This window comes from Myiozetetes cayanensis, unplaced genomic scaffold (assembly GCF_022539395.1).
Source record: "Myiozetetes cayanensis isolate MyiCay16 unplaced genomic scaffold, myiCay2020 scf5-8, whole genome shotgun sequence".
Lineage (NCBI taxonomy): Eukaryota > Metazoa > Chordata > Aves > Passeriformes > Tyrannidae > Myiozetetes > Myiozetetes cayanensis.
In genome coordinates, this window is record NW_026087742.1 from 62,336,331 (window position 1) to 62,480,509 (window position 144,179).

Sequence of the window (144,179 nt, forward strand, 5' to 3'; positions counted from 1 at the left end):
TCCCAGCTGCTGCCACCACGACAGCATGGCCAGCAGCCAGAGGGATGTTTCGGAGCCAGCTTTCCTCTTTTTTCCCTTGCAGCCCCTGGTATTTACTCCCGTTTTCCCAATAAAAGCCAAATGCAATGCAGACCCCGGCGTCTCTCCTTGCAGCTGGGGCTGCGGCCCGGCGGCGCTGGCGTGGCGTGGGTGGCCGCGTTCCCACTGCTGTGCTCGGGAGCCGCCGAGCGATGATTCATTTGTGGTCCCGGGCGCTGCACCCTGCCACCCGCGAGGGAGGGAGCGAAAGGTGACGGTATTTGTCAGCGCTGGCAGAAATAGCCACGTTTCAGATTTCACTGGGGAAGTGGGGAGGCAGGGAGGGAGATCAAGGCCAGTGTGATGCTCAGCCCCGTTCTCAGACTGCCTCGTAGCCAGGTGTTGGGGGGGGAACGCAGTGCCCTATTTTCCTTACGGGCAAGCATTTGCCCACCTAAATTTGAGGGGATCCGAACCACTCCTAGCATTTGCATTGTGCAGATCAGGTAGAGAGGGGGATACAAATTCCCTCTCCCCTTGCTGTGTCGTCTCAGCTCACCCTGGGGACAGCTGAGATGACTTTCTGGGGTAAAGGGAAATTCCCTAAGAATGCACTTGTGTTTTCCTGCCCTCTATGCCACAGCAGCTGCTGGACTCCACTTGACTGCTGACCACATTGGAGAATTATTCTTATTTTCTTGCTGGCTAAGGGATTTTGCCTGTTCGAGGGCTGGACTCTGCCCACTGCTTGCCCCTGGCATGGGCCAGAGCCTGGGGTGTGCTCCTGAGCTGCCCAGGGTACTCTGCAAAGCTGGGCAGTTTTCAAAGACGGGATAATCTTATCTTTAAAGACAATTTTTAAATAGAATGGATCCTGTTGCTCAGCACACCATTGCCACATTGGATAAGGGAAAAGGTGTGAACAAAGCAGCTACTGAGATTTAAGGGCAAGGCTGTGATCTTGTTCCTCAGGTTAGTGATTACCTCCTAAAATCAATGGGATTGCTCAAGCAAGTTGCCATTTTGAATCTAAGATTTTACTGTGAACTCACCCTAAGCCTACCTGGTGAGGAGATGTTTGCTTAGTAAGGGGAAAAATGGAACCAGAAGCACATACCAACAGCTGCTCTCGAAAACCTCCCAGTTTCTTAGGCCAGGGTTTATTCTATTGTGCATATATATATATATATATATTAGATATGATAGCAGCAAGCACAAAATTATTTTTAAATGGATGTAGATTATTTTAAAAGGCGGATTTAAAACCCCACAAGTTATAAGACAAAAAGTGGGGAAATAAAAGGAAAAGGTTGAAAATGAAACATAAGACATATTTCAAATTTAGCTTAATTTTAAGATGGAAATGAATGTTTCTGCAGTGTTGTTCTCAATGTGACCAGCTTTAAAGGCCCTGTTATCATAGAGTTTCATACCCTGGCAGACGTTGTTCTAATGAAATGAATAAAAGTTATTTTTTTCCCCCCCTCTCTTCTGAAAGCAACTTAATATTGCTGTTTTTTGGAAAGGGTTGTTTTAAGACAGTCACAAGATATACAGGCCTCAGTGTGGCAGTGCTATATCAGATTGGCAGCGATACTGAGCAGCAATATCCAGACATGGATTGTGCCAGTATCATGAGGGTGTAAATCCGAGTTTCCGATTGCTTCAAAATCAGAAGCAGCTGCCAGGCACATGAAAGGTTGCTTGCCTGAATTCAGGGCTGCAGTCAAACTGGTTCCTCTGTCATTGCAGGCTGTGTGATTTACTAACCAGAGTGGCAGAGGGGGATGAAGGCTGCCTGAAGCCACTCAGGACACCACCATGGCTGCATCCCTACTGCCAGGATGCAGCAGGGAGAAGAGGAATTCCTCAGTGCTCTGCAGAGGACAACCATCTCCTTCCCTTTCTCCCAGACCTGAAACATCTCCTGTTCCTTGGTAGGTGCCTTCTGCAGATGTTTTAAAAGTGACTGTTAAGCTTCCCTGCTGTGGGGACTGCCCAGCTTCTATCCTCCCCATTTATAGAGAAAAGACCCTAATCTGATGGGTATTTGCAAATGTGAAAAATGAAGCTAAGGCTCCTTTCCCTATCTAATAATTCTAAAAAATTTGGTGAAACAAGCTTGGCTGTCTTTACAGATGCCTGCCATACCTCTTCTGCTTGCCCAGAGCTGCCTTTTGTCACTTACTCACAGAAGCCATGGAGGCCTGACCCTGTGTGTTGGCTTCCACGGCAGTTTTGCTGTTAATGCTACTGCTTCCAGCATCAATTCCCATGTGAGATAAGACATGTAGCCCTGTTTGGAAAGTCAGGCTGGGGCCCCCCTGTGGTCAGGTCCCTACTGGAGGAAACTTTGAGGCTGTGCATCTGACAAGGAGAGATGTTGGAGGGGATGCACCTTCTTCCAGGAGGCATTGACTCCCCAGTGCGTGTATACCATGTAACATGTAGGTTTGGTGTGAGCATAACCGACACACCCAAGGCAGTTTTTCTGCAACATGATGATAATAGGACTCACCAAAACTGTAGCTAAAACACCCAATCCTGACATTTTGCCTCTGTGAACCAAGAGGCTGGGGACGGCTGGCTTTCCAGAGCCTCACTCTGTGCTGTGTTGCATGGTGGGTCATTTTCTTCACAGAAGAGTGATGGCTAAGAGGGCAGGGGAGCAGCCCTTGTGCTTTTGAAAGGACACATTTTAGTTTGGTAGCAGAGAGCAAGGGAAGTGGGCTTCGGTTGGCTGATGCTTGGCCTGCAGCCCCCTAGTACCTGAGCCATGGCATACCCAGCTGCACTCCCACTGGCTCAGGGCTGTAGCTCCGGCAGCTCCTTGAGCCCCAAATTTGCCAGAATTTTAAAAGAAGCCTGGGTTTCTGTCTCAGCAGTAATATTAGAGTTTGATTGAGACTGTGCAAGGCTCATTCCCAATTCCCCATGGACGTCGACATTAACTTACTCTTTGTCTCTTTTTCTGCAGCACAGCACATCCTCCAAATGGGTGTTAAATCAGAATCCAAGGTAGGAAGTAGCCAGATTGCACCGATCTTATCACCAGCACTGAAGTATTTCAACCACACTGCAGTGCAGGGAAGGGCTCCCTGCATTCCTCCCTGAGCCATTTTACATCTCCTTCAGTTGCCAAAGCACTGTGTTGGTGACAGGAGCAGACTTGGGCATGGCCAAGGAGGCCAAAGATGGCACTAGTGCCTGATCAGGAATGTCCCTGCTCTTCTCCAGGGTACCCAGTGCCTTAAGACCCAGCAGCATCACCTCTCTGGCAATCATCCAGAACTGAGGGATGAGTGTTGCAGTTTTCCCTCTCACCCAGCCCTGGGAAAAGCACTGAGACTTGTTAATCAGATCTTCTCCCTCCTCTCACAGGGTGGAAATGGGGAAGCAAAAACTTCCATCCTTCCTCTCCTGGCCATGATGGGAAAGAGAAGTTGTACTTACGTTCTACTGCCTCGTAGCTGGAAGGAGGAAGAGAAAAGAGAATGTGGAGAGGGAGAAAGGAGAGGCTTGAGGTGCAGAGATGCCCATCGATGACCACACTGGGTTCTGCCGAAATCTGAAATGGGCACACAAGGTGGGCAATCTACAGTGTGGCACCCCCACTTGTAGACAAAGCATTTACTGAGTCACACAGTAACAGTGCAGGGCAAACTGGGAAGGCAATCCAGAGAAAAATCTGTCCCATCTGTGGTTGTGTCAGGGGTGTTGCTGGATGTTATAAATAACATTTAATTATTATTATTTTTACTTGTCCCAGTTCTTCCCAGACAGAGAAGGTCACTCAAGCCATTGCTCAGGAAAGAAAATGGTCTTAAACTGGTAAAATAGAGCCATACTCCTACGGGTTTGTTTTTTGTTTGTTTTCATTTTTCCCCATTATTTTGGCATTCTCACTTTGCTGAACACTGAGATTTCCTACACACCTCACCTGAATGACAGTTAAGCATGGCATTTAAAAAGACAAGGAAGGGTGGAGTGACACAGAGATATGGAGGTGAGTCTGTGTTAATGCTTGGCAAATAAAAAAAAGAAATATAAAAAAAATTTCTTGGTAACAAGCACCAGAGGTATGTGCCACAGCTGGGGTGCTGGGACTGCATCAGAGAGCAGGCAAAGGGAAGCTGGCAAAGGGAGCACAGCCCCCTGTTGCCCCTGCCTGTTTCTGTGGGATCTCTGGTGTGGGGTGAGAGCCTTTTGGAGAAGGAAAAACAGCCCTTCCATCCAGGCAGGATGGGTCTGGACACCAAACAGGTTATGCTGGTCCTGGAGAGGGTCCCTTGTGGCAGGTGTGGGGGCAGCTCTAGGGTTATGGCCGTGGCTTGCCTCTGTGGTGTGTGGGAACAGTCACGGGCGCTGAAAGAACACCCCACGCACGTCCAACTGCTGTGTGGCCTGAGGTTGTCAGCCTCATGTATTCAAGCTGGAAGGAGTTGTTACTGCTGCAAAAGGGTGCAAAATCAGGTATAAAATGGGAAGAGGTTAAAATCCTGTGGCAAGTTTCCCCTACGTTTTTTGCTCTCCCTGTACTTAAAAAGAAGAAGTTGAGGGGCTTGGGGCCTTCCACGGTCATGCACCTTGGGATGTGGGCTCCAAACCTACCCTATTTAGATCATAAGCTCCTTACTTTGTTGTGGTCTGGGGATGAACAGTGACTGTGGTGTGGGATGAAAAGTGCCTCCTCGGCCCTGGCATTGTGACCCTGCCCAGGAGTAAATGACTGTGGTGGCTGTCAAGTAAATGCAATAAAAAAATTACTGTTGCTGTTAACACACCTCTCCTCACTCTGATTCTCATAATTAGGCCAGATAGAGCAGCTGCTAATTTGAGTAGTTTCTGTGGCTCCTCTCTGACAGCCTTTTTAGCAGCAGTCCCTGATTTTAATTGGGCAATGGAAAGACATTGCCCTTTTCTGAACCACTTGCTAGACCTGCTCACCTCCACTAACAGTGACACATGATTTTACTGCACAGAAGCCAATGTAACAAATCAACAAATAACTCGTGGTATCTGATAATCCAAGTGACGTGGGTGATTAATTGCCTAGAAACTTACAGGAAGACACTCTCATGCTGGGTTTTTGATGGTGAAAAATGAGCTGGGAGTACCAGGGTGCATGGTCTGGCTTTTTGCAGGAATGGAGATAAAGATTTGAATCCAGGACATTCAGGGCTAAGTCAGTTCGAAGGTGTCTGGAAAGGGTTTGTCTCTGGGATCAATGTGCATCCCTCCCCACCAAAATGGTCCTAAATGGAGATAGCTGTGTTGCACCAAGATGCTTTCTGGGGAGTAAGGCCATCCATGCCATCCCATGCCACCCTAGAACTCCTGAATCTCCCAGGTGAACAAGACCCATCTTTCATGTATCAAGAAGTCAAAGTGAGGCAACATAACCCTCTAATCTGATATAATGTGCAGTGCAAGACGTGTGGCTTATTAATTTCAACTAGAGCATTTTTTTCCCTTCTTTCAGAAAAACAAGCAAACAAGCCAAAAATTTGTGACTTAATGATTTCCAGCAACAGAGAGCCCACAGCATCACTAAGTTAATTGTTGCAGGGGTTAATTATGCTAATGAAGTCAACAGAGTTACTGAAAACTGAAGTTATATCAGTGTAACTGAATAAAAAATTTGGCCTAGTTACCCGAAAGGAGCAGCACTTTGAAGTCTCTGTATGTCTTTAAATAAAATTATTCTCCAGTGGAAGATGCAGAAATGCAAGACTTTTCGTCTAAAGCATGCTACAGCAGTCAGTTGGTCTCCAGTATACTACTGGAATATTAATGCAAAAATCCAAGTTGCACCCTTGGTTAAGACAGTTAATTGGACTTATTTTACACATCAGTCTGTCTGTTGTCGTTAGGGCTATATTGCTGCTGGCTGTGATAACATTTTTATCTGTTAACTTCCAAGCTGCTGCGAGTAACACCAGCTACTCATGAAATGAGTCAGCTAACTTTCCTTTTAACTGTTTGTTCTGCTCCCTGACGGTGTTATGAATGTTGTGGTGGTATGACAAGCTGGTCAACACTCATTCCTTTAAAGCTTATGTATCAATTTTATTGTCATAATAGGCTTTTTAAAAATGGGTTCAGAGTTTGCAGCAGCTGGGCAAGAAGCATTTGTCACTTTAGTGCAAAGACCTGAGTGAAAACAATTGTTTTGATTTATTTAAAAAGCCTCTTATGATGGAAATCGATGTTACAACATCCAAGCTTTTGCTCCCATAGGAACAATTCTTACAGACTATCTGAATTATCCAGAACCAGCCGAGGCAGATTTATACTTCAACTGCATTATAAAGAAATACGCTGCAAATCACCACAACAAATCATTACTAATCACAATCAATCCGAGTGATTAAAGCTCTGAAATCTCTCCTGAAGTTGCGTTAATAAATGTGAAATTGCATGCAAATGGCACTGTGGTTCTTAGTCCCAGCCAAATGTTATGTCTCCCATCACCCCTCTCGCCCAATGTGTTGGAAGGTTTTCCCTTGGGACAGTGTCTTGATAAATGGCTTTACCATCTTGATGAAATTTCCATGAGAGGACTGAAGACCTTTATCCCAGAGAAAGAAGGAACACTGTAGCTTGTTACACCCTAAAAAGATTTTGAGTCCTATAAATTAGTCACACCCTTACTCAGGTAAAATATTTTCAGACTAGCTAACTTATCTCTTCACATGAGAAATGTCTGTGGTATTCTTCTTAACTTCCTGTGCTTAACTGCTGGGGCTATGGTTGCTATACACGGCCAAGAAGCTACGATTTCCCACCCCAGATGTGAACAGGGATCTCCAGCATGTATTTATCTTTTTTTTTTTTTTCCATACATCACAGAAATGTTTTGAAGCTTTAAGAAGTCTCTTGGACTAGGTTTATACAGTGTTTCAATAACCTCCTGTGAAAATGCTCACAAAGGATAATTCTTCTTCCTGGTCCATGGTATTTTACTTGTTCGTTAACTCAGTGTTTGCTTCATGCTGATTATAAGGTCATAACACCATGGCACTGAAATGCATAATTTCCAGAGGTTACTTGCTCTCTTAGCTGGGAGAAAATGAGGAATTACACCCCAGAAGCTGCTTTACAGACAGAGGGTAGAGACTGCTCTTCTGGGACTGCAGAGTGAGGTGGCAATATGTGGTTGTGCCAGAAGCCCACTGTCACCAGTGCTGTCTGGAATCAAAGGGTGATGAATGACCCCAAGTATGTTGCTGACATATGATGCTGACAACATCTGAGGAAGGCCCTGTAAAATGTAATCCTTAATCCATCTCCTTGGGAGCCCAGAAAGGCTCATGTAGTTGATGGGATGTGAGAGAATCTGAGCCCTTCAAAGACAGAATACAACCCCTTCCATGCCTACTGTACTGGTGTGAACTTGGCCTGCACAATAAAAGTCTTTTACAATGTCCCTTTGTTTTACCCTCATCCAAACCAGCCAAACCAAACAAAAAAAAAGTCCCAGATGACCAATCACTCGCTTGTCCATGGCCCCCACAAGACAGATGTGAATGTCTGCCACCTGGTGTAGATGGGAGGCAGATGTGTCCACAGACATCAGTGTGGGCCCCTGGCAGATCAGCAGTGTAATTGCTGAGTGGTGAATACCAGTTTGTCATGTTCTGGACTCCTTCCCCATGTACACCCACTTTATGTGCTTTTTTTTCCTGTTTAGAGAGGAGATTCTCTCAGCCCATAGAACACCCCTGTAGCAAGATAGCTTTGTGTGGCTCTCCTCTGTGTGGCAGAGGTGACAGCGAGGATGCCCAGTGTAAGGAAACCTGAGCACCACAGGATATGGCCTCCAGACTGCTCTGCTACTGAGTGGCCTTTTGAGGTCACCTCCTCCAGCCACTGTGCTGCAATAAAGGGTGTTCACACTACATCAGCAGCACTGAGAGCAACATCAGCTCTGGTGGTGTTTGCAGCAGCTGGAAGAGGCACTGCTGGGAAGAGATGTCAACAGTTGCTTTAGGATGTTCCCATATCCCAGCACAGCACAGATGTACCTCAAAGGCAGGAGGAGGTGACCCAGATCTGGTGCATCACATCTCCCCAAACGGTGTTGCTGCAAAGCGGCACTTCTTGATGCAATTGCTTCTTAGTGACAGGAATGAGGTAGGTGTGTTTTAATGAAGAGTGGCTTTAGCTTCATCAGGAGTCCCTGTGTGGGAAGATTGCTCTGCTGTAGGTCAGTGCTGTGGGTGGGTTCACTCTGCTCCTCCACATGGCCAGTGGCCCCAGGTGCTGCAGGACCACCCACCTGGCTCTGGCCAAAAGTCATCTGAAATATCTCCTTGCTGGTGGTGCTGGTGTTGATGAAGGAGGTGATGCGGTGGACTGATAGTTGTGCCTTCTGTAAAACAATAGCTAAGCAAACATTTGAGGGGGAAGAAAGTAGTGAGGGGAGAAAAAGAACCTGTATTTCTCTTCTAATTTCAGCTGGGTTTAAAACATGGTGATTTCTCATGGTGTCAGGATACTTGTGCTTGGCTAACAGGTTGATGTGAGCTGCAGCTGATTCAAAACAGCACATTTTAACAGAGTCAGCTGGCCAAGGAGGCCAATCATCCTTCCTCCTATTGTAAAAGTCAAAGGGTTATCTCCCCAGTAGGTCTACTTTGATTTAACACTCTCCCTAAAGGACTCAGGAGTGCTTCCACAAGCACTTTATGCTTCTGTAAGCCTACATTCATCCCTACAAATAAGCACATGGTTCTGTGTGTGCCAGAGCTACAGCTCATGGGGTATCACAGAGCATTTTCTGCTCCATTTTTTTCCACAGTCTTTGTAAGAATTCCCTATTTTACCCTTAGCTATTACTTATTAAGTTACAGGTATGTACTTCAGAGGATATTCACCCTTGGCTTTCATCCGAGGTTACCTGGACGGCTGGCTAAGAGCCTTCAGGTTAATTCTTACCTTCATCTTGTCCCATCATATAAGGACAAAACCTGGCACCTGACCCTAGCACTGCTTCTCCATTCCTGTGAACATTTCTATGGTTTGCACATCTGAGGCTGTGTTCTGCTTTTCTATCAAATACTCACTGCTGAAATGAAATTAAATCCTTTACCTCTCAGCTGACCATGAGGTGCTGTGTTCAGCAAACACAGGTCTGCTCTTCAAAACCTTTCATGCTGCTTCTTAGTGCACCATCACTTTGTAAATCAGTGTCTCATTTCAGTAGTGAAGATGATGTTTCTGGCACTGGACATAGCTGTCTTCTGGAAGGTCTCTCCTTCTCCTCTGTAATCTTTCTCTATTTTATTGTGCAGGTTGTGCATGCTTTGCTTCTCAGTAAGTACTAGAAAGTTTTGTTTCTTTTAAGTGAAAAAGATCTTTGAACAGCCAGACACTGATAGTATGTGCGTCTTTCCATGCTTTTGACAGACTTCCATGCCATTTTCTGTAAGTTCATCCTCGGTGCTTCTTGCCAGTGTCTCCATGGGCCCTCAGTTTGTATCCCCTTTCTGCACACATTGCTTTTAAAGTAGCTTTTCCTACCTTCATGAAAAGACGATCCCTTGCATTCCCAAGATGCATCAACTCCCTGGAATCCCTGGTTGCTGCTACAGGGTTCCCTCTCCACTCATTGCCCTGCCTCACCATCGCTCTTTGCCCTGCCCCCACTTCTGATACGAAACCAGCATTCTCTGCAGGTGAGACCTGCAGAAGAGTGGCTGATGAAAACAAGTCTTTGTTACAATAACAGGTTAACAGGTGAAGGGAGCAATCTGAGAGGGGGGAAATCTACCTTACCCCCATAGTACCAATAACAGCTGACTCTGTGGTTCTTCCAAACAAGAATATTCTGGTATTCTAAAGGCCATTGGTAATTCTGATTATAGTCCATGGAGAATTTAAAGTTGTTATCAATCTTCTCTCCCTCTCCTCTGACACCAACCCATTTTCAGTCAAGATACTCATTTTTAAGTTGCTATTAAGTCTACAACACCAGCATGGCATTTTGAAGTAAATTCAGTAAATCCAGAGGTTGAACAACACTCACAGATTACTAATTTATGTAGCTTTATTCAAAGTGAAGCATAAAGATAGTTTTAAATCATAGATTCATAGAATGGTTTGAGTTGGAAGGAAACTTAAAGATCTCTTAGACTCACAGCTGAATATAAATTTGTATTCTTGATAGCACTGTGTAATAATAGTAATAATGGTATTAATAAGATACTATTATTAGTCTTTTATTAAAGGTCAAGGGAGGTGATTCTGCTCTTCTACTCTGCTCTCATGAGACCCTACCTGGAGTACTGTGTCCAGCTCTGGTGTCCTCAGCACAAGTCCAGTGTAGATCTTGTGGTAAGAGTCCAGAGGATGACCCTGAGGATGATCAGAGCAGGAGCACCTTGCCTATGAAGACAGGCTGAGAGAGTGGGAGTTATTCAGCCTGGAGAAGGGAGACCTTATAGCTGCCTTCCAGTACCTAAGGGTGCTGCAACGGTGCTGGAGAGGGACCTTTGACAAGGGCATGTAGTGGTAGGACAAGACATAATGGCTTTAAAATGAAAGAGGGTAGATTTGGATTAGATATTAGGAAGAAATTCTTTTCTATGAGGGTGGTGAGGCACTGGAACAGGTTACCTAGAGAAGCTGTGGAGGCCCCATCCCTGGCAGTGCTCAAGACAAGGTTAGATGGGGTTTAGAGCACCCTGGTCAGTTGAAAGGTGTCCCTTCCCCTGGCAGGGGGGTTGGGACAAGATGATCTCCAAGGTCCCTTCTAACCCAGACCATTCCATGATTCTATGAAGTCAAAACAGAGGACTGCTCAGCTCTCCTGTCTCTCAGGCCAGGCTTTAGGTAAGTGAATTTTCTCTGTTTGTTTTTCTTCCTCAATTACAAATGGAGGTAAAGGTGATTGGCAAGGACCAAAACTCCAAGTGTTAAATGCCTGAGTCATGGCAGGTGAATCTTACACACATGGTGAACTGCTAAATGAAGCCACACTCAGGTTCTTAAATGCCCATCTCCCCAGAAGCCTTGGACAGCAGAAAAAGGACTTGAAAGCTGCTCTTCTGCCTTATGACTGGGAAGATTGCAGGTACTTTCCCCTTTGCCTGAAGATATTGTTAGAAGGCAACAGAGGCCCGTTTTACCGCCATAACAAGTTAATTAACTCTGTTTTCCCCCAACTTAGCTGAGCAAAGGTTTTGTGTAAGCCACATGCACTACATTGTGAAACAGGGCTTTTCTCCTGCGTTCTTGCTGTGCCCGCAGTGATATGGCCAACAAAAGCTGTTGTCTTCTGAAAAGGAAAATCATATTTCTGAATTGTTTCCAACGGCCTGGGTTGCTCTTTTGGTTTCTAACTAAACTCACGGCATTACAAGAAATCCCCGTCACGAATTGCCTGCTTCCCCCACCAAGCCCTTGTGAATCATCCACAAGGGAACAACACAACGCCGCTACCGTGCTGAGCGTAGCAGCTGCCAGGCTGCTCTCCTCGTCTGCTGCAAGACGATGCCCAACATGAGCATTCAACAGCTTTTGTGGGTCGTTAATAGGACTTTGAAAAATTTTTGGCCTTTTTTTCATCCCAGTTGATTCAACAAGATATGCCGCCATGGTTTTGCAAAAGAGCTTTCCAGAAATTTTTTCACAGCAGGGTTGCCTATGACAAGAAGCGAAAAAAGTCTTTGGAAATCAGGGAACTTATTCTGCGGTGCAATCTGTGTAGGAAAAAGTTCACTCGCCACTTTTTTTGCTTGGCTCTGCCACTGCAGATTCAACATCTCTCAGCTTCGATTCCTGCGAAGCACTCTCAAAATATTTGTCACAGTCTGCTTTTGCTTGAAACCTACGGAGCAGAGCAAGCTGTGCAACACAGCATGCCAGCATGCTTGTGAAAAATCCCTTCTGGATGCCTGTCACTGCTCTGCTTAGCACTTTGCACTCTCTTTCTAGCCATTTTCTTGACCTTGTGTTTACCTCCGTGGCACTTACCCACTTCCTCGCTCAGCTGCAGATCCTGTTGGCTGGCTCAAACAGTGCTGCACACACAGCAATCTGTCAGCTAGACCGTAACCCCACTGAGGAAGAGATATGCTGATTTCATCTGACATGGGCACATGAATTTGATTAAATTATCAAAGAATCTATTGATGTAGGTGTTTTTGTAGACCTCTTTGCATGACTTCATAGTTGTTGCTCAAATGGAGGTTTTTCTGTCCACTGTAAGAAAATCTTGGATTTGGTCACGGAGGAGGAGGAGTGCTGCCCATGGTGTAACAGCGGTGTTTGGGATGAAGAGTTGTGTAACCAATGTGTCAGTGATCCACAGCTGATGTTTTGCTAACCACACATCTGGCCCCTAAGCCACTCTGGCTGCTGCTATCACATCACCAGCAACCACTGAGTCTCTTCTCTCACCTGCAGCTGGATCAAGCTGAAGACCGAACAGGGGCTGAAAGTGATCTGGGTGACTGCTTCCGTAGGGACTTTCTTCTGGGCTGTGTTGGGCCACGAAGTACTGTTTTGTCATGCAAGAAACAAGAATTGAAGGTTATAATGCCAACCTGTAATGCTCCAAAACTGCAGGAGGACAAGTCATATTCCTGGAGACCTGTCAGAAAAGCAAATAAAACTGAGAGCTGTTCTGGTGAGTCAGAAATATTTGGTCATCACTATCTGCAAACTACGACCCTCGATCACCATCCAGCTTCTGAGAAATTCAGTGTACTCAGCAGTGAGTTTCACAATTTTCCCTCTCAGCTACCGGATTTTGATAGCTTTTTAGGAACATGATGACAAAATTTTGGGCTTCTTTGTTCTCTGTCTTTCTTGTCCTCTCATTTTCTTATGGTTCCCACCCTTCAGAGAGAACACAGATGTCTGAATACCTCCTCCTTCACTCTTTCTACCTCTCTTCAAACTTCCAGATGTTGCCCTGGAGGGTCTGAATTACGTAGGTGCCAACCTTATCAGACAAAAGATGTAAAACACAGTTATTGTTGTCCATCCATCAGTCTCCACAGTGACAAACCTGGAGACTGTTGGTGACAAACCAAGTCATCTTCTGGCCTTGGGCTTCTGCCTTTGTACTTTCCTTCTCCCCAGCCTTGTGGCTCTGGAGAGGGTAAGTCCTTCCCTTGCCTCTGTGCTTTTCAGCAGCGTGAGGCACGGAGTCTGTTCTGGGGAACTGACTTTGAATGGTTACACGCTGCTGTGCAGGATCTTGGATGTTGCTCTGGAGGAGGCTGTGCATCTGCTTCAAACCCTGGATGCCCCTGTGCTAACAGGGCCTTGAGGAGGAAGGGTCTAGACAGGCTCAGACTGGTGCTTGTATTTGCACTCCCAATTTAGTTTCAATGTTAAAAAAACCCCACTCATTAGATTCACATGATGGAGCAGCAAAGAAAGTGTCTATTTATGGAGGCTGAGGAAAATCCACAGAGATGTGGGTTGCTGCTATTTGTCCGAATGGCGCCTCCTGACATCACGAGTGGCTGGAAAGGCTTGTTCAGGAACAACAGAGAAGGCAGCTCTGCCTGGCTGTGTTAGAGCCTTAACACTTTCAGCATCTAGAATTGCATTACTTGTTTTTCATTAAAGAAGTCTTATTTTGCAGGAAGTTTAATGGTAGTCCTTTTTGAGTCTTGTGAGAACAGGGTGCTTCTTGCTTGTTTGCAAAGTGACCGCACAGCAGATATTTTACAGAGAGTACTGTGAGGTGTGTAAGTAAAAGAAAAGGGTTTCACTAAAAAAAAAAAATTACAGGAAGATATCAACTGAAAGGAAAATATATCTGATAGATCTGGAAAATAAACAAGGATTCCTGCTTTTCTGCACTGAATTTCCTGTAATGTAAAAATGCAGTTTTACAACAAAAACTATGAAAGGTTCAAGTTTTTAACAAACCCATATGTATTAAGTAATTCTTTAAAATTCAGTTTTGTCCCTTGTCCATTTTATTTTGACTCTTGTGTTCTTCTTCAAGTATGTATCTAAACACTCAGTGGCTATCACTCCTGGGTCCTCCTGAGTAGATGGCTTGCAAGAACTGCTGAGGGTGCCTTGCTGTTTATTCAGGTGGATCAGGGAGAGAGAGAGAGCAGCTGGCTGCCTGATATACCACTTCATGAGGAGTTGTCAGTTCCTGGCAATTCCCGAGCCCATTAGTCAATGTGTTGTGCCCGGCTGCTCAGGATGGAGCACCACTGGGCAAAGACTCCTTTGTCAACTCCAAATCTTCCACCTTTTTACAGCACTGCCTGATTTTGCTGGAAACACCACAGGGAATTGTAGACTGGGATGCTTACTCTAGAGTTGTGAGCGCTGCAGGGCAATGTCAGCCATGCCCCAGGATCAAAGGGAAAGGAAATACTGACTGGTTCATGCATGGCAGAAAGCAAAGAGCAGGACCAGCTTTCCAGCACACACTCGACCATGTGAACTTCACCACAGTGTAGAGTTTTGAAAAGAAAATTACTTCTGACTGCAACAAGGGCAGAAGCTCTGGATCCATTTGCCCATTAAATCTCCACAATGCACATTGTGATGGGGATGTTAATGTGGCCTAGGTGAGCCCTCCAGGAGTAACCCATGCAGACCTGCTCTGGACATCTGTGGAAGTTGCCCATTGACCCTTGGAGGCTCTGGAATGACAGTCTTTCAGTGTTTTTAAAGTATTTTTGAGAGTTTTTCATTTTACAAAATTTGCAGTTCAGGGTGCTCTGATACACACCCTCTTTCTTCATACATTGGCCATTTCTCTCTTTGTTCAATGCTTCTTTTCCTCCTTTCTATTTTTTTCCCTTTCCTTTCTTGAGGGTTTTTCCCTCATTGTGACTTTTTGTGATTTCCTTGTCTCTCCCCATCCTTTCTTTCTTTCTTCTCTCTTTTTTTTTTTCCTTTGTTCTCACTCTTTCCCCTCTTCTCCTTCATTGTATTTCCCATTCTCCAGTGGCTTTGGTACCCATTGGAGAGGAAAGAATATCTCCTGTGGGTTTATGCCTCAATGAACAGATCCCCACCACAGCAAAGAGATACCAGAGAGTCCAGTTGCTGTCAGACTCAGTTTTTGTTTGCTTGGGTCTTTTTTTGAGGTTTTGGATTTTTTTTTTTTTTTTTGCAAGCTGCTTTATCAGCCACAACAGGAGCAAAGAGTGAAAGTGGGTGTCTCTCAGGGAGCCACTGCTGAGTTCTGTGCACCTGCAGCAGCATTTCTCTAATGTGTGGGTGGACGGATCCGAATAGCCCCATCGTTTACCCCTTTGCACCCCATGCCTTTTTCTGCCTCAATCCCCCTCCTAAATCTCATTGGAGATCCCCATCTCCTTTTTTGCATAAAAAGACAAGCCACCAAACTGCCGCCCAACATGTGCCTTCCCACTACTGATCACATGGCACGAACTTGTCCCATCGTAGTTGAGGTTCACTATTTGGGGCTTGGCAGATGCAGTTGTAAAATTGAAACTACTGGTTGCTGCTCTTATCTGTTTTCAGGCTGATACGTGGTGTGCCTCTGCCTTTAGGTAGAACCGTGCTGGTTTCGGTTTCATCAGCATATTCACCTCACAGCCCAGGCACAAGCAAGGTTTGCATTTGCAGCGCCAAATCTCAAAGCACTTAAAACAGTTAACAGTTAAGATTGCAAACATCAGGCTTGCAACGGATAGACATCTTTATACCCATTTTGCAGAGAGGTAAAAGAGTGTAGCTGCCTAGGGTTGTTGTCCTTCTGCTGTGGACATTTACCCTATGGATGGTATTTTTGAACTACAGACCTTACCTACTGAGTGTCCTGCCCGAACACTGCCTTCTGTAGTGTGTTAGTCACCAGCAGCATAGGAATATATGCATATATGCCAAAATACTGTCTTACTATTATTGTCTGAGCATATTTGCATCTATATAAATCTAGTATAAAATGCATATAATGTTATCATGCATATGTATTTGTGTGGCATATACATAATGACCTCTTTGTATGCAAATCCAGTTATATACATATATAAATATGCTTTTCAAGCACAAATTCAACAACGGAAAAAAATATTTGTTTTGTCAGCCTTCCTGCTGATTCTGGCTATAAATTTCTTTTCTCCTTGATAACAGGTAGCTATCAGTTTTCCAGGGAAACAAGGGAAAAGAAGGTGAAATAGTTGTCAAGCATTGCATTGTACCATGTCATGAATTTTCCTTTCTAAGGGCTGAAGAGAAATCACTGAATTATATTGTAACTGTCAAGTGTCCTGTTTTTAGTTTGTTCCTCAAACACAATAAAATTATTTAATATACAAGAGCCAGTCAGTTTTTCCTTCAGTGATATATAAAGGAAACCAAGAAATGAGAAATGCACCTGAAAATGTTTAAACATTGACAGTAGGATGTGGGAGAATATTGTAATAGATCATATTTACAACAAAACAGAAACTCAACACCCTGGAAAACACACACAGCACTTGAACTGTGTTTACTTCCAGGCACATTGGCCTTTGCATAGGGGTGGGCCGGGTGATTCAGCTGAATCTGAAACCTGATAAACTCTTGCCTTCTGTTTTTACATCACAGCCAGTGATTGCACATGACACATTAAAAACAGATACCGCTATGCTGACACTACCTTTGGTATTTATTGTATTGATCCTGGTAAGGACCATTTCTTGGTCATACTGTACTTCAGTCTTTCACTTATGGGTGTGTATATGTGGGTACAAGAGGATACATGTTTAAATGGGAGGTCTTGAGCCTAGATTGTGACAGACTTGAGAGCAGAGTTTGTGTCAAATATTTTCTTCTGTTTATCTTTTGTTTACCAACTGTGGCAGCAGATTCTGGTTCCCAGTAACTTGTGCCTCGTTTGAGCTCATTCAGTGAATATGGTTTTGTCCAAATGTTGAGAGCCACGCTTAGCAGGAATTTGAGCTGCATAAATCACACCAACCAGTAAAGTGGTCTTATTATTATTTCTTTTCTTCAATTGAAAAAACATACAAGTGCTTCTGGCTTGAGTTTTTGCACGAGAAACTTTAAAATTAAATTCTGATTCCTTATAATAGTGCAACTTAGAAGTGGTTCCATGAAATACTGCCCTCAAATCTTAACTGTTTACATTTTTGCAGATGCTAAGAACAAATGAAGTATGAGCAACATCAAAGGAAACTGTCCCAAAACACATAGTAAATATTTTTGCTCTCTATTTTTAGTAAAAAGTATTTTTAATACTAAATTTTTTTTTAACTTACATAACTAAATATTTATTGCTGCACTTCTTTTAAGCCAGAGTGGTCCAACATCAGCAGCCATTGGGTCTGCACCAAGATTTTGGTAGCCCAACACCCAGCAGCTCCATCTCCCAGTCTGGGAAGTATGACCCCACCTTTGTCCCTCTTGACAACTCCCTTTCACCCTTCTTCCTGGCAACAGTGCTTGCCAAGCTCTCTGGCTGCTCTCTACTACTAAATCTGCTACAGAGAAATTGGGGAAGGAGGAAGGGTCTGGCTTGGATTACTGCTGTCTGGTTTGAAGGCTTTTTGTCAGTGGTTGGTGGTGAAGAAGAGGAGGAGGGGGAAAGGAGAAGGAGAAGAAGAAGTAGGAGGATGGAGAGAAGGAGAAGGACGCAGCAGGTGCTGTGCAAACTCCGGTCACAGAAGCCCAGCTCCCTGCAGCAGGCTGTGAGGAGGTGAAGGAGATGGTATTTGGCTATTTGGGCAGCTTTCCCATCACCAACCACAGTTCCCCATCTCCTCTGAGAAGAAGAGGTGGGCTCCCTGAAGGCTTTTTGGAGGCTGGAGTTGCACCACACTGTTTGAGGATCTGTCAGTTCTCAACTCTGAAATATGTCCAGGGAGGTGGGCAACCAGTGCTGTCAGCACATGGACCCAGTTCTAGCCATACAGATGTAAATCCAGAAGGGCCTTGCTGCCTCTAGGGGAGTATTCAAGATTTTTACCTGTGTGTAGGCAGAGATGGACCTAAACCAAGGTAATTTCAAAACCCTTACCAGCAAGTACCTGACAACCCTTTGCTGACATGAATTTTTTTAAGCCTAAGGACTGGGTCTCGGTAGACCTGGCTTCCAAGTCAGTCTCTGCCCATGCATTCTCTTTGAGGTCCTCTGCACATTATGAGAGTTCATGGTAGCCACATTTCCCCCTGAAAAGCAGGACTAGTCATCTTGCCTTTTTTTTTTTGCTGTCTCTCTGCAGTGCCCAGTTAGCCTGTAAGCCTGGCTTTGTGTGGCACAGCCTTTTTCTTGTTGTTGATGCAATGACAGAGGGATCAGAGATTATGTGTTTTCTGTGCACTATAAAGTGGGATGAGTGGGATTTACTGGCCTGAAGACAGCTAGCTAAAAGTGAGTGAGAACCACCTGGAGTAAGAGCCTGGCATCTCAGTGGCCAGTCAGATCCACCATCTGGGGTGGTGAATCACTCAGGGAGAATGTGTTTCTCTCCACTGACCACAGGGTGATCCTAAATGTGACATCCACCTCTCCCAGATGGGTCCTGCTGTGTGAGATGGGAGGCAGAGGGCAGGGGGAAAGAGAGCAGGAGCTTAGCACTACCAAATTGTGGTGAGGGTTTAGCAGATCTTTAAATTCCATTTGCGATTTGTGTGGTTGGTGGGGAGAGATGAGCAGCCTCAGGAGGAAACTCACAGCAGTGAAGCTCCTGCTCTGAAATGCTGTGCAAAGGGACTGCCTTCCTGCAGCGGCTCAGTAAGAAGCCTCAGATGGGTTGGGAGAGCTTCAAACACTTTGAACTCCCTTGGCAAGGCAATGCAAATACCTCATTAAACCAGGACATGTTCAAACCCTCCTGTGTGGGGCAGCACTCAGCTACCCTGGGCTGGGAAGGGATGTGACTTGGGTCCCACATCATCCTTCCAATAACCTAGGCTCCTCGGAAACACGCATTTCTAATCAAAGTCAGTCCCTTCTTGAGAGGCATGGGAGGAAACTGGAAGGGCTGAACTTCCCCATCCTTCCTCAGAAAATGAGCTTTTTCACAGCTCTTATGACACCAGGCAAAAATTGGTATTTCATTGTTGCTTTTTATTCTGTTAAAACATTTGTACTCTCTCACCACGCACACACATGTAGAAAAAAAGAGCTGTACATAGAGTACGAGTGCTTTCAACTTTATGTAATCTCCTGCTGAATTTGATCAAAACCTCAGGAAGTGAATTATACAGACAGTAGTAAAAAGACAGCACAGATCCTTTATTTTGGCTTCCTCAGACCTAGAATATGAATAGAAGGTTCCACTTTATTCCAGTGATGATAAAAGGCAATCTGCAGGTCTTAAATTTGAAAAAAAAAAGCACAAGTTGATGCTAAGGTTGATAGGAGACATTGTATTGTAGAGGAGTGGAAAACAGGAGCAGGAGTAGGAGTAGAGAAATGAAAAGGTGGAGTGTAGGAGGAGGAGGGTGGGAGTAGAAAATGAATTGTGGTGCATCCATCAGCATTTCAGCATTGTGGGAGATGAGATAAACCTAATGCTGTCATTTGTAGATGCAGGAAAATTTCTTGTACTGAGCCATAACTGTGCTGAGCTGTTTTAGGAGCAGGAAGCTCCCCTTCAGCAGCCGAATAGGTGGGTTTGTTCACTGTGGTGTCTCCTAAGGGTGGTCAACAGTGTTGGAGTGCACTGGAAGAGCAGTGTAGCCAGGGTTAGACACTTGTATTGTGCATGGCATGCATGTCACTTTGTTGCTTTGACTCTAAAATCTGTCAATTCGATCCCCAAATACTTGATGGAGAAAAGAAATCCTATAAGAAAAGTGGAGAATCATGTGCACGTGGACTGGGGTCTTAGAGAAGAACTCACTCACCTGGGCAGTTCTGCCAAAGTCAGAGTAAACTGCCGGGATTACTCTTCCCAGGAAAGTGCACATCATCGTCTCATCGGCCTTAATCCTTTCTCCAAACCTCAGCAGGCCTGGTCCCAGCCGTTAACAAGCACTAGTCAAAATCCCTGCAGCAGAGCTCAGCCCTGCCCGTTGTGTTGTGAGTCATGGGGACCCACTTGCTGAGCAGATGTAGCATTTGGAAGATTCTGGTTTTGCGCTCTCTACCTCCAAGCCCCTCATCCTTCACTGCAAGCTGCTGTCTGTACTCACTGTTTATACACTGCTAATTTTTGAGGTGCAAGAATATCAGCGACATAGGGCGCAAAATGTGGCAGAGCCCCACCAAGAAGGTGAGGTGAGCAACAGCAATGTCATGTAGGGCCAAGAAAAGGGAGTACAACCACTGTCCTGCAAAATGAGTTGGGCTGAACTATGAACAACACCAGGACTTCCTAAAATCCCGCAGCAGTAGCTTTCTTCCCAGTTTTCACAGTTGGCATCTGACAAAGAAAAGTTACTTTCTTTTCAACATCTATGTATACCAATTGAGTTCAGGGAATAACATCTCTGCTTTTGACAAAATAAAAGAGCAAGAAGTACAAGATTAAAAAAAAGTCCTTAGAAGAAAGTCTGGGTAATAAATCCATTTCCTTTAGCAGGATGGGTGCCAGTCTGGCTCTTAGATCTTTTTTCAGGCACCCAGGAAAGAAAAAGAAATGTTTCTGTGTTCTTGAGCACTTCTTTTGTTTTGGCTCCCATTTAAACACATCCATTTGCTGCACGTCCCTGGCTGCTTCTCACCATTATATAACCTCTGCTTCTCCTAGGCAGGGTGCTCTCCCTTATTGCAGGGTAACTACTGCAGCCGAGTTGTGTAACACTGCCACATAAAGCTGTTCCAAGTTGAACATGGCATGCAAGTTATTAGCTTGAACTGGGACTATTTTGCTTTCTTTTTTTTTTTTTAACTGAAAAAAAAAAGGAAAAAAAAAAGGTGTTTTCTAAAATCCGGGCGCTAAACAATATAAACTTGAGGATTGAATCCTTTAAAGGATTTACAAAACATAGAAGTGACTTAAAGGCAAAGCAACTCTGAAATCTGACAAGCAGCCAACCTATAATAAGGTATAATCACCTTTGGCATTTGGTAAAATAAACATGACAAAAACAGTGCTTAAAAATGTGAGCAGTTACTATGCACTCATGCATATTTTGCACAAACTATATAGTTGGGTGTCATTGTGTATCTTAAAGAGTGTTTTCATAATATACAGCATGTGTATCTAGATGTATGATCTGCCACTAAATTACGTGCTGTGGGCCTAAATCCAGTCTTGTACTCTCTCCCCTTCATTATTGTTACTCATTCTCAGAAAATATTTTTATATGAACAATGAACTGCATTTAAATAACATTAACACTCTCTGCCTTGATGCATAGAGAAGGGAAGAAGAGTAACAGGTTTTCTGGCTCAGCTTTGACAGTTACCCAGCTCCGGTGGTTCTTTGACAAGCAACATCAAATGCCATGGCGGGTTGTGAATTTTGTCACTTACTAAACCATATCTGAAATATGTTTTTTAAAAGCACTCCTCCTATTGAGAACAAAACAGATTTTATGAAAAGTAGGGTTTGCCAATTTGAACAAGGTGTTGAGTCGTGCCTCATCCCTGGGATCGTTTCCCTAGCTTAAGCACATGTCTTCTTTTTAAGTTTAAACAGAGTAACACTTCTGAGTTGCCTCGAACATATATGTATGTATGTATCTATATATATAGATATATAGATATATGGATATATCTTTGTATGTTGGTGGGTTGGGGAGACGGAGGTGGTGTGGTCCTGTAGCTGCTGTCTCTTTGAAAGGGAGGAATACAAGCTTTAATAAATCGCGTGCCCTTGGGATTTGCAGGGAAAAATATAAAGCATGTTTAATAGTTGACTTAAAATGAAATTATCCCGCGCTCCCGCGACTACTCACGGAATAAAACACCAACTCACGGTATGAAAACACGCTCAGCCGAAGGGGAGGTTTATCACTTCGTGAGGCGCAGACACTTTCTGGCGAGGAGCCGGCCTGGGAAGGAGGGAGGGAGAGAAAGAGGGAGCCAGGGCAGCTGTCGCAGCCCCCGGTCCCGTGCGCGGGGGCTGCCAGGGCCCCCGCGGGGCGGGCGCACGGAGAGCAGGAGCGCTCCGCTCGGAGCCAGCGCTGCCGGGATGCTGGTGGGAACACCCCCTCCCCGCTTCCGTGCACTCCCCCAGCCGCCCCGCTGCACCCGAGGGATGCTTCCCTGCCCCCGTTGATCCCCGGGGACGTCAGGCACCGGGCCCGTCGATGCGGGCGGCAGGACCCCACCGGCAGCGGCTGAGGTAGAAACACTCGCGGGGGCATTTTCCGTGGCAATCCCCCGCGGTTCGCCGTGCGAGCAGTTACTGCCTTCGGGCAGCCCCGGCCGCGGGGGGCACCGCCGCCCGCCCGCCGCTTCTCACCCCCCTCCGCCGCCGGAAAACAAAAACCACCCAGACACAGCACGGGGGCACCGGCACCCTCCTGCCAAACCGGCCCCGCGGCGGGAGGCGGGCGAGCGGCGCGGCGCTGCCATTGGCGCGGCGCGGGCCGTCCCTCCCCGCCGGGAGGAGGAGGAGGAGGAAGGCTGGAGGCGGGCCCGCGCGGGGCGGTCGCTCCAGTCGGTGTGCGCCGGGCGGCTAGGTCGCTTCTGTTTGCAGTTGCCGCGGAGGGCAGGGATCCGGGAACCGGGCAGGGGCAGCGCTTAGAGCGGCGGGGCCAGGAGGTCAGGCCGGAGGTTTAGGGCGGCGGGGCCAGGAGAGTTGGCGGCCGCGCCGTCGGGGCCGCGCCGATCCACGCCCGGAGCCTGCATGGGGCGGCGGCGCTGAGCCCCAGCCACCCCACTGCTGCTGCCGCTGCCGCGCTCCCGCCCCGGCCTCGCCATGGCCGAAGCACCGCAGCTGGTGGACATCGACCCCGACTTCGAGCCGCTGCCGCGGCCCCGCTCCTGCACCTGGCCTCTGCCTCGGCCGGAGTTCAACCCGCCCAGCTCGGCCACCTCCAGCCCGGCGCCGTCGTGCGGCGGGCAGCCCGAGGGGGCGACCGGGACCGCGGCCGGGGCCGGGGCAGCCGCCTCTGGAGCGCTGAGCGCCGACTTCATCAGCAACCTCAGCCTGCTAGAGGAGAGCGAGGACTTCGCGTCGCTGCCCCCCGCCGCTGCCCCCCCGGAGGCGGCCGCCTGCCGCTGCGGGGACTTCCCGGCGCCCGAGGCCGGCTGCCGCCTCCACCCGCCGGGACCGCCGCCGGTGCCGCCGGTGCCGCCGCCCGTGGCCGGTCTATCACCGGGCCCCGTGGCCGGGCAGCCCCGCAAGAGCAGCTCATCGCGCCGCAACGCCTGGGGCAACCTGTCCTACGCGGACCTCATCACCAAGGCCATCGAGAGCTCCCCCGAGAAGCGGCTCACCCTCTCTCAGATCTACGAGTGGATGGTCAAGAGCGTCCCCTACTTCAAGGATAAGGGCGACAGCAACAGCTCGGCCGGCTGGAAGGTGAGAGGCGGGTGGTGGGGGACGCCCCGTCGGAGGGGGCACCGGGAGGTTCTGCTGCCGCGCAGGCAGGAGCCGCAGCGCTGCAGGCGGCCGGGCACGCCGCTCTCCCAGGCTGCACGCTGCCCGCCGCGGAGCCTGCAGTGGTCCGGCCCCACGCGTTGATTTTAACCTTATATTTTTACTTCTTTTTCCACCTTTCCGAAGGCAAAACTCCTAAGGGGAAAAAAAAAAAAAAAGCGTTCTAGCCCTCCCGCCGGTAGGGCGCTGGAGGGGCCGGAGCCGCCCCCCCGCTCTCCGCTCTCCGCCCTCCTCCCCCCGCCAGCCCTGCCCCGCCGAAAGCAAAAGTTCACGCGGTGTCACGGCGCCGTCCCCGGGCAAACCCGGCGGGAGCGCTGCCGCCTCCTGCTCCCCTCGGGCGGCCGGCAGGGCCGGGGTTCAACACTCGTGTGCTGGGGGTGGCCGTGGGAGCACCGCCGCGGCCCCTGGGGCTGCCCGGCCCCAGTCCGTGCCGGCGCGGCAGGGGTTTGCCGTCGGGCGGCGGAGCGGGGACAGAGGCAAACAGGGATGGGGAAAGAGCGGAGGCAGAACAAGGGTTGCAGAAATACCATGTGTTTAATGAGTAAGCCGCAGTATTTGTCCTGATGGCTTTGTTAAACTTGGGTTGCGGGAGCGTCTTTCTTGTGTTACGTGGTGAGACGGAGCTTCTCCCTCCCTCCCGCAGCTCAGTTCCTGCCGTCGCAGCAGGCTAGTGGGAGCAACCTGTTGGCGGCCGGGATTTGTGCTCAGCCCCGCGCCGGCCGGAGCCGAGCGGCCGGTGCTGCCCAGAGCCAGGCGGTGGGGCCGGATGCGGCACTGCCACTCCCGGCTCCCGGGGGACCCGTTCGCCAGGTCCCAGGTGACCCCGTGGGCACTGGCTGCTCCCCATACAGCTGGGGGGCGAGACAGGCGAAGCTTCGACTGGGGTTGTGTGGCAGTGCCAGGCCCGTGGTACGCTCCAGCTTTGTATCGCAGTGGGTGATAAAGTCTTAACGCTGCTGTGAACGAATCCTCTCTCTCCGAGGCCTCTGTGAAGAACGTGTCACCCACCCGTGCCCCTGTGTGCGGCACAAGCAGTGCTGCGTTTCGTGACACTGTTGCATGAGAGCACTGTCAGAGCGAGTTTTTTGCCGTCTGCGTACAGGCAGAGCCTCCTCCGCCCTGCGAGGGATTAAATGATGGCAGTGAATGCGTGAGGTGCACGCACCCAGCACGGCATCGGCGCGTTCTGCTGTATTCGTGACTTAGTTCCAGTTAGGGCCAGTCAAACTCTTTGCTTCGCTTTGTAGTGTTTGTATTATTTGCCTTTTTTAAGAAAAGAAAGTCTCAACTCAAATCCTGTATTTATGTGTTTTTAATTGCATTGCTAGGAATGTCTGTTACGTCCGATTTTTGTAAATTCCTGGGTTTTTTTTAGAGGTAAGCAACATCCTGCTAAGGCAATGCAGATTAATCTGTAATTCATTTTGCTGAAGGCTTTTAAGGCTTGCAAAAGTAGTTTGTTAGTTTCTATCGATGTGTTTGACTAAAAAAATGTTAAGGATAATTCTCTGAAGACATCTGTCATGAAAAACTTTAATAGGAGTGAAGTGATTGATAGCTGACAACTTTTAAATAAGGTAACTTGTCACTTGGAAATGCTGGGTTTTTTCCAGTGGTATTTTAGTCTCCTTAAGTGCCTTTTCAGAAGGAGTGGAAGAGAACTAAAAGCCAAACAAACCAAAATAAAAGAACTCCCAAATTCAAGCAAACAAATAAGAAACACTGATAGCTGTATAACTTGTTAGGCTCTTCTTATTTTTATTGCTGTTTGTCCTGTGGTGCTTCAGAAAGGAAGAAGTCTTGCACACCTCCCCCGATAGAACTCTTCCTATGCTCACATAGCTCTGCTATGACAGGGAGAGCCGTTACTGGTATGTTTTTTGGCTGTAGTACCCTCTGGTACAGTGCAGTACGTACCCTGCCACTGCTGGCAGGTAAATACGAATGTGCTCTCCTTCCGTAATTAAATAGTCACTGTGTTAGGCATTGGATTCACGTTGCTCTCATGCCTTCCTTTGGCTGCATCACTGCCAGGCTGCCCTGAAAGTTACATACTTGCAGAATGTACCACTTAAGCTAAGTGAGCGTGGCATTTCTGAAACACACTTTCAGGTTTAGTTACCAGCAGCCTCTGGGTGTCAATGCTATAACCGATCTGGTTGAGGCGTGCAGCCCCATGTGCCTTGTTTATCACCACTTCTCCGCGGCTCATCTTGAGTAAGGATTATTTTTATTTTTTTCCAGTTTGGGAGCTGTTGGTTTGCTCATGGTCTGGGGACATGGTGTAGGTGCAGGCGTAGGTCTGGGAGCGAATCCTGAGTCAGCCGAGGGCCCCGCAGAGGAGGAACATCGCTCCGGAGATGAGCACAGATTAGCAACCGACTTTTCTGCTGACAGAGGGAGCGCGGGTTCGCGTTAGAGACTGGCACTGACTTAGGGCTGGGAGCACACTGTGCACTGGTGTGACGCAGTCTGAGAAAGAGGAGGTATTTTTTTTTTTTTTCCCCTTAAATAAAACTTTGAGACACTTGGTCTTGTTGGGGTTTGCATATTTATAAGTGCAATAAGGCACGTTTCTAATTATACACAAAATGTATGGAACGCACAAGAACTTAAAAAGAATGTACACTTTCTGCACAGTGGCAAGGCTGTGTTTCTCTCACCTAGAAAATGAGGTCTAACTGCTCTAATGCTTGTGAATATGTACTGTCCTGATTTAATACCTGATGTTGAACTACTTTTTCATATTTTATGAATAAAGAAGTTCAAAAGTGTCAACATTATCTGTTAGGAGCTTGAAATAGCTTCCAATTTATTCTGAATAAAAACATTAAAAAAATAGCTTTTTAAATAAGGGTATAAGCTAAAGGTATTAACATAAAATTACCAGTAGCTTATTTAAGTGGGTAAAATTGTTCTCACTGATACATAAAAAGTAGTTTATTCCAGACTTTCTTGTCACAAACTCTGCCTTATGAACTCTAAGGGAGCAAAGTCCCCATGAGCTCCCATGGTGTGGCTGCCTTGAATGAAGCACTTGGGATGCGCTCTACCAGACCTGCTTCATTGTTGGTTGTGAATGAGTGCCGATAGTGACTGGTGTTGCACAGAGAAAGCAGAGGCCAAGAACAAGATGTGTTTCAGAGATAACAAAGAAATTGTTGTGAAAGCTGCACGGAAGAATGAAACTTTTCTCCTAGCAGTAGTCAAGTGAAGGCAACATTTTTCCTTTCCTGTGATAGTACGAGACACAGGGCTTAAGACAGAAAAGACAAGAATTTCAATGCAGCTGTAGATAATTCTTCCTTTACTTAAATCTGATAGCTTTTTGACTATTCATCATATATAAAATATAAAACGTCTCCTGTGATGTGCATATTTCATGATGTGTTTGCTTTATGGCAAGTGTGGAGATTTACTGTAAAGGTGCTGTCACAGTTGAGCTTCCTTGAATGGTCTCATCCTTTTAGCCTGCCTTTGAAAATGGGTTCAAATAAAAACCTGTAACTTTCTTAAACAGAAAACATGGAGTTTTGGTGTCACTCATCTGTTGGTAGATGTATTGTTGATTTTTCACAGTGACAGGTGCTAAGGTCACGTGACCATATATACCTCCTCGACTTCTAGTCCCAAGGAAACTTGATCACCTAAATGCATTTGTTGCCATTGTTGAAGGAATGAGAAGAGATATCTAGCTGCGGAAGGATGAATATATGTAAGCCTCAAAGCCTGCGGACAAAACAGGCATGGGACAGGTGCTTTGGATGGCCTTACCATAGGAGTACTTGGTGGTCAGCACTCTATTCTGTAGTGGATTGATCTCTATGCAAAATGAATTTTGGGTTGTGGTGTATTTGATTTGAAAGCCACATGTAGTAAAAAATGTTAGAAAGGCTGAGAAATCAAGAATAATTTTCGATGAAGCTGTTTGAAGCTTTTGAATCTAGATAATAAAGAATTTAAATTGTGGAAATTTGTATGATTTATTTAAAGTGACTACACAGAGTCACAGAGTCATAGAATAGTTTGGATTAGAAGGACATTAAATATCATCTTTGTGAGATTTTTATTATGCTTTTTTTTTAAGGTGGAAATAACACAATTGAATTGTGCTCAGCTGAACTGAAGTTTGCGTTTAACTGCTGTGTGTTCTCTCAGTACTGGTGACACACCTGCAGTCATTTACCTCTGTCCCTTTAGATGTTGCCCTAGGTGATTTGTGGCCCCCCCAACACCACGCATTGTATTATACATACATGCAGCACATGCATATGCAGATACAAGTGTGTATGTTTGGTTTTCTGTTTATGGATTCTGTCAAAGTAAATGCTATTACAGTCACACCTTTTTACATGTCACACTAGTAATAGCCTCAACAGCTGGAAGCTGTAATTGAGTCTGCTCTGCCATGACACCTGGCCTCAGCTGGGGCACGCTCAGAGAAATGTCCACACCAGTTCCAGCCTCTGCCGACCTTGTTGGGAGAAAACTATTTAGCGTCTTGCATACCTGCTCGCTGCCACCAAAATGTCTCTTGTAGCAGCCTATGTTGTCTTTGAGTCACCAGCTTGCACTTTGCTTAGTTTCAGATATGAATGTTCAGCTTAGCCTTTGCAGGTGCAAGGTACTCTCCTTGCCTGTGCCTGAGTAACTCATGGCGAAGCCGTGTCACAATGTTTATCGAAACAAACCCTTAACTGTTTGTTCCTTTTAAACTTAAATTTTGTTTCTTCTCTTACGTTTGTCCTTTTGACCTCAGCTCTTGCTTGAAGGAAGAAGTCCGTTCTGACCTCAAACTTGTATGATGCTGCCCTGTTTTTGGGGTGGTGTGTGGGCTTGCTTCCCTGGCCTTTGTCCTGCTGGCAGGTTGAGGCTAGGAGGGACTGAGCCACCTCTCAGCAGCTGGAATGCAAGATATGCCCGCTGCCAGTAGCTCGAGCTGTCTGGTTCAATGTGCCCCAGCGTTCATCAGCGGTTCTGAGCTTCCCATCAGGGCCTTGAATTATGTGTTAATTGTCTCTTAATTTTCTTTGCCCAATCTCTATCTGCTGTGATATCTGTTCATTTACTTTTAAGATTGTAAGTAAGACTAAACACCAAAACAAAACAAAACATGTGAGTGGCTTTTTGTATACTGACATAATGAACTAAATTTTCTTGAAGTGCTTGACTTAAAAGAACTTCGATACAAAAGTGATGTAACTGCTCTCTTTGCCACTGCATTCTTTGTGGCACAGTCAGCTGCTTCCTTATTAACATTATTTTTGTATTACTTACGTGGTTTTACAAGTTATTAGTGAAGTTGGTGGTTTCGGGAACTGGAGCTTTTGTTGCCTGGGATGGAAAGGGGAAGCAGTGTGGTACAAAATACAAAATGTTTAGGTGAGGTATGTGAGGTGGTTTTTGTTTTGATTTTTTGTTTGTTTCTTTTGTTTTGTTCTGTTTGTTTTCTTTAATGCCATTATTGACAGTAATATAGGCAATATTTTTGGTGTTTTGTTTTTTTTAATAAGGCTCCTGAAATTATGTAGTCTTGAGATGTCTACTCAGGCTTTTTTCAGTTTCAGAGCATAATGCAATCTAAATATGTGCATCTCTGTTAACTCAGCTTGTGAAAGGAGTGCTTGGCTTTAGGAGTAAAAATGCAGATACATTTTGCAGCCACAGGTTTGTGAAATATGCAAGGCTGTGGCTACAGAGATTCAACCCTCAGCCCTTCTGTTTTGGGAGAAAGTTCATATATGAAACAAGGATTCCTAATGAAAATTATTTTATAACCTTGAGTAATGAATAAAAAGTAAGACATAGCAAAGATAACCTGATAAATAGTTTATTGTTTTCCTCTTTTAGAAATATGTAGAAGATGGATATATTTACTTTATTGTCAACTCCTGTGAGGAAGGAACTTCAAATTCACGGGTGCTGGCTGCAGCTAGTCATAGTTAAGCATATGGTAGTGCATACTAATATTTTAATGAATTTTTTAGCATTTTGTTTGTAAGTCTGGTTGCCAAAATGAGTTTTAAATATTGGGGAAACTGCTGTTCATGATGATAGATTGCACTTCAGAAATAAAGTGTGCTGTGAAGACTCACATTTAGAACAGCACCTCTGCTATTCTGTAGAGAGCTTTAGCGTGAATTAATTGATCTATGAGGACAAGTGCTTTTCACATTTAACTATTATTTCTAAATATACTTAGTAAACATTAATCACTTGTGTTCACTCAACAAAGGTGCTTTTTTCCTGTACTGTAGTTTGTAATATGCAGATGTCTTAAATGAGCAGTGCAGCAGCTGTATCATGAGGTTTCTTGGTAGGTCTTCATTCTTAAGGTAGAAGGTGGAGGAATAAAAAGAACTAAGTCAGCTGCTTTTACTGGGTTGATGATTATCTTCTAAGAACTTCATTAGGACTCATGCTTGTTCTAGATTTTGATAGTGGATACTGATCTTTACCAGATTGCTTAAAGTGATACCTAAGAAGGCAAATGTGTTAAGTTTTGAAGCACCTCTGTAATGAATGGTAGAGGTTTAGCAATGCTTTGGTTCGTGGTACATGGGACCAGAAGTGGCTCCAGCTTTAAAAATATAGTCACTTATAACCTCCTGGGACTCTGACAGCTGCTGTGTCAGACAGAAATTAGGAATTGCTGGAGGAGCAGAGGGCAACACTCAGTTTGCTCAGACAACTTACTTTTGTTAAAGGCATCTTGCATCAGTGGATAGTATCAATGATGTTATAGTTTTGTTTAAAAATACATCTTATTCTAGAGTTAATTAAACTTTAAGGTACAAGTCTTCTCTTGTTCTAATCTTAGAAATCTAGTTTTTGGGAATGCTAGGAATCCATGCAGCTGGAATTGCATTCAGTCCTGTTGCTGCTTCAAGACAGCATGCCAGGGATGGCTGTGATTGCATTCCCAAGTAGCCTATGTTTCTCCAAGTGCTTTACTGATGTGTGCAACCTAGGCTTGTGTTGGTGTGAGCATGAGGGGCTCCTTTTTAATTTTGTCAAGGCTGTTGTTACAGAGGTCTAAGGGGTGTAGGTTCTGAGGCCTGGCACATGCGTACTTGAGAGAATGTACTGGGGACACTGTCTCTGAAATACTACATACTCAAGATTTAAATTTGGACTGATTACCAAAAAAGTGCTTGCAAGCAGAGATGCCTTTAACCCATACTATTTGCCGACTAAATTATATCTTCTAGCTGTGCTTTGTAATATAAAGCATTCCTTATTTAATAAGCATCTTATTTTTTTTTTACTATTTATTGGTCAGTGGCTGCTTCCTGCCAGACCTCCATGCTTCTGTGCCAGGATGTGAAATGAAGTGGGCTGCTGTCTGGTTCTTGCACGTTGGTGCGTCCCTCTGAAAATATTAGAGACACCCTCCTGTAATTTAGCTACTACCGGAATGAAATTTTCATAATGCGTGGAAATCAGGAAATTAAAACCATTTTAATGAAACGAGTGGTGTGTATATATGGAGTGATATGTGTGAGCAGCCTTTGTGCTCTCCATGGAAACTGTAATTTTGGGCAAAGTTGAGGGTTCATAAGGACAGGAGATGCAGAGGGCAGCCACTTGCTGAGGCTGACCTGCAGCTCGGTAGCCATGCAGTATTGTCACCGCTCTCTTGTTCCGCTCTTGATGCTGCAGAGAAGGAGAGTAGCAAGTGAGCAAAAGTACTGTATCTGGGAGGGCTCTACACCCCTCTTGGTTGCCTGGACCTGGCTGTAAGTTTCCGTGTTGGAACTGGCCGTGTGTGGATGGGCAGCAGGTGCTACGCACAGGCTGTGTCCTGGGATGCACCACTTGCCCGTTCTGCTGGCAGATCCACCTCCTGGTGGTGTCTGCTTTAGTGCTGTAGTGATATGTGCCTCCTGACACAGGCAGAACTTGTGGCCATTTTGCTTATATGCGGACCTATTTAAAGTTATACAGCAGAGGTACTTTGGTTTTGATTGTTTTACTGAAAGGGAAGCTCTGGGGCATTGGAACACGGACATTAGTTTTGTAGGAGAAAAATCAAAGTGCATGTTTTTTTCCCTTACTGAATAAGGAATATACACATAGTTGAGAATATGGACTCCAATTTTCGATATACTGTTGGCGGTCTCACTAGCAATGGGAAGGTAGCAACTTCTTCAGTTTTCTTGCACTTAACTCCAGAAACTGTGACGTGGGTGGGGTTTCACTTACCCATCACTGACTTTTCAAACTACGCAGTTAGATAAGGCTGAAGCAACTTGCTATAAATGTGGTGACTTGTTAGACCGCATTTATTGTGCAAATGAGCTTACATCCTGCAAGATCAGCAGAAATACTTAGTGTTTGCCTGGATGAAAATTAATTAAAATTTGGCGACTGAAATCAAAGGAATGGATTTGTTGCCCATTGTGTTATACGAATCTGCCTTTCAGTTCCCACAGTGGGAATTAGTGCAATTGGAAATGTTTTTTTGGCATATATGAGTTTTAAGTTGGTGCTAAGTTCTGGCATCTGTAACCTTCTTAGATCTTTACTGCCCTTTAATATGTGTTAAATGTATTTGAAGCTGCTAACAGGAGTAAGGATACTAATAATCCAAAAATATACTGTTGTTGTCATGGTGTAGGCTCATTTGCTTGTAGCTTGTATTTGCTTAAAACTGATTTGAACTAATGTGCTAATTTGATTGTAATTGTTAGAATTAAAAAAAAAAAAGTATCAGTGCCATACGTATCTTGGATATATACCCAGATTTGAATTTTGATTGCCAAAAGCATACTTACAGACTGAGAGATCTTTAATGTTTGCCAACTAAATTATATCTTATAGCAATGCTTTGCAATATATAGAAACTCCTAATTAGATATTCAAAAAATGAAGATGCTGTTATTCAGACATGCTTCATAGCAGGCCTCCGCAATTCTCCCCTGTCAGGATGTGAAAGGATTATGTGCTCTGTGCTCCTGCTCGCTGTTAATGTGTTGATTTTCTTTCCAAAAATATTCTCTTCAAATGTGAACCTTTAAATTAAATATAATTATTTGCCACCCCCAAAGCCCCTTCTTCCAGAAAACCTGGCTCTCTGAAGGCATCCTGGTGGTGCACTGAGGGAAGAGGAATTATACCTGCTGTTGTTGTCTACGCCTGGAAAAGCACAATTAGCAGGTGTAATTTGTAACTGTTCTGTTAGTCGCTCTCTTCTTTCCTTGTCCCTTCACACCCTTCCCCTGCAGGACTGCCCTAGGAAGCTCCAGCATCAGAGCACTGTGGGGCTGCTCCCAACTGCCCCCAGCAGCCGTCCTCCCCGTGCAAGTACTGGAGGTGTGGGGAGGTGTGAGCAGGAGGCTTTCTGGGAAAGCCTAGGGCCTGGATTCTGCCTCAATGCTGGCAGGGTGCTGCTGTGCAGATTTCAGTGAGTTGTGACCCGACAGCTGTCTCGTGCAGGAGCTGAGCCTGCCAGCGGAGTCCTGCTGAAATGCTTCTGTCTTCCAGGTGCAATTGTGGGTACTTTTCTGCTTGCTGCTCAGGTGTGAAGAGGAGGTCAAGGAAAGGAATCACATTTTCTCTTTGCAGTTACCCGAGAAGTTTCTAGTGATTCACTAAATAGATTGCTGACTGCTTAAATCAGTTAAGGTATATCTGGTGGCCTCTCTGGAGGACACTGTGCTGCTTGCTGGCTTTATTCCTCAGTAGCATCTTTCAGCGTGTCTGGAGGTGCAGGTGAGGGAAGCGATGCCTGTGCTAAAGCGAAAGATTAAACTGGAAGATAGTAGGTATATATTACATATTAGGAAGAAATTCTTAATTGTGACGGTGATGAGACACTGGCACAGGTTGTCCAGAGAAGTTGTGGATGACCCATCCCTCGTAGTGTTCAAGGCCAGGTTGGATGGGGCTTTGAGCAGCCCGCTCTAGTGGAAGATGTCCCTGCTTGTGGTGTTGGAGTTGGAGCTTGATGGTCTTTAGGGTCCCTTTCAACCCAAACCATTCTATGATTCCATGGTTCTATGAAATGTTACTCCCAGATAAATGTTTTTTGGTTAGATTCATTATTATTACTACTATTTTTTTTTAATGAACTTCGTGGTAATGTTAAGGAAGGTTGGGTTGCCAGAGCCAGGTGAGGCTGCTAAGGTATTTGCAGTTGCTGTTTGCCTGTTGACACTGCTACACTTGTCCTGCTTCAGCCCTGACTCTTTGAGCTGACCTCTGCTAGGCAGACAGGTCTGCAGCTCAAACCAGAAGGTATTTGAAATTCAGGATGAGGATGCAGCCTCACATGTGATCTGATCAAATTTTGTTCTATAATTTAGACATAAATAAAAATGCACTCTATATTTTTATCTAGCTAGATATATTTACATCTTGATTACTATTGAGAAATTTATAGTGAAGGAAGAAATACCAAAAAAAGTGTACTTATTTTTTGTTATATGTGAAAACCCAGAGTGTGGCTGCATGTTTAACTCAGAGCAACTTTACTTTTTCACAACTGTTATAATATCTTGTCCCTACCATCACTGGGATGAAAATTAAGGCAGAGCTGGAAGGCAGTTCAGCATTTTAAATGCAGGTAGCATGATGTTTGTAAACCTCAGAGTTGGATGGATAGCGTTGAGCCAGAAGCTTTCACTTTTGGTTCAAGTTGGGGGATTAATTTTTTTGCTTTATTTCCCCTTTTTCCTTGATGAATATACACAGCCTCCAAGTAAAACTGTGGTGTCAGATCTGTATGGTTGAGGGCTTACCTTTACTGCAAGGGCTGAATGTCTCTCCCAGCTTTATGTGAGTATATATTCTAGCTGGTGGAGTTTTAGTGCTGATCTAGGGTCTGGTCCCTGGTGCTTTTGGTGTGTTGTGTCCTCCTTATATACAAGTGTAGTAAATCCAGTAAATGCCTTCTTGAAATACAAACAAGGATAGGAGTTTAATGCAGAATTTTAAAGTGCAGCCTGTTGCAATTGATTTTGGGAAAATCAGGAGATACTATCTTAATACCGACTTTTCCATGCTTGTTAGGAAACTTGAGTCACTCTTGAATAATCCAGTTTGTTCAGTCTATGAAAACCTGATACTGCACTCTTGCCATTTTCTTCTTTACAATTCTGTGGCAATGACACAGTAATGAGCATTAAAAGGAGAAACCATAATCTTCTCTGCTTGCAGCCCAAGCCAGCGCTAGTCATCCCCTGATGCTATGAAGTCATTCTTTGCTTTGAGGTTTCTAACTAAAACTCTGTTCCAAACATCTGCTCTGGATGAGCGTAGGGGCATTACTGAAGGTGTCCCGGTGCCCTCCCACTGCCTCCGACCCCTCTTCAGATCATCCTCCCGTGGCCAAGGACTTCTGCAAAGTCTACACCATCACTTGACAGAGATCCCTCCTTCCCCTTTCTGGAGCTCTGGAACAAAAATGAAGATGTAAATGAATTTGCAATGATTGCACAACTTGGTTATGCAACAAGGCTGACGTGGTAGCGTAAATGCCTTTTTGAGGAGATGACATTAAGCACAGTTTCACCACCTTCTCCCCAAAGATGAGGGCAACTGTTACTGGCTTCATCCCCTGGTTGGTTAACCTGCATATTAAAACACACCAAATACTCAACTTCTGTTGACTGAAGATTATTGTTGACAGAGCAGAAAAATAAATCAGTTCTTTTGGACTGTTTATATGGGAAGGAGATTTTTAGCTTGGGGCCCAGAGTCCAGGTAATTACAGTGGTCAGTCCTGGGGCAGTATCCTGCACTGTAATAAGTTTTTTACTGTCAGCATAATCTGAACCACCTAAGTGTGTGTTTTGCTTCTCTTTTTCAAATGAGTGATGTTGTTTCAGTTGGAGGCAACCTGTGCTAGTCCAACAGGTCAGTGAGTGAGTGCTCAGTGTTCCTTGCATCTGGATACCCAAGTTCTTACTTCCTATGGTTTTTAATTTCTCTGGGAGAAGACATGCAGGACAGCTGACTACTGTCTTTTTGTAAAACAGGGGGATTGATAGTATAGTGCTCTAACTGACTTTTTAAGGCAGGCTGCTTGGTAAGGCTACCTTGGCACTGAATGTGATGCAGACCTTAGTTTTGTCACTTCCCTGGCCAGTTACTCTGTATATCATGTGGGCTGGTGGGCATACTTGTTGATATCTTGGGGCAGGGACAGACTTCCTGAGGTCCCTTGCATGTTTTCAACTGAGCAGATTTGCATTCAGCTACTGGGCACGTGGAAAATTGTTCCCCTAGCTAAGATGTGCAGTCTCTAGAAACTGAATCTATCCAATTTCATCAGAAATGGCTGGGGCCATGGGTAGCATCATGTTCTGTGGCTCTTGGCCTGCCTGTGGCTGGTACATTTTTGCTTTTTTGTGGGAAAACAAACCTTTTTGTCCTGCAGTTGCTTTTCTTGCTTCTATATTAATTCTTGATAGGTAGAATAGTGCTTATTGCTGACTGAAAGGAAAATTCTGCAAACTAAGCAAGAAGACTGACCTGATGACTCCTCATGACAACTGCCTACTTTCAGTTAACATTCAGAATATTTTTATCCTAGTTTACTCCTTAGAGGCTAATAGAGTGCTGCTAGAGTAATTTTCAGATGAATCATGCCATCTGCCATGCATGCTTTGTTGTTTCAGCAGTAGAGGAGGAGAAGGACTATATACATACAGAGGTCTGAAATGGTATGTTTATATTCTCTGTAAAACTAATTTAAGTTTCAGAGGTGGGTTTTTTTTTGTGTGTGTGTTTGTTTTGTTTGTTTGGGTTTTTTTTGTTATGTTTTTGTTTTTGTTTTTTTACCAGGCATTTTATCTTTCTTGTTTTAGCTATCAGTTTAACATGGGGCTCTAGTACTGATACTACTCTCTTGGGTGGTCAGTGCCAAACTTTGTGGAAACACACCGGACACGCTTGATCTGATTTGCTAATGGGTTGAAGTGATTAATTGCAAAGTCCTTTTTGAAATCGCAGTTCAAATGTTGATTATCAAAGTGAACCAACTATAACTTGCAACCGCCCCCTAAAAATCAAAGATGATAATAAAACATTTGCAGAGAAATAAAACTGGTGGGTGTAGCTTGGCAGTGTAGAGGGAAAGGTCACTTGTGGAATGAGTTCTGTGGGGCTGATGTCCGGAGCCAGGGGAGGAGTGTCCCCAGCATGCAACCTTCCTACCTGTGGGAAAGTGCAAACTGGTGTTTGAAACCAAAAATTCATTACCACATTGGAGCACTGGACATGTCAGGTTCCATCTTGTGTTTTGTCCAGAAGCAATTATCTGGGAGACTAGCCAATCTGTTAGTAAGGTTCGTGGATTTGGATTTGGGTTTGGAGAGGGTTGGAATCATAATCTCAAGGACTTTGTATGTCAACCCTATTCCATCTTTGAGAACCAAGCTATGATATTAGATAATGCTTTAATTATTACCAGGCAGAGTAAATTCTTCTGTTCTAAGACATTAAAAATCTTCCCTTGCTGCCTGTCTCAAACATCTTATTTTCTCACAAAATGATTTGGCTGATGAACTGTTTGCACTGAAAAGTACTAATAGATTGTGTGCTTTGTTCATGTCTTTAAGCTTTTTACAATAATTTTAACTCTTATGCTTGGTTTTAGTGCCCTGACAACTGTATTTAAAGAAACTGAGAGCAGAATTGTGGAGCAATTAAACTGTTTTCCTCCCTTTTCATGCATTTCACCCCCGCCCCTCAAGGGAATGGTGTATCTGGTGAACGCCACTTAATCATGTGAGGTCAGTTGAAGGCCTGAGCAATAGCATGGTCTCTTTTTGAGGCAAGAAAGACAATTTTTAAATGCCAGGAATTAAAAGCAAGGATTGCTTGCCTGTGGAAGGGAGTTGCTGCACCAGATATCGAGCTGACATGCAAGCAGATCTCTGCTACCCTTAGATGAGGATTAGTTTATGCCCTGAAGCAAATGGATTATTAACTCTTGTAATTTTATTTTAACATGTTTAACAACAGATACTGTTGCTTATAAAACCCATTTAATCCTTTTTTAATCACTGCAAGTCATTTTTCCAGCAGTTATCCTGCAGCCATGGGTTCCAATGGTTAGTTATTTACCAAGCAAAATGTAGCGTATATCTGTTTGCCTGTGTATTTTTGAAGTCATTCTTTAATGCCTTGGATTTGAGTTTAAAAAAAAAAAAAAAAGGGAAAAAAAGTTGGGCCTCTACTTCTGCTGCCTTTTCCTCCAGCTGGCATGACTGGTATTGCCCTCAGCCTTCTCATTTGAGCAGAACTCAGACAACTAGGAACTCTCTTAGGAGGTGACCAAATGTACAATGTGATCATTACTGCTCATGCTTTTGTAATAATATTTTTTGTAGTTATACAATTATAATCGGAGGATTTGGCAACTGATTAATCCCACTAATAATTGGTGCCCCTGATACAGCATTCCCCAACTCTTCAAATACCTGCAGCAGCCCTTTCTTTTGCTCTTTACTTTTTGGACACTCTTGCCACATCCTCGATTTCCCTTCAGTTTTCCCTGGCCACTGCTGTTGCTGATGTGAAACACCAGCAGATTATCCCAGCAGATTTTTATTAGCTTGGGCTTTGCTCTGCACCTCAAGGCATTTATTGATAAATAGCGGCCTTGTATTATGGGATGTATAAACAGGAGCATGTGACTGCCCTCTGCATTGGATTTGAGAACATAGGAAATAGCAGTGGTGGTGGTGGCATCATGATGCTCTTATAGGAGGCAGTGCCTTTTCTTAGGGCTAAGGGAACCATGGGGAAAGGATGGCAAGATTTCAGGCGTGCAGGAGGTTCTTCATGTGTGAAATAAAAGCTGTCAACATCAAAAACTGTATAGCCAAGAAGAAATATTTCCATTTTCAAAGATGACGAGAGCAAGAGCATTGTTGGCAGATGTAGAGAAGGGGCACCAGGGGAGGTAGAGGCCTGAATGGCTCTCCTAAGGGAGACAGATGAAAGCTGTTGGCGCTTATGGGGGTTGGTGGGAGCGGAGGAAGAAAATAACCCACCATAGTTATTGGCATCATTGCTTGATCTTTTACCCCTGTTTCCTGTCTACTCCTGGGGCAAGAGCTGGTTTTTACTGTGCTTTTCACTGCTAGCCAGCCACCATGCCATGCTGTGCAGGTGTCCAGCAGATGAACTAATGCTGCAGCTTGTCCTTCAGTAACCAACCTAAAGGGAAAGCACACTAAACCTCTTAATTTTCAGATTACCTTCTAGGGTGAGACAGAGGTAAGAGATAATTGACACAAAAAGTCACTTACCAGGTTAGGTGCCTTTAGCTAGGTATGATGTGTAAAAGTAGCAACAAACGATGGACGTATGAAATACAACTCACACCAGGGTCTTCAGGCCTTTCACATTAGCCTACCTGGTAGTCTGGGCAGTGCTGTGGCTGCGGAGATTTCTTCTGAGGTTGAAGTTTGCAAACTGTTCCAGTTGTTCTGCTGAACAACAGGATTTAGTAACACACCAGCTGAACTTGCAGCTGTGGCCCAGGGTGGTGCTTTGTTTTCATGAGCCAGCTCTTGGGTCAGCATCCCTGTGGTGGCAGCACATAAGCCAGTGGAAGTGGGCACGAGAGACTTTACTGTGCTGTCCTCTATAAAATTTTGGGGTGACAGACATGAGTCCTATCTCCCTTCCCTGCTGGAGGCCAAGGAAAATGGAAAGGAGAATTTTGCTCCTCTGGAGTACGTATGTTTGGATACACATAGATGACCCATTTACTCAGAAAGAGGGGTGGGAAGCCTCAAGCCTTTTCAGGTTTTTTGCTCAGTCCTGGACACTGTGCTGGGACCTGTCAGATCTTACAGAAATCTGTCCTCTCCATGCCAGCCACTGGGATGCAATGTAGCAATGCTGCCTTGCACGTCGGGTAATTTTGTGTTCTGTCTAGTGCATGTCTGAAACGAGGGTGCATGTCATAGAAACATGGAATTGTTTAGGTTGGAAAAGACCGTTGTGTATATGTATATAAGCCACTTTCCAGACAGCGTAAAAGATTAGGAATGAGAATGAGACAGAGGTAACATTTATGTCTTTCTAACTGTAGAAACTTTGCCTCTTGGCTCTGATTAAGCCAGTGTTTAGCCTGTGAAGATAATTTTTTTCCTCTAACGTTGGGAGATCTGCTATTACAAGCAATTTTGCCATCAGGGCTGGATGGCATAAAGTGAATACCTGACTGAGTTGAAATAATTTGATTAGTCTGTCTTTTGGTGGGAGAATCCCTTGCTCGGGCCTATCCCAGGGATAAATGAATCATGCAGAGCAGAAATTGAAATTGCCAACAAAGGCTTTAAGTTTGTTGCTGGTAAGTGACTGTTAAATGAGCTTTGCTGTAGGACATGTGCCTTTTCATAGAAATGTCTGTAACATGGAGTGAGTTATGCTGAAATGTTAAACTTCCTTCCAAATTTAAGGAAAAAACCCCAGAGGCTAGAATATGCTTTTATTGTCAGAAACTTCTGACGAAGTTCATTGCTAGTGCTGCTGATCTGCTTAAGTGCTACTTACACTGGATTTTATTACATGAGGAATAGAAATAGAGTAGCAAAAACATATCTGTACTGAATATTTCCTCTCCCTGTTAACACCTGTTTTCCCCTGCCATGTAAATCTTGTGTTAATGTTCACATAGTTTGCACCAGTAAGAAAAACAGATGTTGCTTACCCTTAAGTTTTTACTTTTCATTTTGTACTGGCAGCCTAAAGGTCATGTGTGTAACTGCTGTGGAAACCAGTTGTGTGAGAGTCCAATAAGGTTCTGAGGTTCTTCTGCAGCACTGAAGCTTTAAAATGGGAAATAGAGGTTTATCGTTTGCCCCTGAGTGCATAGCTGGTTGGGACACTACAGTCCTCTTCTGAACAGCATGTGAGGTTGCCTGCAGGTTCCTTCCTAACTGTAAGGTTAAAGCTGCCTTTATTTATGTCTAGTGGTTCATATCCATTTGTTGACTTTTGTGATTCGGAGTACCTGTTGGTGTTGCAAGCACTTGGGTAACTGTAGAAGGGGAAGAAGATAAGTGGATATGAAGAGTGTTATGTAGTCTGCTTTTAGCTTAGGAGGCTGATCTGTTTGAGATTGGTAGTCAGTGAAGGAGAATAGGTTTCTGTTCTAAATGTTCACAAGGAGAAACTTCATCAGGCACAGTGAATAACTCCCAAGAAAGGATACAGCCCTTGTGCACATCCCTAGAGTTCCCTTTAGACTCAAATTAGGAGACACCATGAGTTTAGGTGTAGTCCTGAGCTCATTAGACTAAGATGGCATCTCAGGCCATGTTGTTTCCAGCTCATGTGAAGACTTTGCATTTTGACTCCGTAGGAGACTGGCCCAGTTTGCCATGTTGTGCAGATCTTGAAACGTCTGGGTTTCTGTCTGTACAGGCGATAGTTTGACAAACAGAGTTGGAAACCAAGCTCTGGACATCTTCTTGCTCATACCACAGTGGCCACTAAAGGTCAGGGAAGAAGGTTCCGTAAGAAGGATTAAAAAGCAACTATATTCTAGTCACTAGAGAAATCGTGGGTGCCACTTGTGGCTGCAGTGGTCTGCTCTTCCAAGGAGGTAGAAAGGTGAGGGTTATACATGGGGTTTAACCCACACCTAACTCCCTGCTTGCCAGCGCTTGGAAGTCTGGTCTCTTAAAGGCTGAGCACAACCACACAATTCACACACAGCACAGGTGTGGGGTTTTTTGAATAAATAGCATCACTTCCGTGCCTATGGAGCTCAAGAGGGTTCTCACCCTTTTCCATTTTGAAAGCAAGACCAGGGATACACAGCAGTACGTCATGTGTCCCAGTTCCGTGCAGTGAAATACGTTCTTTGAGCCAGAGATTGTCATGACATCCATCAGTCTTGGGCTTGCCAACTCCCAGAACAGATATAAGGTGTATCTGAACTGCAAGTTTTGTACTGTCTAGAAAGTCTGTAAAGGCTGAAAGGTCTTGATATGGCAATAAAAGCAATAACTTTCCAGTAAACTCAGCGGGTTGCAGAGAAATTTTCTCATATTTTGGACTAGAAGAGCTTTGAAAACCCAAGCAAACAAATGTGTTTTGGTTGTGGTGTTTATAAGAAAAGACAAGAGAGGAAATGAGAAGTCTTTGAAATGTGAGTTAAATCGCGAGTGCCATGAGTTGTTGTGGTTTTTTTTTGTAAAATCCTGCTTTCTCTTGCTGAGGCTTAGTTAGGAAAATTTTGCTTTCTAAAGGGAAGACAATATGTGTCACAAAGAAAAGGAATATCTTAAAGGTAGGTAATCTACTACGTAATGGAGGGTTTGTTATGGAGAAAAACTGCAACCATAAGACCTTACAGGATTTCCTATCAATTCAAAAAAGCAATCCTTACCTGGAAAGAATCAACTCTTCACTAACATTGTAAATGCAGGTGAGAATAAAAGAAAAAGATGCAGACTTAAATGAGTGTTACAAACAATTAGTAAGGAAGATAACTTGTTATGAATGGTGTTTAAGAAAATAAATATTCCTATTCATAAATTAAAATAATGAAAAGAGTTAAAGGAGAAGCTTGTGTAGTTCAAGGCTTGTGTACTTTTTCCAACTTTGTTGTTCAGTACAAGGTATGACAACTGTCTGCAAGTCTTGTCTTTTCTGTGATCTTTGGGTCAGAAGGAAGAGGTTTTTTTCCTCTTAGTGGTGTAGTATAGAAAAGAGCAGACTTTTGCTTTCAGAAGCACTGCTGTGTAATGTCACTGAACAGATCTGTTCACATCACAAGCCAAAACGGAAATAAATTAAAAAGTCCAGAAGCTTAAAATGAAACATTTTTCCTGTATTTTTAAGAGTTGAAGTCCAAAGTGTGAAAGGGATTAAAAATTTTAAATGTATCTGGGGGATATTTATAAATCCTAATTTCTTGCCATTCCAAATGCTGGGTGTTTTGTTCTTCTTTGTAGTGTTGTCATTGAAGTTCTTTGATTTGTAACGCTATTTTGAAGTGTAGCTCTAATGTGAGATGTGGCCCAAAAATATGGAAACTTTACTCAGTTTAGAAAAAACCTTTAATGAGTCACAAGGCAGTAATGAATCCAGCTTCTGTGTTCGTCACTGGAATATTCATTATTATGAATGTCATAAAACAAAATAATAATAAAAAAAAAAAGGTTCAGTTCAAGAGTTAAGTAACCATGCTTGGGATCTCCTGTTTGAGGTGGACCCCCCAGCAAGGGATATTGTTTAGGAGGGGCTTAAGGATTCTGTGGAGTTTGGGAGCCTTTCACTGGGGGCTTGCAGTATTTGGGGACTGCTAAAGATAAAGGAGTGAAAGCAGCGAAGCGGGAAAGGGGGTGCAGATTGTGGGGTTGAGGTTATGGCCATGGGAAGCTGTGGAGGACATAGTGGTGGGGGATGCGATGTGGGTAAATTGGCAGGAAACTATGACATGGTTTGTTGTGCTTACATAGCTTTAGTGTATCAACCTTTCACACGGCAGTATTTTCACTTATTTTGACTTGCATTTCTATTGAAGGCAATTGAGAGGAGCAATTGCAAGCAAAGGCAACCTTAAACGTATCAGGAATCATCAAACCATCATCTAAAGCCTAGGAAGAGGCCCAAGAGGAGAGGAGGGTTTGCATCCTCAGTAGTGGTGGTGGGGCAGATGAGGAGGAGCACAGGGCAGAGGAGAGGGCTGGAGCAGCGTGGGGGCTGGTGATGGAACTGGGAGCTGAATCTGGGACCATGAGTCAAAGTCCCATGACTCCACTGCAAGACCATTAGTCCTTTTAAGTAGCTGCCAAGAATTAGGGTTGATGGATAGCATCAGAACAGAACTCAAGTTATTCGGGGTTTTCAGCTAGAAAACAGCATGTGGTGGAAACCAGCACTACAGTGTGTCTCACAGGCAGACTCTGGCATGGCCAGACGTGCATAGGATGAAAATGCCTGTCCTGTAGCTCTGAGTCCTGGCCACTGTTACCCACAGGATCTTGAGGTTTTAAAGGTCATGATAAATTTGAGTTACCAAAGCATGTATAAGAAGCTGCAGAAAGGATATGCAAGAGAAGGAAATTGTTAATTTATTCATTTAAACTGTACATTTAAAAAACATGTAGTCAAGAGACAATGCTTTAAAAGTGACTTTGTACTTTAATCTGTATTTTTGGCACAGCATTGGTCATAAATAACTTAACAGCTATTGATTACCTGTTTATTATAAGTAGTACTATGGGAATTAACATTTGGTTTTCATATTCCAGGTTAAATTATTGGTTTATAACTTGTTATTCTACATATAATGCAAAAAGATGTCAGGATTTTTTTCCTACTGTGAAATATTGGAGAAATTTTATATTCTTGGTGCATGTTATTTTAATTCAAGGAATTTTGTATTCTTTGTATGTCTAATGCCAATTACTGTGTCTTTTGAATATGCAGAGTCATAGAACTTACAATCCTTTCAAACAGATATTTCCCTGGAAACAGCCAGGGCTGTCTTCGTGATATTCATCCCAGATTTTTTTCTTTATAATTTGTGCAAATACTGTCTATTTGTGTTTTCTACTATTTTAGGTATTTTTTATTTATTTTCTGAAAATGGATGTTGTTTAAAACTTTTATATATAACTTGCTTACATATTTTTCTATATTGGTCTGTTTTTTCTTTATTATTCTGTTGTTTTAAGTGTTCTATGTATGTAGGCCACTCTGTGTGTATAAAAATACATGTGCTCCAAATTTGAGCTTGAGATAGTCATCTTAATGTGTCTGTACTTTTTGGCTAAGTCCATAAAATAATGATGCTTATTTTCTTCTACTTCTTACTGTTCTTTTAGTTTACGAAATATGTAAGGACTGATTGCAGTACTTGCTTACAGTACTCCTGCTATTATATATTTCTGTGCTAGGTAAAGGATGAGTATTTTTGGGGTGCTGGTGTTTCATGGGTCTCTTAATAGCTTTCAAGGGGACATATTGTATGGTTTGTGTGTTGGGGCAGACTTGAGAAAAGTAGGGCACTGTTTGCTTGCTAGCAATGCAGGAAGCAAGAGATAGCAGTTTTCTTCTGAGTTTACAGCTTGAGGTCCTGAGTGTGGACCTCAAACGCATGACTTGAGTTGTGAGCATGTTGTGAATGCTGGAACATGATTAAAGACAGCTTTTTGGGAGCAAAAGTACCATCAAGGTTAGAGTCTAGACCTTTACCTCAGCTCAGGCAACTTGTTGTTTACAGGAGCCAAGTGGTGGAATCATTTTGGCAAAGAGGCTATTTGTCACAAATTTCATATTCTTTGGATGTTTGTGCAGTATTTTTTCTTCTGTATTTTTTCCTAAGGTATTGTTTTTGCAGACCTTATTGAAAACATGCTGTTTTTTCTTTTCTAATTTGATTGTAATAAGGGCTTTGTTAATCAAAAATAAGTGCAATAAGGCAGAATGACTTGGTTATTTTTACATTTTCCTGTTTAAAAAAAAAGCCTCAGTAAGCCAGCCACAATGAGCCGTGATGTATTTCCTCCATCAGGATGGAGAATAAGCCATTTATTATTTCAGCTCTGACTCACAGTGAACCTGCTGACACTGAGACATTTTATAATCATAAGGAACAGGTTAGGGCAGTAACTTGGACGCCAGGCTGGGGATTACCTACTTATTACAGTGTTTTACAACCTGGATACTTTAGGTTTTCTGGCAGAATGTCCTAAACCTCACACTAAACACCACGTTGTTATTGTACAATTACTCCTTGCAGGTCTTGCTGTAGGTGGTGCCAGCTAGACAGATGCCTTCATTATAATTATCTTTTTTACTATATATAAAGATTTCATCCCTTTAATCCATGTAAAATTTACTGCTCTTGAAAGTGACACTAATAGTTATACTTCTCGCCCTTCCTCCTTGTCCTGTGTTGTTCCCAAACTGACCAGAGCTAGGCTTGCTCAATCCAGAAGTGGGAGATTTCCAAGGAGAACCCATATTCTGCGGGAATTGGTGCTGATGACTCAGTAGACGGTGCTGGTGGTTATTGCATAGTCCCCCGACACAGTTTGTGAGAACAGCAGTGCTAACTCCAGTGTCCTGGCCAAACTCCAGCTGAATAATTGCTTTCTGCCTGCCTTGAATTCCTCTGCAGCTTCAGCTGGAGAAGTTGAGCTTCATTTCCCTTCTTGTAAACAATCCTGTAGTGTTGAAGCGGAGCTGCTGCTTTATCGCACCTTAGAGGTAACTGTATTTGGCTGTCGGGTGAGTGGCTTTATCCTTGCACCTGTGTGTAGCCTGAGAACTGCTTGGGTGCATTTGTGGATGCTAAGTCCTGGCTTTTCATTCTTTTGTAAAAGTATCTATCCCATTGTGTTTGATGCTTGTGTAAATGACTTCAAACTATGTGGCCTGGGAATAAAAGTAACCAGAATCCAAGTGTTTGACTGGCCAAGCCAGCTCCTAAAATGCTCCTTTTACTACGACGTGTGTGTGACATCATCCTGTACTCTACTTCTTCAGTAACAACCTATTTATTGCATTTACTGATAATGAGGGCATCTGTGAAATTCATGTCTCCGTGATAGCCAAATGTTGAAAGATGACTGGGAAAGGAACAGAGATCCTCATTAGTGGATGAGCTCCTATGTAGCTATTCAAGCACATTAGGTGGTCTCTTGCTCTTTGATAAGCATCACAGTGGGCAACCTGTGGCTGGATGTCTCTAGTCTACTCAATCACAGACATACAGAGCGGATGAGAGAAGTAGGAATGTAGGTCAGAAAATCATGTCTACTTTGAGAGTGTCTTCAAAAATAAGAGTGTAGCCAGTGTCCTGCTCTGGGCATTGGTAGGAAGGAAGGTTTGCTCCATGAGAGGGACCAGTCCTGCATGCAGATGGGTACTGTAACTCCTTCCACATTACAGGAGCTCTGCCAATATTTCATTACTCTTTCCTCTAACAGCAGAGGCTTGAAATTTGGTGCTTCTGAGAGAGGAGTGATTGATGATTCTATACATTGGTTTTTGATGGTCATTTGCTTAAATCTGGTATCTGGCTATATGTTCCCCAAGCTGCATAGCTGAGAGACCCTTGTACTGACCTGGTTTTTACCAGTGAGTAACAAATGGAGTGTGATACAGATGTGCCCTTCCACATTTAGCACATGCAAAAGTTACTTGCAAAAGACAAACTGCAGGTAGAATGGCTGAAGATCCTGACCCCTTGAGTTTATGTGGAGACTTATGTGCATAAGAGCTTGAATTGCTTTTTTATGAGGAAAATGGAGAAGTTAACCTCAGAGTTGAGCTTATGCTGAGGTTTGCTGTTGAGTTCACCTTACAGAGGTTGTATAATCTTTTGCTTGCCGGATACTTAGTACAGGTTTGAGTACAAATACTAAATCAAGATTCAGTGAGTTTTCCTGTGCATATAAAAGGTAACTTTTTGCCATTTATACTCCTGTAGAAGTTAGGCTTTGCATGACCCACTCCTAAACTGTCCTTTATTTGCATATTCCCACCTTCTCTTGATGAGGGGACTACTCATTGTCTTCTTGAAGACTGCTTCTTAAAACAATTCTGTAGTTAACCATCAAATCCTCTATTCAATACATATTTTACTGTTTTGTGTCTTTTTTCCTGGGTTGCTCAGAAAGTACACCAGTGTTGCAGCATTTCTGTCTTGCAATATTGGATATATGCAAAATCCAATATTTATTGGGAGACACAATAATTGGTTACTTAACCAATGCACGTTGCCCACTTAGCTGTGCAGTGATTTGAGCAAGGGATCACAAAAACTGCTTGGTTATGTTTCCATAGCAAATGTTGCTGTGTATTTTGTTTTAAAATCATCTTTATGGAGTATGTGGTACTTAGTGCTTTACCAAAATCAGGATGTAAGAAAGCCCATGGTTTAAAACTTAGAGTCTGGTAGCTTCAGGCTCCTTGGCAATGGCAAGATCAGAGGTATAACAGTTCATCATAGGAGCCCAGGAACTTTCGCTACCTGTGATGAAGCTGCAGTGGGTGTAAGAATAATCTTTCCATATTTACATGTAGGAGAAACTAAAGTATGCAACCGGTGTAGTTCTCCTTAAATTGTCCAAGGATCCAAAACTGTACCTGTTCTCTGTAGGCTTGTCAGCTACCAGTGCCACGGGTCTGCACAGGTCTTCCAAGATGCAGAGGAAATACTAGATTCTAGGCTAAAATACTGGCATATATAATCTGAAAAGTTACAGTATGGGAAAATGTTCTACAAAGTACACAAAGGTGATGTAGGTTCAAGGGAGAATTTGTGTATTAATCCTTTATTTATCATGTGGACTATGTTGGTAATGTCATTTACTTTAACAATTATATATATTTATTTTTTTTTTAATTTATCCTGAACTTGTGTTGAAGGGAAAGCTGGAAAGCACAGGTTTTGAACAGAGTTCGATTATGCTATTTGTGGAACCAGAGAGCTTCTCCCAGAACAGGATTAGCAGGTGTTTGGAGATAGAGTTGTAGTGGGTAGGTGCTTTCACTGGGATCATGTGACTGTGTAAGTAGGAAGAGCTGCCTGATAATTTAGAATAAGAAGGTACCTTTGTATGTGTATCAACACAGAAGGTATAAGTAGCTGTTCCTTGGGAGTTACAAGGTGGCTTTTTAAGTAAGATCACTGTGTTGTCAAAATACATTCTCTGCTGTTGTTACTTGGTGTGGATGTGGCACTGCATTAGGTGTTTGTTACCATAAGGCTTTTTCTAGGCAAACCAGGTATCCAGCTGAGAGAGTTTTCTGCTTGATACTTTCTTTTAAACTTCAAAAGACTTATGCAAATAATTATTTATGAAATAGCAAAGATGATATTGCACATGTTTTGGGAGAAAAAGTGATGAAATAAAAATGAGAGTTGCAGGACTAAATTCTAGGTACTTAAATCCAGGTTAGTAAAGAAACATATATTGGTTTCATCTTCCCTTAGATGCACAGTGCTGGATAATTAGTATCTTTCTAATCATAAAACAGGAATGTACAGGTGATTAACTCCACATATGCCAAACATCTTTCTACTGCAGTTATTTAGTATTATTAGCTTCACACTTACTATCAAAGACTGCTTTAAGGCTAAGAATGAATTACCATCAATTTATCAAGCCAGGTTCGTATTCAACTCAAGTATATGTGCCTCCATCATCATTTGCTTTATGATAAGAATTTTTGAGAAACTCTAGCTCGATATATATGTATATTTTACTGTATATTTCTGAGGAAAACTTGGGAATGTTCATAATAAAAATTCGAATGTTTCCTCTAAGAACAAATATTTATTATTGGACCACTTCTGAATTTGTTCTACATAAACACTGAACAAATTAAATGAGAAGTATTTTGTTAGAGCCTATTTGTGGTAGTTATCCCAAATATTTAATAGGAAGGGTCTTTCTAGGAAGCATGTTATTTAATTTAAAAGGTTATGGTGAGCTCATGTTGCAAAGAAAACCCATACCTTAGCATGTCATAAACCGTGGTGTGATCCTTGTTGCCTCTGGGTCTCTGGTCATCTCCTTTCTCTAAGCCATTGCTTGCTCTGTGAACCAACACTAAATATGCAGCCAAGAAGCCTCTGCCTCCCAAGGTGATAACCATGGAAAACCAGAGAAGGCAGCAAAGAAGTTTTAAACTGTTGCTTTGTAGGAAGTATTTAGGTACGGTTTTGAGTCTTCTTCCTTTCTGAGGGATGGAAACAATGTCTTTTTTTTTAAGTGTATTACCTGCACACAGGGCTTTTCTTGCTCTCTGCTGCTTTGTACAACAGGGTCCCATTCACTTTATTTTTTTAAGTTTTAAATTGGCTTGTTCTTCCTTGTTACAGTATTCCTTTTACCATCCCTCACTTATAAAATAAGCACCCTGAGAAAGCTGCTCTCGGAGGTTCTGCATTGCATCTAGTGTCTTTTCTTTACACCTATCAGCAATGGACCTTCCAATGGTGGTTTCTACATGGGGTGAAGATACGTCCCTGCATCCTTGAACAGCAGCTCTTGTGCATGCCATGGGAGGATGTCAGAGCATACTATGGCATGTGTGAAGCTGTCAGGGCGATGGCTGCCAACGTTGCTCAAACCAGAGCCTGTGAAGTCTGAACTGGTGCCCAGATGGCCTATTTGACTTCTCTTTCACACAGTCCTCTGCTGCACTGGGAGGAGCAGCCCACATATTTGTGGGAGAGAAGCCCTCTTCAGCAGCATCAGTCATCACTGCAGCTTGTAGGACTGCGGTGAAAGAAAAAAGTCTGACTCTCAGTCCGTGTGGTTTTGCCCAATCCCACTGCCTCCTTTCCCCAAGGCAAAGAAACCCCCTGCCTGGTGCTTCCTTCCCTGCCACAGCAGCCTGAAAATTGCCTGACTGTGAATAAGGATCGCAGCTGGACAAAGAGGAGGATTAATAACTTTTGTAGAAGGAACGAGGCTTGGGCAGATGTGGTTAGTTGAATCTGGATTTGAGAAGATAGAGGATGATAGGCCTGCTGCAGTGGGAATGCATATGAAGTAGGTGGATGGAGGAGGTCATGCTGCAGGGAGTGGAAACCACTTTTTTGGGGCTGTTCTCAACTTCCCACCTATGAACCTGGTAATGCCACCAGATTCAATTTTGCCTACACTATTGAGAAATCTTGAACTGGTCCTAGGCAAGTATCAGACACACATAATTTGTCTGGGTGAGGATTTGATGCCAGAATTGCTAATCGGATCAGGACGTCTGGGTATGCTTTTTTTCCACAGCAATGTGTGGGCAGAATGCTGTGCCTCCTGCTCCTGTTGGTGACTGAACTTGCCGGGTTTTATAGCTTTGAGACTCTGACCTCTATCACGTGCATCAGCATGAAAGTGGTGCCAGGGTAGAGCTTCTCAAAGAGGCATTTATGTGGGCAGGCTGAGTTCAAAGAACCCTTGGAGTCACTGGCTGCAGTAACACACTAGTGGGACGGTGAAATACAAGGGAAGCTGTTACCAGAAGTATGAGAATATGCACAACCAAAGCTCAGAGTTTCTGCTGTGAATGGCCAAATGGGAGTTTTGACTGAAACTGGGTAGAGAAACATGAGCAGAAGTTGCATTTTTATTCCACTATATATATATATATCTAGGGAAACAAATTAGAAACTTTGCTATTGCCAGAAAGGGCAGCTTTTAGAGGATCCTAAACTTATGTTTATATTGGAATTTCAAAACATATAAATAAATGGCATGAAGTTACAAATGTGAAAAACAGGGTAGACGCGTGACTGAGTGTTTATGAACATCTATCCCACCCCAGACCTGCAGCGCAGCATGTGATGTTGTTGTTTCTCCTCCAGCAGAAGGTGCAGGGAGAGTCACTAGGAAGAAGCTAGTATGACTTGGTTTAGTGTAATCTGAAATCCTCTCACAAGGAGTTTTTTAACTTGGAGCTCACAGTACTCTGAGTCATCTAAAATAAATGTATTTATTTTTCAAAGATACTTTTTTGTGCATTCCTTATTGCATGATTTCTGTTATAGTCAGTGTTTAATGGTGTTGGAAACTGCAGCAGCTCTCAAATGCACCCTAGTCCCTTGGAAACCGCAAGCCTGTGTTTTGGTTTGGCAGATGCTTTTCTTTAATGGTCTAACTTGTTGCCACTGTTGGAAGTCATCTTGGGAGCCAGAGAAGTCCTTCCTCTATGGGAGGAGATGTTGAAATTTTTCACAACTCGAGTGAGATTGATGCTTGGATTTCTTGCGTGGTGCTCAGGTGCTGTGGAGCAGAGCATGCTGTGAGCTGCGTTGCCACGCATAGCCATGCACAGTGGGCTTCTCTAACTGCAAATCCTTGAGGTCTTTTGTAAATGCAAACATCCTGCATCCTGTACTGTACAGTGGCTCTTTAAAATGGTAAAGAGCAAAATACATTTCCTCCTCCCAAACCCTGTAGCCCTGAGAGGCCTTTCGCCAGCCAGGGCAGGGTTCTGGTCTCAGCATCATTTCCTGCATGAACCTTTGCCCTCCTGTCTTGGGGCACCATAATTCTGAGGCCAGGCTGTCACAAACTCTCTTCCTGTGATTGTTATCCTGACATCTCCCTTCCAGTTTGTTTTACAGCACAATGATAGCAAATGCAGGGAGGAATGAGTGGGGAGGAGGTCCAGTCGTAAAAGGATTTCTCCTCCCTTACTACTGCTGTCTGTCCAGGGAAAGCTGTGCCTGGCTTTCTCACCTCCTGGGGGAAGGAGTGATGTACAGGGAGGAGGCAGGTGGTGGTACCCCATGGCAGGGGATTCCTGAGATGGAGCTGGGGAAAATAGGAGATATTTGATCTATTGGGCCTAATGCCAGGATTAAACCAAATTAATTCTGAATGCACTTATCACTGCCTGCGGGCTCTGTTCACTACTTGACCGCAGTCAAATGATGTTTTAAAAGTGAATTTCAGAATATAAAAATGGCCTTTAGGAAAAGAGGCCTAAGATCCTTCTGCTCCAGTCTTTTCTCTGCCTGGGATCTATAGTATTTAGAGTTCAAGATCAAGATATGCATCTATCCAATTGAACATCTTCATATTCTAGCAAGGACTTTGAATTTATTTTTTTGCAAGCATGTGCTTATAACTTAAAGTAGATCGATAACTGGAACACACTGAATTTTCGAGTTACACATGTATCTTCATAAATATCACATTTTCATTTTTTTTTAATTTATCATGTTAGATAAGTGAATAAGACATTATGTTAATGGTATTGCATTGAGCTCCTAAAATATGATGTAGTATTACTGTTATTTATGTGCATGAAATACCTGTTAAATTTTGCAAGCTGAGAATATTCATCAAGAAAGTACTTGCTGCTGTTGAAGCTTTTAGTCATGTTTCTTAAGGGGAAGAAATCACAAAAATATTAAATAAAACTGTGAATCCCCTCAGCTACCTTAAAAAAAATGCACTGAGGGTCTCTGATCTTTTAGACTAACTTCCACTAAAACCATTACCAGTTTCTTAAAAATTATGTCTTCTGCATGCTGCCCCAAGTCCTAGGAGCAAGAAGGCAGAATGAGGCTAACTTGCATGTGCAGACATGTCTGCAAATAGCAATAAGGACAGAGTTCACTTGTCAGCTGTGAACGGGGCTTGTAAAGGCACATTAAAGTACTGTGGGTCACTTAAGTTAAACCTTTGGTTAAATATGAAGTCAGAGCAAATGTAATACACAAAAAGCAATTAAAAACACATGCAAGGCAAAAATATTCAAGAATACGTGTGTTGGAATGAGCCTTGGATGAAAGTAAATTATCTGAGTCTGTTTCTGCTTATTCCTTTGGGAGTGGAGCCCAGGAAAAGGAGATGTTACCAGCTGCAGTGAAATGTAAGACTGCGGGTTGTCTCATCTTAACATCTAAGGATTATATATATATGTATATATATATACACACGCACATATAAGGAAACATATGTATATATATTACATACCTGTGTATAAAACTTATATATTTAAAAAAATAGTGTTTCTATTGCTAATTTGTGTATGATGTGTGTGTATTTAAAAAAAAAAAACAGAACTGTGTAGGATGGCCAATACACAAATGTTGGTGCTACTGCAAAGGCAGATGCTTTAATTGCACAGAACTTTTAGGAGACATGTATCATCTATGTGCTCAAATCCAGTTTCTGCAGCAGTTATTTTCATGTCGTGATTTTAAAGGTGGAGCAAATGTGTTGTACCATTGTCTAAAGATTAAGGTGAATCAGACGTGAGACATTTCTACTGTTAATGAGGTCTTTCATTGTTATACTCTTACTGCTAAGTTTCCATATATACTGTTTCTTTTTAAATAGAAACTTCTGTTTCTCTCATTTTCTCTGTACCATAGTTATTTTGAATCTCCTGGCACATGGTTTAATGAAGCACATTTTTGTAGGAAGTAACTGTGTAGGAAATATTGTTTGAAGGATAAGACTTCTACAGCTGTGGTATACAGGGGATTGTTTTCTGTTCTTACAGGGTTGCCACTAGATTTAATGCACAGCCTGGGAAAACTTCAGGTAATGCCTACATAACACAGCTTTAGCAGTGTGAATGGAGTGAAGGTATCCCAAGGTCTGATTTCTTGCATAATCCATTTCCTCTATTCACTTTGCACTTGGTTGTTAAGGATAGAAGATATTCTGGTAACAAAAAAAAAAAGAAGTATTTATGGAAATCGAGGTAGGAAGAAGGAAACTATGTAGGAAGCAAAGCTTCAGTGTGTGGTGCTGTTAATGAAGACTCTAGCTGTTATGTCCAGAAAGCAAATGTACATGTTGATTTTGCCTCTGAAGCATGGCTTTCGAAGATAAACAGGTCCTCTCCCCCATGAATGTCACTGTGGTTCCTCAGCATGGTAGGAAGTTGGTGTGGAGCAGATCCTTCCAATTTCTGTCTCCAGATCAATTATGACTGGTGGGAGAAGCCTTAACAGGTAGGTGAAGGTGAATTTGGGAGGAAGACTTTTTTCTAGTGTAGTACATGTAGTACATACTCTGCTCAGTCTAATAGCCTGGTTGTCCTGGGCTGTCAGCTCTGTGGGTCACTGCCTCGGTTACCCTCTGCTTCTGGCACAGTGAGGCCCTTTCTGCTCAAGGTCTCTGGGTGCTACTGCAGTACAAATATTTAATGATAAAACATGCTTATCTCCCGCCAAAAATCTGGCAGCATCCTTATCGAGATATTATTAAATTGTCAGTGCAACCATATGCCGAGCGTTTTAGGCGAACAAATGTTCAAGCTGGCTCTTGTGCAGTATGTGAAGACTCTAAAGAGACAGGTGGCTGTGTTTACACCATCGAGTACTGCCCGGTTCCTTACAAACAGAAAGTTGCATTAAGTGCCTCTTGCTTAATAGCAGATTAAAAATTTATGGACTTAATATGCTTGAGATCATGTTAATTTGACTACACTTAAAACATTTTATGTAGGTTGGTGGAACATGCATAGTTTGCATATTAAAGATGTCTCTTCATTGTCCGTGAAAAAGAAAAGGGAGAAGTTAATTTATCAGACTCTCCCCCCAGCCTTCCCCCCCTCCCTCCCCCCCAAAAAAAAGCCTGGTAATGAAAAGAAAATCAGTAAATTTCATTACCTCTACTATTTGCCATTGATAAAATCTCAGGAAAATCCTGGTGCTTTTTTAGAAATTCTTTTTCATCTTTTCATCCCCTTTCTCCAGATGACATTACTTATGATCACACCTTGGTTCTTGGAAGACGTGAGCTTTAAGATCCACCAGTAGTTGTCAACCTTTTCATTTTATCTTCAGTTTGTCTCTTTTTTAGGAGTGAGAAGTAAGGATGTTGTTCTGTCACTGTACTAGCATTTTTTCCCACACTTTTATTCTTGGAAAGTAGCCTGTCTGGCAAAAAATCAAAATAGTCTGATTTTTGTGAACGTTTGGAATTTTCTTTCAGAAATCTGTAGTAATACCGCACGGTCTTAGTTATGGTTCATTAAAATGATATATAGATTCATTTCACTGTAGATTTTTTTTTCTATCCTATGGCCTTGTTTTAAAAATAAAGCAATAAATTAGTCCATTGTGAAAGTTGTCTACTATGACAGTTATTTGCATTCTTTTCATTAAGAATTGTATTATGATCTGGGGGACTGCTGCAGCTTGTGGTATTGGATTTCCTGTCCTTCTCTCCCCCTCCTTTTTTTTTTTTTTTTTAAGGATAGACTTTGTAGCAAGCTTCCATAATGATAAATGAGAGAAGAGAGAGATGATATTTCTTCTCTCTTGTCTTTATTTGTTGATGGTATTTGAATGCATCAGGAGGTAATGAGCTGAAAACGAATTAGAATTTATACTGAACATTTTCTTTAGAAAAAGAAATGTTTTCAGAATGCTTAATTCAAATTATTTTGAAGAAAGTTGCTGAGCTGCCTTTCTTGATGGATATTACTTTGTAATAATTCTGCTTTTTCTACCTGTGTAATTTCTTTAGAAGGGAGAAATTCACATGGCAAAAGAGTTTAAAAGTATAAACATCAATAACATTAATACTTGCAATCTTTGATACCGTTTTACATGACCTTCCTTTACTTAAAGCACTAGTTGCTTTGCTAATGACTTAATTATCTTTTTGACCTGTGTATTATTTTCTCTGCAGTCTTTCTTTTGCCAGAATGAGAGCCTCAGACCATAAAGCTGTCTTTGGAGCTGCATCTCCAAAGTACTACAAACAGTGTTACCTAGCTGCCAGATGCCTCCTAACACCTTCCTTACAGGTTGAAGCTAGAAGAGCTGGACACTGCCATTGACAATGCACCCGAGATTCTCTCAGAGCAGTCTTGTAGCTGAGACATCCCTTGGGGCATAGAGGGAGCAAGGAGAGGCTTGCTGCTGTTCTGAGCACAGCTCCTCAGATGCATGCTCGTGGCTGTCTGGGCCTTTTAAGGGTGATTTAAACTTTGTCCATACAGTAGCTAAAATACAGCAGTGACTGCATCTGAACACTATTTTCCAAAGCAGAGAACAGTAATATCTCCTTAACCCATCTGCTCTTCAATCCATCCTGTGTTCTAGAGAGAAGTCATTGTTTGATGACTATATTCTGCAGGGAAATTCCTTTGTCTCACCCAAACCTGCTCCAAAGCAGTGTAAACCAAAGTTGTGCTGAGCCAGCTCTGTTTCAAGGGGTGGATAGAGTACACTGGAGCAGCAATGACAAGGTTTTGGAACGTTTGGACAATGGTGAGTCAGTGTCCAAGATGGTTTGAGAACTTGAGGCCCCTTGTAATCTTTCATTTAAGTATTTGAAAGTCTTTTATGCTTTTCATAAAATGCAGAGAGTGCAATTCCTTTGGGTTTGCTTCTGAGCCAAGTTGTCAAAAGAGCAGAGAGGCAGCATGGATCAAAGTGCTGTTGAGGACAGTGTATGTGGCCATCCCTCCCATGGCAGTGTAGAGTTTCCAGGCTCTAAGAAGACCATCAGTGGAGAATGAGGGAGAGACCACAGAATTAAAGGGTAGTTGAGGCAGGAATGTACCTCTGGGAGATTGTCTAGTTCAGCCCCTTGCCCACAGCTGGATCTGCTAGGGCTGTGCTCAGGACCAGATCCAGCTGGATTTTTAATATCTCCAAGGGTAGAGACTCCACAGACTCTCTGAGCAACTTTTACCACTGTTTGACCACCATCAGAGTAAGGGTGTTTTTTTATCTTAAACAGGGAAATGGCGATCCCCTAGGGAAGAGGGGATATAGTGCCAGATGCGGTGCTGTTATGAAAGCAGTTATTCTATTTTTCTGAAGGCTCTGAAGCACATTTCAAACAAATTGGAGATCACTGTTGAGAAGTCAGGAGCTGCTCTGTGTTTGCACTGTGCTTCTAGCTATGAGAAAAGCACCATGCTTGTGTCCATTCCCAGTGTAGTTGCAAAGTCAACACCCCACATTCCTCACTGGGCCATGCCGCATCCTGCCAAACTAACTACCTCCTCCTCTCTCATGTCTGTCACATTGGATCTGAGTGTCTCCTCTTCACTTTCAGGTCCCCATTAAACTTATTGTTGTTTTCTCTTCCACTTTTACTCACTCCTGTGATATTCACACCAGCCTCTAGTTTGCCTGCAATATTCTGCCTCCATTGCCTTCTTGATGCACCTGTACAAAACCTAAATTTTGGTGGTCTCTTGTTGGAGAGAAACTTTATACAAAACTGCTTCATTATTCTTATTCAAAAGTCTATTTCGACTCTTTGTAGTGTTTTAAAGACCTTGGTGACAGGCTGGGTTGCTTATGTGCTCATGCTGTTCCCTTGCCAGATGTGTGTTTCCTCATCAGTTCAGTGTTACACTGCTCCTGTATCACTGGTTGTCTTGTCTCAGGTTGTAGCATCCTGACTGAGAGGCTGCTGTTTTTCCTCCTCTGCAGAAGGACTGGTAGAATGGGATGCAATCCCTGTGTTGATAGGATAATCCACAACAAATAAAATTATGGTGGATCTATGATGTAGAGATCTGATTTGTTAGGTGACCTTGGATGAACAGCTCCTCTGTACAGAGAGTCTAATGGTCCAAAGAGTACAGTCAGGTTTAAGTACTAAAGTGACAGCATATAAAAGGGGACAGACAACAGGTTGTCCTCTGTTAGATGAAGAGGTCTGAACTTTTTAAACAACCTGGCCTTGGTTTGGGTGAGAGGGGAACAGTTGTGGCGTGATTTGTTTTTTACAAAGCTGCTCTACATCAGTTTAGGCAGGCTTATTGAGGTTATTGAGGAAGATCAGCCAGATGAAGCCCACAGAAAATAAAACAGAGCAAGTTTGGTTGCTGGGAATTTTGGCATAACTCCTTGTGTCTCTGCTCCAGCATACTCCATCCCTGGCTTTTGGGCAAAACACTGCCCAAATCATCCTTGTATTTGTGGTGGCAAGAAGCTGCCAGTGGTTGGGTTGGAGGCAGGGAGAAGTATTGTAGCTGCTGATAAATTGTTGTGGTCCTGCTGGCCTTGGTGACATGACCAGCTGAATTTGGGCACCAAATTGTCTGTGGTTGTGTTTGTAAAGCAAAGCACTCACCAGTTGCAAGATTAGGTGGCTATGAGTACAGTGACTTCTATAATAAAGTTTCTAGAAGATGCCTTTTCTCCCTCTTGAGAGGTGTAATATAGGTAACATCACTATGTAAAAAAAGTGAGAGGTCTTGTTGCATTTATATAGAAAATTAATTTTTTCTCTTTCTTTGTATAATATGTTGTCTATTGTGGCCTAAGGCAGAAGCATGTTCTTGCCATAATTGAGATACTACAGAGCTAAATGACACTGACGTTAAATGAATCAATTTAAAAATGAGGTGATCTTTATAGCTGGATGCAGAAAGATGTCTCATCACAGCTGTGCTTAAGAGTTTTACTAGCACTAAATCAAACTGCAGGATACTTTAGTAGTCACAGGGACACAGGGACAGTTAAATGTTGGCTATGAATATCTGAGGTCTTTTTTAAGGGTTACTCTCCATGATGGAATAACTGGACTGAGGGTTAGTAGTGCTTTATCATTCAGATTACTGAATGTTACACTGATGGCTCTGAAATGCTAGTTTTAATTTACTTAGTATTTTTAGAAGGCAGGAATTTCTAAGAACTGTCTTTGTTCTTGTTACTTTTTTGTTATTAATGCAATGCCCAGATGCAAAATTAAAAAAGGTGATAGAGAGCGATTCTTTTGCTATTAGAAGCCAAGCATATACGACCTCACTTGCTTGTCTTCCGCCACTCTATGGACATTAGGTTTCAGGAGGAGTGTGAAAATCTTGGTGTCCTATAGCTGGTATTTGCATTCGCATGCCGGCTTCAGGGATCTGTCTTCTGCCTTTTCTTGCACCAAAGGAAATTGTCTTAGGTTTGCCAGTTTTTAACTTCATCCAGTTTTGCTGAACTTGAGCCCCAGGTTTGACATGAAGGGAGCAGTATGCAGTGAGGTGTGACTTGATCATGTTGCCATCTCTGCTCTTTACAGAGAACCTTTTTCCCACTTCCCTTGAAATCCAGAGCTGCCGAAGCAGAGTTTGCATTTCTGTGGGGTCTGGCTGGACTGCAGACTTGTAATTTGATTATGTTTTATCACTGAATGGCCTTTCCCATGCTTCTCTTCTTAAGAAAAAAATATCAGGTGGCGTTGTGTAGTTTATCACTGGTCTTTGAGTCCCAGCAAGTTGTTTTCTTGTGCTCACGTAGGTAGTTCCCTTATTCCTTATTTGGACTGTGCAGCGCTGAATGTTTTGTTTTTCTCATTAACCTAAGTTTTTAAGAAATAAAAGAGAATATCTTTAAAGACAAGAAAATTAACTGTGATAGAAAGTTTTGACTACTTTTGTTTGCCAAAACTTCGAATTGCCATGTCATACTGCTTGTCCCAAGTAAGCAGGTTGTTTAATAGATCCAATGATCACTTATTTAAATACACTAAGTACTTGTGACAGAGTGAGTGCCTTGCTCTGATAGGCCTTAATTCAGGCATATCTCTTGGTAGCAGTAGTCTCCCTGGTCATCTGCAGAATCTGCCCTCAGATTTGACCTGCTCAAAATGAATTTATATTGGATGAACATTAATTCAAGCCTTTATGTGTGTCTTTTTTTGAGATAAATTTGCAATGTGGCTCAAGTAATCCTAAATGTGTTGAAGCAACAATCACAGCACGTGACAATCCGATGTGAATAAATGTATTTGGTCAAAGTAAGACAAATATGATGGAGAACCAGTTAAATACTGGAAAGTGATTAAATTTCTAAAGTCATCAGCTTCATGGATTATTGTTGACTTTTTGGGGTTCAGAAAGTAAGTTTTGGTCTAATTGCCATTTGAACTAATTATATGTTGAGAATTGTGTATAATCTACATGGCTGCTGTGGTAACACCAACAGTTTTTATTTTTTTTGAAAACTCAGGATTGTAAGTTGAAAACGTTATGCTATGTCACATGAATGAATAAAATTCAGTGTGTGGCTTTGTAATTATTATAACCGAAAATATAGATGTGTACTATATCTGATGATGTTATGAGATGCTGAATTTGTTTTGTATTTCTCCTATCACATTCCTTTGGACTCTATTGAGTACAACCAAACTTTTAGTTAAAGCCCTGATTTTTATGCTTAAAAAGTGTCATTAATTTCATATATAGAGAGAAATGTGGAGGGGAAGAAAGGAAAGGGAGGACACTAAGGACACTGTTTTCTTATATGCACCAGACTGTAATGCTGTCTGTTATCATGAAGTGTCATTATCCTATTCTTGTTTCACTTCTCCTTCCCCCCTATCCATATTACATTCTTTAAGTCTTTTATGCAAAATACATCAAGCCAGTTGTTTAGTCATCTTAACGGAAAAGTTTGGTCTCGGATGAATGCCGAATTTCATAAAATTTGTATTAGCTTCTTCATCTCAGGCTGGAACTGTTAGTGTGTGCCTGTCTCCTGCCAAACATCACTAGCTTTGCACAGCCTTTATGAACAGTATTTGTATATATGAAGTTGGCCATTGCTAAGGGAGACAAGCTAATGGTGAAAAGTTTGTTGAAGGCTCTAGATTCTAGGGGTCAGAAACATATTGACTAAATATGTCTTTTAAATCAAAGATCCTTTTTCTTACTCTTGTTTCAAAATATTCTGGAATGCCCTATCAGGTCAGTATCTATTGACAGTAAAAACAACAACAAAAAAATACAGTAAACATAGTTGTCTGGCTGAGTAAGGTTCTCAAAACCAAACAGAGCTTTAAATACAGTGCATCCCAAACCCCAGAAATAATTTAAAAAAGGTCAGTACTGTCCAATGAACTTTGCTGCTGATTCCTTGTATAAAAGGGGAGGTGGAGAAGTAACCTGTGTGCTTTAAATTTCTCCACGCCTGTTTATAAGAGTAGTGTCAGACATCTGTTTCTGCTGTGGTGCAGTCATGCTCTGGTGCTCTCTGCACCGAAGCATGACATGTCTCTGTGCCTCAGTTCACAGGGTGCCTGCCCCAGTGCTTTGGGGAGAGTGAGTGTCGTGGAGATTGTTTGAGCTGTGCCTTGGCAGGCTGAGAGACCTGACCAGCATGCCTGCAACTGCAGGCAGAAATGTTCCTGGCCCTGCTTGATAGCATGATCCCTCAGACACCCATAGATAGTGGCCATGAATTTTGGGACTGCCCTGATACTCAGGTTTGAGTCCATTGGCAGTGAAATGGCTGATCACCCCATAGTGTGCCATTTTCTGGGTTACACAGCCAGGATGTTGGACTTGGTTGCATTTCCCCAGTCTTGTATGTTTAGCTGAAGCTCAGACTTCAGAGGCTTGTGGTTAGCAAGTGTCTCAAGTGTGGTGAGGGTGGGACCTTGGGGAGGGACTACAGTACCGTGCAAAGTGAACATCCAGTTTATGTTTGAATTTAACTCTTATTTTTGGAACCATGGGTGACTTATTCTTGGAACCCCGTTTTTCAGAAACCCATCTGTATGCAACATTGCCAGGATTTCTGGTACAAATATTTTGTCATTTGCTCTTGAGACAATCTGTTGTTTCAGTCCCGGATGAAGTTTTGTAATATGTTGCTTGAGATATCATGGAAAAATCTAAGTGGTGGTGCAATCTTCTAGGTGAAAACACAAGGTTAGAAATATTTTTCTTTTTTTAGGAAAAAAGTAGTTATTCAGTCTTACCAGTGAATAAAATCTATATGTTTAAAAAACAAACAAAACAAACCCCAAGAGACCCATGCACCTATTTTTTCTGTCTCTGAAGCAATTGAGTTAGAAGTGAGCCACATTTTCTTTTCCAAGAAATATTTGGAGTTCTCACTTGTGGTGCTCATTTTACTTCAGCCTTTGTCACCTATTTCACATGCTTAAAGAATTCATTGTGCCTTAAAGCCTGTTTGGTTTTCATTTGATATTTTTTTTCCTCTAGCAACAGAGCTCATTCCCTTTACTAGTACCTCCTTTAGTGTGCATACAAAATCCTGCCTTTGGTAGACAGGGAGGTAGCAGAAGAGTTGCTGAGAACTTTCAGAAGTTGGAGATTTAAAAGAAAGGTTCGATCTTTACTTTGGAATGACAATTCTTAATAAGTACCAGATTTGTGTGATGCTGCACAAGTCTCTCTATGTATACAGAGATACATGGTACTTTAATGTACTGTTTTAATAACAAATGGCAGTATGCTACAAATAAATTTCGTAGGGCTCCTAGTCTGAATCATAGAATCATAGAATGGTTTGGGTTGGAAGGGACTCTAAAGATCATCTAGTTCCAACCCACTGCCGCCACTGGCAAGGACACCTTTCACTCAGTGAGGTTGCTCAGAGCTCTATCCAGCTTGGCCTTAAGCACTTCCAGGGATGGGGCATCCACAACTTCTCTGGGCAACCTGTTCCAGTGCCTCGCCACCCGTACAGTAAAGAATTTTTTTCTAATATCTAATCAAAACCTACTTTCATTCAGTTTGAAGCCATTCCCCCTTGTCCTGCCACTACATGCCCTTGTAAATAGTCTCTCTCCATCTTTCTTGTAGGCTTCCTTGAATAATGAGTCTTAAAACCAACAGTGTTGTGTTGTTAGTGTTGACCCTTCTGGTGTTGCCAACAGTGTGATCTCCCCTTGGCTGATCATGTAGGGGGCACGGGAGGATATTGTATGCTGGTTACTCATGCTACCACTATGAGTAGCCACATCAAAGGGGTAACTGCTGTAATTCTGTTTACTGGAATGACTATTTTTTTTCCTTCTTTTTCAGTCCTTGGGTGTTTGAATTATCTCTCTCTTTTTCTTCCAACCCCAGAAAATGAAATGGAAAAGTTCCCTAATAAAGAGGATGTCTGGAGAATTGGGGTTTTGTCACTGTGGGAAAAAGAAAGGGAATAAATATACTTGCCATGGTTGATACTGGAGTGTATGTATTTATTTGTGCTTATGACTCTCGTGCTTTGTTGGCAGTCTCTGAAAAGTTAAATACCCAACGTTGCAAATTATTTAAGATTTCAAATGAATGGAAACAAAAAAAAAATCTCAGTTTTCCAAAATATCCTTCTGCAGGTGAATCTAATGAACCTTGTAGGCAGGCAATCCCAAAATCTTGGGAAGCAGTTCCAAGATGTTATGGAAGAAAACTCTTATTTGAGTTAGGTCAGCTTTGTTCATCTGGGAAAGCTGTTGCAGATGAGGTTTCTAAATGTAAAGAGAGAAAGATCTCCTCCTACTCCAAAACTGGAGCTAGAGTGGAGTGGTTTCCAAGTTTATTTGGGCAGAATAGGCATTGTAGGTGGTGGCTGATGCTAAAGGTGTGCTGAGAAAAGCTCCTTTCTGTGATGAATGACTTTAAGTTTGAGAAGGCTTTGCTTACTCACAGAATTCATGTAGAGCCCTTATGAGTACTGCACCTTTAGGCACTTACCCCTGTTCCCATTCCTACACCTGGGCCTAGGAGCGGGCAAGTGGTGCTCCTTGCTCAGTCATTGCCAAGCAATTCTTTCTCCTGGTGCTTCGCTTCCTCTTGTTTTGCTCTCTGGATACCTTGTGCCGGGCAAGCTTTCAAGTGCTGGTAGCTCCTTCTTACAGTAGAGGTGGGCAGGTCTGACAGCACGTAGCTTTGCTGGTGTACTTGACTTTCACTTGTCTTCTCCCTGCAAAATAAATAAATAATTGACGTGTGAAGGGGAAAAGCGTGGGAGGAAAAATGTCAGGAAATTCAAAGGTGAAGCTATTTCCTCCCTCAGTAATATTTTTCTTCTACGTGTTGTTTCTTCTCTTCAAACAATGGGGTGAGTTAAGAATGGATTCAAACTATCAGCCTTGCCATTGTTTATTTAAATCCTTTCATGTGTGTGACGGACCTCAGGAAAAACCCACACTTCCATTGTGAGTACTCTGGGCAGGCTCTCTGTGGTACAGTGCCAGTACAACAGGGCTCCGGTCTCCTTCGGGTCCCCGAGTGCCAATGAGTTAATATTAGTGGTGAAGCGTATAATGTGCGTGATTTACAGGTGCGAGCTGTGACATTTAGTAGATTGTGCAAGGCTTATTTTTTTAAAAAAAGCAAATATATAGCACACACACTCAGAATAAGGATTTCAGGTGTTAATCACTTAAGCATGAGGTGTTTGTTAACATCTTGTGTGTGTTCGTGTGTGTACACACACTTCCATTTGGGGGAAGGGGTGTTTTGCTGAAACAGGTGAAAGTCAGTTCTGTAGTGTAAAACAGGAAGCAGATGGGTACTAATTAAAGCCTTGTTGATGATAAAAGGGTGACTGAGCTTTTGAAGCAGCTGCTTTCCTTATTTTATATATAGCCAGCATGTACTTTATATAAGAGCCGGCCTCCCCACACTTCATTGTTTTCCTGAAGCTGGAGGAAATGCGTGTGCATGTGCGTGCATGCTGCCATGGCTAAGGGATGGTGTTTGCAGTGCTTGTTGTTTGATTCCTTCTCTGCCCTAGAGAAAATGGTGTTTTCCAAAAAGTCTGACAAAGGTGCCAGGCACCATTTTTCTCCCTTTTCTTCTCTTTCCACCTTGCCACGCTCAAGCAGTCACCGGGCTGGCAGGAGTGTCTTTTTACAGTGGTGCTGCAGGTAAGGGAGGTCGGCTTACTGTGTGTCACACATTTTTGTGTCTCAACCCATTGGGGACTACTGCATCTGGGAGGGAAAGTTATTCTTTGTGGCTGCTTGTTATTGGTCTGTCAGACTTTTGGAGAGTGAGTAAGAGAGTCAACAACCAGAATACCAGAGAGAGTGTCAGCCTCTTCTCTGTGTGTGACTTGTCATTGTCATTATGGTCTTTAATCTTCACAGGTACTCTTTATACTGCCTTTACTGCCTTTTCTCGTACCTTGGGGCTCGTGGAATGGATAATAAATGGATTAAAAAAAAGGAAAAGATAAAAGGAAACAACAAGCTTTAAGCATAATGAATGTAATGTTGGGAAAGAAAAATAGCACCAAAGCAGAGCAGATCTTCATGTGGTAGAACTATCGTAGAATTGTAAAATATCTTGAGTTTAAAGGGACCTTAATGACCATCTAGTTCCAACCACCCTTAACTATCATATAGTTCCAACCACCCCACCATAGGCAGGGATAGCACCCACTAAATCTGGTTTCCCAGGGCACCATCCAGTCTGGCCTTGAACACTTCCAGGAATAGAGCATCTGCAATTTTTCTGTGCAACCTGTTGTAGAGCCTTACTACCCTCTGGGTAAAAAATGAAGTTTAAAACTGTTTTCCCCCTGTTTTACCACTATCAGTCGTCGTAAAATGCCGCTCTCCACTTTTCTTATAAGCTCCCTTTAAGTACTGAAAGGCTGCAATGAGGCCTCCCTGGAGCCTTCTGTAAATAGCAATGTTAATTTTAGTATTTTAATGTCATCAATAGAAAAATGTGTTGAGCATAGAGAAATAAATGGTGAGAAATAAATGGTACGTTTCTGTGGACTGGAGTAGGATAACTTTTGTCTGTATATTGAATCACTGAAACCTATTTACTGGCAGCTTTTGCTACTGGGAATTGATATGGGGTATTGGTTCTTTTACTGGGGAAAGTGCCAGTGTTCAGTCCTGATACTGGGGATGTCATCATTCCAGCAGAAATAAGCTAAATTTGGCATGGGCAGGTGGAGAAAAAAAAGAAAAATTTTGTCTGTGATGAGCTTGGGTCCGTTAACATGCAGATTCAGGGGATGGCAGCTGAGGTGTGGAGAAGTATCTTCTGTATGGGGAAACTGTCATTGCACTGGCCAAGTTTCTTAGTGGGTGGTGCTTGGGAATCAGGATTGTGTTTGGCTGAAGCTCTTGTATGGGTGCTCTCTGATTGTCTATTTGAAGCAGCAGCTTTCCTATTTTGAAGCTGCTGCTGAAGTTGCAGGTTCCTGATTTCATTTGAAATAGAAACAACTTGAGTGGCAGATCCCCTACCAGAGGAAGGTGCTCCTACCACCCTTCAAGCCTCAAAGGAGCTGAACAACCCAAAGTGTTCAGGAAAGTATTCCCTGTTTCATGAGTCAGTACTCCTTCCCTCACTGTCATTTGAGTGACTGGTATCTACTGTGGCTCATTGAGCAGCTATGATGAAACTGCTGTACTGATACAAGTCATGGTCTTTAAAACCCTTTCTTTTAATGCTGTTAGTAGGGTTTACTCCCATCATGTCTTTTCACTCTTTTGGGACGACAGCAACAAACTGGTAGAGTTTCTTAACATGTGACGTGCTCTTATTTGGTCTCTTCGTGTGAGGAGATGAAAGGTCTTTCCGTAGGAATGATCCAAAAGCCTCTTGCCCCTCACAGCAGAAATGAGAGGAGACAGAGACACCCAAAGAATCCACCTCTTTCCCTGTACTTTACTAACATTGCTAGTGGGTTTGCGGATATCCCCTGCTGAACCGTGTGTTTCTTCACTACTACATCTCTCTCCGACTACTGGCAGCTGAAAGGAGAACTACCTGGTCCCGTAGAACATGGAAGAATGGCAATGCCAGATTCTCCATTGGGCAGTGTGTCTCTTGAAGGTTTTTTTTTCCTCTGAAATCATCTGGGTTGTCTGCATTTCTGGTTATGGGCTTGGGGAGTTGAGCTTCGTCACTGCGACCAAAACTATTTGCTGGAGTTTACCAGGTGCCAGAACCCGGTTTGAGGGAGCTTTCCTTCTGGCACAGACTGCAGGGTTTTGAATTCTCCTCTTGAATGTTCTGTTTTTTACAACCTCTGAGTGTTTGTCAAGAAGCTGTTGCTATTTGAGTGTACTTTGACATCGTACTTGTGTTAATCTTCTTCGACCTTATCCTTTAAGTCAGCCTTTTGACAAAGTCTGGGGTCCAGGTTTAATCTTAGATGGTTCTTGCTCTTTTTCTAGAGTCAGCAATTTAAAATTGTCTATTTTCTTCCTGTGGTGCACGTGTGTTTAAGCCAGGATTACAGGAAAGCCAGTGCAAACAGAGAGGGGACATTTGACTGCCACTACCTCCCTTGGCTGCCTTCTGAGGGATTTTTAAAGTATTTTGAAGCCCCTAAGAGTATGTGGATTACAGGCTGAGAACAGCTACAATAGAAAGCATGCGAATTTTTCAATAGACCTGACTGAAAAAAATAGAAATCTGTATGGCTAAGGGTATTTGAGAAGTGGGGAGCCTCTGTGGCAGCATAGAGGAGTCATACAAGCTGATGATGTGCCTTCAGCTGTACCAGAAAGCAAGCTCCTTGTCACTGCTGCTCTCTGGAAAGTTCTTTCATAGGCCTTTAAATCTGCTTTAAACATGTTTCTGTGGTGTTTGTTAGCCAACCATACTGCACAGAAATCGCTACAGCTGGGAGATTTGTACAAATCGCAGGCTTCTCTTCAATTCTCCTTTGAGGTGAATGTGTATCTTAATGTTTTGGTTGATTACGCTCAGTCTTGAATGTTTCCACAGTTAAAAACTTAACACAAAAATAGGCAGAAATAGGTGAGAATTGCAAACAAAATCTTTCCAGTTTAAAATATTACTTATTTTTTTAAAAGAGCTGTAGAACACAGAGATTTGTATTTTTTCTTGGCAAAAATTACTCAGCTACTACTCTCCTTGAAAAATCAGTCAAACACATTGAATATATATGTGTGTGTGGGATGGCTGCTGTTGTTAGGCAAACTTTGAGCAAGATAACACTACCTTCCTTATCAGATGCCCCAGAAATGCCTGGCATTGAAGGAAGTAGGCAGCAGTGGATGAGTGAATGAGAGGTCCTTGAATAATTGACAGAGGAGGAAAAAGGAGGATTGAGCCAATGGCTGTTTTGCCGGTTTCCATTATTTGAGGAATATGTTTTTGGGCAGTATGTCCTGAACTTAGCTGATGACTTGAGAAGTTCATTAAAAGGAGTGTCTAACCTTATTAAAATTGTAATTGATACTTAGATATCCTCAAGGTACTAGGTCCAGATTCCTTCACCCATTGATCCAAAACTGAGCTTTTACAAAGCCAGTCTTGGAAGAAATGTTCTTCTTTTCTTCATCTCCCTCTCCTTCCTAAGTAAATAAGGAATTCCTAAGACTTATCTAACAGAGGAGAGATGAAAATCCTTCTTCGTGAGAATTGAATGCTTGAAATATGGTGTCCAACTTAAACCTCCAAAAAAAAAAAGTCCTTGAGAAATTTTTGAAATGCAGTTCTGTAATTTCTACTTTGTCACAGAGACTGTTTTGTATGAATTGTATGGCACTTGGAATGATGTCTCTTTTTTCTAATCCACAAGGCATATTCTTAGGAGTTGTGACAGGTTTACTAACCATATACGCAGCAGACCGTGATCCTAATGAGCAGCAGGGATGGCATGTAGTTCAAAGTCTCTTTTGTAACTCTCTGCTGTAGTGTCAGGGTGAATGTAGGCAAACAGTGCTTTGCTGGAGCTCTGCCTCCTCCAACTCTGTTACCTGCAATGCCTGGGTACATGTGAGCTGACTCCAGAAGAGCTTTGTTGATTTTCCTATGATTTCAAAACCAACCTTCAGCAAATATGTTTACTTTATATTCTGACCCTTTTTTTGATGTCCTATTGCTTGCTTCTTTTTGTTTGTGTTTTGTTCCAAGCATGCTTGTGAGTCTATACTTACAGGTTGCAAAACTGTGAAATTGTGAATTATCTTGCTGTTGTAAGTCAGCAGTGGACAGGAAGAAAGCTGAAAATACTGAATAGGCAGCATATTGCTGCGTAGGCATTTAATGTTGTTACAGTGTGATATAAGTTAAAATATTGCTTATTTCCTCTTTGCTGTTCAAAACAACCTGAAGCGTGTTATGACCAGGATCTAAACAATAACCGAAAAAGTAAAAACAAACCTTTTAACAGAGAAAGACATGGCCTGCCAAATACTCTGCGTAATTTATGACTACATGAATAATCAACAAACAATATACTTGAAAACACCTGACTTTCTGGGGGAAGACTTTCTTTTTAAAACCAAACAAAAATGCGGAAACATTCCTTGCAATATCTTCAAAACTGAAAATAAAAAAAAAATTAAGCAAGACTAACAAGGGCTACAGTGTCTGCTGGAGTTTGCCAGCAGTTTAACAAATCCGTGGACATAAACTCATAGACTTATCAATGACAATTTATTATAAAACTTCATAAACAAAATTGGCTAGATAAATAGTATTGGAAAAAGTGCTTCAGTAAACATGCTTTCTTTTTTCTGTTTCATCCTTGCTTTTAAAGAGGCCTTTATGTGATCCACAGAATAAACAACTTCCTGTGTCTTGGTAGATATTACAAATGACAGCTCCTACTGCTGACATTCCTGCTATTTTTAATCTGACGTAAGTTTACGTCCTGTGATTTTTAATTTTTTTATTTATTTTTTGCAATCGGTGCCCCGTTCTGACCCTCTCAAGAAAAGAGCTCATGTGTCTTTGGAGTGGCGTAGGGGGCTGTGTTGCTTCTCTCTCTGAATGTCTGCAGGAGGGAAAACTACTAAAACAGTACTAGAAAGAAGCAAAAGCTGTCAGAAGGAGACAAATGCCAAGCAAGTCCCTGTGGAGTGTCTTCAGACTTCCTCGTTGCAGCCTTTTGAATTGTTTAGGGCATTTTAGCTCCCTGTGTCAGCTGTGTTTTTGCCACGGCGTTCTAATGCATATCTGGAGAAAGCTGGAAGGAAGCTCTTCCACCTTCCTCATATTTGGGCAAAAGAATGGGAGGGATGGGAAGCCTATGGCAGGCTTTGTGACTGTGAAGTTGGCTGTTGCAGTCCTTGAATCTGAATAATTAGGCTAGCAGGCTTGGGCTGCACCGTTACACATGGGATTTTCCTTGATGGGGGGATGGGAGCAATGATGGCAAAGTTTGCACCAAGTGAAGTCTGTGATCTCCCGGAGGAGGGAGCCTAATCTGAAATTGATAAGAACTTTTTGAGTTTGAGGGATTAGGAAAGAGGAGGGGAGGCTTTTCAAAAGCAGTGTTTTGTTTTCTGAACTGATGAGAGTGATAGCAATGTCCTTCCTGGGACATCTCCTATTGTACCTGGCAATGGGCACCTTAAACCCAGAGCTTCCTTGTGTCAGTCTCTGTTCTGGGGAATGGGAGAATGAATGAATGAGGTCTGATCTCCAGGCAGCCATGGTAAGGCCAGTTTCCTTGCATACATCAAGGGAAACAGTAAAGGCGGGAGAATAATTAGAGTTAGTTGTCACAAGAAAACTAGCACCCAAAATGCCTAAAAAGCTCATTTTTGCATAACAGTGTCCCACTCTGGAAGCTGTCTTGTTTTGTGTCCAACATAGTACTACGCCCGTAGCAGCAGGTGTGTATGTAAAAGATCTCAAGCCACAATGGTGTTGCTAATCTTCCTTTCCATTGTCCTCATTGTGATATTTTACTGCTTAAAAACCCCGATGTTTGAGTATTGTGATGAGTGCTGGTGCACCAGAGCTCTTGGGTTTTACTCTTTTAATTCCATTTGTGTCAATAAAAAATTGGCTTTTTCTTGTCCTTTTTGTTTTTCTTGTTTTGGAAGGAGGAAAGCAAATAAAAAGAGCTGATGGTTTAAGTCACTGTTGCCAGATGACATTCTATGGGAATGTGGAATTGCCAGTATGTAGATTGTAAATAGTCCTTTGATTTAATAAGGGTCTGTTAAGCACAGAGCACAGCCTACAATAGTGAGGGAATAGGAATGCTTCCAAAATGGGTGTGAGGGAATTGCCCTTTAGATTTCCCTCCTCTGTTTGCCCATCTTGCTTTGAGAAATAGTACTCTGCCTCCCATAGCGTGCTGAAAGCTGTGACTGTGTCCAGGGATAACTGTTCGGAGTTGGTGCTACATGTTTTGCAAGATTGGACGACTCTGACTTATAATACTGAACAGATGTCTTAAAAACCAGCGATGAGCGCCAGCATTTCTTGAAACTGCAGCCTGAAGAACGTCACAGAAAGCAGCGTTTGAGAGGAAGACTCTGGCATGAACAATGCAACCACCTGTCACAAGTCCTCAGAGTCCTTAAAAAATCAACTAAAATCCCTTTAAGTAAACCACACCTTTTGAAATAGGGTAGCTGCAACTGACCAGAGAGTGGAGAGGGGCAATGCGCACTAGAATGTAGCCCAAGGCTTTATTGAAATTTGGATGAGGGTTTTTTCTTGGCATTGGAGTAGTAAATCATGTTACGTAAAATCTGTTAGGCTGTGGGAGCAGACTTGAATTGGAAAGAGCTCTCCCAAAGAGAGCGTGCTGGTGGTCTGACCTGCTTCTGTGGTGGGGGAAAAGAGTACCAAGGCAAGTTGCTTTCAAAGAAGTGAGGAAAAACACAATACCTAGTCAACGTGGTGCCTCTTTGGGATGTACAAAGAGGAGTAGTTGAAAATATGTAATTGCTTCATGCAGCTTTGCAGTAAAGAACAAGTATAAGAACAGAACACAAAGAAAATGAACAAATGTCATCTGCATAAGGCAGCATCTCCTACAGATTGGTAGATATGCAGGAGTTTAAAGAGAACTTAAATACCATCATGATTAAGCTATTTTAATAAAAACTTAAGAAATCTATTTTTTCCTGCTAACATTTTGTTAACAAGAAAATTATATTTTATTTTCTTTTTATGTATGAGACAGATAAAGGGTGAATTGACTAGAGGAAAAATAAATAGTAAATAGTAAATTAAAAATAAATAGTAAAACAGTGGCCTTATACACTGGACTGTGTTCACATACAAAAGAAACTAAAGGAAATAGGAATGTCCCTTTCTTCTTTCCTAAGTTTCTCTTGGTTACTACATCAATATCAGATATTTACAACATTAGGTGAAATCCATAGGGTGGTTCTTATTTTTAAGCTGACACCGTCCCCTTACAAATGTGAAACTTTCATCATCCTAATCAGTAGAAACTAAACAGTTTCTAAAGATGCCCTATACCAAACAAAAAATTCCGCTCAACTGTTTTAATGTTCTTTTTGTAGTTTTGAGGACTACTTAAAATTTTGATAGTCTGTCCTTGCACTTGCTGTAGTCAAAATAAAGATCAAATGCACAGTGAGATGTAGCGTAAGATATCATTCAGCCTGTAAATGAAAGGCTTTGCCCTTCTTTTTACAAGACTTGCAGTTTCCTCAGGCCAGGGATTTCCTGTGGGGCACAGCTAACCCTGCTGCAAAGGAAGCTTGTTGCTTTCATTGACTCTTTGTTTTTGAAAAACTAGCATTCAGTAGCATCCACGTCCAAAGAATTTGAGTGCTCTACTGCTTCGTTTGCTAAAGGAAAAGACTTCCTCTTCTAAGGTAATACAGGTGTAATAAGGATAATAAGGAGATATATTTCCTTTTTTTTTTCCCTTCAATCTATGCGAAGGCTCAATCAACACAACTTTTGATACTATTGGATCTGTACATCACCCTTGGTACATTGTTTCCCAATGTAAGAAATACAGACAGGCTTAATGCCTTTCCTAAACATATCTCTGCTGCCCTTGTCAGATGAGTGAGCGTTGTAGGAGCTGTGGGTGCAGTGCAGGCACCCTTGGCTCTGTCTGCAGAACCATGACTGCAAACTGGCATCTGCTCCTTCACCGTGTGTCTAAGGAGAGGTCTATGGTCAGGCAGTAGGCATTGTTGCAGGTCAAATAAGTCCTCAAGCTTCTCTAATGGTGGCTAGCCCATAGGCAGCACAGTGAATGGGCAAGCCCATGTCTCCAGCACATCCTGCTTTGCTTTACCTGCCTCAGTTTTAACTTATTTTCAATTGTTGTGGGTAGCACGTTGTTTGCAAATCCATCAGCTCATGACAATCATTCCAACCCTTTAGGTTATCAGTGACTTTGTGAAAGCAAATAGTCTTAATCCATGAAAATGAAGAGATGTGTGGCTCCTTAGTAAAGTATCCAACTGAAACCAAACATTTAGGGCTAGGTTTGCCTTGTGCCTTTACCTGGACAAGTGGCAAAGGATTGCTTTGGTCATTATGCAGGGCTTTTAGTATGTAAAGCTTATGTGACAGGCAGGAATCTTTCTAGTTATTTCATTTATCCTATTAAAGCTTTTGGAGTAATCATATCTGGGTGTCTTGGGTTTTTTTTCCTCATTCTTTTTGGTGTTTTCTGGGAGGGTTTGTTTTGGTTTTTTATTGGCTTCTTCTTTGTGTCGTTTTTGTTTGGGTTTTTTTGTTTGTTTTTCTGTCATTTGAAAGTTCTCTGTGTGTCCTCAAAGGCCAATGCGAAAAATGAGCCCTGTTTTCAGACTGTGATGTTTTTCACCTCTGTGATTTGCACTGAGACCTTGGCCTATTTCTCAATTTATTGCTTCTTACTGGTGAGAACGTGTTTCCAGTGCTCCTTTTAGGATGATCTGCTGGTCTAATTAGTATTGATATATTTAGCATGTATACACACTTGTACCTCTTCATTAGAGCTAACGAATGTCAATAAAAGGCAGCTTAGTTTTAGAAAGACAAAAAGGGGGGCGGGGGTGAAGCTTTCTATAAACAGTGCTGTAGTCTTTGTGATAGATTGGGTGTAACGGTGAAGAGTGGCAGAGGTGAAACAGGCTGTCTGTTAAACAGGAAACGAGTGATTAACATTTTTTGTCCTACTGGGCATAATTATTCCCACTGGCTAAAAAAAAATAAATACCCCTTAGTCTCTCTTTGCTCTAGTTCCATAATAAAATTTTAATCTATTAGTTATTCTGACATTGTATGGATGAACTGCTACTTTATTCCTCCACATTTTTTTTTCAAATAATTTTAATAAACTTTACTTATAATTGTGAATAATATTTTCCTTGCAATAACCTGCTTGTGCTCTGCATTCCAGGACAGCTTTGCCTCAAATTGTTATGACTGCTGTGGTGCCTGCATCCCCCTAGAGTTGCATTCCTGGTCACTGCATTAGAGCCCATGGTGAATAATTATGAGAGGGCTACCTGCCCATCATGAATCACAGCAGCCTTCCTCACAACTTACTGCACTACAGATACTTCTAATGCCCTTAATCCTTTTGATGAGCACACCTTAGCAGTGGTGCATGGTGTTAATCTTGGCTGCGCTGTCAATCATTCAGTGTGACATTGGCATAACTGCAGGTGTTCCCTCGCTTATCTTTCTTGAACAAAAGATATTTTTTTGTACATGCAATGGCCTATACTCCATGGGACTGTTTTGAAAGACTAATTATTTCCCTGACCTCTGATGTTTTATTAATGAATCCTTTCCCAGCTTTTCTATGATAGCACCTGGAACTAGTCAGTCAGGTTATACATATGTCCTCCTGCTTTGCTGTTTTTGTGTTACTGACATAATTGCACGGCTGCTTGTGAAGGCCAGAGGTCTGAGAGTGCTTAAAGAGAGAGGAGAAGAAGCCCCAGTTATAAGGGTATCTTGACTTTGAAGCGTTCCTCTTCAGTGAGGCCCTGTCTCACTAATGAACTTGGGAAGTGCTTCTTTGTCATAATCTATATATGTACACATGCATATATATATATGTTCTATATTTGTGGAAAACAGAAATGTTTATTTACAAATATGGAACTCATATTTGTCAAACACTTGTTTTCCGTCTGTTGGAATAGAAAGGTTACAGCATCAGTTTTGTAAAGGCAGCATTAGGATTTGTCTGGATCGCCAAATACAGTTATTCCTGCTAGATTTACATTATCTAATATTTATTTCTTCCCTTATATTTTACACTTCACAACTTCTAAAGTTGTGATAAATGAAGTTGATAAATGAAGCTATCATTTATCCTGATGGCTATTTACCTTTTTTTTTTTTAAATAACACTATACTTCCTTCTTATTGTTGCCTTTCTTTCACTGGAAAATGGATAGATTTTATACAAACCTGTTGGCTGTCTTGGCTTCTCAGTGATTTTACCAGAGGGAGGAAGGTCCATCCACCAAACCTCAGATACTCACGTGCATTTTTGTCTGGTGTTTTTCCTAGTCAGTGTCACTTAGTTTCCTTGGCTTTGAAATCCTAGCAAATGCTTTTATATTTGATGTACACTATGCTGATGATATACCACACCTATACTGTGGTCACAGAAATAAATGTAGTTACAAAACATAGTATTGGCGCTGACATAGGACATCGTTAGCCTGGTTGTGGCCCTGTCTCTCTTGGAGGTACAGAAAACATAAGACTAGTCATAAGAAGTATTGTTTGGGGTTATCATATGTGGAACACTGTTCAGGAGTGTGCGTGCCCTGTGTGCATACTTCTCATACTACGAACTTTGTTTATGGTTTTTACATTCGTTCTTTCTAAACGCCTGTGTAGAGAAAGTAGGCAGGTGTTACCACCTCATTAGAAATGTTCAAACTGCCATTATGGAAAAGTGCTTCCAGGGAGTCTACCTAGGATGATGAGAAGGATATCTGGGAATAGAAATTGGGAATTACTCAAATGCATGTTAGTAGAGTTGCCAGTTCTGACATGTAGGAATGCATAGCCAAGTATCTTAAACATCTGTTACTACATACCATGCTCCAGTGGAGAAAACTCCACTAATTGTTTGCCTGGTGCCACATGTGGCAGTGGGATGCAACCTGGAGGATGGCCAAGCACCTTCAGTGTTCCAAGTTTTTAGTCTTTGACAGCTATGAGAAGGAAATGTAGGATAGTTTAAATTTGTGAACTTGAATGCAGAATGTACAGGACTTATATTAATGCTACTGACATGTGGTCATAGGAAGACCCTCTCTGTGCTAGAGACATTTATAGCAGCCATATAGTGATAACATACAGTGTGTCCTGTTCTTATACATTCATGCATGAAATAAGGGATGCACTGCCGAAATCTTATCACATGAAACAGTTTATGGAAGTATTGCTATCTTTGGAGATGATGTTTCATGGGTGATGGTCTGGGAAAGACTCTAACTATGCCAACCATCTCTAATGGAAAACACACAGAAACAGTGCAAAATCCCTCTAGTAAGGCAGAAGTATTTCTTCACATTTCCAGCTAATACTTCTTAACCATATAACTGTGCAGGAGAAAAAATGAAGTAAAAAAAAGCACCCTCCCCAAGAACAAAGGACCCAAAAAAGCATGACCTGTTTGGGAGGAAATCCTGCCCTTCCACCTGCATGCAGCTGCAGGTGGCAAATTTCCAGCTTCTTTCTAAATACAACTCTTTGACTTGAAGCTAAGCGTCATGCTTTCAGTCCATGCTGTTATCGGACAACAGAGAAGGTTTCTGAGCTGTAATCAAAGTAGGCCACAACTGGGTGGCAAAATTAGCTATTTTGTTAGCATCTGAAGCCTCTGACACTGCAGCCTAATGTGTGGTTGTGTTGGTGAACATTCTAATATCAGGAACGCTTCTGAGAGAGAAATGTGATTAAGGCTGTTTCATGAACATGTTATGTGCTGTCTGTTGACCAATCACTTTTGAGTGTCCAACATGAGCTCTGAGGGAAATCCAAGCTCCATGTGCAGCATCTGCATCTGAACTTCTTGTAGTTCACTGTCATTAGATAAGACAAACAGGATTGCCTTACACCAGCCTCTTGCACCAAACGGGAATTCTGGTAGGTCTGGAGTTACCAATGTTCTCTTTCCTCCTTGGCCTCTTCACCCAGCCCCTGCAAACTTGGCAGAACAGTTGGAAACCACAGCAAAACGGGTGCAGGCAGACCTGCCTGTTTTGCCAGGCACTGTCTAACTTAGCCTTGCATAGATGCTACATGGTGCTACTTGCCATGGTTAGCCTCTGATGCCGCTGCCTGGTTCTTAATGCTGAACAAACCCTGAGCAAGTGTGCTAGACAACTTCCTGTCCTTTGCACACTTTCCTAGAAGTTTTAATTGCTTCTTTTTTGGAAGGGTGCTTGCCACTGAGGCTCCAAGAGGATGATTTGAACATCTGGACTGCTATAGAGTCCCCATACAAAGACTTAGAGACAGGTCTGATGTCTTCTGTAACAGCATATGGAAATCTGGGGTCTTCACTTCTCTACTGCAAAGTTTTTGCTTTGGTGGTGTCTCCATGGGGAGATCCTGCTGGTTCAAAATCCTGCTGTAAGCTGTCAGTATCAGGACATCAGCATCAGGACAGCTGACTCATGTGCCAGTCACCACTGATCACAGCAGACACATCTCAATAGTGATGATATTAGCTGGTGAGTCTCTCACCTTCTGTCCTACCAGTCCTCAACCCTGACTTTCTTTCCTGACCATGTTCCTATTGCAGTATCCTCCAGCTATCAGTTGAAATAAATAAATAAGCAGCCTCCCCTCTTCTGCAGAAGCAGTCTTGAGTATTGTGTTCCCCGAAAGTTTCTCTTCAACCTCCAAATCTGTTTCAGATATTGTTTGAAGAGATCTGAGAACTACAGTCAAGTATTGTGACCCAGTCTGTATTTGAAGTTATTTCAGCTGATAGTGGAGTAAACTGACTGGCAACTTCTGTGGACTACCCCGTTGGATTGGCTGTAGAAAGCAGTGGACTGCTGTGACGTCTTCTAAATGAAAACTTAGTGGGTAGTCATTAGACTGTTAATTTTAATAGAAATTCTTGACGTATGTGTTATGGAAGCAGTGTTGCTAGTATGGCCTCCCAGTTTGTTATGACTGCACCTGCCTCCAGAGACCAACCCTTGCCTTTCTTACTAATTACTATTGGATCTGTTTCTGAGATGCCATGACCTGCTTTATTGCAATGCTGTGAGCATATGCACCTTGATAGCAAATCCACTTGTTTTTCTAAAGTATACTGACTGTTGCATCCATGCTTCACTCTCCCTTTTGGTGGCTGTCATGGCACTGTGGATGAATGGGTGCTGCCTGTGCCCATGGGTGAGAGGCTGGGAGAGACCATGAGCACTTATAGGTGCTTTTACAAATGTTGGGCCTTGCAGCTCCCCAGATACTCACAGATCCTCACAGTTAGATCCTGCTTGAGAGGTCTGCAGTGGGGTTAAAGAGGAGCTCTGCAGCAGAGCATTGCTCTGCTTCCCTCTCCTTTGGGTGCTCCAAGGGCTGGTGTGAAGGAAAGATGGCCAGGATGACTGTATGGTCTCGCTTCAGTAAGTGCAATGTTTTCAAGTTTAAAAAAGTTTTTCAGTGTTTAGTAAAACCCCAAAACAATTTACTAAAAAAAAAATTTAATACCTTAACTTCGATTGTGATAGGGATATAATTTTTTTCAGCAATTAGCTAAGTTAACCTTATTTGCATGTTTGAGTATTAATATTGGGTTTAAATGCAGTATTAGATATCAGTAGAGCTGTTAGAAATGTTCGAAATGCAGTTGAATGATATAAATGTGTTGATTCAAGGAATAATTTTCTTGGCTTCACAAGTTTTATTAGCTGGTATGGGCTCATCACATTGCACGTAGCAGATACCCGTTTTGCATATTTGGAATCTTAAATCAGCAAGTAACAATAAACCTATCCATAGTTTCTGGTCTGAATGCTGAAGTATGGTATGTAGTAAGTTCACTTTATCCCAGAGGTGGAAACTCAATCCCAGGAAGCACTCCACAGGTGGTAGCAGCCCTGCTGCCCTCCCGACCCAGGTTGGGATAAAATTCCAGCATGATTATTCTCCGTGTGATCTGTCATGTATCACTGCTGTGCAGAGATCCACCTCAAAATGCAGATGGTTGCTTTTGGAGTCATTCAGGCTAGGTTTTGGGAGGCTTTGCTTCAAAGTCCAGCCGAAAGTCATGGTTGAAGGCATCTTGCAGTGTGCTGGGGCTGGTGGTGCCACCGTGTGCCCCAGCCACTGACAGCCACGCTGTTCCTCTGGCGGCCAAGATCCACTGCTGAAACTATACTTTTTTATCAGGTCGTGTTTACATCTGGCACAGATTTGTAGACACAACATCATTAACAGCAGTGCATATTTTCACAAGATTTACCTCTTCAACACTTTTTCCAAGTTAGTAAATCATAGCTTCTCTAATGTCCTGCTGGCTGCGTGAAAAACAGGAATTTATGTAACAAGCTCTGGGCCGCAAACCTTTTCCTGTTAGGAAAATTTTTTTTTCATTGCTGGCAGAGTTAGGAGACAGCTCTGTTACTCAAAGAGCGACCTCAAATGTCCTCGGTACAATAATACCAGATTATAACATTTTTGATGACTAAGGAATAGCATCTTAAATATTTAACACTTGTGTTGCAGAGCAAAGAGAGCTGAACCTCATCACGGTGTTTTCCCTGCCCGGTATTTCATGTGTTTGATATGCCTATTTTGATAGTAAACAGTGATCCTGAGCCAACTGGGTATGTTTACAAAATACAGTAAAAAAATGAACTGGCGCAGGAGGTTTTTTAATCAACAGTCGTGCAGAACAACTTTCTTGCGACATTTCTAGAGCTGGACTTGTGTCAGCCAGGGATTCTGCTGTGGCCCTTTGAGTGAAAACAACAGGCTGCGCCAGGCGAGCCTCACAAGGCTTTGTTGGCCAGCCCCTGGGGCCATAGGCAAGTCCAAAGATGGATTTTTAGGCTTACCCTCTCCATGTGTTAGCTGCAGTTGGTGCAAATAAAATTCCAAGGCCTTCCCCAACACCCTGTTGCTAGATTGAGGATGGTATTTTGATTACAGAGTTACCTGCAGTGAAGAGATTCAGTCCTACTTGATAATTTGTAGGAGAATGGCTTCCTTTTGAAATCGAGTGAGGAAACACTCAAATCATGGAATCATCATGGAGTCATAGAATGTTTTGGGTGACCTTAAAGATCATCTAGTTCCAAATCCTCCTGTCATGGGCAGGGACACTTTCCACTGGACCATGTTGCTCCAAGCCCCATCCAGCCTGGCCTTGAACACTGCCAGGGAACGGGAATTGTTGCTGGTGTTTGTTAAACTGGGATAAATTGTTGAAGATGGTTCTTTGGAGGAGAGGTTGGAAATGCTTTTGAGTTTAGGTACATGGTTTGACTCATTGCTGTTCTGGTTAAACAGCCAGCTTCCTTGAGGCCAAGTTCTGCCATCATCTGCAGTCAGGGAGTGTATTGTGCCCCTGTTTGGGGTGAAGCTGAACTTCTTGGGGGAGGGTAGTCTCAAGACACTGGTGCCTGGAAGGTGTTGCAGGACTGTAAGACCTCCTTGCTGCCCTCACCTACTGAAGGTTTCATCTTTGACCCCAGAGTAACCACGGCTATTGAGCTCTGCAGGTGACCAGTCCTGCTTTGGCTGGTTGGTCTTCTGTGGTCCAAAATATGTCATGTCTCTTGTAGGGAATTTGAACCTACTGTCTCTGATTTGAGCCAGGGCCCGTGAGATAACTGTTTTCATCTTGCATACTTACTTATGGTCTTTGCTCTTTTCTTCTCTCAGCCAGACGTATGGGGAAAGATACGCATCTTTGAGAAAGTAGATGTAGAGAAGTGAAAGGGAAGGAAGAAGACATTTCTGAAGATGCTATTGTTACAGGCAGCACTCTGGGCTGGGAAATTCAGCAAAAGCAGCCGGAGACCAGAGCGGTTGCTGTGTCCCTCGTCCTCTGATTTGCCTCACAAGGCATAAAAAGGTCCATGAGCTGTATCATCATCATGGTTTGGTGCTTTAGTGGGTGTTGGGTGTCAGGTTAAAAACTTAAGAGAAGATAGATGGGAGTTAATAGATGAGAAAACAGAAAATACAGAACAGGGTGTTTGTAGGTCTGGTAACCATTTACTGTTTTGACATAATCGGTCTACTGGGTTTTTGGTGAAGATCTACCTTACTCTAGTGCTTTCTAGACACAATCTTTCCATTTCGGCTCTCCCAAAAGTTCTTTGGACAACTTGCTGAAAGTTACCAAGAATGGAAGGCGGGTAGCGAATCACTGATTTCTCTGTCATTGGAGGTCTAATTTCTGGTTTATATGTTTCATGTGTTGTTTTGTGGTTCCCTCGTACTTGTTCTCCATGAATCACCATCTTAGCACAGACCATCTAGGTGGATCTCCATGTAGACCATGCTCAGAAAGCTTTTCTGTTGATACAATGTTTTTTATATGTGCTCAGCAGAAAATTATATGAGGAAAAATATGTTCATCTACAGCCTGTAAAGCACAGATTAGTCTCTTATTAACAGGTCAACCTGTGGGCTTCCATTTTGGATTATTTTTATTATTATTATTATTTTTATTTAAGAACAAACCGTGAAGCATTACTTATGACTGAGGAGGTAACAAAAAGCTCCAGTACCTGTGGTCATTCATGGCACAAGATATCTGATGCCCTCAGATATTAGAAGAGTCGATTTTGCATATTTAAAATGTTGATTTTAGAAGATAAATATGGTTTTAAGACTGAGGTTTTCGTGTTTACATGTCTATGCTCTTTGCATTCCTTCCTCTCTTATGATTTCTTAGGCAATTTGTGATGTTTATTTTTAAAAATTAGAACTTAATCCTGAACTTGTTTTCTATATGTATTTTCTCATATAACACAAGAAATATAAACCTCACTAATGCTCAGTGGCAATAGCCACAGTTTGCATGTTACAAGTTTGCAGGATTTAGTGATGTGCAGGATGAGAATCCATTATTAAGACCACAGAACAGGATTCAACATTCCTGAACTTTGTGTAAAATAATAATTAAAAAAAATCCATAAATGCGGTCAGGTTCAATTCATTAGAGTGAAGCTGATAATGAGATCTTCAGCCATCTTCCTGGTCTTCTGGTTTATTTAGTCTCCTTTATGAGGAATTTTTATTTCAGAACAGTTCCTTCAGTGTTTTATTTGACTTTTTATAATGTCAGATGTGATTGGGCCAGATGACAGACAAATTGACCTGGCGACTCTTTGCAAGCTTGTTTCAGCCAGTTCAGAGTGGTGAGCTGATAGAAGATGTTTCCATACTGGCATGTTTTCTTATTTTATGATTACCCCTGTGTTTCTAACAAAATGAGAGTATGTTTAGAAAAGCAAATATTAGTATGCCATAAAAGATGCATATTTTCTCTATTTCTTACACGTTATTCTGTTTTTCAGAATTCAATCCGTCACAACCTGTCTCTGCACAGCAAGTTCATCAGAGTGCAGAATGAGGGAACAGGGAAGAGTTCCTGGTGGATGCTCAATCCTGAAGGAGGAAAGAGCGGCAAATCTCCTAGGAGGCGAGCAGCGTCCATGGATAACAACAGCAAGTTTGCCAAAAGCAGAGGCAGAGCTGCCAAGAAAAAAGCAGCCCTTCAGTCTGGTCAGGAGGGAAATGGTGACAGCCCTGGATCACAGTTCTCAAAGTGGCCTGCAAGTCCCAGCTCTCACAGTAACGATGACTTTGATAACTGGAGTACATTTCGACCTAGAACTAGCTCTAACGCTAGTACAATTAGCGGAAGACTTTCTCCTATTTTGCCGGAGCAAGATGATCTTGGAGATGGGGATGTGCACTCCGTGGTATACCCATCATCAGCAACCAAAATGACTTCTACTCTACCCAGCCTTTCAGAGATGAGTAGTTCTGAGAACATGGAAAATCTTTTGGATAATCTTAATCTCTTGTCACCTAATACATCAATGACTGTGTCAACCCAGTCTTCATCTGCTACCCTGATGCAGCAAACACCAGGTTACTCATTTGCATCCTCAACCACAAGTATAGGTTCAGCAAATCCAGACTACAGGAAATTTACTTATGCTCAAGCTAGCATGAACTCTTTGTCCCAGATTCCTATGCAGACTCTCCAAGACAGTAAATCGAGCTATGGATCGATGAGCCAATATAACTATCCTGGACTTTTGAAGGAGTTGCTGACTTCCGATTCTCCGCCGCACAACGACATCTTGGCATCAGTAGACACTGGTGTTTCCCAGGCTGGTGGCAGAGCGCTGGGCCAAAGCGTGCTGATGGTCACTAACTCGGTGATGCCAACTTACGGCAGCCAACCACCCCACAACAAAATGATGAACCCTAATGCCCGCCCTCACCAAGGACATAACCAACCAGCACCTGCGGTTAACGGCCGTGCCTTGTCACACACAGTGAACACCATGTCACACACTTCAGGTCTAAATCGCTTGTCGACAGTGAAGACTTCGTTACAAGTGCCTATGAGTCACCCAATGCAGATGAATGCTATGAATCCGTATGCCCCTGTTAACAGCTGCAACGGCTACGGAAGGGTGGGAATTGTTTCCCTCCACCAGGAGAAGCTTCCCAGTGACTTAGATGACATGTTAATTGAACGGTTGGATTGTGACATGGAGTCGATTATCCGTAATGACCTTATGGATGGAGAAACATTAGATTTTAACTTTGACAGTGTATTGCCTAACCAAAGTTTTCAGCACAGCGTAAAGACAACCACACACAGTTGGGTGTCAGGCTAGGATGTAGTAGGAGGTAAGCTGTGCTTTTTCTGATAAATCTGCAAAAGAGCTAAAGGGAAAAAAAGATGTCAAAATGCTTAAAATCTGGGAGGTCTTCTGTGTTGGCATGTGAACTGCCTCTGTATAACAGTCAGTCTCTTTCCAGTTCTTTGTTAGTTTGAAAATAAGGTTTGCACTGGTGCATTAGGATTGTTGTGTAGCAACTTCTGTTACTTCTTGTGGAGCGTTTATGTTTTGTCATTGATGTTTTAAACAAAAAACTTGCTGGTAACTAGCCAGTAATGAATAAAAATTTTTTTTCCATTTAAGGTATCTTAAAGATAGTTTGAGCAAATTTTGATAGATTTAATCTTCTGGTGTTAATGTTAATTTGTTCTTTTTGTTGTTTTTTCTTTCTTCCTAGGCTATGGTTAAATTCTCCAGACTTGTCTGACAGCAGGAACTGAGAAAAGCAGTACAAAGATGTCCTTCACCTTTCTTTTTAATTTTCTTGACAAAGCTGTGCACATGCACTAACTTTTTTTTGGGTCTTTTTTTTTTTTTTTTTCTTTTTTCTTCCTTTCATCAGAGTTGGCAGCAGAGAGAGTATTTTCCTGTACAGGATGTTTGCCCAAGGTTTGCAGGTTATGTGCTGCTGTAGATAAGAACTGTGCCATTGGAAATTTCATTACTCTGAAGTGCCAAATTCACTACACCATATAATCACAGAAAAGACTCTTACTTACATCATGTCGTGCTTTCGGTTTTGTACAGTATGATCTGTAGAAGAAGAATTGTTTTCTAAGACTATCTGTTTTGGTCCAAGAAAAATTTATAAACTTTTGTAAGAATACTGTGATGATCTCATGCCCTAAGTAAGTTTAACCTTTGTTGATGTTACCTGTGTTTTGATGAATTGAGATAACTGTGGACTTGCCTTGCAGCAGTATGAACTGCATTATTTTACTCAAAATTGCCACACATTTCATATGGGAATAGAATAGCCTGTTAAATATGATCCTACTAAACTCACTGACTTTTCAAGGCAAACAGTAGGTTAAATGCCATTTGGTAAGTTACCTGTATTCGTGTAAATTTATGCAAGAATATATTTCATTGTCAGACTAATGACTTTATTGTTGGGCTTAAGATAATTTTTGGAATACTTTCCAAGCTATTTTTCTTATAATTAAAATCTACTTTTGTTACATAGGCAACTTAAAAAGAAAATAAATCTGAGATCTGGCAGCATTCATAACCTCTTAATTTTGTACAGTATTTTAACTGGATTAAGTACATGTTTTTATAAATTTCCGTAGCGCTTGGGAGTGCTAATAAAGAAAAAGCTTAATAAGGATCTTGAATACAAAACATTTCTGTTTTGACATCCCTTTTTTTTTGTTGTGTGATGTATAAATATAGACAACTTTATGTTTAGGAAGTATTTAATCAGTTTTATATATGCAGTTTTAGAAATGTCATCTGCTTTTATTATCATTTTCACTCTGACTACCACAAAGTGTTAAGTATTCATTGTTAAGATGCTTGTACAATGCTTCACATTTATATTTATTTCATGGAGGTCTCATAATGTTTGTGCACTCAAGAGCAGGACCTTTTTGTGGAAAACTCATAACTGTAGTAAAATAACAACAAAATTGTCGTTTGTCAAAATTAGCACTAGTTTTGGGTTCATCAGTGTTTCTGTTGTAAAGCAGTACATTTAAAGAGGCAAAAATGCTACCTTAGAGTGGAAGGCTAAAATTTCTGTGACGCCTTATTACAGGACAAAACATTATGTTGTTTTGTTGTTTTTGTTGTTTTGTTTTGTTTTGTTTTTTAAGAAGAAAGATAAAGTAAGTTGCAAACTTATACAAATGCACGAGCTTTAGGGTAGGGGAAAGCATAAATGAGAGAGATCTTGTTTCTGTGGCAAAACTTGCTTTTGTTGGAGTAGGCACACTGACTGCTACCAGAGCATTTTCAGGAGTGGGTCTTGGAATACATGACTTCTGATTTTTGTAATTGCACGATGCAGTTTTTATGGATGTGTGGATAACAGGCCTCACCTGTCTTTTCACTGGTTGCTACACAACATTTGTGTTATGGAAATCCTTGGAGCTTTTTAATGCACTGACAGGATGAACAGCTTCTGTGCTAGGACTGGCTTTTATGAAGGGCAGAATCAAATATTTTTACACTGAATTTTCTTTTGTCTACATAGCTCATAACTGGAAAATGTTCTAATTGAGATTTATCTTCCCTGTAGTGAGGATGTATGGTGCAGAAAGAAACAGGATGTGCCAAGTAGATGAAGTTTAGTAACAAGCTATATATTTAATGATCCTGTTACGGCTTTCCTAGGGTTCTGCAATGTATTTATTGATGTGCTAGCATTTAGCTCCCTGTTGGGCTTAAATCACTACTAATTACAGCTGGTCCTACTTTTTTGGATATACTGTTATGATTGTCAGCAGTTCCAGAGACTGATGTTAAGCTGTCCTGTGATACAGGATCTCCCCTAGAGTGAAATCAGTCTTTGAACTTGTTTTGAGCAAAATCAAATGTTCTTAGTGCCAAAGCCTCGATGAAGCCACCTGCTTTTACAGGCAACTATCTCTAGTAGGATCTTCACCATCAAATTCATAGTCTCTGAAACATGATAGTAAATACTGGCAGTGGAGCAAGTGAAAGTCTCACATATAAGTTTCTGAAGATCCTTCTTTCTGCTACGTGTGCAAAAATGTATGCTCCAAATAGGCACTGATACCCATAGGCCAAAGTAGTCGTAAAATTCACCTCTGCATGCAAAGAAAGCAGTACTCCATGGGGATGCAACTGAACATGCTACATTTAACAATATACCTCCTTTTTATTATTTACTGCTACTGTATAACTTCCTGTAAACATATATTTTATTCTTTTCCTTTTATAACTATGAATAACGTAAATGTAGCCGTTCTTTAATTACAGCAGTCTGTAGGAAGCCCTTCTAATTATAGTGAGAAAACAGTTGTAGATAATCAGAGGTTTGGATGTGTGGTCAATTTTTTTTTTTTGCTTTTTGGTGGTGCCATTCTATTATTTTGCAATTGTAATTCTGGAATACTGTGATGTTTGGTGAAGGAGCATGTTGTCTGCCTTGAAAACAAACATTATGTGACCTCTAGTAATAAATCCTTTTTCAGTAAAAGTACCAAGTTTCTGGAGTAATTGTCAGAATTGTTGTAAATGATTGGTTTGTGAATTGTGCAGATGATCTTACCTATGCAGCCTTGTTTTTGACTTTTCTCTGGTTTGTACTGTTATTAAAAGTTTATTGTATTATAGAGCTGTTCAGATATTTTAAATATAAAGATGTATTGTTTCCATAATATAGCTATATGATATATGTTTAGGTAGTAGATGCATTAATTGGAAAGCTCTGCTTTGATAAACTGACAATTTGCCTACACTTATAAGCAAAAATCATATTGCTTATTATTGGCTTAAGTCAACAGAGCATCCCTGAGAAGTTAAAATTGGACCAATTATAAAACAGTATAAAATTTGCACTTGTTAAACCACTGGATGTATGTTAGTACTTTTTTATTTTTTTACTGATTTGAAATTCCTATTTTCATTATGAAATTGCTAGGATTCTTAATTTATGACTGATTTTAAATAAGGTATTCTCATTATTATTATTATTATTATGGTAATCATAATATAAGATGCAACATGGTTTATGCAAGCAAAAAGCAAATTATTCAACATTAAAACTGGCCTCTTTTTTGAAGGTGTTCCACAAACCAGCAATATTATGAAAGATTGGCATGTACATACTGCTAGTTCTATTTGTGAGTGGTGTGACAGCTCTTCAACGCTTCACTGCTCTGACTTAGTCACATTGCAAAATTAAAATTCATATGTGGATATTTTCAGAAAAAGTGCCTGATGTACTTCTACAGACACATGAGAACAATCCCTGACAATTTGTTGTATAAAGCCATAAATGTATATAAATTATGTTTAAAAGGTTTTGTGTCCTTTCTTGTATACAGAGAATGAGATTTGTACCAGTATTCTACTTGTGATTAGTAATCCTTCTACTCAGACTTTGATGTAATCACTTTCCTTACCGTGTAATCTTTTTAATGATGATGATCCCATTTGGACAATCCTGATGGCATTAGCAATTTTATACAGAAAAATACCTCATGGTACCAAGATTTGCCTGGTGAGATGATAACATATTAATGAGCAAACACTAACTGCAGAAGAGTTAACAAATTTTCCATTACTTGGTATAAAGGAATTTTTCTCTTTTGGCATTGCTTCTGGAATTGGAACTGTAGCAGGTACAGGAACCTAACAGGGCTGTGTTACCAGTGTTCTGTCACAACCTAGTGTGCTAAAAGTAACTTGTTTACAAGTCTTTGAGACTAAATACAAGAAGAATCCATGCCTAACTCTTAGGGCTCATGAGATCTTTGTGTAGAGATGTGTTATTTGTTACCGGAAGCTGCATTAGGTTGCATCAGACCATGTTGCCAATGCTTCAACAAGTGCAGTTCAGAGAAAATTACAAAAAAGTCCTGAAATCCTTTCAGAATGGGTATTTGTAAGTATAAGCTCTTAATAAAATTGCTATGACATGAGATGGTAATTAGTGTATCAGAATGTTATGTAATACATTATTAAAGAAGAAAAAAAAAAGGGATGCTAACATCCATCAAACCGCAGGAAAGAATTAGTCTTTGAGTGCAAATTACATGTTAGAACCTAATGCTGTTAAATGTGGGAGAGAGTCGGCTCTGGAGCGAGATTTTTCTCTTCCCTCTACTCCCCCTGTTAAAGCAAGGCAGTCCACAAAGCCCTCTTGGCCCTCTCTGCCCTGGTTTTCACCTCTTGCCTTCCTCTGCTGCTCCTGAAGTATGTACCTTTTCTCGGAGTACATGTTTTCTTTGTCGAACATTTGCAATATATCGGCCAACTTGCATGGTGCCAGCTCCTTTGGCAGCCATGCTTTACACTGTGGCAGTGGGAGCGCTGCTGATGTGAGTAGAGAGGAGCAGGAATGTCTAATTTTTTTTTTTTTTTTAATTTAGATTGTATTTCAAAACAGAGCTGGAAGAAAGGATGAGAGGCTGCCAAAACAGACAGCCAATAACACCCACGCCACAGTTGTCTTGTGAGGCCCAGATTCCTGCTTGCCTGCAGGTGGGGAGGGAGAGTGGTGGCAGAAAGCAGGCTTTAAGTGAATATCTGGCAAAAAAAGCCAGTTTGATCTTAAAGTGAGCAGAGATAAACCTAAAGAGCACGAAAGAAAGCATTGCACATAAAAATAGAAATTTTTAAAGATAGCTAAAAAATAATTTCTACTTGTACTTTGCAGTTCCATCTTTATTTTAGCTTCACCCTTCTTTCTTCAGTGCACATTTTGGAAGTGTTTTTTCATATTAGGGGAAGCTGAGGATATCTTCCCTGACATTTTGAAAAGGCTGACTTCTGGAATGAGAGGGTTGTAACATCTAAAGAGACTCTATTTGGGTGTTCATGAAGCTGTTGTTGGAAAGGATGCACATTTAATTGGTACATGACTAGTTACTGCTGCCAGGAGAGATAGTCAAAGCTTGTCACTTGGGAAGGGACCGGCTAGCAATTTATGCCAATCTGGCAACAAGGGATTTGAATCTGCTGATCAAGCACGGAAACCTCAAAGCATACTTCTGCTCTGAGTGAGTTCTACATCATTGTAATAAATTCATTTTTGTGCAGAAACATCAACTACTATGTCATGCCAATTGATAATCCAATTAAAACTACAAATGACATTAGACCTTGCAGCAGTTTATTGTGCAGCTGGTGTGCAAAGATGTGGTTTGTGAAGATCCTTGGAAGGAATAACTTGCACTGATCACAGCCTGTAGTCATGCCCACTGCTGGAATTGCATGCAAATCTCTGTTTGTTACCTGGTGATGTTTTGCTTTGGGTAATGTTCTGGCATGTGCCAAAATGATAGCTAAAATGAGGAGGCAGGGACAGCGCCCCATCTTATTTTATATTTTTCTACTTGCTGTTGGACCCTGGGGCATTCAGAAATTTTGCATGTATTTTTTGCAAATAAACTTCTTGTGTGGGTGTTTATCACTGAGGTGATGGGAAAAGGGATGAGGGCTTCAGGCAGTACAACTGGAGGAGATTACGGGAAGCTTCTGATGGGTATAATAGGGCTGTAGAGTGAAGAAGCAGACAAAGAGCTTGTTCATAACTTGGAACCTCAACATTTTACATCCTTCCTGTCTACTCCTCTACAGTTGCTCATGCCACCCTTAAATGAAGAGGTCTTTCCATGCGAGATGACTGAACGTTGGCCTCTTCTCCTAAGTAACAAGAAGAAAGAGGAAATGGCCTCAAGTTGCCCCAGGGAAGGTTTAGATTGGTTATTAGGAAAAATTTCTTCACCAAGAGGGTTGACAAGCATTGGAACAGGCTGTCCAGGGAAGTGGTTGAGTCACCATCCTGGGAAGTATTTAAAAGCTGTGTAGATGAGTCACTCAGGGACATGGCTTAGTGGTGGACTTGGCAATGCTAGGTTAATGGTTGGGCTCAATGGTCTTAAAGGTCTTTTCCAACCTAAGTTAGTCTATGATTCTATGGTTATATTTCCTTCTCAGTACCCTAGAGGGACACTACCTGAACAGGCAACTGCCCAGAACTCGCTTGTGCAAAAAAAAAAAAAAAAAAAGAAAAAAAAAAGAAAAAAAAAAGAAAAAAGTGTTTTACTAGGTTTTCAGGGAATTGTGTTTGGCAGGAATGTCTAAATTGTTTCTGAAATATTCAATCAACTTCAATCAAGTGAGAAGAGTTCATGGAAATGCCCATTATAGAAACGTATATGCATTGGAAAGGGAGGGGATATGAGAGATTCTGGGATGATGAAGCACATTAAGTGGTTGCTTTGAAGGCTGAAGAACCTTAGGGGTAAGGGCTAAAGCAGCAAATAAAAGAGCTTCCTTTCTGTTGAAGTATCCAGTAACAGCCACAGATGCCACAAAATCCTGGCCTGGATTGTTGCTTGAGTGTGTTTGACCAGGTGAAAACAAGTGATGAGCTGTGAAACCCTGTGAGAATTGGAGTTTCATTTCAGGAGTCCAAATAAGTTACCACTTCCTGCCCCTCCCTCTCTTCCTCCCGCACCCCACCAATTTACAGCACTTGAGAGGAATGTTCCTGTTTGGTTTTTGTATTTTGTTTTTTTACATATCTTTCCACCCTGCTCAGAAGAGTTGGACTAGGCAAGGCCCTGTGCTCTTCTTTCATCCCCAATGCCCATGGCTGAGCTGTGCTAGGGAAATTCTTTGCTTCTTCATTCCTCAGCCCATACAACAGATCTCTCAATTTAACACCCAAATGAGCCCCAAAGCCAAAGCTGATTCACTCAGTGGATGACTCCAGGAAGCCTTCGCTGTGGCTCTCCTGCTGGGAGGCTTCTGAATTGAAAATAGCTTGGGATGACAAGGGAGGCCCTGGGAAAGGGTCTTGTCTTGGAACCCTTCAGCTGTTCCACTACTGGCCCTGTCTCACCCAGCCTCAGTGTCCTTTAACCTTCACACCCTTGTTGGTCTTTAAGGCAAGGCTTTCCGGAGAGAGCTTTCTGAGTAGGATTTCCAAATCCCGTTCTGCCCCAGGCAAACTCTGCTCGTATAAGCACATCTGTCTGGAAGTTTATTTTGAGCAAAAAATAAGAAGTACAGCCCTCTTGCCTACAGACTCCTTGAGCAGCTGGTTGTCTTCATCTCAGTGGTCCTGGTGTGGTAGATACAGAATGCCAAGAGCCTGCTGGTGACTGAGGAACGCCAGGCAGATGGGGCTAGTATTTACTCCAAAAATAACACTGAATAATAATATAGTGATATTGGATACGCTAGACTCCAGCATAACTACTGGGTGATCGGTTACTTAAATAGGACTTCATACCAGATAAATTAGGTTAAAAAAATTATGATGATGGTCTTAGAAAAGGGTGCTAGCACAGTTTTAGGAGCCGTGCTTGACTTCCAAGTGGGGTAGCTTCAAAGAACATCTGACACAGACTCAGTAGCTGTGTGGAGTGATTGGGGGAAAACAGCGGTCATGTTCCTGCTGGAGGAAGTTGTGCTTCACAAATGTGGCTAAGTCAGCAAGCATGGGAACAGGAGTGATCAATGTGACCTGTTTGGATTTTCACTTGCTTCAGAATTTTCCTTGTTGAAGTTCCTCAGACAACTGGGAGGTAATGAAAGTCCTCAGTGCCTACAGTGATTTAAAGGGTTGGTCATCCAAATGTGAGTAATAACTTGGTTTTTCCATACTAAGGAGCCTTGCCTTTCCTCAAGGACCTGTGTTATTGGATGAGTTTGAACAATCAGCAAAAGCAGTTGATAACCTAAATCACTGAGGACACAGCTGTACAGAACAGTGAAATGTCAGGATGTGCCAAGGATTTCACTATGTTTTGTGACAGGCTGATAAACCAGCAGATATGATTAAGTGTTGATAAATGTGGAATAATGCATCAGGGAGGAGGGAAGAGTGAACTCTGGATGAGGTGTTACCACTATGAGAAAAATCTTGCAGTCATTTAAAGTATTTCTTGTAGGTTTCAGCTGACAATTAGCTGTGGACAAAAAAACCACAGTAGAAATAATAGTAGGACCAGCAGAGTCTATAGCAGAGACGAAGTAGGAGAAAGGATGAGGGAATGTGGGTATAGATGAGTGAGGTGATAGGGTTTGTAAAACTGTGGATGCTGTGGAGAAGGTGAATAGGAAGTGATTAATCAGTATTTCTTGTGACACAATTGGAGGCACCCAATGAAATGATCGTGCAGCAGGTTTAAAACAAACAAGAGGAAGTACTTCTTCACACAGTTCATAATTAAAATTTGGAACTCATTGCCATGGGATGTGATGAAGGCCAAAAGTATAAATGGATTCAAAAAAAGATTATACAAATTGATAGAAAATATGTCCATCAGCAATTAAAGGCAGTGGTCCGGATGCAGCTCCTAGCTCAGGAAGTCTCTAAATGACCAGTTGCTGGAAGTTTGGAGCGTGTACCAGGGAAGGGATTACTCACTTTGTGGCCCGTCCCTTATGCTCTTTCTTCCTATACATCCGCTGCTGGCCACTATCAGTGACTGGACATTGTTGTAGGCAGACCTTTTAATCTGACCTTAGAAGAGTTGTCTTCAGAGTCTTAGTTATGCTGGGAATAGGTACAGTCAGAAACAGTTGCCTGACACCCTTCTGTGAGGAGGTTTCAAACATCCACCTGTCCCTTTCCAATTCTCTGTCAGTGATCATGGATAACGTGTTGGGAGTCTTGATACCTTTCACTGGGAGGCATCAACTGAGATTATGTTCTCACCATAATAAGCGATGATGTAACAAATGCAAAATACCCAGTTACCTTTTTAAGATTTTGGGGCAGAAAAAAATGCACAGAAATATGTCAGAGGAAGACAGAGCAGGGAGAAACAAAATCTCTCTCCATCCCAGACAGCTTTTCTGTAGCAACTGTATGGAAGCTGTGCTCAGGATAAGATAGCCTGTTACAAATCCCATGCCCCTTCACACACCCGTGACTAAAGCACTGCTTTTTTTTTTATTATTTTGTTGGCCGGTAGGGCGTTAAAGTTATTCATGTGGACATGTCAAAGCCTTTCAGAGATATTCCACAGTGATACTGGATAGTGAGCCTAGCAGTACTGGTCCAGAAGTAACGGTGTGTCAGTGGTAGGAGCTTCTCCAGTGCTGATAGCCAGGGTCAACCAGAAGAGAAATGTGTGTGAAATACACGGTTTTATTGCTTTTAAAATATTTTAATGATGTATAATGGAATTCCAGTGGAGGGCAAAACAGAATTTTCTTGTCAGATCCATAGTTTGAAGTCTTTTCTTTGGATGTTAACAGAATGACACCAGGCTTGTTAACTCACAGTAAGAAATGCTGACCTAAAGGTGAAGGAAAGGTAAGTTTTATCCCGCCTGGAGCTTAAACCAGCCCATTATAGGACTTCATGTGAAGAGACACTGAGTAGACATTGCAACTGAGTCTTGAATGCCAGCAGCTATGAATACCATGTGAGAGTGAATTTATGCTGTAGCTCCCCAGTCAACATGCAGGAAATCACAGACTTCACTCAAGTGTTGAAAATATAATGCTAATGGACTACCGTATGCATTGCAAACGTAGCTTTCTTTCCTTAGATCTGTGTCCAACGCTGCTTCCTCTGTGAAGCTTTGAAATATGAAGTCTGATCAATGCTGACTCTTCTCAAAACATTCAAAAAGAATTTTTAAGAAAGCTGTCACCCCTGTATGTTTCTCTTCAAAACTGCATGGTTATTTTATCTAAATTTCCACTGTTAAAAGAAAGTGGAGATATCTAAACCTCCATAAATGCAAACTGTAAGGTGTTTAACTTAATGTTTGGTACCTCAATTATCTGAAACCCTGACTTTTTAATGTATTTCAAATTGAATAATAAAGAACCATGTGTTTTATAAAGCACTGGTTAGACTTTATTATCAAACCAGATCCATTCTCCCCTGTCTTTCCTCACCCACCTTGTTGTTGATAGGTTTGGCAACGGTTTAGTGGCACCCAAATCACGGGTGCAGTGTCCAAAAATGGGCATCCAGAGTTCATTCCTGTTTATATTGGCATCTGCTATTATTTAGCAGCTTTTCTTCTGCCTGCTTTGATTAGCAGTGTTCTCAAGGTGAGTAGCACTTTCCAAACATGATGAAAACAATGCTATTTCTGAAAAACCTTGTAACTGACAGTTTGTAGTAAGCAATAGTTTTGTATGACCAGTTCTGAAGGCTTCCATGTCTCTCCTCAAAGTTTCCTAGTTTGTCCTGAACCCTGTTTTGACTGCATTAGGGATTAGCAACATTAAGATATGTTAAGGTCATTATGAGAACTTCAGGAAGCTCTCTGCCACCCACTCCAGAAGCTGTGCAGACACTCTGAAGCTATTACAAATGCAAAGTGAAACATGTAAGCCTACTCCCTCTGAATAAACTTAAATTTGGAGGTGATTTGTATCATCTTTTTTGTTTATTTGTTTGCTTAGGTTTTTTCTTTAACTTTTTTTTTTTCCCACAATTTCTTTTTATTTATTTTTTCCCCCCTCATGGGCAGTGATCTGGTGGTACTTACACAGTCAGTTACTGCAGCTTTGTGGAGAAGTTCTGACTTCTTGCACCTTTGGGTAGATAAAGAGAACCCACAATATAGGTGACCATGACAGCTCCTTTACTCACTGTGTTACTGTGCATCCTCATAATCTGACTGAGGAAGGCCTCATAATTCCATAATTTAAGAGGCAATTGCATACCAACATCACAGTTGCCTTTTGCGCATTAGTTAACTGAGTGATGATACAAAGCTGTTTCTGGCAGCCAAGGGGATGAAATCCAGCTGGCAGATCTGCTGGCGCAGGGTCTCAGTCAGCCAGCCCTGCACGCTCTGCGTTCCTGGGGCTGCTGTGCTAATTGCTGGAATGCGATTCCTACCCACGGCACAAGGGGAGAACATGAACCCTGGCCAAGGGAGGCTTGCCTAGCCCATTGCCAAGCCCATGACTGCCCCCAGCTCCGAAGGCTTGCTCTGCTTAGGTAAGTCACTGCTGCATTCCAAGTGTTTGTGGGCTGCCCACTGAGGGTCCTGAGCCCTTCCTGCATGAGGGAGCAGTCCTTCTGGGGCTCACAATGATACTAATTTTCTGGGTTTTTTTTAAGGATTTGGTTTACCCAGTTGGAAAACACTCATCAAAGGCACAATGTAGGGAGGGTGATCTCCGATTCTGCGTGTTCAGGTTCTTAGAGGCTTTAGTGGTGCAGACAGAATAAATTGTGCTCAGCAGCTGCAAGAGCAGACTCTAACTTCAGTGACACTGGAAACCATGTGAAAACAGCATATGTGCTTACTTGGGGTGCTTTCTATCTGTTGAAAAAGTGACCCACTTCTCTTGGGCACTGTCATTTTTTTTAGAACAGCACTGTTTTAAAAATTTTAAGTGTGACTTTTTTAAGGTTAAGATACATTAACCATATTTGAAAATTATCTACTTATTGCTCAATTGAGAAAGGATTCTGATATACCAGTAGGAACATGTTCAATTACTTATTTTGACTTTTTTTTTTTTTTAAGGCAAGACAAAAACATGTCTCTGATCAATGAATTTAAATTAAAAAAATAGTCTCTATTCCTTCATGTTTTTTTAGGTTATAAACAATACTGAACCACATTTCATCTATACATTTGAACAAGGTGTATCTTAGTTACTAGGTTTGTGTGGAGAAATAACTGATTTGGTTTCAGTAAGACACAGTCCTAAACAAATCCAATAATGTGGAGCATAGAGATAAACATACTCCTTGACAGATGATGGAAATTGAGGGGGGCAAGGCTTCTGGGTACCTGTTTTGTATTACATTTATATGGTCCTCTGCTCTTCAAAGAGATTTATACTCCTATTTATCAGCATTGTATATGGCAGAATGGGGTCCTTTTGGGCTGGGTGTTGGAAAAACCTTCTCCAGGAAGTCATCTCTGATTTGCAGCCTCTGTGGTCTTTGTTGTGAAAAAGGAAGCAGGGTGGAAAAAGGAAAACAAAAAATGGATTGAACAGCATGCTGGCAACCAGTATTATGATCCAAGTGTTTCATATTTGATTTTGGTGGGTTTAACAAGAAAGAAGTAAGGGGAAGGAAAACTTAAAGGATAGGAGTTGCAGAAAGGAAGGGAGGTAAATGAAAGGGAATTCGGGAGGAGAGGGGAGGGCCATATGGATAAAAAAATGGCAAAGAGAAGACTCAGTAACTGGTCAGTGCATAGCAGAGACAGGGAGGGGAGTTACCAGTCATTTGAATCAGTGGCTGGGCAGGATGTACCTGGTCTGAGAGTCACTGTGGTGCAGAACCAGCAAACATGCCAGTCACATATCCAGGCAGCTTCTCAGCCAGTTTGCGCTGTGTGACAGTGTATGCTCTTTCTGCCAAAGTTGGTAAAGTAAGTCAAAGCAATGAGTTTAATGGAGGTATGGATAGCTGAATGAATAGCTGTGTAATATTGTGGAGTGTATTTAAAGTCCTGTATAAATTTAATAGTCTAGACTACATATGGTCTAGACTAGGCCACCAGGCTCCTGGGAACCATGGACTTGCAGCTCCAGGAGGAGCTGTTAATGGAATTTGTGTGGCTGATCAGGTGTGACCCGTAAAAGTGAACACATTGTCAGTGAAAGCTTGGTAGCAGTGGAATCAAAATGAGGCAGATGGCAATGGAAATGGAGATTTTTCAGAACTGAAAGGAATCTTCAAAAGACAGAATGTTACCTGAACCCCTAGGGCTACAAGTGGGGATATACCTTGGGCTTTGTTTCCAAGACATCAAATCTGTTCTTGACGTTTGCTAAATACCTCTTTGCTTGCTATATCAGCTTCTAAATCTGTCACCTATTTGGTCACAGAATTGGGGTGAAGCAGATGAATTTATGGTGTCTAGGCAGGCAGCTTAAAGAAAATGGTGGGCACATGCACACCTGTTGTCAAGGCTATATATGGGGCTGGTTTTTGCCCATCTTTAGGGAAACTGGAAATGGGATTCATCTAGCCAAGTGCTGAGCTTTGGGATGGGGCTATTAGTTGTCTGTTCAAACCAGCAGTCACCTGCAAAAACAAACAGCTGAGACACACCTTTCAGCTCCAGCCAAACCCAACACCATCTGCAGCTCCACATATTAGTGACTGCAGAGACTCAGAAGCTCTGGCTACTTGTCCTGATCCTTTTGCTGACCATGCAGGGTGGCTGCTCAGGGAACGGGCTCAGGGAGCTGATTCAGTCAAAAAATAACTTGCCAGAAAAGAGGTCTTGGAAATTACAGAGTTAGCAGCTGTGGCTAAGAGATGGAACTATGCTAGGTCAGCATTTCCTCCAAAACAAGGCGCAGGGAAACCCAGGCATTACTATTCAGACTAAAAGGCAGGTGCTGAAACCTACACCACTGACTCTGCTTGTGAACACAAGTGACAGACAACACTGCCCAAGCAAGAAAGCTTTCACTTTTGAGAAAGCCCTGAAGGACCATGCTTTAAATATTATTTTGCTCATGCCAACTACATTTTGTTCTATGCAAAGCCAGGTCCATTTGATTAACAGAACTCCAAACAGTGCTTCTGGCCTAGAAACTTTGGAATAATTTTTTCTTTTTATCCTGTTACGAACCTATTTCAGTTGAAAGTGAGATGGCTGGACGATAAACAAATGCTGAAACAGAAACCTTAAAGCTGGAATATGGTTATGGATTTAGCAACTTAAATTTTCCAACAAATGAAGTAAAGCCCCATGTGACTTGGGCTCTAACCTTACTTCTGTCATGAAAACTCCCCAGTGCTTCTTTGTTCAATTGTAGTTGAGAAGTGTAGCCCTATTAGCGGTGCTAGCCACCATGTTCCCATTTACATGAGAGAATTCAGAACAACTGACATGTCCTCTCCATCCACTCTCTCACCCTCTGGTGGCTCTCGTCCACAGTTTAAGCCCCTAGAGAAACTAGCAGAAACCGACATATGCATAATTTGCAGTATAGAAGGATTTCTAGGAGGCCCTTTAATTTTAGATATGAATGGATCTGTGCATAAGAAGACTGTATGTACATATTCCAATGCTCAAATTTACTCTCATAATTATTTTGAAGAAAAAAGTCTGGAAGAGAAGACAGTTTTTTTCCTTCTCCTTTTCTTTTCCTTTGTTTTTGGACTATGCGGTGTTGTTAGTTCTTTCGGAGCCTGTGGTTGGTGTACAGTGGATTTCACTTCCAGGGAGTTCAGCTTTTCCTTGTAATGGACAAGCGCTCCACAACCAGGTGTAGCAAGCTGCTGTTTCCAGTCCAACATCCTGTTCAAACATGACTTTGTGATAAGGCATGAGCATGCCCATAACACATGATATGTGGAATAGGTCACTGTTGAGATATTTTGCTGTGCTTTTATTAAACTGGCTGATGTCCCCAGTTTGAACTGTCTGGTTCTAGCAATAAAACTCGGCAGCTGTGAAGTCTATCAGGTGCTGAGGGACCTTTAAGCATAGGTTAATCCTGATTTCTTTATGTCTGAGATGCTCACCCTTCGAAAAAAACCCTGCATTTGTTGGAAAATTTAAGCTGCTGAATCCAAAAATGTGTTCCAGTTTTAAGGTTTCAGCTTCAGTATTTGTTTAGCTTCTAGTTGTCTCACTTAGCTGAAATGGTCTGGTAAAATTAAAAAACAAAAATAAAAGAAAAAATTACTCCAGAGTTTCTATACCATGTCTCCAAACCCATGGGGCTACCTACCTGTTTTAAGAAGGTATTTAATGACAGTTTATAAATATTTTGAGTTCTTACGATGAAAATACATATGAAAACTGAATGTTGTTCCTACAGAGGCCATTTGCTGAGGCTAGAGCTTCCCTCTCACCTCTGTGCACACTGTAAAGTGGAGGTCTGTGTGTAGAAAAGCCTTGCACAGGAAAACGAGAGGAGCCCTTTGGCCATCCCCTAATATTTCTGTGGAACCGAGCTGACAGTTCCACAAACAGCAGGTGTTTGAGCTAACTTGGAGTTTTTGACTCAGAACAAACATGGTTAAAAAAGTGCCTGAAAAACTCATCTTGCAATCTTTTTTTTTTTTTTTTTTATTCCTTTGGTCACCTGGTACTACAAAAAGTGACCAGACGCCCTCTACTCTGAGGAACTTTTCTTAGTAACACTATCCTCTCTCCATGTGTTAGCTCGACCATTTGTCAGTGGGTTGGATTCTTGTTAGGCAGCTGTTCTTATTTGGTTTAACTGTGACCCACAAAACTGAGCTATATGCTGTAGTAAAGGACAGATTTTACTTGATAGTTTGAAAATAGCCATGTCACTTTCTATTTCTTCTCCCATTGCTTTATTATCTTTGTTCCTAGGACTGTCAGGACAGTGAGAGTCCCAGACCCAAACTAGCATGGACAGGTTTAAGATGATTGTTTGCTTCTTGGTCACATGTGGAATTGTAATAGCCCTTGGCTGGAAAGCAAAGGTGTGCAATTCTGTGGCAGCTCCACCCCAGACAGAGATGAGGGAATTATTCTCCCTAATTTACAATAGGGAGAGCAAGCGTTCCCTCCCACAAAGTTGCAACACAAGATGTGAACTGGCCAGGCTAACTCCTGCCTTTCATTTGGCCTCTGGTTCTCACCGAGGCAGAACTTGAAGAGCAGAAAAACAAGTGAGAGATGTGAATGCTGCTAGTAGAGATGCTAGGATGGCATTTGTAGGTATCTTCTTAAAAAATATCTGGTTTTACCAGCATTATGGATCAACCAAGAAGAACTACTGGCTAGTTACCAAGTCTAGTTACCAAGCAAAACCACTTAAATGGTCTTCTTTCATATGTTTCTGCTGTTGCACATTTCCCTCTGGATAGAGGAAAATGGTCAGTGCTTCAGGGGGGATCAACAAACAGTATCAGCTCACCTTGCCTATTTTTTTATACTGTATGTTGACAAACTGATGACTCCTCACTGTGTATAGATGGAAACTTCTACTGTGCTAAAGCAGGGTTCTGCTTAGTGAATCATAGAATCATTGAATTATAGAATGGTTTAGGTTGGAAAGGACCTTAAAGATATGAAGTTCCAAAACCCCCTGCCATGGGCAGGGACACCTTTCACTGGACCAGTTTGCTCAGAGTCCCATTCAGCCTGGCCTTGAACTCTTCCAGTGATGGGGCATCCACAACTTCTCTGGGCAACATGTGGCAGTGTCTCACCACCTTCACAACCAAAAAATTTCTTTTTATATCTAATCCAAACATACCTTATTTCAGTTTAAAGCATTCCCCCTTTGTTCTATCGCTACATGCCCTTGTCAGAAGTCCTTCTCCAGCCTTCTTCTAGCCCTTCTTTATGTACTATAAGGTCTCCCCTGAGTTTTTCCAGGCTGAACAGCCCAACATGTTGTCCTAAACATGAGTTCATTACCCAGTGCACAGTGCCAACTCACGCACAATGAGGCAAGGTATTTCAATTTTTTATCCTAATTTGTGCAAAGTAGGGAGCTGGGTGGTAACCCACAAAAGGCTGGCTCCCCCAATCATCAAAACTTTACACTATTTATACATTTTAACAAATGCATCAGCATTCATTGGTTACATATTGCATAACGTTTTAATTAATATTACTCAATCTCCTGTTTGCTAATTAGCCCACATGTGCAGGTCTTCCCTCCATTTGTGTTTGGGGTTTGTTTTGAGTAGTTAGTCAATGAGTTGGAGGTCACGATCTCCCACTGCCAGAATGAGCCAGTGTCCCCAGTCACTGTTCAGTTCTGCTGACTTCACTCCTGATGGCTCTTGTCCAGACAGCCCATTCATGTTGGGATTGTCTTCCCTTTCCCTTAAACCAAAAAATTAACCAAGTATATGATGTTCACAATGCAATTGCTTAATCATAACTGTCTAACAGCTAAAAAAAATTGCAAAATTTGACTCAAACCACTATTCAAATCTCCAGGGTCTTGGTATCACAAATGTCTCAGTCTGCCTTCATAGGAGAGGCGCTCTGTCCCTCTAATCATCTTCATGGCCCTCCTCTGGACTTGCTCCAGCAGGTCCATATTCTTCTTTTGTTGGGGACCCCAGAGTTGTTGCAGTACTCCAGGTGGGACCTCGCTAGAGAAGAGTAGGGGCGGAGAATCACCTCCCTTGACCTGCTGGTCACCTAAGAAAATGTCAGAAAGGCACCAACAGCCTAGATCCAAGTATACCGTAGTGAATCTGACAGGTATCTCATTGCTGGGTCAAGATCATCCAGACACAAAAGTAAAAATTCTGTGTTTATATACATACAGACGTGTTATCTATTTATGTACCTGTACACAAGCACACACATAATGTTTATTTAAGCCTGCATGGTATAGCCACTGTTACCTGGCAATATGCAGTGAAAAAAGACTGATGGTTTAAATAAATGGAATTGCTCATGTGAAGAATTCAAGCCACCTCTCAAGCAGTTAGCCAAGTGTAGATTGATGGAAGGCCAGAAGGAAACACTGTAACAGTACTGCGTGACCGCCTGCATAATGCAGGCCAGGGGACTTGTCATAAAAGCAATGCACCTTCTGACCCTGACTTAGATGCCACTGCTGAAGGAAATCTGCTCTGACTACTGATATGTTGTCCCAGTGCTGTCAAAAGTGAATCTGACTCCCAGTTGGGCTGGGTGGGTTACTCACTCCCAGCTTCACATCTCCACAGAAGGAGTAATCAAGCTTGTTTCACTCCAGTTTCTGGAAAGCAAAGAGATATAGGCACTTTTGGGGTATCATGTATCTCATCTGAAGTCAGGCATCTAAAATGGGTGGAGATGAACTGCATCCCATAACACCCTATTTTTTTTTTGTCTGTTGACTGTAAATGGAGTCCAAAGTAACCAACCCTGCTGAAGACGCTGTGTTGGGTGCCTAACCTCTGCCTTCAGCCTGTGAATCTCATCCTCCTATTTTCTGATAGAGTGGGTGAATTTCTTCTCCCTGATAAAATTTTATGTCTTAATCTTTTAGAGGAACAAATTAGATTGACTGGTTGGAATCTTCATAAGGCACATCTTTAAAACCCTTTAGCCATTCTTTGAGTTCCTCTCTGATTTCCAGTGTTCCCCTTGATATCAAGGGTGGGTACACTGATGCAGAATTATTGCTATGATTCCCACAATGAATTTAGTACAGATCTGTCCAAACATCCAAAGATTGCATTTGCGTTTTGGCCAAAGTTCAGCACTGCAAGTTTGCCATCAAATCATGATCCATGATTGGTCAGAGTCATGGATGCCTGAGGGGATTCTCTGCCTATGGAGCATCGCTTAAGACTGTTACTTGATGACTATTGCCATTGACATTTTGCCAATATGGTTTTGATTAAACTTATTGCACATTTTATTGACTTCCTCATCTTCTGTCCTTCTGGTGCAAATGTTAGTGACCACCAAAAGCCTTTATATATATTTAAGCTGTTCTACCATGCCTATTACTGCTATGAAAAACTGTCATGCTAGGACATCAATTTAATTTGATAGGATTTATTTTCCATAAATATATGATTATCATTTTCTATATATAATTCTACATAGTTTTCAATCCTTTTGCCAATCATTTTACTAGGTTCAGTATCAGAGTGATAGAATGGAGTTGACCTATTTATTTATCCATTAGCCTGGGCTACTAATATGACATTACAATTTGTCCATGCTCTTCCTCTTCTCCAATTTTCTTCCACACTTGAATGCTGAGGGTTTTGGAAGTCCTGATGGATGTCTGTCTTCAGCTTGCCTCATGACTTGCCTAGCAAAGGCCTAATATTCTGAGTGTAGTCACACAGAAGTTGTGGTACAAAGGAATCAGAAGTATAAGCATTTGGTCTGTCTTGATTTTCTTACTCAATAAACGTTGTTGCTTAAGAGTTGTAGTGTTAAGGGTTTTCTTCCTTTGGTAACCTGAAAATGTTGGATGGGAATATTGGACACAAGGCTTTAGAACATGAGCAGTGATGGCAAGAAAAGTTGTCGTTTGTCCGCAGATTCGTAAAGATGAATAGTTTTGACAAAAATGTAAGCCATATTTGGACAGTCTGTATAATTAAAGTTAGTGGTTTTTAAACTGCAGTTTGCGGATCTTAATGATGTCTAGGACCATGGTAAGAACACTTTGTATTTCACTAGCGCATCAGATTTGCCACTTGCAATGGGATGTCTTGGCTTCTGTGCACACTGGGAGTAGCCCTCCTTCTTCAGTCCCTTTGACCACAATCTCGCCTTGTGCAAAGGATCACAGCACAGCATTTTCTTCTCTGACATACCTCTCAGACCACCGGATATGATGGAATCTCCTGCTACACTCCGCGTGGCTCTGAAATAGTCCATGGGAAAAAACGACCAGGGACGTAGGTATATGGAAGAGCTGCTTGGGAGTTGTCCTAGGACCTGGGGATGAGCTCTTGAGAGGAATGAGTTGAGTGTTCCTTAGCTGTTTGCAGCCCAGAGTCTCCTGCAAAACAGGCTTAATTATTACGGAACAGTCACTCATGGGCATTGAAAGGCATTGCTGTTTGCTGTAAAAAAAGGGTGTGGACCAAGATGAGCTGCTAGATTTTTCGAGAGGTAATTAAGAGGCAATCTACAATGTAAACAGTTCAAATAAATTTGTCAGAGTTGCTGCCAGAAGTTAGATAGTGAAACCAACCTAGCTTATGTTAGCCCACTGACTATATTCGTTTATTGTCTTGAACTTAAATCCTTTGCAAAGGATTTAATGATGTTGTGGATATTGGCTTTTTAGTTGTGCCTTTGGGTTATAAGGATATATCAGGCTAAAAAGATTTTTCAGAGAAAGGAATACATCTGTAGACCTGTCTGACTAGTTGATCTTGGAGGCAGCACAACTATGTAAATGAAAAATATCCTTCTGAGGATATTTTTTGATGGAAATGGAGTTGTTTAGTGGGAGGAAATGGTGGAATCTATTGCCAAGGTCCTTCTTTTATTCATGGAATCAACATATTCCTAGCTCTAGGGAGAGGTACTCCACCAAGCAGGGTTATAATCCAGGAGTTGCTTCTCTGGGAACAATAGGAAATTCAGAAATGTTGAGAAACTTGTAGATGGAATGGAACATTTGCTCTCCAGGATAGTTGTTTGTGAACAGCTTGGGTGCTCTCTGTGGGAGGATCCAGGCGTGTCTCTGCTGGCAGGATCTAAAGCTCGTCACCCTGAACACCTACGCAGCAGGATGTTCTTGCCAGCTGGGGACTCCAAGTCTAGAGCAAAGCTACTGAAGTCGGACCCGTGTTGTGTACATGAATCAGGGGGACTGTTCCCATGGTTTGGCAGAAAGATTGAGGGCTAGTAGGGGTAGCCTATGGATTTGGGGTAAGAACTTGCACCACCTGGGTCTCTTCCAGCTCACACTGTAGAGTGTTGATTGCCACATCAACACTCCAAAGCAGATTTTTAGCTCTGATGAAGAAACGATGGAAAAAGCAAACCAGGCAATGGAAAGGTCGTACAGGGCCTCAAAAAATCTCTCCTTTGAAGTGTGTGTTGATGTCTGGTAGATAATACTTTGAAAGCATGCCTTCACTCACAGAGGGGCTTGAGACCACCTTGATGCTGATTTTCAAATAGAATATTAGCCAAACCTAAAACACACAAACACTTTCAAAACCAAGAGCTTGCTGGTGCGCATACTGCTCTGTTGAGAATTTTACGTCTGCTTGTAGATCAGAACAGGAAGTAAGGGTTTGAGAGCTTTTGTCAGAAAACCTCAAAGCTTATGATGATATTATAAATGTCAATGTTATAAGAAGAAGGAAAGTACCAGACTGTTCTGTACAATACAACAGGGACTTTATAACATTACAGGAAGCTACATATGAGAATTACAGAGAAGCTAACGTCTGTGGTGTTAATGTAGTGTAATAGCTCATAGCATTCAGCTTATCCCTCTTTCAGTATATTCAGAGGCACAAGCAGTATAACACTGGTTGAACTGTGGAGTGAGGCTTGTAACTTTAAAATGCACTTAAAGAGAATTTTCCCCAAAGTTCCAGTCCTCCTAAGTAAAAAGGTTGAAGTAAAATAATCAAAATCAAGCTCTTATGTTTAACTTTACATCAGATAAGTTGGTCAGTAGAAAGCATTGTATTTAGCAATTAATCTTGAAAAAATGAGAGAAACAGTGATGTTAGAAGAACAGAGAATGGGAAGGTAGGCTTTATCTGGACCCTGCACAAGAGGTGAACTGGTAATTATTCACATCTCAAAGACATTTGAATTAAGCAGGAAAGTAAAAACTTCTACCTCACAGCTAGATATGTGCTGAACATAAAAAGCTAAGATTACAATATGCTTGGACACATTGTAGGAAGCTCAGAATAAGAAGTGACCCTGAAAATACTTCTGCAATCTTCTACTCCTTTGCTGTTGGCCTTGTATCAACCATCTATGATTCCATCTTGGCTGAACTGAAGCAGAACCTATTATAATCCACCCAAGACTAAGTTGTCTGTAGATAATGGGACAGTGGAGAAACTGAATTATGAAGTACAGCTATATCAATGGGAGAATATATTAGGGAATCCTGAATGAGTGTTCTATCTTATTCAACAACCTTTTGTATTTTTTTTTCTTCCTTTCTTACTGTAGATTATTGTGGGGAAGATTCCTGAGTTGATAATAAACATGGCCCAAAAGCACTGTTTTTAAACTTTCAAAATTTTTTCCCCTATTTTATGCCAGTAGACCAGTGTTAACTGTGTATAAAGATGGATATATGAAACAAAAAAAAACCCAAACAAGTTTTCTCTGTAAGCTGGGAGAGAATAACAAGGGGTATGGAGTACCAGAGCCAACTGGGTCAATTTCTAGGCTTTATTTTCTTCCTGTGAAATGTTTATCCAATCTAATGAGTAGTGGGGAGAAAACTTATGCTTTAAATTTAAGTAACTACTTGCCTTTCTGAAAATATTCTTTTATTAGCCCAAGAAGAACCCCCCCCTTTTTCACGTTTTTTTTCAGGCCTTACTTACTCACTAGCCTTGCTAGAACTTGCCATCTCTCCTAGACCAATAATACTGAGAACAGTAAACGTGGTATGAAATTTCCTGAATTACTGGTAAGCACAAGGCTAAGCTGTTGCTTACAGCTGTCTTCTCATCGTAAGTGCCAATCTGTATGGCAAACTGCAGCATGGCTTGGGATCTCCAGTGCTCCTTTTCCTTGTGTCATGATTCTTTCTGACTATTGACTTTTTTCTGACCACATCCCACTTTGTCCAGGAGATATCTCCTCAGTGGACTCAGTTACCTGCTCTGTCCTGTTTCTTGGGCACTTGTCTGTTCTTCTTGCTACTCCTTAGTGACCAAAGTGATTCCCAGAAGGGGGCTGCCAGCCTTTTATGACAACTCAAAGCTTGCTTGTCCCTGCCTGCATTTCTGCTAGTTAATAATAGCACTCCTATCAGGTCTAAACCCAAAGCTTCTGCAGCCAGTAGCAGCCTATGAGCCTTCTCTTTTATATATTTTCTATATCCATCCATATTGCAGTTTAGCTGCAGAAATAAATCTCTCTCTCTCTCTCTCTCTCTTTCTCTCTCTTTCTCTCTCTTTCTTTCTCTCCTCTTCCTTTATTCCTGCAGCTAAACTGAAGCATATGCAGGTCAAGGCCTGAGGAGTGGACATAGATGTATTGGTCAGTAAGGACAGAGTGCTGCAAGAGAAACGGTCAGAGGGGTAGTTTAGAGTGGTGGAAATTCGAATTCGTTTCCCAGCTGACACTAGTGGGACTTGATAGTGGTCCTTGATGGTGTCTTATTGTACATGCATGTAAAGTGCTTCTCTGAATCATGTCTCTTGTTCGTAGGCAAGGAAGAGCAGAGAGTAAAAAAAAGAGGATAATTTTCAAAACCTGTTTTGAAGCCTTATAAAGCTAGCCTTCTTTTAAGACCAAGAAATTAAACTTCACAGAGATATTTTGATGATTTGCACTTGCGAATTGAGATTTATCGTGTCAGCAACTTGCACTTGCTTAGTATTACTTTCCTCACTGTGCTGAATCTCTATATCTTTAGTTTTTATTAGTTAGACCAAAATCCTGGTGCCTGGAGTAGGATTTGTGTAGGCAGAGAGTGAGGAAGATTGAAGTTTGGATAATCATTATTATTTCAGCTCTGCTTTCATGCCTTCAGAGGTCATAAAAATCATCCCTTGCCACAGATATTATTTTTCACACAGTAAAAGGAAAGATTAAAGTTTTGTTTTGTTTTGTTTTTTTCTTGTCCTGGACTTAGCAAAAGACTTTCAGGAAGTATGTTTCCTTTTCTTAAAACAAAAACAAGGGGTGATTGAAATGCAGGGTATAATTTTCATATTTTACATTTCCCACTGCAGTTCAAGTGATCACACTTTGGAGCTCCCCAGATCATACAGGTTTTGATAACATTAAAGATATGCTCAAGATCCAGTCACCCTTGAGTTAAAAGGATGCAAACTGTGTCTAGCAAACATGGCATTTCCATAGCAGATTTGATTTGGTTTGCTTTTGTAGTGCTGTTGCAAAACAGGCACACAGAACCACCTCACAAGCAAAACAGGGGCATCAAAAAGACAATATACCTTCCTTCCTGCGGCAGATATTTCAGGAGGTGGGGAAACACGGCTTCCTGTGTTCTCACATGGATTTAGATAATGAAACTCTTGACTGATTCAGAAAGAACAGAGCATTACACAGTTGCTTGAAAATATTATGATGTTATTGTACAATGTTCTGTAGCATTAAATGGCCAGATGTAGTGAAATCTTTTGTGTACATGTCCTAGGCAACAATCATAGCCCGTAGGCTGTGACTGGTCTTTTCACAACATACTCAGGCTGGGATGGGAGGAGCTGGAGGTGAGTGGCAGATGGGAAAAAAAAATAAAGGTGTAGTAATAATGAACACAAAGATGTTAGAAATGGCTGGTTTATTTCTATTCTTTTAAAGATGTGATTACAGGTGGGACTGGTAGCTTTGGCCATCATTATATTATTATTGTCATGTGATGCCTGGCAGCTCAATATTCTGTTTTTAATTATTGCTCACGTTCTCAGCCACATAGACTGAAATTTTCAAAGCAGTATAGTGCCATAAGGTAGGTATAACAGGCAAATGATGCCAGAATGGCTTTTTAAATTTCTTTTCCCCAACAAAGTATTCAAGATAAAATAATAATAAAAAAAATTTATTATCACTACTGTGATTTTTTTTTTTTAATGCTCTCATTTCATGTGCATGCTCCATCCCCCTGCAGAACATCTGAGTCTGTGGTGGGCTGGAAAGCATCTCCTGTGACTGTGTCCTGAACTGCTGTGGGCAGCTGCTGGAAGTGAGAACAAAATGGAGAACAACTCTTCTGTGTGTGATCTTTTCATGATGCCCCTGTAGCATGGAGGAGAAAGCTGTCTTATCCAATTATGAGGAGGTTTATAAGGACCTCAGCAGGTAAAGGTGACATGAGGGAAGAGAAACAGTGTCGAAAGGTTAAATGGGGAGAAATTCAGTTTAAGTGGATGAAGGATTTAGCAAAGAGGGAGGTAGATGGGAAGGCAGCTAGAGTCAGATATGTGACTGAAGGGGAGGCTGGGACTGACTGAACAAGGAAAACTGGAGTCAGGTGAAGGGAGGGAGGAGGTCTGGAATATAGACTAGGATCACCGAGTTGCAGAGGCATGCACTAGGTAGCTGAACATGATGTAGCTTGAGACAGGAATAAGGAATGCAGACCTGCTGTAGGTCTGTATCAAGAATGCCTGAATTTTATCAGCTCTCTTGCTACTGGCAGATCATTTCTGTGCTATCCAGTCTGGATGATTTCCATTCTGTCACAGTTCTTTTAAAGCAGGTTTATACTGTTCAAAAGAAGTAAAAGTTCTAAAAAATTTCAGGCTTCCAGCACCATGAATTCTCAATGATAATGATGTTATCTGAAAGTTTATTGTGCGTAATTCTCTACCCAGCATATGCTACAGTGTACAAATAAATGGATCCATCTCCAAATTTGTTTCAGTCCAACGGCAAGATGAAGTGAGAGGCTAATACAATAAAAAGGGTCAGGAAACTACATGGCAGCAGCAACTGCACACAGGGATAACAGAGGTTGCACAGGCCAAATATGGTTTTGGTTTTTCACCCTCCTGATTTTCTGCAAACATCTTTATCCCCAAGAGTGCAGCTAAGAGCACTCTCGGGATGGCCATGAGTCTCTGAGTGAGAGCAGAACTTAAAACTTGATGTTTGAGGTCCCTTTGGCACAGGTGCCTTAGGAACGTTCAGTGTCCAAGGTTGGGTGTGTTCTCCACGTAAATGAGGAGAAGGGTGAAAGGCTTTTCTCTTCAGACAGGATTCTGACCTGGGAAATGTTTGCTCTGTCTCAGGGTCTGAATGAAAGATGCACTAAACAGGCATGCCGTGCTGATTGTACTTCAAAATAACCAAATTTTTTTTCCCAAGCATGTGAGAATATGGAGAACCGTAACCACTCATACTAAATGTGGATTTGGCAGTATGATCTCTGAACACCTGAGAGTTTCTCAGTGCGAGATGGCAATATTACAGTACTTTGAGAAAACAGCAGAAAAGACAGTCTAACTGGAAATGAATTCCTAGACCTCCTGAAATATTTTTATTAGTGCTGATGCATATATGTAAGAGAAATGGGAATTTTTGTCTTTCACTTGATTCACATCAGAGTCTTGCTGGAAAGCAAAACACAACACAGCTGTTATCAAGAGATTTGAGTTCATATTCAGTTGGAACATTTGATGTACACTGTGATGAGCAGTGCTGAGACAGCATTGCATCAATGGCACCGCTTGTCAGGCTTGCCATTGCCTCTCAGCATCAGGCCTGACACAGCTTTTGGATAAACAATTTGTCCTGTCTTTGAGGACAGTGCCATGTCATGTTTCTAACTGCACAGAATCAAGACTTTGCTGAAGAACAGCTATTGAACTTGGATTAATGGCAAAATCACAGAACTTTAAAGTGATTGCAATCAAAAAATTGTCTCTGAAGAAGTCAACCAAGGTAAAGTAAGGCTGCAGCTGTACTTTTCTGGTGGGAAAGTGAGTCTACTGAGGATGGGGTACCTCTAATTTTAATGGGTGGTCCCTGTTTAAATTTTCTTCTCCCATTTCCTTTTTTTCAGTTCAACAGAATTAGAACTGATGTGTAAAGTGCTTATATTACTAGGAACAACAGTAGGAAACCCTTTGTTAACCTTAATTTCCCATCTAATATTTCTGTGCAGCGTCAGCCAGTCTCCAAGGTGATAGGGTTGTTGATAATAACTCCAAATTGCTATGTAACTGTCAGTCTGTGCAGCTTCTAAAGAGCAGTATGTTAATTTTCCCCTGGTTCATTTGTTGGTGGTTGGTGGTTTTTTTCTTTTCTCCAGACACTATGGACTATTCAGAACTTCTCACATGTCTCAAATTTTAAGTAAATGACTGACAGAGTTTCCTACCTAAGAAGCAGTATATTTTCATCAAGGAGTAAATCCAGCAGGTTGCTGAGAATCCACTGCGAATGCTGTGCTTCTTAGGAAGCCAAGAGAAGGTGAGAGCACTCAGTAGCACAGGAGCTATACAGTTAGTTGCAGAATCTAGACTTTGTCATTTAAGAAGAAATAATAAGATATGTAGAAAACCTACTTAGCAGCACAAAAATCTGGAGATGTCCAGCAGCATATCTGGTTCCATTTCTGGACAGCTTGATGGTGGGTTTGAGAGTCCACATAGGCTCCACAGAATGTACCCAGAAGAAGGGCAGGTATCAGTGTCTGTAAAACTCTCTTGGCAATTGCAGGACCCCAAACTGTTTGTTCAGTTTTGCTATTTTGCACAGTTGCTTTGATGAAAGAACCACAACAGTTCCTGAAGGAAATATTCGACTCAGTGAAATGTCAACTTTTCTAAATGCATTTGGTTCAACAATTGTAATCTTCAACAGAGCCTGTGTTATTTTCCTCACCACCTACCTATGGCACCTGCTCTTCAAGGCTGTTGGTATGAATTTCATTCTCCTGGAAGCAGGAAGTGTCAAGACTTTGAAACAATCATATTTATTTGTCATTCAGAAATGGTGAGAAAGTGGCCTGCTCAAGATGTTTCACCTGTTGTTAAGATATGAATGCAAAGCAGAGGCCCAAAAGAAGAACAAGTTTTATCTCTATGTCAGAAGAGCTTTTCCACCCCTTGGAAAAGTGGAGGGTGAAAGAGGAGTAAAGCATCTAAATTAAAGGTCTAAATTGTCATTCAAGCTCCATCCAAGTCCATGAAAAGAGTGTAGATCCCAGGAGTGACATTTTGGGTGAAAGAAAACACTGCATTTTGGTATTTTCACTTTCCTTGGCCATTAAATAGATTTTTGAAGGCTGTAAAACTCAAATGTAGGTTTTGGAACATCAACAAACTCTTGACAAGGAGAAATAAAATACATATCATTAAAAGAAAAAAAATGCAAAGTAAGGAACACAAGATTGAAATATTCCTTTGCTTCATTCCTGAAGGAATAAAAAAGTGAGGCAATTCATAGAAACAGTGACTCAGAGCAGTAACAATTAGCGAAAGAAATAATTAGCTTATGATTAGCCTTTTTTTCCTGTCTGTTCTCTTGTTTGGGTAAAGCATATTGTTCTTGCAAATGTTGAGCGGACACTTATCACATCCTCTGTCATAATTACTAGTGACAAGTCAAGCCTGAATGAAAACAAATGGAAGAAGTAAGTGTTTATCTCACTGTGAATTCTTTCTGATAATGCCTCATGAAATTCTTTCCATCTTGTACTTGCGGGAACTGAAGGAGAATTTTGACCCTAGGACACACTGAGTGTATTACCGTTGTTAATTGGAAAGAACAACCCCTTTAACTCCCTTAACAGTAGAAGAAAGAGGCCAGTTTTATCCCAGGAACCTTGCACTTCTATTATTTTCACACATTTTTAAAATTTGAATTGCACTTAGTTGAATTTTACAAGGTACATTTTAGTCCCTCTGATCTGTTCATAGAACACCCAAAGTGTTATCAAGTTTTGTACTGGGGGAGTTAAGCTTGAATGAATTTCCTCCTAGTATGAGCTGGGGTTGTTTGTTTGTTTGTTTGTTTGTTTTCAGAAAAGTAAGGGACGAGATGGCAGTCAAACTGGGAGGTGTGGAAGTATGTTTTGAAGAGTACCCCAGTGCCCTGAAAGGTGAGAGGAGCTGAAACCTCTGACACTACTGCTCATTCACAACCTTCCCTTCTAATGGTCAGTTGATGCTGGGAGTTGTACTGCATATCAGCAGAGGAAGGAAACAAACCTGTTTGGCAGAGAAAGGGATTAATGCTATTACCATGTGTTTGCTCCTAGGGACTAGACTGGACTATGACAAAGAGATTTTAAAGGGAAATCCTTCAGAAGAACCTAGTAATGGTCACTCCTTTTGACCCTTGAGACAAAACGCCTGTGGGTTTCAGTGACAGCTTTATCCTAATGATTCTGAACTGATTGCTTAACATGCTTGAGGATTTTTTTTGGTTTTTAATATTCTAAGAAGTTTTATAGGGAGAAGAAACAATTTCAGAGGAACAGCTCATGGTCTGGGCAATGAGGCCCAGCTGTTAAAGGCAGTCTGCTTTGGAAGGGCAAGGATGGCCTCACAGGCAGCCCCAAGAAAGATGCTTTTCCCATACAGAATGTGCCAGAAAGGTGAGCTATCTTCATCTGCTTTGAAACCTACCAATCAGCATGAAGCAAATCACCAAATTCTCAGATCTCTGTGGTAATTGCTCTAAAGCCAAGTGCATTAAACTTTCTGCAGTTTTAAAAATCTCAGAAGCTTAGTTTGAGCACATCAATAGTAAAGAGAGGTCTCTTCTCTCCTTAGCATGTTAAGAAACGTGCTTGGTATCCTTTTAGCCTCTAGAAATGCTAATTTCTAGATACCGTGTCAGGGAGTGGGTTTGTTTCCAAGGGTTGGGTGGGAGAGTTGGGAACCTGAGTGTAGTCGAAAACTTCATGAAAGCCAAGCCTACATGGCAAGCCTGTGATTTAAATGGCAGTTTGAGCAGGTTAGGTAGAGATTATATATCCAGAGCATGAACATAAAAATCTGAGTCCTGTCCAGCACAGTGGGCTGCTGTGTAGCGGCAGGATCAGGTAGGTCAGATAGTCTGTGGGTGATTGTGGTTGGATCACATAATGTGTCTGTGGTAAAAGCAACCACCTCTAGGACTCTGTTGCTTGTTTTGAGGCTTTGTATAACTCTACCCATAACATCATTCTTTGTTTTATTGGGTCACTGGTTTGCAGAAATGTGGTGCCAGTAGTATACAAAGGCAGTGGGAACATTATTTGACCTGATTCCAATATTTTTTCTTGCATGCTTTTTTTTTTCTTTTCTTCCTCTTCCTTCTTTCACCTGACCTGAGAGCAGCTCAGAGATTCCTCTCCCTGCATTCATTAGTTTGCTCCTGTATTCAGTGTCTTGAAGGTGTATTTATGTGACCGGTCATGCAGCTTTGCCACATTAAGGCCAGCACCTGCTTCTGGCCCATATGAAAACTCAGGAGGAAATTTATGGATGCACTACCCCTACATGCTGGTGTGGAAAGGGGCCCTCAAGGTTGATAGCTAGCAGTTAGAGAAAGGTTCCAGCCAAACTTCCAAGCAGTCATGTGCACTTGGGGACAAACAGGGGCTGACCATGAACCTTTCATCTTTCAAAAATAGCCAATTTAGTTTGCTTGCTTTTGAAGAGGATTCCTCAGCAGATTAATTTAACTGGGAAAAGAAAACCGTCTTCTGATTTTAGGCCACAACCACTCAGGACAAAAGAGAACTATTTGATGTTGAAGTACGTGAGGCTGAACTCAAAGTAATTTGGGGAGCAATGAGTTTGGCAGTACCAGCCACTGACCTTAGGTGAGTCTGGAATCACACCAGTTTGAAATGGACAGATCCATATTTCAGATAATTTATTACATAACAGCCCTTGGTCAGAGAACTTTCCTGAGGTGAATGAATGGGGATTACTTTCAGGTCACACTGCTTTCTCTTTAATTTTCCAGTCCTTGCTGAGCTGAAAATACAGTAAAAAGTAGGTTTTTTTCATGCCATATTTCAGTGTTTCCCTCCCAGTCTGAACAGAGGAAGCAAAGAAGAATGGGAAAATAAATAAAATCAAGTAGATTATTCTGAAGGATCAAAAGAGTTTAATTTGAGTTTTGGGGCAGAAGTTTGAATTGCTTTTTATTTTCTATGAGTTTATTTTCCTTTCGCCCTGGCTCTGAACACAGTGTACTTTCAAGATAACATTGTTCAAAATCTCATGAAATTTACACATGAAGTGTCTTAAATGAAAGGGAATATTTAAGTTTGGAGATAGTTGTAGAGTGTCATGATCTAATTACAATAGCATTTTTGAAGGATAACGAATGTCAAAAGAAACAAACTGGATGTTATGGAAAATAAAAGTAGGGCCAAGAATCTAAGGCTAGCTGGAGAAATTAAACATTGAGGCTTTTCCTTTGGAAGGTTTTAAATCAATTTAGTGTTGGTGAAAAGTGCCAGATTCATAGCAGAGGAAAATGATGCCTTTTATTTATTTACAGGCGAGGCAGGCAAGCGCCAGTGACAGCATCTCTGCTTTAGACTATCGCTGTACTTTGACACTCAGCTGACCACCAGGAAAAGCAGCTGAAAAGTCTTTCTGTCTCTCTTCCCTTCTGTCCTCTGAGCTTTCCAGCAGCCTGACTGCACTTTGCTTTTGAAAGTGGTTTTGATCATGTGCGTATACCCATCAGACAAATGACTCCTTGCATTCAAGTCGAGGAACAGCTGTCAGACAGTTAAAAAAAAAGTCTCAAATATTTTTTTTTTTTATTTGCACACAAATTTGAGTGCCTGCGGATCAAAGATGGACTCAGGACAGAGTTTCTCTTTTGGGAGCACACAGCTCATGAAAAGGATTATTCATGATGTATTTCCACCATGCTTTGGGAATAATAGGAAAGGAGACCCTCCAGTAATATTAGCTGCTCTCCAGTGAGGCAACATGGTGAGGAGACTAGCAAAAGAAAGTGTTGGTTTTCAAGCTGGTTGCTTGAGTAGAGTAGAGATTTTTGATGGCAATAAATGCATCTTTTCTTAGCTGTTCAGAGCAGCTTTCTTTCATGGCTGAGCCTTCAAAATTGGCTGATGCAGTAGGATATGTAAACTTTGTACAGTCTGTGGGGCTCCTTGTGGGAGTCCTCAGGTGGTAAGTTAAGTTGGAATTCAGGAACTATTCCATAAAATACAATTTTTTCAGGAGGTTTTACCTCTTACTGAATGTAGAACTGGGACTGAATGAAGGAATTCAACTTTTGTGGGATGTTCGGTGAGTAGACGAAAAAGAATCCTTTCATAGGGCCCTGCATTTGGTGGTGGGGCTCTATGACATGGTGAGAAATGCTTAGCTTCCTGGAAGGCTCTCTAAAACATGCAGTTCAAAGCATCCTATAGCTCATGCAGAGGTGTTGAGGTATCAAGCACGTCTTATTTTGAGGGAGATGCTCCAGCTTTGTAGGGTCAGACTTCGTATAGCTGGATACTAAGAAATCAGGTCAGAGATGCTTAATACTTTCATACCATTCAGAGAGTTGCTGGCAGTGCAGGGGAAAAAGGCAATGCCTGTCTGCAGCTGCAGATGACGCTGCTTTGAATCACTGGGGTTAATGGGATCCACTGACTAACTGGGTGTTTCCATGAAGCAGATATTTGCCAAGGAAGTGAGGGGAGGGGAGGTGTCTGTCAGGATCTTCTCTCTCTCTCTCTCTCTCTCTCTCTCTCTGGCATGTGGTACCACAGATGCTGTGAAATTTGGCCTGGGATAGTTGCACAGAGCCAGTCTCATGTCTGGTTGTCTAAGGCCTGGGTAACAAAACAAAGGCTGAAAAGGAAATAGTGACCCGGTTTGAAAATGAAACACAATAAGGCATTGCAAGAAAAGTCCAGAGGGAAAACCAGTACTCAGGGCTGTTCTCAAACATCTGAAATCAAATTTATAGGAAAGGGACAAAAATAAAGAGCAGGGTGAGGGATCTCCAAGACCTGTTGCAAATGAGGGAAGGGAGGTTGGGGTTTTGTGCTGCTGTCCATGGAGGGAGGATCCAGGCTCCCCATGTGAGCAGCACCCTCGGGTCACAGGGTCCCTTTCCAGAGAGTTTTTGCGCTGCAGGAACCCTGGCAAGCTCCCTGTGACTTGCAGCTTTGGGGAGTTGCTTTGCTCTCTTGAGCAGAGCGAAAGCCTTGTTGCAGGCAGCACCCGGTTCCTGCAGGTGCTGTTGTCTGCTTGGGATGCTGTCCCAGGGTCGCTGGCCAGTCAGGGTTGCTGCCGGGAGCAGAAAGGGCCGACGGCCGGCAGCCTCCCACGGGGGAAGGGTTTTCACGCAGAAATGCCACAGCTGGGTCTTTCAGGAGAGAGAGATGGTTCCCTGCAGAATTCGAGAGGAAAACATGAAAGTATTCCCCTCATATCCAATAATAAACTTGCAATGTCCAAAGGAAAAAGTACTTAGCACTCACAGAAACGTTTGGCTTACTGAAAAACCCCAGAGACAATAGCACTTCACTGGTTTGTATAGACACTCTGCACTGGTAAAGGGCTTGCCAGCTTTTATGCAATGCCCCACCAATCTAAATTAATTTGAGATCTTTGGGACTGGCTCCAAAGGTGATAAAGTCGGTCAGCTTTCATTTCCTCTCATTCTTTGATCTCTCTCCTGAGGCTGCCTTCAATGGAACATAATGAATTGATTTTATTGTTATTCTTGATGATGAGATGACACACTCCCAGTGGGAATAGAACAGAAATTGCGAGATTTTTTTTGTTTGGTTCGTTTTCTTTTTTCTTCCCCCCCCCTTTTTTTTTTTGGTTTTGTTTTGGTTTGGTTTTTTCTTTGTTATGTTTGGGTTTTTTGTTTTGTTTTGCTTGTTTTCCAAACAAGATCTCAAGAATTTTTATTTACTGAAACTGTGTTTTAAAGAGGTTTTATTGTGCTCTGCTGATCTCCATGCAAAGCTGTGGTTCCTTTATGAGGTGTCTATAGCTGGGTGGAGTGAATCTTTACCTGCAAAACTCTGCAGCTGCCTTGGTGATACACCCCTCCTCTACTCTTGAAAGAACAATACAGAGGGCAATTGTTAGACTCACATTTGTTTCTGTGACAGGAAATATTTATTTTTATTGATAAAAGAATAATTTTTGCACTGCCTATGTGTACCAATAAATGAAAAAAATAATTTAAAACAACCTTTAAATGCTTTTTTTCCAAGTACCCTATAGAAAAGTGACATTATTTTTTCATATATCATATTTTCGTGTTATAAGATTATTTAATCAGATCTACCAGCTCTAAATCTTTGTCCTTCTAGTCACTAGTTTTACCTGAGTGACTTTGGCAGTAAAACATAGCATTATGACCATTACAGCCAATGTCACTAGGTTGAATCTTTTGATATTAAGGAGCAGTTATTTGAAAGCTGCGGTAAAGAGAGTTTTAGAGGATTGATCTCACTCTTTTGAATCAGAGTTGCCATCTCTACTGGTAATTTAGTAAGGAAGACTTTTAATCTTCCTGCCTTTGAGACAGGATCTCTGAGCATAAAGAAATGATCCTCCCAGTTTTCTTAATTCCCAAGAGAAATAAATGTCTTAAACTTGCTTTACACTTCTGTGAAATGTTCCTGTGTTATTCCAGTGTATACAATAATGCCTTTGACTAGTTAGCTTTCCAGCATGTATCTTCTGGCTGTTTTAATCATATATCAAGTGATAAGGAAAACAATGATCCTGAAGACATCTGGCAGCTCTGCCTTTTTTTCTTCTCTTTAATGTGGTAGTAGTCTGAGATTTTATAAATGCTGAGGTTGGTGAAAAAAAACCCAACCAACCAACCAACCAACCAACCAACCAACCAAAAAAAAAAAACCCAAAACCGAAACCCTACCAAAAAGCCCCTTATCCCAAACCAAATCAGTTTCTTTGTCCATACAGTGCCTAGTTACACAATCCTGTTATCTGACCTATTATAAGTTCTGGTATTTGAAGTAATGGTTACTCCAAGATTGTCTACACAAGGAACAATAAATGAGGGGATTAGTCAATCCATAAATAATTGCTTAAATGATTTAACTATTTAATAAGTATTGAATTATTTAAATGCTTAGGGATTATGTAGCCTACTCCTCCCACCACATTGCTCTGCAGTAGGATTAATGTAGGTTTCTTACTCTCATGAATCTTCTCATGCTATTTCTTCATCTGGTAGTGGCTTGTAACCCTAACCAGCAGCAAGCTCTACAGCCTTTGTCTACCTTTACCTCTTTGTGAATGCTTTCAGTAGATCTCTGGATATCTGTGTGCAAAGAATTGTACTCTGTCCTACAAGGCAAGCAAGCAGCATTGTTCTTGGGAAGGCCTAAACACAGCCACAGAAAGAGCTGGTGTGAAGTACCTCCTATGTTATTAAATGCATACCTAGGTGGGGCCTTCCTGTGTTATGAATCTCTCGGTACTGTAGGTAACCATCCTGTCACAAACTGACTCTGCCCCATCCTGGAACTAATTTAATTTTTTACACTCTTTTCTGTTGAGAGGCTCTTCCAGAGGCTCCCAGTCTCCAGGTTTTGTTCTAATCATCAGTCCGGCTATATCCAAGCTTCATTTACATCTTTGTAAAACCTAGTTTACATCTTTGTCCTAACACTACCTTTCATTCCCAATAACTCTCCTAATTGCCTGGTACTTTCAGTGATATGTGCAGAGAGGAGTCATAACTTTTCTTTTAAACTCAACATATACGATGGAATCTTCATATCACTCATTATTTTAGTTTGATTTTGTACTTCTGTTCCTCTTCAAGGTGAAGCTTACGTTTCTTGGGCATGGATGAGTGGATTAGACATACAAACATTAGATTCCTTCTCATCAGGAAGAAAAAGACAAATCCCCATGCATATCAAATATAGGAACTATTAGGAGCAGAAAGAGAACACAACATCTTTATGACACTGTTTAAAACTGTGACTTGACCATGCCTTGAAATCTGTCCTGCTCTCCTTAGCTCAGGAAGGGTCTATTTAAACTGAGAGTAGGGCAGCAGGGATGATCAGGGGTATCGACTGACTGAAGACATGGGACCTGTTTGGCCTGGAAGAGAGCCCACTTGGGAACACATGACAGAAGATTACAAAATTTGGGAAAAGGTTGATGGGGATTGACTGTTCCTTGTTTCATCCTGAACAAGAATTAGGGGGCACATTATAAAACTGTTTGGAACTAGTCTCAAAACGAAAAGAAAGGGAGTAATTCTCCATGTGATAAGCAGTAAATGTGAGTAAGTCCTTGCAGCAGGACACAGTGGATTCAAGTAATTAACACTAGCTCACAAGTAGATTGAAAATAATTTGGAAGAAAAAAACATTATGAGTTGCTTAATAGTCAAACCACAACTATCGAAGGAAATCCCCTGAGCTGAAAATGTTTCAAGGCTGTGAGAGTACCAGAAGGAAGTCTTAGATGTGCTTGTCCTATTCTTGTTCTTCCTGTTCTTACTCTGGCCATAGCTGAAGAAATGGTAGTGGGTTAGGAGGACCCTTGATTTGAATTAGTATAGCCATTTGTATGTTGTTACCATTCCGTGTTGCACCACTGCTTTATGTCATGACAACCACTGCATGTCTTCTCTGGAAATATCTTGGCTGACATATCGTAGGATCACGTTTGCTTTTTCTCACAGTTGCATCACCTGGTAGCTTAAGTCATCCTATAATTACCTAATGCTCCCTACTTCTTCACCTCCTCACTCATCTCCAGTTAATGAGCTCTGGGCTTATGGTAGCAGTTCTCACTATTACTCCACAAATACATGATCTTGTGTTGAGTAGCTTTGAATTTCATCCCATTTTTCTCCAGTCACCTTGCTCCTCCAGTTCTTGGCTTTGCAAACCTCTCCTAGAAAAATGGGACCTGTCTCCTTTATGGTGTGAACATCTACCAGCAGCACATCGCTTTGCCTATCATGCTCACTTGCAAAAACATTAAAGAAAATGGAGCAAAGGCTGCTCTCTGAATATTTCTATTAGTAACCTCTCTACAGACTGATAGTTCCCCTTTCATCAAAGCTCACTACAGCCTCTTCTTTACCTACTTCCTTCTTACTTCAAGTTCTGTTATTTGGGCCCTGATTTTGCACAGCCTGTGCATGTGGAGGACCTTCTGGCCAGCATCTGGGTCTTTACAGACAGGTAGCAATAGTTTAACCTTGCTCTACCAAAATCAGCTGCTGTTTCCCCATACCTTTGACTTCAGTAATGATGGTGATGGACTAACATTAATATAACCAAAAAATGTCATTCAATTTTTTTTTTTTTGAAAGAGCAAATCTACTTTCATAGTCAAATACTTGTTTTCTTTCATGAAAAAGATGTAAAACTCCATTAGTTTCAAATTTTGGTGTTCACTTCTGTCCCATTTAGAAAAATGACACAGTGGCTCTTATCACCTTTGGTTAAAACTTCATTTTCTTCTGAGCTCTGTTTGCCTGTGTTACAGTAATTGGCGGTTTGTGGTTAAAATCATATGGTTGTGCTATTTCATTGCTATTGTTCCATGTAATGTGAGGTAAGTTACAGGGCTAACTTGCTCTATTCCAGCAAGTTGAGATATTTTTGAGAACACACGACCCTCAAAAGAAGGGTGACCAGAATCTGATTATTTTGCAGATGAAGATGAGGACAGCACTTATGAAGTTCCCTAGTGACTGAAGTTTGTTTTGAATTGGAGCTGCAGAAGTATCTAACACCTGAAGATGCACTTGGGTGTTGGAGATGATGGTTCCAGGGACCTGATTTCACTGAGTAGGGAACACCTCCTGTGTGTGAATACCCATTTCCCTCCTTCCAGCCTTTTGGATACTCCTCTGTGTTGTGAGAGACATTTGAAATTGTCTCATAGGTCTGTGTGTGGGTCCTGTGCAGTTATTTCTGTGTACATGGAGTAGTGCTACTTGCACACCTACACTTTGTGGGTTTGTGTCGGAGGAACACAGAAGTGTAGGCATTTCCAGATGCTAAGCCAGGTTTTTCTGGATGCTCATTTACATGTGCCTCTCCTGCGGAGTTGCTCCTAGCTAAATTGCAACCAATCTCTAAGACTTCATTTCTTAACCACCTAGACTGGACTAGTAAGTACTTTTAATATAATGAAGTCAGCATCTCCCTTTGTCTCAGCAGAATGTTTCCTGTTTCTTGAAAACCAGTGCTCTAAAAGAAGAAAGTTGGCAGACCTAGGATCTATTGTCCAGGTGCTCACTCCCCCAACCCTTATTTACAGAAACTGGCTGAAGAAAAATTGTCTTCTATGACGTTGCCAAGAGAAGTAATGTGGGGCCAGTCAAGCACTGTAGTCAGACAGCAAATAGAATTCTTTAAAATTTCATCATGTGTCAGCTGCTTTTTTGGCAGAAGCACGTAACATAGTTGTAGCTTTAAAAAGTGTACTTGGTGGATGCGTGGTTAAGGAGGTGAATGTTCCAGAAATGCTGTTTGCATGCACAAGCAGAACTGCAGGATGGCTGCCCTCCCAGCCAGCCCCTCACTGTCTTGCTGGCATTGCTCTCTCTATGGACTCAACAGTGTGGCCCCAGGGAAAACTAAATTACTTGGAACTTCTCAAGAGGTTGCTCGGTTACTTAATCATTATAATGGCTCACTTGTAATTTCCTCCAACCTGTGGTGTGTGTGTGTGTGTTTTACAGAGACTTGAACAATGATATGCACATTGATTATAATTGGATAGACTTCCCATTAACGGACAGAATGCCACAGGTCTTAGGATGTGCATCTTCTAGTAGCAGTGTGGGGTCTATAGTTTAAACCACCTGCCTGCAAAGAAAGAGAATTTTTTTGCTGTGTACACTCAGTAATCATTTGCCCTGTGGCTGTTCGTTGAATGAATACAAACACATCCCTTTGAGAACACTTGCATTTAATTTGCAGAATAGAAGCTGTTTAGTTACATTATCTGTCATTGCTAGTGTGCATGGCAAGGACTGTAGTTTTACTGTCCCCGTTTTAAAAACGACTGTTTGGAACTCATGGTGCTAGTGAAACTGATTTCTAAGCAAGTTTAAAACAGCATTTCTTCCTCTCATGTCATCTGGTCAAGGATGATTTACAATTATGCTTTCAGTGAGTGAATAAGAAAGAATTTTATTTTCCTTCTCTACTCACAGCAATGTCTTTTACTCATTGCTAAAGGAAGTTGCAGCGTGGTGGCAATGTCTCTGTGGTGTTACCATCCTGCAGCTAATACTTAACACTTACCTCATGCTTTTGTGTTTGTAGATTTCCAAAGAGGGTAAATATTTTCACCTCTAGAAATGAGGCTGACAGAGACCCAGTCAAGTGAAGTGATTTGTGGCGGAGAGCAAACACACTCTTCCTGATGTTTATGCAGTTGCCATCACCTCCAGCTCATTCTCATTGTGAAACACAGCTTAACTCCTAAGTGGATGAAAGTGGATGAAGCTCAACACCTCAGAGGGAAGCAGCATCTAATGGAAACAAGCTTTGCAAGCAGGTGCAAAACTAAATCTTACATGTAGGTTAAAACGTAAGGTTTATGCATCAAGACAATTAGGAATTAAATGGAAAACTTTAGGAACAGATGCAGTCTGTCAACATGCTTGAGCTATCTCCTCCCCTCCCCTCCTCAGTGGGTGCCTAAGATGAGGCTACAAAGGGCAAGTAGACACTTTTTCTGGGAAATTTTACTGATGTCCAGCAGTTATCCTTCTAGGCACTTCCTCAGCTGGCAAGAAGGGGAATTGCCTCATACTTAATATCTGTCAATAGATTATTTCTTTTTCCCAGGGTCTCAAAGTTTTCACAAGTTTTGTGAATTTGTAGGGTTGCTTTTTAAACTGTTTAACACCCACAGTAGCCAGTTGTGAGGAGAACAGCTGAACCTTGTGTGAAGTGTGTCTTTTTATTTGTTTGGAATCTACCATCTGCTAATTTTATAAAATCCTCCCTAATTCTTTGCCTATGAGGAGACAAACGTAGAAAAGTTCCTCGTTTCCTCCATATCTCTCAAGATATGATACATGTATATTTAATACCTGTGTTTGATAGATATGTGTTTGATACATGTAGGTATTGTATACGTGTGTATTTGATACACATGCACTTGATACACATGTATTTGATACATTCACATTTGATGTAATGTTATATTCCCCCCTCAGTCCCTGTTTTTTGTAGAATCATAGGATGGCTTGGCTTGGAAGGGACCTTAAAGGTCATCTGATTCTAACCCCCTTGCCATGGGCAGAGACACCTTCCACTTCACCAGGTTCTCACAGTCCCATGTAACCTAGCCTTGAATACTTCCAGGGATGAGGCACCCACAACTTCACTGGGCAACCTGTGCCAGTGTCTCACCACCCTCACAGTAAAGAATTTCTTCCTAATATCTAACCTAAACCCAGCCTCAGTCAGTTCCATTACCCCTTGTTCTATCACTGCATGTCCTTGTAAAAAGTCCCTCTCCAGCCTTCTTCAGGCACTAGAGGGCTACTCCAAGGTCTCCTTGGAACTTTCTCTTCTCCAGGCTGAACAGCCCAAACTCTCTCGGCTTGTCTTCACAAGAGAGGTGTTCCATCCCTCTGATCACCTTCATGGTCTTCTTCTGGACTTCCTCCAACAGGTCCATGTTGGGAGCTCCAGATGTGGTTACAGTACTCCAGCTCCAGATGATGTCTCTTGAGAGCAGCATAGAGGGGCAGAATCACCTCCCTTGACCTGTTGGCCATGCTGCTTTTGATGCAGCCCAGGATATGGTTGGTCTTCTGGGCTGCAAGTGCATACTGTCAGCTCACATTGAGTTTCTCACCAACCAACAACACCATACCCTTCTCCTCAGGATTGATCTCAATCCATTCTTCACCCAGCCTGTATTTGTGCTTAGGATTGCCTCATCCCAGCTGCAGGACCTTGCACTTGGCCTTATTGAACTTCATGAGGTTCACACAGGTCCACCTCTCAAGTCTGCCCAGCTCCCTCTGGGTGGCATCCCTTCACTCCACCATGTCAACCACACCACACCACGCAGCTCAGTTTCATCTGCAAACTTACTGAGGGTGCACTCCATCCCACTGTCCATGTTGCCAACAAAAACATTAAACAGCGCTGGTCCCAGTACCGCTGGGTGAGGAATGCCACTCACCACTGGCCTCTGCCTGGACATTGCACCACTGACCACAACTATAGAGCACAACCATCCAGCCAGTTCCTTATCCACTAAGTGGTTGATCTGTCAAATCCATGTCTCTCCGGTCTAGAGACAAGGATGTCCTGTTTTACACAAGTCCAAATAGTTTCTGGACAGATGTGTTTTTGTATCCTGGAGTATTGCTTACACAGAAGTCGCTTCAAGTTTTTGACTTTGTATCAGTCCTTCACTATACTCTTTTCAATTCTGCTATATACTTTTTGAAATGATAGAGACAAAATATGCCACAGTATTAAAAATGTAGGTCTGCCATGATCCTGTTTTCCGTGTGCTAAAGATACTTTGCACAGGTCTGAAGGCATGGAGTTCTAGGACTACAAGATATTCATGTGTCAGTGTGCAGTATGCTGCACAGCTTTGTGTGGTCTTTCTTGGCTCTACCTGTCTCTTGGACATGCCTGTGGGAGGGCAGACACGACCTGAGAGCATAAAATAAGAGAAAAGAAGATCTTGAAAACTTTCCCACTTAGTGTAGCAACAGAAATGCTCATTTTGCTCCTCACTACCTGTCTGAGGAATTCCCAGAGATTGGGTAAATAGGTAGTTGCCAGGAAATAAGGCCTGAAGGGTGCTGGGGGCATCATAACAGGAAAGTCCAGCACAGCCAGGGAGACCTTCTTCTCTGAACAATGGCATTTGATATATCATCATCAGTCTGTAAATCGCTGTGGGTTCTGCTCCTTTGCTTCCATTTAATCCGTTGTCTAAGAGAGATGAAAACTGCATAGAAGCAGATAAAAGGATTTCATCCTGTCCACTGGTGATGTTGTAACCAAATCAAATTCTCTGCTGTCCCTGGGTGAAATATAGTGCCCCTTGACGTGTCCTACTATAGAACAACTTCCTTATTCTTTCAGCTAGTTAGAGGGACATGCTGGGTTTGCTTTTCTTTTGAAAAAGGCAGGATAAGAGAAGGAAAATGCCTCATGCCCATTCACAATGCTGCCAGATCATCTTGCTAGCTTAGATTTTGCTTAGTAAAACAGATGTTATTGTACTCCACTGCCCTGGCCTTGGAGGTGGAAACCTTACCCATTGCGCCTTGATATCCTTAAAGTATCATCTTAATAAATACTTGCAGTAATAACATAAATTAGACACACCATCTTTTCTGCAAAGTGTAGGACTAGCTGCAAAAAAGAGATTAGCAACTGAAAGTAGAGAATGAGCTTTGTAATAAGTGAGATGAAACTATTCAATGAAGTTGCAAGAATTATTGTTCCAGATTAGGTCTATGGCAAGTGGTTTTCAATAGTAGGATTGTTAATGCCTATTGGACCTATGCAGCAAGAGGCCTGTGTATGCAGAAGAGAACATACCTTTCACATTTCCTAGTTACGTAAAGGAATTATTTTATGGAAAGCTTCATTTAATCAAGATTGTATTTGATTGAGTATTTCAGATCACTTATCAGAGCTCATTTGGGAGAATATCTGCAGTTTCAGGTACTGAAAAATATGCATTTGTATGCACTCACCAGAGAATAGCTCTGGGCTGATGCTATTAATATCGATTCTGCTGGTGTGTTGCTTTGAAGAGAAAGTCTTGAATCACAGGAACAGATAGTGCAAGCTCTTCACCAATGCAGATGGGTGCTAGGCCTGACTGTAGGCCAGGTGAATTACAGCCATTTTCTGTTTCTTCATTTCTTAACATGAAAAATGGGACAAAAAAACGTCAGTGCAGGAAAGAGTTAGTGCTGTTGCTCATACCAGCAGGAAGTGCCTGTTTTCTTGACAGTTAAATCCACCCAGCTGAGGCCGTTTTTGGGTGATTCTCACAGAGCTGCTATGGCTCAGACAGCTGAGGTGGAAAGTCTCCCTCAGTTGTGGGATCTCTGCTTTTTGGTCAGTCGTGCAAAGGCACTGCACACGTATCTTCAAGTGCTGGAAACAGGCCTGTCCATTCTTCTATCACTGCAAAGAGTGGAGTTTTGTGTTTGTGTAGCTAAAATTGCACTCTATCTGCCCAAAATAGTATGGTACTTCTTTTCCCTACTATCATGTCTACTCTACACATTTATATTTCCATATAAATACAACACAGTTTCTCTCCCTAACACAAACCTTGAAAGTCAAAGCAGTAACTAGGAATAAGTCACTGCACTTTATTTTTCACCCCACATGACACCTGCAGACCATGCCCTTCCTGGGTAAGAGGCAGGAAGTCTTCATAACCCAGCACACCAGCTACACGCTCATCCGTTCTGCACACTATTAGTGTGAGTTTCCTAAAAACGCATTGCAAGGTTGCTTTGTAGGGAGATGGTGGGCAGGGTCTGGCTGTAGGCTGCAAGGAACAGCCACGAGATGGGTTTGCCCGCAGTGTTGAGGTTTGTGATGGTGAGGTTAGCAGCCTTGCAACCTCACCTCTATGTTATGAAAGGTTTTGCACAGTAACTTGTCGTATGAGTTGGCATAGGAGCTGATATTCACACAGATAGAGTACCACACGTAGAAGCAGGTCCTTCACTAGACATACTTCTTTTGTAACACCCTCATCTCTGCTGCTTTTCCCAAGCATGGGTTTGGCCTCTCAAAGCAGTTTGGTTTCAGCATCATGCTAATCTCAGAGTAGACCTTATAATTTAGCAGCATCGAACAGTTGAGGTCTAAATGTGGTCATTTACTAATTTTCTCTTATTGCTGCATTTCTTCTTGTTCCTGACAGCAGCAAAGGTGCTTTCCTTGCATATTTCCCCTGTCAGAAGTGGGATAATTTATACTCTCAACAACTCATGGAAACACATCTTTTAAGTGTCCCATGTGGTGCTTCTCACAATGTCCTGTGCAGGAATTTCTGTCTCTACTAGATCATGAGGGTAGCAAAATTTTCTGCTGCAGGCTGTTGTCATGCCCTCATTGCATAAAACCCTGAGGCAGCTGCTGGCAGTTTGTTGGATGAGAGCACAGAACTGTGAACCAAGATCTGCACTGGGCTTCTTCTCTTTTGTTACTTCATTGGTATACAAAGCAGGAATAATTTCTTATGGAGGTGAGCCCAGTGCTATAAAGCTACAACAGCACAGACCACTCTGGCAGAAACGTTTTGGGTAGTACAATCTCTCTTGGGAGGCTCTTGTGTCAGGTGCAGATGCTAGACCACTTTCTGGTGAAGAAGTTGCTCCCACAGTCCCTCCCAGCCCCATGGTTTGTGGTTTTTCAGGTCTGCTGGTTGCAAGGGGAGGAAATGCACTTGCTGCTCTGCCTGCTTCCCTAGATCTTTCAGATGTGGTCTTCAGACGTAAAAATGTGTGTGTGCTCCAGACAGCACGTTAGGATCTGGGTCCTCAAAAGCTGGACAAAGGACTATTCCAGGACCCCAGCAGCTGCTCCTGCTCACACAGGTGCTGTGTTTCAGTTCCTTTTAGCTCTCTGTTAGCAGCATTTCTGTTTTTCAGAGACGTGCCAATGGGAGTTCATGGTGGCAGGAACCATATTGTCTTTCCAGTGAGATGACACTGGTCTTGTCATGCAGGGAGGGCTGGAAAGTGTGGCACAGACCATCTTAGCAACCAGCAGCATTTGTTCCTGAGCTCCTAGAATTCAATGTCAGGAGAGGCAAAGGCGTGGTCTTGATGTTGTTCCACTGCCAGGGTGTTGGGGAATCTGTATTTGTAACGTATTTATGCTCTCCCTTTCCAGCTCCCTGAAGTTACCTGGAAAGCTTACTGTTGCTGGGGAGCCTTTTGCTTTACCTGCAGGGTTGCTTTGGGCTGGGAAGCAGCACTAGCTGAGGGGTCCTGGACATCACAGGTATATAGGGCTGTGCCTTGAGCACTGTTGGGACACGGAGCTGCTTGGAGGAAGGGCTTTTCCTCACGTAACCATAGCCTTCCACAGGTCCACAGGTGCCACATTTGGGCTCAGGCTGCTGTTTTACAAATGGATAGGAGATCTCTTTCTTTGACCTGTACCTAGTAGAAAGAATCCTTCAATGAGGAAAAATCTAGAATGTGCAGGTTAAATTTCAGTGTATGGGACGCAGTGCAGCTGTAGTTTCATCTACAATCATTTGGTGCCAAAAGATTTATTCATATATTATTTTTATGTGACATCAGAATCAGACTATGAAGATTAAGGAAGAGAAAGAATAGCAGTGGACAGAAATGGAGGTCTATTATGTTAACTGTCCCAATCAGACTGTGGAAATGTGTCCCTTTTGTGACAAGTGGTGACTTTAATCTGCCCTAGTAGAAGAATTCAGTTGTTAATTTTTATCTAACAGTGTGAGCAGTGTGGGGTCTGGGACAAAATAGGGTCTTCAAAATAGCCTGCCTCATGGCAGCAACAAGATGTAATGCCACAGATCAGAGACAATAAAAGATGCTTTCCACAAAACTGTTGATGTGAGAGAAGGACAGAGATCTTCTCTCTGACCTGGGAATGATCATCTGCAGCTGATGGGATGGAAGAAAGGGCAGATATAGGTCATTTGACTAATACAGTATTTTGTACTGAGCTTCCACAAGGATACTATTTGCCACGATCACTAGGCTTTACCATAATCTTCCTGTAGGAATGAATGAGTATGTTTATGCTAAGATGCTTAGCATATTCTAGCAGCTCTTTATAAAGATCATTATCTATAATTAGGTAAATGTGTGTAACTGTTATTGCTCTTGTGCTAAAAATTGCTGCAAATGGAGCTGAGGAGGGAGAAGATTCTAATTTAGACATCTGATAATTGGACCTAATTTGCTTAAGAGATGTACTAGTCATGGCCGCTTAAAACAGTAAGTCATAAGCTCAGAAATAAAATGTCTTTCTAAAAGTATTTTGTGTCACTGTTCGTATTTGTGTCAATATTTCCACTGGAGGTAAGTGGTTTTGTTACTGAAACTTAGCATATGAAAATGCAGTCTGTGCACTGATGAACATGATGGTCCTGATTTTCCCTTTTTCTCACAGATATCTGAAATTAGAAACAGGCTCTCATTTCTTAGACTTTAGTCAGTTCTGCTGAACTATGCTGAGGTTCATTGGTCCCTTTCACACTGATCAGATTTCCATGCAGAGTTTAAAGGTACATTTGCTTCTCCTTTGGTCACAAGTGTGGTAGTGATGGATTCTGATGTAACTAATTAAGGTATCTACAAAGCTAATGCTGTTCCCTAAAGGCTGAATTTCACCTTTCTGCACAAGCCTGGTCCTTGGTCTAGATTTCACCACCAGTTTTGTGAAAGACTGTGCTGCCTTTACATGCATTTGGAAAGGAATTGCTAAGTCAATGTAACCATCTACAGAATCATCTGCTGCACTGTATTGGTACACAGTTGCCCTTACATTTCCTAAACCTGCTCTAGTACCAGCACTGATCCTGTGGGGGTGGCTACCGTAAGTGCAGGGAGTTTGTGTTATGGTGTGTGTGAAGGAGAGTACTTAGGACTACATGGACTGTGGGCTTCAGTACAGCCGAAATTTACTGCAGACATCTTCATGAGAGTCAATTTTGCCCTTGCTCTCTGTATCCCAGATCTGTAGCCTGTTCAGTGCCTTTTGGAGGATCCTGATATACCTTTCACTTCTGGAAAGAATTGATCCAACTCCCATCCTTTCCAAGCAATTATTTTTAAATGCCTTTACTGCATTCTCATTTTTGTCACTGAAAGTTTAGCTGGTTCTTTCATGCTTTCTGTTTTACTCTGGCAAGTCTAAAGATGGAAATTGACTACTTGTCTTATTTGATATGTGAAATAAATAAAAAATTATCTATGCTGCTTATACAGAGCTGTCAGTGTGTAATATCTGGGGCTTAGTGTTATCCTCTGAGTGTGAGGACTAAATAGTTGTTCTGTTTCTTGGGTTCCTGTGCTGGAACCTAACTGCTAAAGCATGTGGGCAGTATGGGCTGATGGGCCTCAAGGAAAGGCCAGCAGTAGATGTGAATGACCCCCGGTATTCAAGAGAGTGGGGTGTTATGGGGTCACATATCACAAAAATAAGCATTGAATAATACTTTGAGGACTTTGTCTGAAATGACTGGTGGAATGAAGGATGTGAACACAAACATTTAGTCTAGAAAAGATTATTTATACTCTTTTTATTTTTTGCATCAGTGATTCTGTTAAGAGTCTTAATACCCTGATTAAGTATGGCTGTGGCAGGGAATGTTTCATCAGCCTAGCAGAGAAATGACTGAAGACATAGGGTAACTATCTACTCCAGAACCACTGTGTGTTACCATCACCAGTGGAGAAGGGAGATACAACTGGATATCCTTCTGCAATAGTCATTGTTGGCTTATTGACTTGATTATTCTCCTTGGATATATATTCACTCAACAGATCACAGCAACCCCAAAGAGATTAATTACATGTATTTTTAAATTCCCTAAGTGCACATTTGCATAACTAGCATTTTTAAATATTCATAAATACATATTTGCTTGATAGATTGTAGCGGCATCATTTGCAGCTTCAAAAGGGACCTTCACTTAATCAAACCAGAAATGTTAATCATTTCTTGAGGCTCAGACATATGATCAGCATATTGTAGCACAATAAATACATTGACTATCAGCTGGGGTGCAGTAACTGAGTGCATGCTCCTTCTCTTTGGCACATGGGAGGAAATCTGAACCAGCTTAACCCCCTGTTACTGTGGTTTAGGCAGACCCTCTTCGCATTTACTACAGACAGCAGACTTATACCTAACTGACATGGATTGGCTCATTTAAGTGAATTCTACATCCTTGCTAGGTCCAGTTTCCCAGTGACAAAAGCCTTTCAGGTATGCCATTGTGGACATTCCCAGAAAGGGTGTGTCTGTGCATGGGCACTCCACACCCTCAGCCATATCAGGTATGTCCATAGTGTTAAACAGAAAAGGCAGAGAAAGAAATTGAAGTCATGGCTGGCTCTACAGCTTGACTCATTCCCTGGCTCTCTTTTGAAATCTTTCAGTGAGCTGAGTCCCAGACACAGTCCCAGCAGATTACTTGGGACAGCTCATATTGTCCACCAGGAGGGCACCGGGTGTGCATGCCCTGCTCAGTCATCCAGCACTGTCTCAGAGGGCTGTGTGTCCTCAAACATGCCTGCACACTTTCTTGTCACCCCAGGAGTGTGCAGCACAGACTCTCAGTGCCATGACACTATACACTTGGGCTGGAGCCGTCCTCGTTTCTTCAGAAAATTTCAGTTAAGAAATGCATGAAAAATAATAATCACTTGATCAAGCTCCCCAGAGAAATCGCCATGGCACCAAGCCTGTCAAGAGTTCAAGGACTGTCTGGAAGACACTTTTAGTCTTGTGGTTTAGCTTTAGGTAGTCCTGTGAGGAGGAAGGAGTTGAACTCAACGATCCTTGTGGGTCCTTACCAACTCAAGATATTTATGATTCTATGAGTCTGACACTGTTATAGGGGACCACAGTGACTCACCACAGAGATCCAGGGCCACATGCTACATAATACAGATATAGCCTCTCTGCCATCGAAGGGTGAGTCCCAAAGAATCGTGAGTGTGGGCTGGTCTGTACATCCCCCCACTGCAGTTTACAGGCAGAGCTGCTGAAGCCAATAGCAGCTTGTACCTCAGACACTGACTGATGTGCAGTTCCTCATTCCCCTCTCAGCCTGGTTGTATGCTTATTTAATTCTGGTTGCAGGGAATAGTCCTGATTAGCTTCAACTCAAGAGAGAGGAGTGTAATTTTTATTCATGCAAGCAGATTGTGACCAGGTGTTACAACTAGAAGGGCTTCACCCCCCTCTGCCTTTTCTTATTCATTTGATATGAAGAGTCTTTGCAGTATCAAAGCAGGAAACCTCAAAGCAGGGTGACAAGGAAGTTAACTCCTTCTGGGTCTGTCTATGAGGTGGTGAGTCAGACTTGAAGCATAGTCCCTTAGTAAGTAACTGAAAAGAAAAAAGAAAAAGGACAGTTTTCCCCACCAGCTGTATTTTGAGCTCAAGTTCAGGAAGAGAGGAGCATGAACTCAAAACACACTAGAAATGTCAAAGCTGGCGCTCACACATTGCAGTTCATAGCTCGGAGTGCAGGGAGTGGGGCTATGAGAAAGGATTAAGAAATTCCATTTGTGATGTAGGTCTGATGGGAGCAGGGTGCAGGTGGAAGGCAGAGGGACAGTGTTTTTGGAAGAGCGAAGGAGTAACCCAGAAAGAGGGAAGGATATGATTCACATGCATCAGCATTCCTGACCTCTCAAGGAGGGTCTCTGGTGTCTGGGCTGTTGGTCCCATACCCATAGGTGCATTTTGGGGCCAGTAGCGACTGAGTGCTCGTACATCTGCTGTGCTGCCCTGTCTGTAGGCTACATGGCACCCTGAGTAGTTGCCAGCTCACGGACTGTTTGCCTGGGAGGAGGAAGGCCACGAAGGGGGAACTAGTGACCTGAGCTTGTGCATGATCCCTCCTCATCAGACCACATCCCTGTAATTGAGTTATGCTGAGTCAGTGTGGGACACGTGCATTTTAGTTTTCTACTGGGTGATATTGCATAAACTGTGACATCTACACCAAATAAGACACTCCCTGGATTGGCAAGTGGAAGTGAGGCTTTGAAAGCAAAGCCTACTTGTCAGATTGCCTCAAAGCTGAATTTATGTCCCAGTACTTGTATTTTGAAACATTTTAATAGCATTGTGTCTTAGCAGAAGTGATCTCCTGAACTTAATCCGTCAGGGCAAATTTAGTTGGAGGTCCAAGGTTTTGGAGGCTCAGTAGTTGACAGTTGAATTTCTTACTGAGAATTATTGTGGTTTGGTCCATTGGAAATAAGAGCCAAAATGCAATTATAAGTATATAATTTCATTTAAAAATGGATACTCTGTTATAATTGGATACCAGCTTCTGCCCATTAAAGCATCCCAATAATTCATTTTGGAAACACACAAATTCCAGCCAATCACAACAGCAGTTTGATCACCAAGAAATAAAACTTTCTATAGCAACTGAAAGCCAATCTTAGCTTGAATATTGTATCTGTTTGGATATATTCTTGTTAGGAACCCACTGGCCTTTCAAACTTCACAGCATAGAATGGTGGAAGATCTCAACTCATCAAAGTTTATGGCATTTGTATTTCATTGCTGAGAGATCCTTTTCATAAAGGCGTCTCAATTTTTAATTGGAGCTGTAAAGAAAAACTACCCCTGCAGATTTGAGTCAAGCTTGTCATGGCAATGAATGTTTAATATGAATCTCTGATTCAGTGTCACTGAAATAAGCCTCTTACATCAAACAAGAAAGCAGTCTTACAGGGACTGGCTCTCTTCATTGAGGACCAAAGGGAGAATGAAGTACTGAGGTGGATTTTTTTCTTTGTACAGGTTTCGTATCTGCAGGACAGGAATCTGGAGGCTAAGAATTACCAGATCCATTAATTAATCTTTGAGTTCCCACTTGACTGGCTGCCCTTTGGATATACCTTTTATAATTTGGATGCATCTTAACTCATAGTGGACCACAGAGCTCTGACCACCTCAAAGTGTCAGACTGGCTGGCTTTCACCCAGGATTTAGGAAAATGACTCAATGTCAGTTGTTCAGTGGGGGACATTATAACTTTTTTTGGCCACTCTAAATCCTTCTATGTTCCTACCTGATCAGATTTATTTTTATCATTAGCAAGTAATCATGGCACAAGATTAAAGTGTGTATACTTATTCTTTCTAAAATGAATTATTAACCAACCCGTGTTAGGATAAGGAACTGGCTCTGGATGACTTCACGGTGGGAAGAAAAAGAGAGACGATATGAGAATTTCTTTTTCTTCTTTTCCCAAGCATTAGTGCCAGGGCAATTGTTGTTCTGTACATGGAAAACAGGCCAATTGACAACTTTAGGCTTCTATATTAGTTATATTATATTTAGTTATATTTTCATAAATAAAATTCAATATCTTTGTCAAAGCATAATGTCTAGTTCTGTTCATCACTGAGAAATTGAATCTTGTGACAATGCATGGATTGGTAATAAAACACTTATCTTAATTACTAGTCATGCCCAAACTAAGATTAAAGAATTCTTATGATTTTCCTTCTTCTTACAGACTGAATAGTTTGGGGAAAATAAAGCTGTGGAGAGATGAGGACTCCCTGCTTTCCCTGCATTTGCCTCTTGTTGCTATTCCTTTTTGTGCTTCAAAGAGTTGACTGGTTTGGGATGAAGGATGGAGATGACAGGTAAAGTGCTCCCAGACCTACTGGGACAGGTCTACCACAACGCCTGAAGGGTGAAAACCCTTTGGTTCACTCAGGTGCTTGCTCCCTAGACAGGGAGGGACTGCTCCTTCAGGGTTGTAGGAGAGAGTGGCTCTCCGGCTTCCTCCCAAGCCACACTGCTCCAGGGCAAGACGGAGGCTGCCCTTCTGGCAGCCCCCTCTGCAAGATAAACACCAAGCTACTGCAGCCTAAAATATCAGTCTTGGGCTGGGGACAGTGAAAACAAGGTAGTCTAACATGTAACTGAAAAAATATAGGCTGAACCGTAGCCAATCCTGCTTGTCCTTGGTGGTCTGGAAGGGTTGAGTTTAAAGGATTAGGGGATGCTGCCAGTCTCTCCACAACACTACCTCAATACTGCAAGATGAAGGGGTCTAACGGGGAGTCTTGGCTGCAGACAACCCTAAGCCTTTTTTAATGATCATGTCTGCAATGTACGAACACTAACAAAATGCTGACTAAGTTCCTACTGCCAGAAAATGAAAGATTTGATTTAAAACCTAGGATACATTATTTTGGGACAGTCTTGACTTCAGCTTTTCAGGTCCTCGGCAAGGAATCCACAGGGAAATGCAGACATGCCTATGTGCACAAACCCACAGAGGGTCAGAGGGTGAGAAAGTAGACCCTCAGCTAGGTATTGTTTCAGCTTTGCTCTAGAACCCACCCTGTTGACATATTCTGATCACAGCTACAGAAATGATCACCTGGCCTGCCAAGATGGGGGCTATATGACCAAAATCGAATGGAGCTCTGGGTACTCCATGTCTTTGTGATTACATCTGTTTTGTGCAAGAAGTGATCTGAAATGCCCTCAGGCAGGAGGCCTTGCCATGGACTCCTTGTCTGGTGTCCACAAGGAGTATACTCCGATCGGGGGTTTCTTGCACTGTCTTTCTCCAACTGAGCCTCAAGGAGACAGGATTGTCATGTTGTCCATGTCCTGGAGAATCTCAAAGGAATGAAAAGCCCTTTCTGCATACTGGAGTCAAGCTCTAAAGTTTCTTAGAGGTTACTTCTTAGAACAGCTTACAGGCCTCCCCACTGTTTCATAGATTCATGTGCCCCCCAGATTCCACCATACATTGCACAAGGCATGAAATTGCCTAGCTAAGATGCCCTGTTGCATTCCACTGTGCTGTAAACTCTGGTTGCATTCTTATCTAATTTTTGCCTTTTAAAGGAAGCATCTAATTTAGGAACTGGATTCTCCAAATTTCTACTGTCAGCAATGGCAGGAGAGTGAGATCTCTGAGAGTAATACAAGGCTTGGATGGGTTGGAAATCTCTATCTCCCTCCCCTGACTAATGAGGTCACCAAGGGTGAAGAGGCACTACAATTACATGCCTGAGTTAGAGGGGGCGAATTCAAGCACAAGCCCCCTGGAAGTCCAGAATAGGACCACTGAAAAACACTGCAATGTTCATCTGCTTTCACATCTGTAATATTTCATGTACCATCTGGTTCATTCTTGGGGTTGTAGGATTTACTTGAACATAGCCTCCCTGCATGTGTTTGAGCCCCCACACTAGCACAGAGCTTGCTGATTTTCTTGCCAGATAATGGAAGAAAAAAAGTAGGTGGTTCAGCAGGATCTCTCAGGCATCATTTGGGTGGGGACCAAGTGAATGCTAGGATCTGAATAGAATAAAATTTTAATGGAGGGTTTGTGATTGAGATTTGGAGTTTCTGCTTGGCTTTTTATCTATTTCTTTTTCTATTTTAACTCTCATTATCTGGTTTCCATGGAAAGCTTTTTCAATAGAGCTGGAGAACAGCTTCAATATTTTTCTTACAAAAGTTAATAAAGAAATAAGATGCATCTCTGTCTCTTTCTTTTTAAAGTCAAGAATCCCAGGCATGGAAAATTGAATTAACCAAAATGGATTGGTTTCTCCTGGCCTCCATTTTCCTTCTTGAAATGTGCAGAGCAAATAAAAGCTGCTAGTCAGAACACCATTGAAAATGCCCTTAAACAACTGCTCTATTTTTTCTTTAGAACAGCCATGCATGAAATAAGCCACACATTCACAAGGCTGCCTGTCACTAAAGTGGTTTGATTATGTTGCATGGAGTGCCAGTTTAAATTGCAAACTCAGTGGGCCTTCTTGGAAGCTTCTTCTTTTTGCTCGTTGGCAAAACAACTTGGAATATATATTTGGCTTAATCCAGCCTAATCTGATCTGTTTCACAATGCCATCTGGATCTCATCATGGGCTGGATGCTCTCCGTATTTGATCCAGGCAATGTTTTTTTTCCCTTAATGGCTATTCTTTAAGAATTAAGCATTTTGGAGAAGTGTTGTTCCCAGTTCACTCTTATTCATTGTGTGGAGGATATCCAGGAGCAGACACTGAGATATTTATTGCCACTAAGGATCCAATAGCTAATTGAATCTGAATCAGTTGCTATCAGTTGTTGTCTTGGGAGTGGTTCAAAAACATTTCTGTATCTTTCAAGGATGGAATATTCCTTTACCAAATGTTAAGCCTAAGTAAGCACCTGGTGGATTTGGATGACAGCACAGCGTTATCTCAAAGCATTTCTCAGTGACTGATATGTCTTCCAGTAGAAGATCCTACTTTCTGGGAAGAAAAACTTTCTAATGATAAGGATAGTTATGCTCTGGCACAGGTTGCCTAGGGAAATGATGAAATCTCTATCACTGGAGGTTTTTAAGAACCGGTTAGACAAGCAGCTGCCAAGAACAGCCGATGTATAGTCAACTCTGCCTTTGGGCACCACTAGATGACCTCCTGAAAGCCCTCTCCTCTGAATGTTTTGATCTGTGAACTTATATGTGAACAATGAATCAATCAACAGGAAATTAAAAGGGAATTGGAACAAATATTTTGTTTGCGTAAGAATTAAAAGTACAAATAGAATAAAAAGCACACTTTGTATGTGACACTTTGTTTAAAAAAATAAAAAAAATTTTAGAGAGATGTCTACAAAGATACAGACCTAGGAAGTTTAGGTGCAAATGTGGAGAATCCTCATTCCAGAAAAAACAATTGAAAAAAAGCCTAATTACTGTTACGGGATTTCATTTATAGGGCTTAAGGGAGATATATGCACTTGTAGAATGTATTTTGAGGTGATCTGTTGAAGTATATTTAGGTTACACAAGGATACCTGTCCTTCTCCTCTTACCCAGACCTTCCAGATACAGAGGGCTAAATGTTCCACAGCCTTACACCCATGGTTTAAGACAGAACATGATGGAGACAGAAATTTATTTCACAGCTTCCTATATAAGAACCTTTTATTCAAAATTTGTGAAAGAAATAAAACATTATAATGCATCCCAGGGGGCTCTGACAACCCAAGGGCACCAAAGTGTGATATTAAAATATAGAACTGAGACTGTTTATATGGCAGTTGTGGTAAAATTCACCTTGTGCAGAAAACCGGGGGGCTTGTGATAGACCTTGTTCCTCACCAGGTCCCAGGACATAGGAAGGCTCTTACCTTTGCCCTGTTGCAGTAGAGCTTTGAGTGCAGGCTGACCATGTGTGTGTTCCACATGCATGTCTAAGGTATTTGACAGTGTGCTTAAAGTCTTGTTCAGGAATATGATGAACATGTTTCCAGGATGCTATGTTCATAAAGTGTTTTTTGTAACAAACAGCAACCACTGGACAAATTCTACAGCCAGAATTGATGTTGGTTGTTTAACTGGTGAAGATCTTCACAGATTACTGCATTTATTCTAGAGAAAATGCACGACAATCTTTAGACAGAACTAGATTTCTTCTCTTATCTGAAGAATAGACCTCCAAATGAGCTTAAGCTGCTGGTCCTTCCCTGGACTGACCTGTCTCCACTTTCAGAGTTTTTGGCAACAATAGCTAGTCCTGACTCATCATTTTCTTCTTCTTCTCTTTTTCTTCCCTTTGCCTCCTTCTTTTATTTTTTCTCTTTTCCTTTTGTCTCTATTTTCCTTTTTCTTTTATCTCTCTCTTTCCCTTTTATCTTTCCTTCCTTTCCCCTTTCTATCTCTTTATATGTTTCTTTTTCTCTTTTTTCCAAATTTGCCTTTGTTTTTCCTCAATCAAGACTGTTTTAACATGGCAATAAATTGAATTACTTTTTCCCAAGTCAAATCTGTTTTGTGCATGATGGTAAGGTAATCTCTCTGTTTTGATCACTTGACCCACAAGCTTTTCATTGTACTTTCTCCCCGATCCTGTTGTGCAAGGGGAGTGACAGTGGCTGGGGACATTTGATAGCTGGACATGGTCAACTCACCACACTCCTGCAGGACACCCAAGCAGAGGGCCATGGAACACGTAGGGCACTTGGTCCTAAGTGTGGTCATTTGCCTTTTAAACAGTGCCCAATGGAAGTTGCAGTACCTGAACGGAAGGGGGTCCTGAGCAACCCAAGAAGTGACCCAGCTCAGAGCCACGTGGACTCCTGCCAGTGGGGCAGGGTGGTATGGGTGATCAGGAGTGGGTGTATGGCAGTACCAAAGTAGCGAAGGCACAGGTGTATGCCCATCCTCATCACTTTCTCTCTTGCAGAGCAGGTTGCACCTTCAAAATAGGCTAAGGCAATTTGGAGGTGCAGATCTGAACAAGCAGAAGGCTTTCCTTGGCTTAGGGATTTTTCACTTTTGCTACATTCCACTATCTGTAAATGTATGTTTTTGCAACCTCTAAATAAAAGGTTTCCAAACTTAAAACTCATGTTAAAAATGGTTATGTTTCTTACCTGAATAAAGTTATTAACTGTGACTAGAATTGTTTTGTCCTGCTTCTTCTCACTCATCTCTCCTTTTCCTGACTCATCTGAGCAAGACTTCTGCCCTATGCGAAGCACAAATCCACATGTCACGAGGATGCTAGAACTAGGTTGCATCCTCTCAGGAGAGCTTTCCTATTCCTGAGCCAGGTCTGCTTACTTTGTCCCTGGGGCTCCTCACTTGTTTGTGTGTCTTCCCAGGCTGATCCAGCAGCAGGGTTGAAACACATGGGTGTAAATGATGTAAAGAGAAGACAAAATGGAGGATGGTCATTTGCTAAACACCAGTTTGTGGTGTGTTTGTAATACATGTGTCTTCATCATTCAGCAGGAGACTTCGTTCATTTTTTATTTTAAGTAGCTGCTGCTGTTGCTTGTTTCGTGTGAAGGTCACAGCAGTAGGATGCTGAAGAGATGTTTGGGTGTCAGGATGGCTGCACCCAAGCACACCAGAATAGGGATGAAGTTCTATGTCTGTGGCTGGGGAAGTAAGATAGCAAAACTTCATAAAGAGAGAAAGGCAAAATCCAACTTCTTTCAAACGTCTTCACATGTTCATCGAGGGGATCTGCATGGTTAATGAAAGATGGTTGTGATACCAGGATATTTCTGTTCAGTTGCAAAATATTTTTTGCCATGCAAAAAGGTTTATCTCTCATTCTGACTAGATGATATATTTATGTTGGGTTCAGTGCTCACCTGCAGTCACAGCCTGAGCTAAGATGTTTCTTAGGAGTCTGATGGAAGTCCAGGTGAGCCATTGTTTGCTTTAGAAAGCAGATATTGACCTATGAGACTTCTCTGCCTCTTTCATCCCTACTGCTGTTTATTATTTTTTTTTCAAGCAGAAAAAATTTGAACAAAATACCCCAATTCTAATGCAGATAGGAGCATGATCTGGTTTGTTACTCATTAGCATGGGCAAAAAGCTCTTTTAGCATTTCCGAGATGATGGTGTCTCACTGCACAGATTCTTCATTCTTTTTGACATCACTGCTTTCTCTTCTTTTGGAGTAAATTTCAGAAGTTTTTTAATCTAAAAGGCCCAGTTTGGAGGGGCCAGATTTGTGACCAAATCAAAGGCATAAACCTTTGTTTATAATTTAAAACTGAAATAAGAAGTCAGAAGCAAAGAAGAAGTTATTATTTCTGTTACTGGTTGGATCTGAGCCCAGAGCCTGTAGTGGTCGCTAGCCCTAGCTTGGATGTGTGAGCAGTACATTTAATTTAACAGGTGTATCTTTTTGTCTTTTTGTCTTGAATGTGGTGAAGGTCCTATTCCTTTTGGTTTCACTCAGCAGGTATAATGGCACATCTGTAAGGCAGACCAGCAATTCCCAGTCATGTTTTCCTTTTTCCTCTTCTCAACATAGATTTCAGTAATTAAAAAAATACAACAAACCAACCCACCTGAATTTATTTCAATTCAGTCATAGTTTAATTGGATAATTATTTCCATTTCAGTGTTTTTTACCTCCTTCCTCTTACCCCCCTACTCTCCCTATCTTCGCAGGTACATAATCTCTACTCTGCCTCACCAACCCCTCCTCCATATTTTCTATCTTTCTGTGAGAGCAACAATCAGTACTGTCTACATGCACTGCCTTCTCCCACTGCAGAGATACTGGCAAATCCCTATGAGGGCCTGGGCCCAATTCTCTACGTGGGCCTGGCTCCAGACCTCACAGAAATGTGGGAGATTGGATTGGTACATGGTCTGGGTGCAGCATCCACACTGTGCTTGAATCCGGCTCCCCAAGGTTCAGCTACTCCTGTTGACAATAAACTAGAAGGAGCTCTTGTCTCCCTCAAAGAGACACCCAGCAGAGAGACCCTGACAACTTAGAGGGCTGAGCAATCACCAACTGCCAAGTTTAACAAGGGCAAGTGGCTGATTCTGTGCCTGGGACAGCCCAAAATGGATATACATATAGGATGTGGAACAAGACCTGGAGAGCAGCATCTTGGAAAAGGACCCTGGGTGTCCTGGATGATGGCAAGTTCAATATGAGTCAGCAGTGCACTGGCAGCCAGAAGGGCCAACCATGTCCTGGGGGCATCAGGCAAAGCATCGCCAGCCGGTCAAGGGAGGGGATTGTCCCACTCTGCTCTGCACTGGGGTGGCCTCACCTTGAATATTGTGTGCAGTTTTGGGCACCACAATATAGGAAACATATTAAGCTATTAGAGAACATCCACAGGAGAGCTATGAAGATGGTGAAGGGCCTTGAGGGGAAGCTGTATGAGGAGCAGCTGAGGTCACTTGGTCAGTTCAGCCTGGAGAAGAGGAGACTGAAGGGAAACCTCACTGGGACTAGAGTTTCCTTCAGAGGGGAAGTGGATGGGCAGGTTCCAATCTCTTCTCTCTGGTGGCCTGCAACAGGACTTGAGGGAACAGCAAGAAACTGCATCAGGGGATGTTTAGGTTAGATATTAGGAAAATACTCTCAGGCACGTGGTGTGATTTTTCAGGTTGTCCTGTTCAGGGCCAGGAATTGAACTTCAGTGATCCTTATGTGTACCTTCCAACTCCTGATATTCTATGATTCTGTGATCCTCAAGGGGCTATCAGAGAGAGGGAAAGAGGGGTAGGGAATGAAGTCTGGATAGTCTGCTCTTCTTTCCCCTTCTTCTCCGTTATGAGGACCACTAAACTGGAGAATTCTTCACTAAACTGGGGAATTCTTTACTGTGGTTTTGCCTTGACATCCAAGATCCTTGACCTTCTGTACAGAATGCATAATCTTTTTATTTGTTGCTTCTGTTTAAGTTGGAGGACCTTAAAATATTTCTACAGAGTGTTGGTGGCCCTCTTTTTATTTATTGAACTAGAATTTCTACAAACTGACAATGTCATCTGTATTATACTGACATATCAGGTTCTTTCCTTGGCTCTTACCCAGTGTTTATGGAGACATTCCATTGACTCACTGAAATCAATATGAGGTAATGCCCTATTTTTCCTTTCTTATCCTTCCAGGTGCTTTTATAACTTTGAGGTCTGATTGTACAACGAAACAACTCTGATTAGGCCAGGCCTAACTGATTACACAAATCTCAGAACTGTGTAGCAGCAGGTCCAATGGGAATTTAAACTAATTAGTGACTAAATAGGTGTCAGGGTTTAGCATGAAGCAGATAACTCAATAAATGGAAGTGAAGTGTCATGCAGAAGAAGCTCTGTTGCGACACTGAAAAAATATTTTAGATTCTTTCTTCTTATTTGAGGGGTGTCAAGAGCTAAGACAAGGGGTAAGACCACATGTACATCCAGGCTCATTAGGTCAGTGCTCTGATCCTGACTTCATAGTAGACTAGCATCCCCTAGTCATAGACTGCAGTTTATCTCATGAATCTTTATAAACAGTTCATTTGTGAAACAGCATTTTGACATAAGTCCTATGGTAAAAATGCAATTCTTAATACTGGAAGATTTAGATCATAAGGATCTTGTTTATTAAAGAGGAAACGTATTCCTTTTACATGACGGAAATTTGAAGTTCATCATTGTCAAGCGTACGGATGTATTTCCACTCAGTTTTATATCTTGCACAACTTGTCTTGATCAATGTGATAATGGGAGTAAGAGGTGATAGATCTTTTAAGTCTGTTACCCTTGTAAACAAATGATCCGGTAATGCAATTTGCAAAGGCAATTAAAATGAAATCAAATGCTTTTATAGGTTATGCATAATTATTGCTTTTAATTTACAGGCAGACCTAGGTGATATTTAAGGCTTAGATCAATTGGATTACTTCTTCCATCTCATCTTCCATATTAAAACCTGGGCCCTAAGAATCAGTTGTATCTTAAATCCAACCCTATAGTTTGAAATAAATCTGCCATTGCCTATGAAGTTTCTTGCTACCTTTCATACTTTTTAAATCTAAGGCTTTTCTGGGATGTACAAAGCTTTGACACAATCTACTGAACCCTGCTAAGAGGATGTTTTGGGGTACCAATAAAGCCCTATGGGACTGAGGACTGTAGCAAAAGATCAAGAAGTAAATAAAACATTATGAAGCAGAGGTGTAATGAAACTGAAGATTTTGTCAGATGGTAAGGAAAGAAAGTTGATTTCAAGGACAGTAAAGAAGAAACACATTGTGTAAGGGTTGTGTGTGAATGTGGATAGAGACAGGAAAGGTGGTTTTGTAGGTTGGGTCTGTGCCCTAACAGTTCTCAGAAATTATTTGGTCAGGTACATAATATTTCTGTCCCTCACTTTTCTATCTAGAAAACATGGATGATAAAACCATTGCTAACTTACCAGGGTATTTTGTGACTCATTTGTGCTATTTAGAAACAGGATGTGTAAGAAGGGGCACCAGTGTGGCAGGAAGAAGGGAAGAAACAACCAAGATTAAACAGAGAGAAAAAAGAGAGAGAATGAAGATCCTGGAAGACTAAATTAGCGCAGGCCAGAGGAAATCTGGCTGGTTTGGCACCCTCATTATTAATTTTTCCTCCAAGATATTCCACATGCTCAAGCAGCGTCAGCTGCTTTGGAGAGAGAGGGAGGGCACTCAGCAGTTCAGCTTTTTTCTTTATAGTACACCTAGGTAGGATTCTTAGGAAAGTCTCCAGGCTGTGGCTTTCCCTCAAGGATCTTATGGATTTAACTATTTGCAGCTCTAACCCCTTGTTTCTTTTCAGCAACAGCAACCAATGCAAGTTATGTTTGTTGTTCCCCTCTGTCAACCCCCCATCTCTTTCAGCTGACACTGAAGTTTAGCTTCAAGCTCTAAGCTTGTAAAGTCTTTGAGGAAAAGCCTTAATGAGGATCTGATCCTTTTAAACTCTGGTCTAATTACTGTTAGTGCAATGTTTCTATTTTGGATGCTGCAAACAGATCAAATTTGCATGTTTGAAGATGGCACTATTTGGTGGACAAGAAGCAAACCCCACCCTTTAGGTTAAATAAATTTTCATACATAAATAAAAACATGAATAGCACCTATGTAAAGCAGCTGGCATAATTTCAGAAGAAGTTTGGGAGCATAGCCTGGGGAACTACAGGAGTACAGAAATATGTTTTTCTCCCTTGCTGTATGTTTACTGGTTGAATGGTAGCAGAGGAGATTTGAGGCCACAGTAGTTTAATCTGTCAAGTGTATCAGT

The 144,179-nt window shown here is 42.0% G+C and overlaps 1 protein-coding gene across 1 annotated transcript; it reads left to right on the forward strand.

Annotated features, from left to right (window-relative positions):
• The first annotated feature begins 22,600 nt into the window (after nt 1–22,600).
• On the forward strand, nt 22,601–87,183 carry FOXO1 (forkhead box O1). Its single transcript, XM_050332077.1, has 3 exons — nt 22,601–23,405; nt 81,845–83,198; nt 83,589–87,183. The coding sequence occupies exons 1-2, from the start codon at nt 22,800–22,802 to the stop codon at nt 83,183–83,185; spliced, it is 1,947 nt and encodes a 648-aa protein (XP_050188034.1). The 5' UTR covers nt 22,601–22,799; the 3' UTR covers nt 83,186–83,198; nt 83,589–87,183.
• Nucleotides 87,184–144,179: the final 56,996 nt, after the last annotated feature.

Bases quoted from the DNA above. Each gene is read 5' to 3' on its own strand.
- FOXO1 (XM_050332077.1), top strand. From the start codon at position 22,800: ATGGCCGAAGCACCGCAGCTGGTGGACATCGACCCCGACTTCGAGCCG. The intron at 23,406-81,844 runs GTGAGAGGCGGG...TCTGTTTTTCAG, and splicing joins ACAGCTCGGCCGGCTGGAAG to AATTCAATCCGTCACAACCT.